The sequence below is a fragment of the Panicum virgatum genome, chromosome 8N, assembly GCF_016808335.1.
Source record: "Panicum virgatum strain AP13 chromosome 8N, P.virgatum_v5, whole genome shotgun sequence".
Classification (NCBI taxonomy): domain Eukaryota; kingdom Viridiplantae; phylum Streptophyta; class Magnoliopsida; order Poales; family Poaceae; genus Panicum; species Panicum virgatum.
This window is the reverse complement of record NC_053152.1, coordinates 46,433,217-46,555,972: the sequence shown is the minus strand read 5'-3', so window position 1 is coordinate 46,555,972 and position 122,756 is coordinate 46,433,217. Positions and strand designations below refer to the sequence as shown.

Below are 122,756 nucleotides of genomic sequence, written 5' to 3'. Positions count from 1 at the left end.
TTCACCGTCGAGACGTCCAATCCGCCGTCGAGACACTCAAGTCGCTGTGAGTGTCCAAATGACTGCTGCGACGAGTTGGACAAGTGCACGAAGTAAACAGGATTTTCAGTACCACCGGAAGTTCTGGTGGGCCATCGGATCATCAGATTACCCCCTGACCGGAAGGTCTGAAGCCTAAGGACCGGGTGAATATACTGTGCACCTTGGATTCAGTTGAAAAACTCAGTAGCACCGGAAGATCCGATGGCCCCCAATTACAGGCATCGGACTAAGCACCAGACTTTCACATAGAGAGAATGTCAAGGGCGCAGCAGCTGAGTCTTCAGCACCAGAAAGTTCGGTGGCAATCGGAGCAAGGCACTGGAGTAATGATGTCAGTGCCGCAAGATGTTTAACAGGAGTTGCTTCAGCACCGAAAGTTTCGATGCCCCATCAGAGTATAGCATCGGATCTTCCGATGACTACTATGTCAGCTGTCAGACTGCCAACGGCTACTATTCAGGCGCAGTATGACTAGATGGTCCGACACCCCCATCGGAAGTTTCGATGGCCTACGCAGAAAAAGGGACAACGGCTACAAAATGGCTAGTTCGAGTTGGTGGCCTATATAAGCACCTCAACCCAGCCATTTTCATGTTGCTGGATTCAGGGAGACCCAATACACATTGAAGAACACCTCCAATCTAATCCAAGTGCTAAGTGATCAAATCTTTAGGTTTAGCACAAGCTTTGTAAGTGAGAGTGCTAGGCTAGCTCAAGTTTGAGTGTGAGAGCAAGGTTGTGTACCTTGTGTGCTATACTTGAGAGCTGCTCAAACTTGTACTCGATGTGCTGGCCATCCTTGGAGTCTTGGTGGCTCACCAGCAATGTCAATGACCCTCCGGTTTGGAGTGTAGCGGCGTCGACATCTTTGTGCGGGGGATGTGGAGACCCCATCCTTCGTGGAGAAGCTCCTTGGTGGAACCCGGGGCCAAGGTGACCGTGGTGACTTGCAAGCCTTGGTGGAGTCCGGGAAGAGACTTGGTGGCCAAGAAACAATACTCTTGATACAGTGCTTCAACAACTTGGGTTAGGGGCGGCTTTCTGCCTTACCGAACCATCGGATAAATCTTGCGTAAAGAGTTTGCTTCCTCTCATCCCTATTTGAGCTTCCGCATTTTTTATTGCAACTTATGTGCCTTTACATTCTTAGAGTAGCATCAAGCAAGGATTGGCTAAGGGTTGCAAAACTTGTTTTGGGATGAAGGTTTCACAATAGTTGAGCCATAGTTGCACATCTAGATAGTATGATCTAGTTTATGTTTTGTACAAATTAGTTGGAGCCATAGTTTAAAATTTTTAGTTTGCCTAATTTACCTTGTCCCCTTTTAGGCTACGAGCACCCGATTCCTTTCCATCCTCTTAAATTCATTTACGATGCAAAAAAAAACTTATTTCGGCTGGGATACAATCAATGCAAAAATTATTTTACACTACTGGAATCCAAGAGTTTCCCTAGGGTTTTTGTTGTTCCCTAGGGTTTCCTAAAGCTTCCTAGGGAAATATTGATTCCCTAGGGTTTCCTTCGATCCATAGGGAAACATACATTTCCCTAGAACATGGGGAGTGTCCCTAGGGAATTTGACCTTTCCAGTGCCTTCTATTTCAAAATCAACTCCCACCCTCCCACCGGCCACCGCACCATCTCTCCCCCCGTCCCCTCTCTCGCAACTCTCTCCCTCTCTCTTCCACATCTCTCCCACTCTCTCTCATGGTAGCGGCCCTTCTCCTCGTGCTGGGGCCGAGCGTCATCGGCCCCCCACCTTGGGCGCGCCCGCGCCATGACGGCAGCCTGGAGCTGCGGAGCGCATGGTGGTTCCCCTCCTCCGCCTGATGTAGGCCCATGCACCGGTGGAGGCGCAGGCCACCAGCCAGCCATAGGCTGCGGGGGCGGCCCTATTCGCCAGGGGCCGGCGCGGGCGAGGAGTGGAGGCCCCATTCGCCGGGGCCTGGCGCGGATGAGGAGCGGCTTCGGCGAGCGGCGGGTGGGTGTCAAGGCTCCTGGGCGGTGGCTCTACGACGGTCGTCACGTCAAGGCGTGGCGAGGCGGTGGGCGGCGCTGGGTATGGGGACCAGCTCCCGCCAGCGGCCCAGCGCCCCCCTCCCCTCCCTCGTCAGCGGCGGGCTAGCGGGGCTCCCGTGGCCATGGCAACCCTTGCCGGGCCAGCGCGGAACCGGTGGCCGAGGAAGTGGCGCGGAAGGGCAGCAAGGCTCGCCGGGCTAGCAGGCGGGCCATACGCGGTACCAGTGGCCGCGGCCGGGGACGGCGCTCGCCTGGTAGCTCGTCGTCCCGCATCTCACACCGGAGCTGCTCTCGCATCTCTGCGCTCGTTGTGCCGCACAGCGCCACATCTCCGATGGCGATGGGCACAGTAGTGGCCGGCAGCCAGCTGGGGTGGGGGGTTGGTCGATGTTTTTTTTTTCTGGAAAGGTTCCCTAGGGTTTATAGTTTCCTAGGGAAAGCTTTCCCTATGGTATCCCACAAAAACCGTAGGGCAATAGAGGTTTCCCGTCGAATTTGGCCCTAGGACACGTTCCCTACCAAATATCCTAGGGAAACGAGGTCCCTACCGTTTTTCAAGCATTTCCCTAGGATTTTGGCCCTAGGGAAACAAGTTGATTCCAGTAGTGTTATTACTGAGGGCACCAAGAAAACGTAACTAGGTTATGGCAAGCACTTAACCACTGACGATACTGAATCAAGATGTTGAGCCGGGCCAAACATAGTGAATGTCATGGTTGACTTGGATTCTATTGGCTGGCCCAGCCCAATCGAATAATTTATTTTATTCTCTGCTTAAAACATAAATGGTCAAAAATAGCCCATCCGAGGCCGCTTGCCCGCTTTGCTTCCTAATTAATCATCCACTGTTTGTGCGGTTTGAATGTGAGACAGCATATCAGTAGCCAAACTAACAATACTACTACTAAATTGCTATAGAATTAAAATTAACAATTTATACTGCACCATTCCTTGGAATTTTCTTCTTCCTACAAAACTCACACGTCATCAGTAGTGATGCATGGCGTTTCACCTTCACCTAGTCTAAAGTTCTGAACCTGTTCACCCTATCTCACATGCATGTGAGTGCATGCAAGTTGCTACGTACAATATCTTTTCCCTCAGCATACCGTACTAGCTAGCAGCACGCGACAGTACTGCACACTAATCCATGGCCATGCACCACTGCACATATCTCTCCGGGTCAAAAACGACATCACCGCTGGGTCGAAGTCTGACCTTCAAATTTGCTGGAACACGGTGCGATGTTGGTTCACGTTCTAACACCTAATAAACGCAAACCAAGAATTATTGAATGGAGGAGGACGCATCATGGGTTTCTCCGGTGCTGAAACCACGGGCATGCTCCATCACTTCATTGTCTGCAACTTTGTGTGCCTTGCTCTGCAATGTACTTCTTCTTATTAACTGCCACCGTCGAAGGAGATGGCACATCGTTATATTGTATGCCACTCTACTAACCGCCACTAAACTTTTTTTTTCTTGAAATACTTCTCTTCCTGCATGATCCGATCCGATCCGATCACTAATACCACTCGATTATTTTTATTTGGACACTCTTTAATCTACTTGGTGGCAGGAGGACCATGCCCATTGGCTTATGTAGAAAAGATGTCATCTATCGCTTCTTGATGCTTGTGTATTATATTAGCACTAGTGGTGATGCATTTAATAAGATAATAATATCATTGGTTGACCTTGCAATAGCATCTACATAAATCTAGTTTGCCAAAAAGATATGCCATATCTCACGGTCCATGACTGCTGCCATCCTCCTTGGTGCACGGTAGCCCTGCTGCTCAGCAAATCTTATGGTTCGATGTCGAAGGTTTGTTTTATTTTCATACTACACGGGGAGGCTTATTTGTTCAACTTTCACTACGGCTACGGGAGCTGGCACACGGCAAACACCCAAATATCCACGGCAAAGGATTTGCCGTGTGTTGCACACAACAAACGGTACACGGCAATGAACCGGTCTGACCGGTCCACCAGGGCATCGCTGGTTCAGATCGTTTTGTCGATCTCCTACGCGTTCTAGCGCATTTGAGTGTGTTGGCGCAATTCTGTGTCAACACACTTTTTGGCGACTCCGCTAGGGACAGATTAATCTGGTTTTAAAACCGATCTAATCTACTCCTTGAAGAAGATGGGCTTTTCAGAGATCGACAAGGAAAACGTCATCACGGCTACAATGGAGGAGCTCACCGAAGAGGAGCGCAAGGCCTACCTTCTTGTGGAGGAGCATGTCAAGGCACAATTCTTGAAGGGCTTCAAGAAGGATCATGGTGGCCTCGTAAAGATGGTGGAGGAGTTCGTACTGCCATCTCTCAAGCTTAGCAAGGATAAGATTGAGGAGATCCCCAATGTAAGCCTCTCTCCCTCTCTCTCAAGCTTAGCAAGGATAAGATTATTGCTGCACAAGCTGATGCGGGTGACATTTTAATTAAATTGAATAGTAATGTTGACGCGCTTAAAGGTAAACAACCCATGTCAGATCCTAACTCATCAGATCCGAGTTCGGCTACCCTTGAGTTCACACCTGAACCACTCTAGGGTTTGCTGCCGAACTCGTTCCTAGGGCAAACCCCACCACCGTCGACCGTGCACACTGCACCTGCCGGACCGGTCCCACAGACTGGTCAGACCGGTACGACCGGTCAGACCGGTTAGACCAGTTACTCAGTACAGTCGCTGACGCCTCTCGAGACAATTCCAGGTTCGGCTGCCCCTAGCCGAACTAACGAGTTGTCACTGTATACACCATCTCGCACTACTACTATAGCGGGAGGGCCACAAGGATCTGGACCTAACCAAGGACCGATCCCGACTTCTTCACAGACGATGGCGCATGAAAATTCTAATGCACACCGTTTTTCTGAGTTTTATACCAGCCAGCACAATCAGGCCGATCTCCTTGAGTTCAAAGAAGATCAAGCAAATGCGATTAAAAATAAGCTTGGGTTGGATATGGGTACTACGCATTTGTATCAAAAACCTTATCCCGCCGAGTTTGATTTTACCCATTTTCCTGCTGGTTGGCGTATTCCTGAGTGTACTAAATTTAATGGTGATGATTCTCGTACAACTTGGGAACACGTTAGTCAATATGTCTTGCAGTTGGGAGAAGCCGATTTCAATGACGCTTTGCGTGTGCGTTTATTTTCTTTATCTTTGACTGGAACGACTTTCTCTTGGTTTTCCTCGCTTGCTCCTAATTCTATTCGCAATTGGGCTCAGTTGGAGCATAAGTTTCATGATCACTTCTTTAGCAGGGAGACCGAAGCGAAATTGTTGAACTTAACATCATCGATTAAGCAAGGACGTGATGAATCTTCTTCAGATTATTTCAAAAGATTTAAAGAAATTAAAAATCGGTGTTTTAGTTTGACGATTTCTGAAAAAGATTTGGCGGATTTGGCATTTAATGGTTTATGTTCTTATTTGAAAGAGAAACTCGAGGGCTTTGAATATCATACCGTGAATTTCTTGCAAGTCAAAGTCATGGGTTTAGAGTTTAAACTTTAAAATGCCAAAGATACCTTCAAGCCTCATCGGTCCAACACGTATATACTTGATCATGATTCAGATAGTTCGGACGATGATAGCAAGGAGGTATACGCTGCTGAATTTGTTTGGCCGTCAAAGGCCAAACCCGGTTCAGTTCCGTCTCTCAAGCTGATTCAAAAGAATCGGCAAGAGGAGCTGAAATTTACTTTTGATGTTTCTAAATGTGATCGGATTTTTGATGAATTACTTAAAACGGTAACATCCGATTGTCACATGCTATTCCATCTCCCGATGAGCTCAAACGACATGCATATTGTAAGTGGCATAACTCTACATCTCATGCTACTAATGATTGTAATGTTTTCCGTCAACAGGTACAATTGGCCATTAATGAAGGACGACTGGTACGTTCTGAGATGCAAATTGACAAAGCTCCTTTACCTGTTCATACGCTGGAATTGAAAAATCCAAAGGTGCTCATTCGGCCGGAACATGCCGAAAGAGGTAAGGGGAAGAATTTTGTCATCGGTGATCCAAGACCGATGGATACAAGTGACAAAATCCTTGCCCGGGAAGTCATCAAGGAGAAGACTGATGATGGCAAGGATACTCTGAAGATCATAGTCAGAAATCCCAGACTCGGGGGCAAGGAAGCTCTCCACCAGAAAATCGGTCTGCTGATCAAGCACGACCGGTCAGACCGGTGTCTCCGACCAATCAGACCGGTTCCTCCAGCCGGTCAGACCGCTCTGGTGACCGTCCCTGGACTTTCAAGCCAAAGCATCCAGAAGTGGGTACTTGGAAGACCAACGAAGTGAAGGTGCAGGGAAGAACTGCTCATCAGAAGCCCACCTTCAACCAGTTGTTGAACAAGTACACAAAGGCCGTTCAAAACGATCGGCCGCTAAAAAAGAGACCGCGATCACCGCCACGTCAAGACCGTCCAGTGTCCCCAAGGAGGGAATCCAGCAGGTGCAGGGGTGGTGTTGTCACATTGTATCCTCCCCAGATGTGTGCTACCATGCCATGGGTGCCTCCGGCTTCAAATGCGACAAATCCGGCATGGGAGCAAGGGGGATATGGATGCAGTGCTTTCCGATGCCTTATCCTCCACATTATCAAGGAGAAAGCTCCAGAGTACCCGTGCATGACCGATTGGGGCCACGCCAATCTGGTCCAGTGCTGCAGGATGCACCGGTCAGACCGATCGCCATGGACCGGTCAGACCGGTCTCACCAGAGGCCGGGCCAAGCTCCTGTTCCAAGGTTTGAGTATCGCATCAAGGGGCAGAAGCTTGTTGCTGATCCAGAGAAGTCTAAAGCCGATGTTATTCAAATCGGTGAAATCAAAGTGCCCATAAAAGACACGGGCAAAAAGCCGATGGATATTGAAGAATCGGCTGATGTTCCTTCACAAAAGCCGGTCATAGATAATGATCATGAGACCGGTAGCAGCAAGAGTGCAGCGGACAAGTACCATCAGCCTAGGTGGTGCCTTTCAGGTTTAACTCATACACAGAAGAGGAAATTGCAGCGCCTTCGCAACAAAGAAAAGAAGGAGCAGGAGAAAGAGAAGATAAGGAATGAGGACTTCAACAGATACAGGCCCATGTTCCCTCAAAGCAAGATTTGGAAGGTCAAGACAGCTGATCAGCCAGCCAGACCGGTCGGACCGCCGTAGCCGACCAGTCAGACCGCTTTGACTAACCAGTCAGACCGGTAGAGCCTACTACAGAGCTAGCAACCGAATCGGCACCGCCCGTTTCGGTTCCTTCTGTAGACAAAGCCCCAGCAGTTCCTCTGACAGCAGAAGACGAGGAATTGGTGGATTATGAAGCGTCTCCGGAGCGCACCAACTTGGAGATTAATGTGGTGCACTTGTCTTCGGATTACTTCATGGTTCTGGAAGAGGATTTGGCAAATCTTCAGTTTGGACCCCGTGAAGCTGTGTTCCAGAAGCCAAGCGAGAAGGACAACCATCTGAAGGCTCTTTTCCTGAGGGGACACATCAACGGGAAGCCGGTGACTCGCATGCTAGTGGATGGTGGGGCCATTGTAAATTTTATGCCCTACTCGCTGAACAAGAAGCTCGGTGGCCAAGACGAGGACTTGATCAAGACAAACATGACGGTCAGTGGTGTTGGAGGGAGCGAGCCCCTTAGTGCCAAGGGAGTTGCTTCCATGGAGCTCACCATTGGGAGCAAGACGCTTGCTACGGCTTTCTTTGTCTCGGAGGTGTAAGGTAACTACAATTTGATTCTTGGGAGGGATTGGATTCATGCAAATTAGTGTGTTCCTTCTACCTTGCATTAGTTTCTTGTTCAGTGGGTCGGCGATGAGGTTGAGATTGTCCATGGGGACACTTCATCCTTTGTTGCTTTAGCCGATTTGGATTCTATTAGTGTACACGACAACATCAAGTGTTTATCAGGCGTGGATCTGTCCGATTATGATTTGATTAGTTGCACTAAGGATGGTTTTGTTTCTGCTATACAAAAGCCGATGGATAATCGGCTAAATTATTTAATGTAAATCAGATGAGTACAACAGAAGCTCCAGAAGCGACCGGTCAGACCGCTTGTGCCGACCGGTCAGACCGGTCCAGTCCCGTTCGGTGTACAGAGCCAACCGGTCCAACACAGAGTGGTTACAGCAGAGGCTAGATCAGTATCAGGCGCGTATGAACGATATGTGTGAAGCCATTGAAGATTCTGATGATCTAGACAAGCTGGGCCAAGGGTTTGCATCGGCCGATCCTTTAGAAAAGGTAGACATTGGTGATGGAACTATCCCTAGGCCGACCTTTGTAAACAAAAATTTATCGGCTGAATATAAAGCCAATTTGATTAATTTATTGAAGGAATATGTTGATTGCTTTGCTTGGGAGTATCATGAAATGCCCGGTTTAAGTCGTGATCTTGTTGAGCATCGTTTACCGATTAAAGCCGGTTTTAGACCTTATAAACAACCGGTTAGGCATTTCAATCCCATTATTTATGACCAAATTAAGACTGAAATTAATCGTTTACTTGATGCTGGATTTATTCGGTCTTGTCGTTATGCTGATTGGATATCTAATATTGTGCCCATTGAGAAAAAGGATTCAGGGAAAATTAGAGTGTGCATTGATTTTAGAGATCTTAATAAAGCTACTCCCAAGGATGAATATCCTATGCCTATAGCCGATATGTTGATCAATGAGGCTTCCGAACATCGTGTCATTAGTTTTCTTGATGGTAACGCCGGTTACAATCAAATATTCATGGCCGAAGAAGATATATCTAAAACGGCCTTTAGATGTCCAGGATTTGTCGGCTTGTTTGAGTGAGTTGTTATGACTTTTGGTTTGAAAAATGCGGGTGCTACTTATCAAAGAGCTACGAATTTAATCTTCCATGATTTGCTTGGTGTCATCTTGGAGGTGTACATTGATGATATTATCATTAAATCAGCCGGTTTGGATCATCATTTAGCCGATTTGAGACTTGCTCTTGAGAGGATGCGCCGGTATGGTTTGAAGATGAATCCACTCAAATGTGCTTTTGGTGTATCGGCTGGAAGGTTTCTTGGCTTCATTATTCATGAGAAGGGAATAGAGGTTGATCCTAAAAGAATTGAAGCCATGAGGAAGGTTGAATCCCCTACATGCAAGAAGGATTTACAGAAGTTCTTGGTCAAGGTAAATTTCTTGAGAAGGTTTATATCTAACTTGTCCGGGAAGATCGATGTTTTTACTCCTATTCTTCGGTTAAAAGATGAAACCGAATTTACTTGGGGGGCAAAACAGCACGTTTGAGAAGATCAAGATTTATTTGTCTTCGCCACCCGTACTCAAAGCACCTAGGAGAGGAGTACCTTTCAGACTTTATGTGGCTGCTGAAGACAAGGTTATTGGGGCTGTTTTGACTCAAGAAACCGAAGGAAAGGAGTATATCATTACATATTTAAGCCGACGACTTATTGATGCGGAGACGATGTATACATTTATTGAGAAGTTGTGTTTGTCTCTTTATTATGCTTGTACCAAATTAAGGCATTATCTACTATCTAGTACTTGCATAGTAGTATGTTAAACCGATGTGATTAAACATATGTTACAAAAACCGATTTTGAGTGGTAGAATCGGCAAGTGGGCTTATGCTTTGGTTGAATATGATTTGGCTTGTGAACCTTTAAAATCTATGAGGGGCCAAATTATAGCGGATTTTATTGTTGAGCATCGGATTAATGACAAGAAAGATCCAGAAGTCGGCTATATTATTTGCACACCATGGAAGTTGTACTTTGATGGTTCGGTTTGTGATGATGGTCAAGGGATTGGTGCTATTCTTATTTTTCCGAATGATGCTGTTTTTGAATTTTTAAACCAATTGGAAGAAGAGTGCACAAATAACCAAGTTGAATATAAGGCTCTTCTATTTGGCTTGGAATTCTTGCAATCCATGGGCGTGAAGCATGTTGAAGCCTTTGGAGATTCTCTTCTGGTGGTGCAGCAAGTATCTAAGGTATGCCAGTGCTATAATAGTTCTCTAAATGCATATCATGATAAATGCCTCAATATTATTTCTTCTTTCGATGAATTTATTATCAAACATATTCCGAGGGAAGAGAATGGAAAGGCAAATACTTTGGCTCAGCAAGCATCTGGCTATAATGTTACAAAAAAATATTTCAACATTCGCAAGCCGATGCAAACGAAAGCCGAGTGTCTAGTTCTGGATGCACCGGTCCGACCGGTAATGCAGCTATTGGTTCTGATTCGGCCAAGAAAGACGATTAAATTGTCTCGGCCGAAACTCAGGATTGGAGGGTCCCTCTTATGTCATATTTGAGAGATCCTGGTCGTGGAGCGAAGAGAAATATTCAGCGTTTGGCTTTTAAGTATGTTTTAATTGATGATGAGCTTTATCTTCGAACTGCCGAAGATTTGCTTCTCAAGTGTTTAGACTCGGATCATGCCCGGGTTGCTATGGGTGAGGTTCATGAAGGTATTTGTGATACTCATCAATCGGCTCCCAAAATAAAATGGTTACTTAAAAGGGCCGGTTTCTATTGGCCCACTATGCTATTCGATTGTTTCAAATACTATAAAGGGTGTGAAGAATGTCAGCAGTTTGGTGATTTGCAATTGGTGCCTGTTGTGTTAATGCATCCTATTATTAAACCATGGCCGTTCCGAGGTTGGGGGTTGGATTTCATTGGACAAATTAATCATCCATCTTCAAAGGGGCATCGCTTCGTGTTGGTTGCTACGAATTATTTCACTAAATGGACCGAATCGGTTCCTTTGAAGAATATGACACATAAGGAGGTAATTGAGTTTATTACTGAGCATATTATTCATAGATTCGGCATTCCACTAACTTTGACAACAGATCAAGGTTCTTCATTTATATCAAAAGAGGTGCGTGCCTTTGCCGAATCTTATAAGATTAAGTTACTCAATTCATCTCCATACTATGCTCAGGCCAATGGGCAGGCCGACTCTAGTAATAATATTTTGATCAAACTTGTCAAGAAGAAGATAGAAGAAAATCCTAAGAGGTGGCATGAAGTGTTATCCGAAGCATTGTGGGCTCATCGTATATCTAGACATGGTGCTACTAAGGTTACTCCTTTTGAGCTTGTGTATGGTCAAGAGGCTGTTTTACCCGTTGAGGTAAATCTGGACGCATATAGATTGGCAAAGCAAAATGACCACTCCGCTGTTGATTATCATGATTTGATGATGGATAATATTGATGAGGTGACCGACAAGCGTTTGAAGGCTTTGAAGGAGATTGAGAAAGACAAGCTTCGGGTGGCTAGAGCTTACAATAAAAAGGTAAAACTTAAATCTTTTCTGGTTGGGGATCTGGTTTGGAAGATAATTTTGCCTCTTGGGATGAAAAGCAACAAGTTTGGCAAATGGTCGCCAAGTTGGGAGGGTCCATACAAGATTATCAAAGTTGTCTCCGGTAATTCATATATGGTGAAGACGGTGCAAGGTGAGCGTCTATCAAGGGCTATCAATGGGAGGTATTTGAAGAAGTTCTATCCTAGCGTATGGCAAAGTGCATGAGGACGAAGATGGCCGGTATTGGATATCGCCCTTAGTTTTATTTTTTAGACTTTTATGCTCTGTGTAAAACATGTACATCAGGATAGTTCTAGCTTTTTGGCTTGTGAACCTCACCAAAAAGTAGGGGGGCATATGTTGAAGCCAATTCTGACAGTTCAGAGGCCGACCGGTCTGACCGGTCGGGCTGACCGGTTAGACTGGTCTGTCCTGTTGTAATCCAAGTAGGCTTCGTTTTATTTTCGAAATTCTTGTATAAACCGACTTGGAGAGGAGTACGACTTCCCCGTCCTATAAATATAAAGGCTAAGGCCGATTGAGGTATTCTCAATCGAATCAATCAAAATATCGCATTACTTTTTATCTCTCAAACCCTAGTCTTTTCCAACCCTAGATTGCTTTCTTCTTTTGTCTCGACAACGTTTGAAGACGTTCTGAGTGGCCTGCCGACCTCAGAGCAACCCTAGCTGCGCAAGCTCCGACGGGTCCCTCCCGAGCTCGCGTTTCTAGGTCTTCGCGGTTCTCTGCTCCACACCGGTCAGACCGGTCTGCGGAACCGGTCAGACCGGTCCGCCAGGGCATCGCTGGTTCAGATCATTTTGACGATCTCCTGCGCGTTCTAGCGCATTCGAGTGCGTTGACGTGATTCTGTGTCAACACAAGCGTCGGCAAAGATATGTTTGTCGTGGGTTTTTTGCAGGCTATACGGCCGCCAGCGGGATTTGAGCCCATGATCACTCTCTCGCGTGTGACCTCCGCTACCACCGCACCACACTGTCACACCCTGAAATTTTTGAATTTCAGGATGTGATTAAAATTAAAAATAAAACAACAATTTTCTCAATATTTATTTTTCTTCACAGAGAATTTAGTGTAAAAGAAAATAAATATTGGTTGTTTGACAAATTAAATGATGTTGTTCTTCTGGTGATGCATTCATGTCACATGCATAGTGTTGTTGAGTGTGAAAACCTTTCAAAACGTGTTCTATCATCAAAAATTCTTCCCGGGAATTTTCCGGATTTTTCTGGATTCTTTTCCCATTTTCCCTAGAGCAAACTCTAATTTTTAGAGGCTCTTCCAAATCTTCTCATGAGCTCCAAATATTTTATTTGAGTTCGTTAGGTCCCAATATATTTCTAGGATTTTTCCTAGAATTTTCGGGCCATTTGGAATATTTTTCGGACTTTAAATATGAATTCTAGATTTTCTAGAATTATTTTAATTTCGAAAATAATTAATTCCGAGATTTTAAATGGGCTAAGTCTATCAAAAGTGCATAAATCCCTAATGGACCTCAAGGGTCCATTCATGTGTTCCCTAATGGGCTAAAGGCACGTAAAGCCCATTAGCATGGGAGGGAGGTTTAGTACCACATTACTAGTTGATGTGGGATGGCGAGACTTTTCTCTCTATATATTAAACCAACCTCTCATGGCAACTTCACACAAAAATATAGACTACCCGTAGGGAGGCTCCTTGTTTGGGAATCCCTAAAATAATCTTTTCCCCAGAATCCCACCATCCTCCGCATCCGTGCATCTCCGGTGAAATCCGACGCCACCCCAGTGCTCAGCTCGTTGTCCTCTTCGTCGTGGTGTCTTCCTTCTCGTGAGTCGTCGCCATTTCGCCGTCGACCCCATGCCTTCTTCCTCGACTCCGACGATTTCCTTCTTCTCCGGTGAGCAACTTCCTCCGTCTTTTCTTCCCTCTCTCTCGCTCTGCTCCGCTCGGTCTTGTTCGCCGTCGCCGCCATCCGCCATGCGCCGCCGCGAGCTCCGCTCCGCCCGCTCTAGCTCTGCGCCGCCGCCAGCCCACCCCAATCCACTCCCGCCGTCCGATTTAGATCCAGCGGCCCAGATCTAATATGACCCGAGTCAACTAAACCAAATACCGTTCAACCGTGGTCATTTTTGCAAATAAACCCCTCCGTTTTTCCAAAATCAACCCTCCGTCCATCGCAGTTCAAAACTATTTCTGTTTTAGTCCAAATCTTTACGGAAAACACCCTGAGCTTTTCCAAAATAGAACCCACCATCCTTAGTGCGTTGTTTTGCAAGCTAGCCCCTATATCTTAGGTTAAATCTCGTTTTAGTCCCTAGTTTCTTTAGAGCTAGCCCCTGAAAGTTTAAATCTATTGCAAACAAGTCCCTAGAATCTTGTTTTAGCCATATCTTTCACGTTTCAACTCCGTTTTCAGTGATTCTTGCGCTCATGTGATCCTTGTGACGTGTGCAATAGCTTTGTAACCTTTTTATCCTCTGTGAGCACACTTTGTTGTGTCTTACAAATCTTTTCTGTTAGCTCTTAACTCTATAGTTAATCGCGACTAGATTCCTGAAGCATCGTTTATCCCATAGAATCGCCGTTTTAGTTCCGTTTTCCGCGTTTCTTGTGCTCCCATAACCATAGCAGTGAGCCCTATCCTTTAGTACGTTATTTTAAAGCCTTTTTTTGTTTTGGTGTATTGTTCTTAGAGGTATCTTGTTGTTTGCTTTGTATGTTTGCCCGATGATTGTTCCGAGTAGAAGGATCGTTGTTCGAAGATTGAAGATCAAGAATTACAAGTGAGCAAAAGTTGAAGAGCAGTAAGAGTAGCTTTTCGTTGGAGAAAGGCAAGTGACTCTAACCATCTTTCTGTCTATGCTTATTTACAAGAGTATTATGATGATTTAATTGGAACATGGAGAACCACCCAAGAAAACCGTACAACCACAATACTATATGGCTCTGGTCTTGGCTGATTAATTAGAGACTCTAGCTTGTGACAATCTTACCGAAAGGGCAAGAGGGGATGCATCGACGGGGTATAGCTCGGTTCTCTTGGGGCAATTGGTATTGTTTAATGGTCCTTTGGCAAGGTACCACCTCATTAGGACAGTGTTATGACCGCTTTGGCTTGAAACCTTAGCGGATTGTCATGGGTTAGGGAATCTTTGTAAAGGCCTCGTAGCGTCCCTATGCAATCACACCTCGGAAGTGTGGTATTGTGCCTGATCAGCACATATGCGTGGTTGGGTTTAAAGTTTTTCGGAACTTTTTACGCGAATTGTGGTGAAAGTGTACAACCTCTGCAGAGTTAAAACTAACCGGTTAGCCGTGCTCACGGTCAAGAGCGGCTTGGACCCTCACATGATTAATAAACTTAAAGATGGATTTAAATCACATTCTGGTTATTTCTTGTGGCCTTGCTGAGTACCAACCATAAGTGTACTCACCCTTGCTTACTGCTGTTCAGAAGGAAAGATGTGTGAAGTCTTTTGAAGATGATGCTGAGTTCTAGGCGTGCGCAACCCCCCAGTCGATTGCCTGTGAGGTTTGAAGCCTTCGTTTCCAGGATAAGCTGTATAACTCTGATAGTCTTTTATTTGTTGTATTTCTCTTTTTCGTGATACTGTACTGATTATTCACTTATGATGTCTCTATATGTATGAAACTTGATCCTGGCATACATATAGCTATGCATTCGGTTTTGTCCTTAAAACCGGGTGTGACACACACTCTCACTTGTGTATATACTCTGTTTTTTCCCCCACATATTATACTAAACCGAGTGTAAATTGCTTTTTGAGTTCCTAAATAAATTTAAATTAAAAAGTTATCATCTACAACTTTCATTTTGGCTGTTTTCCCATTCAAGGTCATTTACAAAATTTGAAATTCACTTTGCCGTGTGCTAGATCAAGGGCACACGGCAAAGCCTGGTCCTTTGCCTTGTGCATTGATTTGGCACATGGCAAATATCTAATTTTTAAATTTCTACACTTCCAGAGTATCAAAAAAGTTTCGAGATCAGAAGAGAAAAAAAATTATTACTTTACCTTGTGTAAAAATAAAGCACACGGTAAATTATGGCTTTGCCGTGTGCAAAAGAAAAAGCATACGGCAAAATGTTTTATTTTTTTCTTTCTTTGCGGAGTGTAAATAAAAAAACACTCTGTAAATAAACTATTTACTAAGTGTAAAAAATAAAGACATTGCAAATAAGCTATTTTGCCGATTGTATTTGTTTTGCTGGGTGTATTTTTTACTGCACTCGGTAAAAATGTTCTTTGCCGTGTGTCCGATAGAAAGCACACACGCGGCAAACTACCAAGCACACGGCAAAGAGCCGGTTTCCGGTAGTGTTTGTAGGTATTTCCCTTCAATAATTGACTTTACATAAACCTGCAGAAATGTGGTAAAGACATATGTACTGTTGCAATATTGGAGATCATGCTCCAAATAGTTCAGACATTGTATCCATGGAGGACGATCACGCAGGGCAGTCCAATATTGGTGTTTTGCTGCAAGATGCGTAAGATCGAGTGGAAATCGCAGTCGAGGTGCGCATCCTGCTGCACTGCGGGTGATAGCGTGACAAACTCAAGGATCTTAAGTATTGGACTGATGCATGTTTTCTATTTGTGTATGTTTTGAGAACCATATATAGAGATATATGCCCAGATCATAGATGGTTCGTTTTAGCCATGAACTGTTATCCAACTCATGTCGATATCTTCGACCATTTGATAGGGAACTAATTATTTCTCAACGTCTAATATGGGTGTGCTTTGATTTTTTTGGTAGTTTGGATACAGTTTTCCTAGTTAACAACAAAATTCCCCAACACTTGTTCCAGGTCCGATCACAGCGTAGAACTCCATTCCCCTTTTCGGGTCAAGATAGCACTTGTGCTAAGCGACGTAGTTGGCTTTCTCCTCCTGCATGACCTCCACGAGCTTAGGCCACTTGGTGCGGACAGTGATCACCAGCAACGAGCAGGCTTGGCATGTCACCCCACAAATCAGCCCCGCCCACAAACCCTGCATGCAGAGAACCAAAAAAAAAAACAGGGAACCAGCAACATTTACAAAGGTTATGCATGCTGGGACATTGTTGGCAAGCAGAGATCCGAACACGTACGAGTACGTACCCTGGTATAGAACTTGAGCTTGAAGGCGAAGAGGACGGCCAGCGGCATGCCGACCAGGTAGAAGGCCACCAGGTTGGTCATGGCCGCCAGGTGCTGCCACCCGCAGCCCCTGGACACGCCGGCCAGGACGCCCTGCGCCGAGTCAAGCACAATGGAGATCATCATGAGCGGCGTGATGGCCGCGAACTCCGACACGATCGTGGGGCTCCCGCTGAAGAGCCCCGCCCACAGGTTGTGGCCGAACCCCAGAAGCAGCACGAAGGAGACGGCCAGGAACACCGAGAGCTTCATCGTCACGGACACCGCGTTCCTCGCCCTGTCCACGTTCGCCGCGCCGATCTCGTTCGCCACCCTTGTGCTGCAACAAAATAAAGATTATATGCATATATACATATATATGTATATATATATAAAACTCTAGACGTTACGCACCTCACCGCGGCACTGAACCCAACTGAGATCATGCAGATAATCGCCTCCGTGCTAGAGCTGCAGCACACATAAATTTTACATGATGTAGATGTAGCTGATCAGTTTATTTGTTTCAAGATGAATATAATCAAGCTGATGGTACAACGACGATGTTATTTAATTTACCACATGGCGATCAGCGGCGTGTCAACGGTGGGATTGGGTAGCAAACCGGCGATGAGCACCAGGAGCTCGAACGCCCATAGCTCCAAGCTGCAGCCGGATCAACGTACGTCTCCCCGGTCATGCCCACAGCCACACTGAACGCCCATAACTGACAACAAGTAAGTACACTACTGAGTACTGACCAGACCATGATGGCTGACGGCGTGGCGAGCTTCACGGTGGGCAGCACGTACTTGAAGGCGTCGGCGGAGAACCCTCTCCAAGTCTCGCTGAACTTCTCGGAGAGGAGCACGTAGGCGAGCAGCATCAGGCAGGACAGCCACAGCGTCGCGGAGACGGCGGCGGAGGCGCCGGCGAGCCCCAGGCCGAGCATGTTCACCAGCAGGTGCGCGAGCAGGACGTGGAGGGCGAAGGGCGCCACGGAGCAGGCGACGAGCGGGAGCACCACGGACTGCGCCTGCAGGTACCGGAGCAGGCACTGCAGGAAGGCGAACGCGAAGAGGCCCGGGATCTGGGCCCGGACGAACACCGCGGCGGCGCGGGACACGCCGGGGTCCTGCCGGAGGAGCAGCAGCAGCGGCTCCGTGAAGCACCAGAGCGCGGCGATGAGCGCCGACGCGGCGCCCGACATGATGAGCGACGCCTGCAGGTACAGGCCCAGCTTGCGGTACAGCCGGGCGCCGTACGCCTTCCCGCACAGCGTCTCCAGAGCACCGCTCAGGCCCATCTGGAAAAATAGTAGTGATCACATCATCATTTCATGCAGTAGATTCTGAAACGAAACATCTATGACACTTGGACCAGAGAATGAACTAACAGGGACAGAATGGTGATCTAGCAAGAATAGTTTCAGTTTGTTGCGGCTCATCCGCTCATGTGTATGTACTACGTACCACGAAGGCGTAGCCGGTGACAGTGGCCCAGGAGTTGTCAAGCGTGGCGCCGGCGAGGTGGACGTCGCCGAGGTGGCCCGAGAACATCACGGACACCAGCGGGATGCCGTAGTAGGCCATGCTGGTCAGCACCATCGGCACTGCGAACCGCAGCTGCGCCGCCGCCTCCTCCGTGTCCACCACGCGGCCTAGCCACCTTGACCACCACGGTAGCTGCTCCAGGCCGCCACCTTTGCCGCCGGCGCCCATGCCATCGCCCTTGCCGTGGTCGCCGAGCAGCGGAGCAGACGACATGTCGGTCTCGCTGGATGGCTGACGGCGAGGATCGGAGGAGCTACCGGCCGGTACACGGATTCGCCTCCTACTTACTAGCTCCTGCTTTTGGCAGGCCACTGATCATCAGTTGCGATGATGGTGTGGATGAGCTCGTTTCTCATGGACACATCATGGAGCACATTTCTTTTACCTTTGCTAACTTTTTTATTTAAACTGTTTGTTTATGAAACTGGTCAACATTCATTTACAGCGATTTGCTTGGATGCCCGCAAGATCAGGCAAGTCAGCTCACGTTTCTGTCTGACCAGCATCTCCATTGGATCGATCGCCTCACCTGTTCGCATCGACCTTCTCACGTGCCTCGGATCGAGGCTCGGACTGACAGGATCGTCGTGGTGTCCTAATTATCACATGCTGGGTGGTGATCGAGGCCGGCTGATCGTCAGGAACAAGGGTGATGATATACCACCCTTGCACATTCTAGCGAAAATCACATTTATAGGATAGTAAACATTCCAAGAAGTACCATCCGAGCTTATATTGTCAATAAACTTTTAACATAAGATGTGAAATAGTGTGTGACCATAGTTGGAATAATTGTTCATTGAACGAAGAATGAGTATGCATGAATACTCATGTGGCAAACGTTAATAAATATGAAAAAAAAGGTTGTATATCTACAAAGCACACAATTAGTATAAGTATATAAATATGGCCATGGAAAGAATATACACATAGGATAAATGCTAGACAACCATAAAAGTAAATTTTGTACAGTTAGAACAACAAGTTATACACCAGAAACAATCAGTACACAAACTTGACAGAAAATATGCATTGCGATGAAATTTATACAATTAGAACAAAAAATTCTACATCAGGGACAAAAAGGTTTACAAACCCGAGGGGAATAAAAATTGGGCACTAGAAACAATTAGTATACAGATTTGTATACTAGGAGCAATTAATATATGCACTCGTGAAAGAAAAAACCCAAACAAAAAATAAGGAAGTATGAAAAAGTAAAAAATAAAAAAAAGGAAACCAAAGTAGTGCAGCAGTCAAATGAAAAAATATTAGAAAGAGCCAAGACAACTAATACTGCCCTGTATATGATATGGATGAAAAAAAACAACCAAAAACTCGGACTTTTGATTTCTTTCTGAGGGGGGAACACAGTATTAATGGAAGAGTACTGATTACAAACGCCCACAGGCGGATCAATGAGCCAAACACGCTGGCCAAACAAATCGTAAATAACGCTCCTCGCTAGAAAGTGCGCGTCGCTTCCGACGTTCATGGATGAAATCAACCTTCAGGACCGGTTTTGAAGTCGTCCTGATTTCTCTGTTAATCTAGCCATACCAACCCATCTGACTCCTCCTGAATGCTGCGAATTGCTTGCGATAAAAATAAATTGCTAGGCGGGTTCAAGAAGAAAATCAATAGCCCGCTAAGAAACAGAGGCACGGCAGGAGGAGGGTGGTCGACACGTTGATGACTACTTGGATGCGTGGTTCTACCTCGCGCCCTCGCCGGATGATTTGACACCCCGAGGCCCAAGCGGTGGCACCCTCTCAGCTGGCTGGTCGCGAATGTAGCAGCGGGCAGCAGCCGCCAATTCTATACATCTTCCGGAAGGTAGGAAGTTCATCCATCTTCCAATATTGAAGGTTCATGCGTGCTTCTAGGACCCTCCGGTCCGGCTCCTTCCTCCACAGAGTGCCGATTGCTCCTGAGAAGTGCCGGCGTCCGCCGTCTGCCGTTCTTGTGGTGTTAGGGTTAGGGTTAGGGTTCAGGGTTGGGGTTGGGGTTCTCTGGTGCCCGCCGGCTCAGAAGAATGTCCGGAATGATCAATTGGGCTGGTGGTGGTGGTAGGCAAGACGGCACGGCGGGGTCGGCAGGAGACAACCGGATAGGCGGGGTTGACGGCTGGGACGACGAGATACACTAGCTATGCGGCAGCGAGGGGAGGGTGGATGGACCCAGGAAGTGGCGGTGGGGACTAGGCGGGGCGGTAAGGTGGTGGAAACCGGTGATCGCGGGTGGAGGAAGGGGAAAGGAAGGGTTCAGCGCCGGATGATGGGGTGGGGTGGGGCGACGGGAAGAAGATGAACATTGAGTCTTTGGTGGGCTAGAAGATGACTAGCTTATCCATCTTCCCGAAGGTATATAATAAGGGCCCCGCCGCGGCTCACTGTGGTTAAGGATTGAACTTACACTACTAGAAAACAAGCATTAGATCCACCCCAAAAGTACCAGTATACAGATGAACCAGTACCTATGTTAGCATAGGTACCTGTTCATCTTCATACCGGTACTTTTGGGGTGGATGGAATCTATGAATGAGTCTTAGGTACTGGTTGGTATTATCAACCGGTACCTAAAGCTCTCCATAGGTACCGGGTGGTAACTTTTACATTAGTACCGGGTGGTACCACCAACCGGCGGTACCAATTGACAAGCTTTAGGTACCGGTTGATGTTACCAACCGGTGCTTTAGAAGTCTTAGGTACCGGTTTGTATTATCAACCGGTACCTTAGGATCATACATGAGTTACTTTAAAAGGAAAATATCTCCTTCTAAATTAGAACTGCTGTGTAGTTGAGATGGTAAAGGGGCAGCACATGAGGCTACATGTCGTGGGTTCAAATCCCAGCCAAAGAATATTTTGCGTGATTTTGGAGGCCTTAGGTACCGGTTATTTTACCTGGTACCAAAGGCTCAGGCTCGAGCCTTTAGTACCGCTTTCGGGGTACCGGTTCAAGAAATCGGTACCAAAGGGCATCCCCAACCGGTGCCTATGGCACTTTTTCTAGTAGTGTTAGCTGCCCAGCTTTTAATATAATCTAGCGGCAGCAAGGCTTGACATGCATGGGCCGAAAATGTGGAGTGTACTGCTGTAGACCCGTAGCCAGTTTGGACAGAATAACCAAATGTTTTTTAGGCCCACCTGAATTATATTGATACGGCTATGATCAAGGTTTTAGTGGGCGTATAAGAGGATTACAAGCATCCAGGCTGTTCTAGCTACATGGAGGCCGGGACAGAGTTTGACACCAGGCTTGAGCAACACAGTGATCTGTTCTTGGCCATCGGCATGGCCAAAGGTGGGTGGGCGGCTTCTCTGCAGGCATCAATTCCAGTTCGATAAACGATTGAGAGAGGGTGGCATGCATTCTTTGGAAGATATGACTGCATCATTACGGTGCTTCCAGATCAAGCTGCCAGTAAATTAAACGAGCTAGGAGAAGGAAGCTACTGTAGCGTTCTTTGCTGCTGCCTGCTGGTAGTGTTCGTTGTCGGACGAGGAACAGTCCAGAGTTTTGCTACGCGCCTACGCTACAGTGAGATGTGCCAATACCAAGGGCAGAAGGGCTTGCTGTCCAGACAATACACACAGGACAGGCACCTGAAGATCAGATGATCACAGTCCTCAGGTGGTTCGATCGGCATTGGATCCATTCTTGTACAAGCAGCCAGCAGGCGAAGTATTTGACCCTTGGAGGCGCATGAGGGGACATCCAGTGGAGGCCATCAACATTTCGCACACACGACGGGGTCGCATGAAGGACCCCATCTTTCCCACAAAATGTAGAACTTCGATAGGCCTACTACATTTTTTTGGGATGACCTGTGGTTAAATAAGGTCCCTCGATTACACTATCCACAATTGTTCTCCTTTGCAAAGAATGCTAGCCCATCACTCCATCTAGTTATGAATGCAGGAGAGTTAGAGGATTTTTTACACCTGCCCCTATCTCCCTTGGCAGTAACACAATTGTTACAAGTGGCAGAAGATTTATTGACTTTGCCGGCCAGTGATGAGAAAGATACCTGGACCTACATTTGGGGCTCCTCTTTCTTCTCTACCTCTAGAGCTTATAAACATTTAACTGGACATATGCCAATCCATCCCTTCTTCAGAAAGATTTGGAAGTCCTGTCAAAACAAGCACAAATTTTTCTTCTGGCTCCTCAGGAATAGGCTGAGTACTCGAGAGATTCTTCGACGAAGGAACATGCATATGCCTTCCTATGCTTGTGTCTGCTGTAATCTGGATACTGAGGAATCACTCACCCATCTGTTCTTTCGATGTCCTTTTGCTCAGTCTTGCTGGATTAGTTAACTACTACAGAACAGGCCTTTGTTCCAGGCCATTTGTCCCGGCATTTTTTGGGCCCGGGACAATAGATGGCTTTTGTCCCGGGTCCAATGGCTAGCCGGGCCAGCGGGGAGGACAGGGGCCTTTTGTCCCGGTTGGTGGCTCCAACCGGAACAAAGCCTTTTGTTCCGGTTGGAGGCACCAACCGGGACAAAAGGGATGCCTTTTGTCCCGGTTGGTGCCTCCAACCGGGACAAATTACATCCACCGCGCACGAGTTCACATCCATCTATTTTATTTAACTCGCATCCCCCTCTCTCCTACCTTATCTCTTCGTCTCCCTCGCCTCGAGGCTTCCCATCCCTCTCCATCCTCAAGCTTCCTGCCTCCCATCCCTCCCCTCCAAGCCCAGGGCGGGTACGCCCGGGGGCGGCCCGACGAGCCGCCCGGCGCGCAAGCCGCCGTGGCTGGCTAGGCGCCGCTGCCCTCCGCCTGGGCACGCAGGTCGTCGTGGCCTGGGGAGGCGCCGCCACCCTCCGTCCGGCGTGCAGGCCGGCATAACGCAGCAGCGACGTTCGCGGGGCCGTTCCAGGTGCCAACGAACTCGATGCGCAGCCGCATCGAGATCAATTTATTCCTGCTGCAACCTCGCTTGCTCTTACACAAATTAAACTTTATCTCTGCAGAGCAAGTTCTTCGAGACGTTCGCGGGACCGTTCACCAAGAGGGGCCTGCTGCTCAAGTTCCTGCTGCTGGGCGGCGGGTCGCTACTGGCCTACGTACTGGCGGCTGCGTGTCTTGGCCGGCCGGCAGTAGCAGCTCGGCTCAGCCTCGGTGGACGCGAGGACAGGCCCGGCCACTGCGAATCCAGGCGGTGAGAAGCTATAGATTAGATGAGTTCGTGTTCGTGAATGATTTGTGTTTGTGAATGATTCGTTTGAGTGTGTTGTGAATTAGATGTTGTACTGTGAATCAAATCGAATTCATGTGTTGTGAATCAATTGTTGTATAATGAATCAAATTGAACTCATGTTTGCGATGTTAATTCTTTGGTTGTATATTGCTCATGATTATATTGCGATGTTGTGAATCATGTGGAGTTGAAGCCTCAAGAACTACTCTGACAGAAATCTGCGGGTATCAGCGGGGAGGGGGAGGGGGGTGTGGGCGGAAGCTGAGATTTTTTTTATTCCAAAAATTACATTTATCCCAGTTCCATACTCATCGGGACAAAAGGGTTGATACATTTGTCCCGACTAGACAGTCCCGATTGAAAAACCGGGACTAAAGGCTGTTAGGAACCGGGATAAATAAAGGATTGTGTAGTAAATTTAAACATTGTTCTTGTGGAATCAAATACACTTATGGTTTTGGAGGAAATCAGAGATCAGCTTAACCTCCCATTCTTTATGGATATCATGATAACTTTTTGTTGGAGTCTGTGGATGTAAAGGAATGATTACATCTTCAGAGGTGTGCAGCCTTCCTCAGGGAACTGTCTAGGTTTTTTCAAAAAAGAATTTGCTCTAGTTATCTTGAGAGCAAAAGCACGTTATAAAGAGCCTATGTCACGATGTTTAGAAGGCCTTGTGTAATTGCTCAGATTTTCTTTTTGACTTTTTTTGTATCATAAACCTTTGGTTACTCTCTGTACGCTTTATTTCTTTTTAATATATAATCAGTAGGGGGATTTCACCCTCCCGTTTCATAAAAAAAACTACATTTTCTTGGACTCTTTTGAATCCAAAAGTTACATAGCATCTTTGGATTCTAGGCCCATATTGTCAGAAAATTTTGGAAACGAATCTAGCATCTTCAGAATCCAAAAAATACATAAAAAAACATGAGCACAGAATGCCCCTGCGTCTTCCTGGATGGCCTGGGTGGCTCCCCGGTTGTGCTGCTGCTCTCTACCTCTGCAGAAAGTCTGGCGAGCAGCGAGGAGGGGGCATGGTCTTCTCTCTCTCTCTCTCTCTCTCTCTCTCTCTCTCTCTCTCTCTCTCTCTCTCTCTCTCCCCCCCCCCATTCTTTCATCCCCTCCATTTTTCCATCCCCTTGCACCCTGACATGGCCAGCGGCCAGATCCGCGCTCCTGTGGAGGCCGGATCCTCGCGCTGGTGAGTCGTACCCGTGCTCCATCGGCCGTTCTAGGCTACTTCCAGTGATGGCCGCCTTCGGCCTCAGCGATGGAGGGCGGGCCCTTGGCGTGGCTGCGGCGGCCCCCCCAGCGGAGGCAGCCACGACACGGCATGTGGCACAGCAGCACCCGTCTCGGCCGCATCGTTGGCTGCACTACGGCGGCGCCCATGTCCACGGTAGATGCGGCGTTGCTCAGCTTGGCCGCTACGAAGGTGGCCACTATGCGGCGACGATGGCGGCGCCCACAGCCACGGCAATGGTGGAGGCATGTGGCACGGTGGCGCTTGGCTTGGCCACTGTGAAGGTGGCCGCAACGGTAGCACACGCGGCATGGCAACAACGGCACACACAGCGGCGGTGCGCGATGCCCGTGTTGTGCACTGCAGCGCCAAGTGATGATGAGATGCCCGTTTTGGTCACAAGGACCACTTTTGCCTACCGTTTCTCTGAGGTTTGGCCGTGGTCCTGGCAAAAGCTTGGACATCAACGTCTGTGCACGCCGGTCCCTCCCTAGAGGTGTCCTTTTGCAGCACTCCGCCTCCTCGTGCCGGATGTTGGCAGCGACACACATCGACAGAGGGTATGCTACCTCTTCTCTTCCTTTCTTCCTCCTAATAAAAAATTGTTGCTTCTGTTGGTGTGGCTCAGGTCGAGGACTCAATCCTATCGGGCAAGGTGTGCAGAGGCTCTAGTCGACAATTCAATCCGACGGGCACAATGAGTTGAGGCCTAGGTTGATGTCCCAATCCGACTTGGGCAGCGGGGGTGAGCTATGTCTCTTAAAGCCTTTCCATTCGTGTAGGTGGTGCAATGGAAATTCCAGCGGCGGCACAATGAAGGTGAGAGTTTAGAGTGGCTCGGTGGAACTATGTCAACCTTGACAGTGAAACAAGCCCGGATCCTTCGAGATTCCAGTGGCGGGAGTGATGAGGCCCCCATGATCTTTGAGGTGGTGTCCAAGGAGTGGTGTGTGGTGCACTACGTGAAAACCTCAAATAGGTAACACGGCATTGGTAACGGTCGCTTGAAGCCTATTACAGAGAAGGACATTTGTAACGGTCTCGAAACAACGCGTGTTACCAATAATCCTGGCAGGCCCGAGCCCGACCACGGCACCACAACGTCCGTTACTGATAAGTAACAATGGTAACGGGGATTTGGCAAGCCCATTACTTGGCTTCAGCCCGTAACGGTCCTTGAATTGAACCGTTACGAATAAAGTCATTATTCGTGACGGTTGCTTAACGTCCGTTACTAAAAGCACCAATAACTGTAACAGTTGGTTAATGACTGTTACGAATAAAGTCATTATCCGTGACGGTTGCTTAACGTCCGTTACTAAAAGCACCAATAACCGTAACGGTTGGTTAATGACCGTTACTAAAATCTGATGCTCTCTCTGGAAAACCTGTGAATGCCATCTTGGTCATCTTGCCCAGCAAACAAGCTTCGCATGTCTCGTATGATTCAAAATCAAACGAACTTAGAAGTCCATCCTCATGGAGCTTCTTCATGCATTTCTCGCTTATATGACCGAGACAACAATGCCACATATAGGTAGGATTCAAATCTTTTAGCCGAGGCCTTTTAGCACTTATATTACAGACAGGAGAATCATCAAGATTTAAAATAAATAGCCCATTCTCAATGGACACCAAAGCCACAAACATATTATTCTTAGAGATCACACAACCATTGTTTTCACTCGCAAAAGAATAACCATCCTTCATCAAACATGAAGGAGACACAATATTTCGACTCAAACTAGGAACAAAATAACAATTATTAAGCTCCAAGACAAATCCTGATGGTAGGTGTAGTTGCATCGTCCCGATGGCCAAAGCAGCAACTCTTGCATTATTGCCGACGCGGAAGTCAACTTCTCCTCTTTCAACGCTTCTACTCTTTGTCATTCCCTCATCGAATTGCATATATGAGCAACCGATCTGGTATCAAATACCCAAGAATTAACATAAGAGTCAGCGATAAATATTTCTGTAATATGAACAACAAGCGTACCTGAAGTGGAAGAACGATTCTTCAAAGAGGCTAGGTACAGCTTGCAGCTCCTCTTCCAGTGTCCTGGCTGGTAACCATGAAAGCACTCTTTGTCTGCAGCTGGTCCAGGTTTAGCCTTGGGTGTAGGGTTTTGCTTGGGGTTTACAACGTTAGCCTTTCCTTTCTTCTTCTTCCAAGAAGAATCTTTCTTCTTGAAAATAGGCTTATTCTGGACAGCCATCACATGGCAACCACCTGTGTTTTTCTTGATGTCACTCTATGCCATTTTGAGCAAGCCACATAGCTCATTCAAGCCCTTCTTAGCCCCGTGCATGTGGTAGTTCGAGACGAAGTTTCCATAGCTCGGAGGCAAAGAGGCAAGAATGAAATCAGTGGCCAACTCTTGGCCAAGTGGGAAGCCCAGCTTCTCCAACCTCTGTGTGTAACCAACCATCTTGATTATATGCGGCCCTACCGGTGCACCTTCTGCTAGCTTAGTTTCAGCAAAGGCCTTGGACCCGTTGAACCTTTTAGTCCTGGCCTGAGTCTGGAACATGTCCCATAGCGCCACGATCATATCGTGCACCGCATGGTTATTCTCAAACTGCATCTGCAGCTCAGGTTCCATGCAAGCTAGCATGAGACAGCTCACTTCACGGTCTTTATCAACCGCTCTCCTGTAAGCATTCCTCTCAGCAGCAGGGGCATCTGCAGTAGGCTCCTCTGGCAGTGGGTTATCTAGAACATCTTCCTTGTTAGCTGCCTTGAGAACAATTCTCAGGTTGCGGATCCAATCCGCGTAGTTTGTCTCATTCAATTTGTTGCTCTCAAGTACGGAACGTAAAGCAAATGGTTGGTTTTGAGCCATTGATCTACAACAAAATAAATGCAAAATACTAAGACAAAAGTATTCATGATGGAGTAAACGACATTGAATAATTTAATAGAATTTACTCCCACTAAAATCAATATCCCTCTTTTGATTCTTAGTGATTCAAGACCCACAACCAACACGTCCACTGGTGAGCTTTTGCATCACCGCTAGAAGACGAGGTAGATTGGTAAGCAACTCTTGCTAATCATATCTCATATGACTCTTGTTGTTGGGTGACATCTCCATGTCTTGCTCCCAACCTTTATGCCCCAAGGTCCTTAACCGTTAAGATGACCTTGTCAAGCTCACCGACCCTTTATGCGTGCATGTATCCGATACAGTCTGTCTAGTTAAGGAAAACCAGTGGTGCCCTAATTTCATAGACCCACCACCAATCGTACAAGACATGGGACAGTGCAAGGTTTAGTTGGTAGGGCATGATTGCTCGAAATTAATGAGGGATCGTTCTAGTTCTACTATGACGCATGTAGTTGTAAAACGTTAAGAACGGCAAGCACATAATTGTGAATCAATATGACCCTTGTTCTTATGGTGATCTCCATCTCCATAGAACTTGTTCGCCATGTAGATCTCCATCTTCATGGAACTTGTTCACCATGTTGATCTCCATCTCCATGTACATGTGCACCATCCTTCATGTGATGAAAACTCCATGAACTAGAACTTGCTATTACACCTAATAGCTAGTAAATAAAATTACATTCAGACTTGGATCATCACAGGTTGGCACGCAGGCCATTACATCAAATGCAACAATTCATATGGCTCCGGCCGAATTATCATAATCACGACACGCAGGTCATGAAACAATTACACACATGCATCACATACATATAGAGGCCATACCGATCACAAAACCTGCAAAACAGAGTTATGCGATTCCGACGTCCAAACTTAAATCGCCAAAAACATTATCTTCTGGGCTGAATTTCACAAATATAAATTTCGCGAAAATAGCAAACCTATTCTAAACCAAGTCTAACTTTTTATGTAGATACAAATCGATATAAAATTCACCTCAATCCGAGTTCGTATGCAAAAGTTATGACTATTTTACTGTAAAACACACTTTTGCAACAAGACGGAATTTGCAATAGATCCAATCTACTGCCCTATGCATCTCATGCATCTAGCTTATGCCCTAAGTTTCGATTCGACCAATCACATTGATCTCCAACCGCAGCGACCGGGTTTATATGCATCACTTAACTCTGATGGCGGAAAACCGACCGGTAGGAGTATGTCGTTGCACAACCTTCGCAGCAAGTTTACGAAACTAGGTCATAAATCGATCTGAAACTACGCATATCTCTATATGCACATATCCAAATCTATAACGAGATAGCACTGGCTCTTGATACAGCTGTAGGAATATGGGGTAGCAAAAATAAAAATTTTCTACCGCATAAACTAGGATTACTGCAGTTATAGATCACAGGATTACCACTAGACGCGTAGTTGCGGAACTTCTGTAGCGCGTCGGTGCAGTGCAGATGGAAGCCGGCAGTGCAGTTGCGTGAACCTCCTCACGAACGGCTCGTCCTTGTGCAGCAAGCGCAGCACCTCCACGAAGTCCACACGTACGAGAAGAAGCATCGCACTCCGGATTGCTAGATCCGCGAGAACGAACTAGAGCTTGATGCGCGGGAGGAAGAACAGCAGAGAGAGGGAGGAGGGTGCCAACTGAGGGGCGGCTATGGGTGCACTGGATGGAGCCCCCCCCCCCCTCCTCCCATCCTTTTATAGCCCTAGTGGGCGCCCCTAGATGGGCCCTAGTGAGTCCCACCTTGGGCGCCCCCTTCAGGTGGGCTGCTCTAAGCCCCCACCGCAAGTCCAACCCTATGGGCCTCTCTAGGCCCATTAGTGCTTCAAAGCCCAATCTAATTTGAATCTCATCCTCATTAGGCTTCTGGCCCTTAAATGTGTGACCCTATGGGCTCACGCGTGAGTAGACATGGCCCAGTACTCCTACTGTCAATAGTTGATAACGGTCTCTAGCAAGACGTGTCAACTCCTAAACATGCGCGATTCATATCTGTCGAGCCGTCACAATCTTATTCATGCTGTTCCCTTTGCCTCACGATATTTGGTCTAGCTTGAAACCGACCACTCTTTCTCGATCCTGTGATTCGGAATCCTTGGTTAACTGTTAACCCCAGCATGGCCATGCATTTTCTGATCCGAATCACTCGAGGGCCCAGAGATATCTCTCTCTTGTAGAGAGGGGCAAATACCGTCTTGACCGACTATGTCTCACAGCATGCTTCTTGACAGACCCGAAAGCCACATTTATAACAACCTAGTTACGGTGCAGCATTTGATGGCTCCTAAGTATGTCGGTTCACATCTTGAGTACATACGACGATCTCAGGTCTTAGGACACAGCGTACATATTGTGTAATGAGAAGTCATCATCTCTTGTTGGGTCAGTTCAATCTCATGTCTCACATGAGCCCACATTATTAGTTCGACATCCCAATGACTTGTGAAACGTAGTCAATCAACTAATACATGTGCTAGTCTAATATTCATGTGTGTCCTCACATGAACTCCGACTAGGAATACTTTAGAGTATTCATACAAGTAAAGAGTTTCACAAATACTTCACATAAGCATTAATCAATACAAGTTGTCATCCATGAATATTCAAGGAACACTTTATTAATCATGAATACAAGGAAATATAATTGTCTCTAGGGCATATTTCCAACACTAAATGCAAGTTCTTCATCTGGCTCATCACGCAAAACAGTGTATGGATGTCTGATCGACTACAAAAAGACGTTGGCCGCACTTCTCCGACTTGCCCCCTTTGTCGCTGTGCCCCCGAAACAGCACACCACCTCCTAGTGGATGGTAGATACACGAAGAGGATTTGGAACCTCACAGCAGAGTGGACAGCACAGCCGACCTTGCGGCTGCAAGAATGGCAGTCCAGCAACAGTGTTGCCCAGTGGTGGTCCAACACCACCATGACTCCACACATTGATCCACACAAGGCGATGGCAAGCATCATCGTCGTGCTAATAATCACTTGGAAGATTTGGAAGGAGAGGAACAGTAGAATCTTCAAACATCACGAGACGTCGGCGACCGCCCTCATGTCGACTATTAAACAGGAAGCTCGAGCCTGGGTGGCAGCCGGGGCTAAAGATCTTGCGGGATTAGTTTTGCAAGAATAATTATGCTCTTCCTTTCCACCGGCTAGCCGGGTGTACCAATCTGCTTTATTAATGAAATAAGCACAATCTCGTGCCCGTTCATTCAAAAAGAAATAGCTCTCTCCAAAGTGCACTTAATGGTTGCTTGCACGTTCTCCTCCCTTACTCCACCAACTTCTCTTCTGCACCTCAAAACTCCCACATTCAGTGTCCGTATATCCACAAGATCTGGCATGCAGCCACACGATCAAGAAGACGAGCTCTCCTGCATCTAGTGATCATGGCCAGCTGGACAGATCTAAAGGAGCATATCGTGAAGATTGACTAGCCTCTCCTGCGTCCTCTCCATCTGCATTACGTATTACATGTAAGAGATGGGTGTTGTCCAGTGTAGGCGCACACACATGTTCCAGACAAGAACTGGGAATGAGTTTTGTCTGCGTTGCACCTTTGGTGGTCCTTGCAGCTGGTGTTGAATTGAATGCGTCTCATGCAAATTCAACACACTACACTTAATGTTTGAACAAAAGAGATGGAGTACAAATACAAAAATTAAAACTTTTTTAAAAATACAGTAAAGTGGTATTACAACTGGTTAATTATCAAACAAACTTTAGGGGTTATAAGCTTCCCATGCATGAGATCGAACAGAACAATGACGATGTGCACTTTTAATCGGTAGGTCCAAACCAAATCTGTCAGATAATGTAGAATATCTTAAATCTGTATGAGAACAACTATAAAATTATTTGCACGTGGCAAACACAGTTTGTTATAGTGAAATGGAGAGATAGCTAACAGTTTTTTTAATACTAGCTTGGTAGGTGAAGGCTTTTGACTTTGGAATGCTTCTGCCAGGCAACATGCGAGGGTTTGTATTATTATGTCTAGGTGCAAGAATGAAATAAAATAAACAGTTCTGCTATTTTTAATTGCTCCATCATTCCAACTCTAGTTTGAAGCACCATCTTTTATGCATTTGTTAGAGAAGATTATTTTTTGACATATAGAAAACTATAATATGTGGTTTTATCACCTTTACCATTGCAGTGTTATACCTACTTTAAACATCGAGCGTCATTTGTAATCTCATTCCATCATGGCTAATGATCTTAAGTTTCATTAGGTACAACAGGTGTACAAGTCGACTTTATATAGTGGGAAATGAGGATCTTGATTTGCATGACAGTTAACCCTTTTTGACAGCCATGTATATGTATAAATACAATTAACCTTCATGGATCAAGATCTCGATCAATTCGCTTCTCACGTTGGAGTTTATTAAATTATGATTCGATCAGTTACTCTATATACATCTTGACATTCCAGATCAAATCTCTCTCTCTCTCTCTCTCTTTCCTCTCATCGGTCAGATAACACCGAACACTTCTTCAAGACCAACTAATGCACATCTCAATAAACAAAAAAGAAAGAAAAAAGAATAACTAGCTATTGATCTAAGTTCGTTGAAGGGAGAGGTCGTATGTACTGGTAGACGCGGTGTTTCACATGCACTTAGGTTGGCTGAGATCATGTGGATAGATGCTTCAGTTGACTAAAAAAACAAAACAGATGACAAAAATAAGTTCTCTGAGCGTGGCAAAACTCATCTCTGTGCTCAAGTCTCCCTAAGTGCGTCTGGTAGTGTGGTGTGTGCGTGCGCTGACACCCCTCGCTCTGATTCACACAGTACCAAAAACTGTATAAATCTATATAATTCCGTCCTGTGACGAAGGAAACAGAAAACGAACTCTCTGGTTTAATAACAAGCTGTAAGTACAAACCTTTTGTTTCTTTATAGCATATATGTAATAATAAAATTATTCTTTCTACATGTTGTCTGCTGTTAGCAAGTTGCATTGTTCTATATCTAACTCCAACTTATTTGTGCGGTCAATGCTTCCTACACGTTCTTACATGGAGGCAACACGTGCAACCCGTATTTCCAGTTTAATTTCTAACCAGTAAATGCTTAGCTAGTTGTAGCTAGTCTGCAAGCATCCTGCAAGTACTATGCTAACTAATAAGCCTCTTAAAAATCCTCAAGTGGATGCCTACAAGTTTTACGAGCGGCCAATAGTACGTCGATCTAATTAAGAGTACGAGCCATGCATTAGGGACATCGGCATCGATCAGGATGGTCAGTCTACGGTGTTACACGTTGAAGCACTTTCAATGAAGCTATATATATTTTTATATAAACATGATGAAATTACTCTTCGCATTAAATCCATCAACACTAACCATATCTTTCATCTATCGATTGTCAAATGCATAAGTTTGTCAACAGGGAATTCTTAAATGACCTATCTTCATCGTCGATGGCTTGATGCTATGTGACAGATCTACTTGATTACCACTAACTATAGACACATATGACATACGAGTTTTGGTTACCAACAAGCCACAGCCGTTGAGGACTTATTACTGCACATATTGGTGACAGATCTCTGATCTGATCTGATCAATATGCAATCTCTGATATTACCATACATATCAAGTTGTACTCATCCATGTCGGACCAAAGTGCAATCTATGCTTGCTTAGCAGCAGTGCAGGGGCATGAATACAATGACAGGCAGACAGGATGATACACTACCAGCACTCGACACTAGTATATGCTACATGCATGATATGGGTTATTGAAAACAAGGGCCACATTAATGACAGATCATGCTGCATCGTGTCTTGGTCAACCAATCGAGCGTTTCCACTTGTGTAAAAACTAGCGATGCCAACCAAACATGTACTATCACATGCATGAATTCTTTTCACACCCATCGTGAACAGGCTGGCAATCCTCAGTGGTCGATATGTGATGGCTGTCACTTTATTTGGCTTTGGACACAACCAAGCCAAGATATGCAGCAGATCAAACTATCGTCTGACCAACTTTGCTTAGTCTTCGGAGTCAACAACTCAAGAATGAAACGAAGCACGATGCAGTGTTTCAGACATCCCTTGATCGCTCATATACATTATCCTCTGCTAATTTTTTCACCATCTCAAAATTTGCTAACCCCTTGGCACTACCAACTAATACCTCAGCTTTGGTGTGGTGCAACAATTGGCTCAGAAAATCACCATCGTCAAGTTCATCATCAGTACTATCACCATCGACGGGCCCCTCATTGATACCATCATCATGGAATCCACCAACACCTTCATCATCGCAGCGATCACCATCAAAATCATCATAAGCATCAAACATTCTGTCGAATTGCTCATCTTGTATGATTTTATCCATCGGATTATTCGTCGGAGGGGGAGCAATCGTCTTGCCAAGATACTTCAAGATCATGTAGTCCTCAACAAAACCACCCACCAACATATGCAATATGATTGTAGTTGGGTCGCTGAATATTCTTAAATTCTTGCATATTTTGCATTGCAAGGGCAATGTATCCTCCGTGTATTCTTGTTTCTGGTGTGGTTCTCCGCAACTTGAATGAATTTATTAAGTTCTTCATAGAAATAGGCGTCCGTCGTTCATGCATTGTACATCCATGTCATATCCATCTCTGAGCAGAAACAAATAATTTAAATGTCTTAAACAATCTCTTCAGTAATTTGGTAAATAAATTATGAATAATTTAACATGTACTAAAAAAATCAAAACCCATCCTATTATTGTACCACTAACTAAATCTTGGGAATAAAAATCTATCATGCGTTTCTGTAAATATAGAAAAAATAAATTCTTCCTCCCTATCCTCCATGGATCTAGAAAATTAGTTACATGGGAATCAGGCTTAAACTTATAGATTGAGTGCAAACTATTACATAATCTTGTTCTCCTACTAAAATAACATAATTTCATCCAAAATTTTGTGAAAAATGGAGCGTCAAATAGCCATAATGATATACTTCTATATATGCATAGATATTGGAAAAAGTCAATTTGACATGTACTAACTAAAAAATCAAAATCTAACCTATTATTTTACCACTAAATAATGGGGAAAACTATCATGTATTTTTGTAAATATAGAAAAAAAATCTTCCTCTCTCCTCTATGGATCTAGAAAATTAATTCCTTGGGAATGAGGCTAAAACATGTAGATTGAGCCTAAATGATTTCATAATCTTGTTCTCACTACAACAAATCCTTGGCTTTTTGACGTAAAATACATTTGTGACGCTAGCTTTATGACATTAATTATGACATAGTTATGTGAATTATGACACAAGTTTATGTCAGAAAACGTGAATTATGACATAAGTTTGTGCATTTTTGTCATCATACATGTAATTGATGTCATAATTCACATAACTAATGTCATAATTCACATAACTAGTGTCATAATTCACATAACTATGTCATAATTAACGTCATAAAGCCAGCGTCATAAATGGATTTTACATCAAAAAGCTAAGGATTTCTTGTAGTGTCTCCTACGAAAATAGCACAAGTACATCCAAAAGTTTAAGAAAAATGGAGCCCCAAATGGCAAATCCACACATAGAGATCTAGATCTAGTTAGAGGCAAATTTGAGCCTTAGAACTAACAAAAAGGCTTAGAAAACACATGGGATTAGCATCAACTTACCTCCTAGAGCCCTCGACTCAAAGGAAATCAAGTTTAAAACCTTCCCTCCCTTTTTTTTATCTTTTTGGATTTTCGGAGAACACCTCGCCCGAGCAAACAATAGCTTGTCACAGGGAGGAAGAAGAGTGAGCTTCTACTTTTATCGGGCATTTTTAGGGATAGGTGGGGGAGGGGCGGGGTTACCCACCCTGAAAATGCCATTCGTAGGGGTGGTTCAAATCCCCCACCCCCAACCCCCGCCTCTGAAAATGGTACGAATGCTATATTTAGGGGTGGGTCATGGGCACCATTTTAGGATTACGTGCAGTGGTGACCCGCCCTGATAATGCTTTACCTGGGACGGGTCGTCTGCTACAGTAGCCTCGCTCTATTTGTAGCAATAGGTTACATTTTGATCCGCTCCTGAAAAAAATCTAGGTTTTGCTCCAAATCGTTTTTTGTAGTGTTACAGACATCGTCGTCAGGATGGTCTACGGTATTGCACATTGATTAGCAGTTTCAATGAAGCTCTATAGTTTTATATAAACATAATTACACATGATGAATTACTTATCACGTTAAATCTATCAACAGTAACCATATCTTTCATCTCTATCGATTGTCAAATCCATAAGTTTGACAAGAGGGAATTCTTAAACGACCTAGATGTTCACCATTGATGCTAACTATAGACAAATATGATATACTAGTTGGTTATCAGGTCATAGCCGTTGAGGCCTTATTATTACTGCGCATATTGTTGACAGATCTGATCTGATCAATATGCAACCTCTGACATTACCATACATATCAAGTTGTACCTGTATAATAGTAGATAGTAGGAGTTTAATAGCTTCTAGAGAACAACTCATCCATGTTTTCGGACCAAAGTGCATCTGTGCTTGCCTAGCAGTGCAGGGACGTGATTACATACAATGACAGGCATACACATGCAACAATTGCAACTCGATGATAATACTATATATAAATTAAGCACTTGACACTAGTATATGCTACATGCATGCATATGATATGGGTTATTGAAAACAAGGGCACATTAATGACAGATCATGCATGCTGCATCATGATCTCAGTCAACCTATGGATCGGTTCTTCCACTTGTGTAAAAACTAGGGATGCCAACCAAGCATCTCGATCACGCGGCTCACCGTGTATCGCAACCGGATCCATCGATGATGCTAGCATCTCGATCGCCACGCCGCTTCCCAATCATCCTCACGGCTTGGATCCATTCTACTCGCTACTCCTATATAAACCCCCCAACGAGTCCCATCACACCATCACCTTCGAGCTTCCGATTCTCCCTTCACTCGAGCTAGCTTGCTAGGCAACAGCCTCCTGTTGCATACAAAGCTCTCGATCGGTGAAGCTCCCCTTCTAGCTACCTAGGCCATCATCATCTACCAGCCATGGGAAGCCTTGACAGCAACCCTGCCTCCTTCGACGCGTTCGCCGCCGATGCCGAGGGCTTCCAGCCGCTCAACGCCGACGACGTCCGCTCCTACCTCCACAAGTCCGTCGACTTCATCTACGACTACTACAAGTCCGTCGAGTCCATGCCCGTGCTCCCCGGCGTCGAGCCGGGCTACCTGAGCCGGCTGCTGCAGTCCGCGCCGCCCAGCGCCGCCGCGCCGTTCGACATCGCGATGAAGGAGCTCCGCGAGGCCGTGGTGCCGGGGATGACCCACTGGGCCAGCCCCAACTTCTTCGCCTTCTTCCCGGCGACCAACAGCGCCGCGGCCATCGCCGGGGAGCTCATCGCCTCCGCGATGAACACCGTCGGCTTCACCTGGCAGGCGAACCCCGCGGCCACCGAGATGGAGGTCCTCGCGCTCGACTGGCTCGCGCAGCTCCTGCGCCTGCCCGACAGCTTTATCATGAACCGCACCAGCGGCGGCCGGGGCACCGGCGGCGGCGTCATCCTCGGCACCACCAGCGAGGCCATGCTCGTCACGCTCGTCGCCGCCCGCGACGCCGCCCTGCGCCGGATCGGCTCCGACGGCGTGGCCGGGATCACCAGGCTCACCGTGTATGCCGCCGACCAGACCCACTCCACCTTCTTCAAGGCGTGCCGCCTCGCCGGCTTCGACCCGGCCAACATCCGGTCGGTCCCCACCGGCCCGGAGACGGACTTCGCCGTCGACCCAGCCAAGCTGCTCGAGGTCATGCAGGCTGACGTGGACGCCGGCCTCGTGCCGACCTACATCTGCGCCACGGTCGGCACCACCTCCTCCAATGCCGTCGACCCGGTCGGCGCCGTCGCCGACGTCGCTGCCGCGTTCAACGCGTGGGTGCACGTCGACGCCGCCTACGCCGGCAGCGCGTGCATCTGCCCGGAGTTCCGGCACCACCTCGCCGGCGTCGAGCGCGTGGACTCCATCAGCATGAGCCCGCACAAGTGGCTCATGACGTGCCTGGACTGCACCTGCCTGTGGGTGCGGGACGCGCACCGGCTCACCGGGTCCCTGGAGACCAACCCGGAGTACCTCAAGAACGACGCCAGCGACTCCGGCACCGTCACCGACCTCAAGGACATGCAGGTCGGCGTCGGCCGCCGCTTCCGGGGGCTCAAGCTCTGGATGGTCATGCGCACCTACGGCGCCGCCAGGCTCCAGGAGCACATCCGCAGCGATGTCGCCATGGCCAAGATGTTCGAGGACGCTGTTCGCACCGATGACCGGTTCGAGGTGGTCGTGCCGAGGAACTTCGCGCTCGTGTGCTTCAGGATCAAGCCGCACGGCGGCATGACGGAGGAGGACGCGGAGAGGGCCAACCGTGAGCTCATGGAGGGGTTGAACAGGACCGGGAAGGCGTACATTGCGCACACGGTGATCGGCGGCAAGTTTGTGCTGCGGTTCGCGGTGGGGTCGTCGCTGCAGGAGGAGAGGCACGTGCGAAGCGCGTGGGAGCTCATCAGGAAGAAAACCGCTGAGATCATGAGTGGAGATAAGGTGTCTGTGTAGTGATTATTATTGCTTGTGAAGTTCTTACATATATGTTCGATTAATTCTTGCTGTCGTAGTCCCGGGATCGAGTTGGTACTAAATAAAGAATTTTGCGGGTGTTTGCATGTATGAATAAGGGAGGTGTATTACCATGTAATAAGGAATATATATGGTGTTCAATTTTTTTTTGTTTTTTGTATGGTCTTATATTGATTTCTTCTATTATTTCCATGCATGTTAGTGGTGGCGCCAGAAAACAAAATAGGAGGGGGATTGGACTCGAGTGATAAAGTATGAACATAGAGCAAGCATATGGATCACATTTTTATTGCAAACGCGCAAAATTAAAGTGCAACGCTAAATTGACGCCATGGAAGAATTGACATGAAACCTCTCATTTGGATGACAACTCTGCACCGTATAGCAAAGTACATTTGAAAGATAATGGATCACCCTGCTAGTAGTTTAACAAAGGGATCGATTAATTTGACTGGTAATTTGGGGTTCCAAATCGCAGGAAAGCCGAGCAGATGAACAGCCAGCCCAACCATGAATTCAGCATGGAAGATGAACCAGTGAGAGCAACAAATGAAATGGTGTTAAATTTTCGAGAAAATTCCTTCTATAGGCCTGAAGCAAATGGTAGTCCTGTCTATGGCTCTGGAAAGTTGAAACTCCCTTCTATGACCATCTTTTTGTTTTCAGTCCCCTCTAGATCTCAATTTAACTCCTAGTTAAGTGACCCCTGAAAAGATGAAAATGCCCCTGGCACAAACAACGGGTTGGGAAGGTTTTCAAATCTGCATCATAATATTGAACATATGCTACTTCAAGATAACCAGGAGGATACTATCCGTGATCTCATCGACCAAGTCCTTCAAATTTGTCGTATCACTGTCAACAACCTTCTCAAAGCAAAAACAACGGACATCCTTTCTAACTTTTTTTATATTGCCACCGCCGGTGTTAGGATCACCGGGGTGTCCGACCCTAGAGGGGGAGGGGGTGAATAGGGTCGCTAATTCGCTTTCTAACCTAGGGCTCAATCTACTTGCATAAGATAAACCTAACACGTCCTACACATACTAGTTATGACTAAGGTTTATCTATGCTACTCTCTACTTATCCCAAAAGACTTGCAAGCTATAGCCAATCCTAATCAAACTAACTAGGAAAGTAAAGGCACGCAAGATAGAGTAAATGCGGAAACGTAATACGATAAGTAAAGAGGTAAGGGAGAGAATATGCAAACTCCCGTGAAGACACCAAGACACATGATTTAACGTGGTTCGGTTAGGACAACAAGTCCCTCCCTACGTCCACGGCCACTTGTCCACCAAGAACAAGTGTGATGCCGAGTCTATTCGCTTGATCACCGTTTTGCGTTCGCCACTAAGGCTTCCGGCAAGCAAAGGCTAAGTGACGACAAGTCACCAAGACAAGGCCACCGCCACCGTCTCTCTCGAAGCGTCACCAACGGCACCGTCTTTACTATCGGAGCTTCTCACCAAGAGGGGTCTCCTTCCCCGCACAAAGTGGCATTGCCTCTCCACACCAAGTCGGAGGGTCACACGACGAGTACACTTGCTTAGCCTCGGCTAAGACTTCTCTTAGGCTTGCTCTCTCAAGAACTAAACCTATACAAGTGCACAAAGCACTCTCTCAAAGCTTCTCACAAGCTAGATATAGCACTAAGCACTTCTAGGATGGTTGGTGATGGATCTTTGCATGGGCAGCACTTTCTTCAGCTCTTGAGGCTTCCAACCATGTCCTGCAACCGGCCTTGGGGGGGTATATATAGCCACACACCCCAAAAGAGCCGTTGGAGGAAAGCTGACAGAAATAGTATGCAACGCTGGTTAATCCGACGCTCCTCCAATACCCATCGTTGGTTCAACCGGTGAACACAGTTTTCCAACTAGCCGCTATACTTCAACGGCTACATTAATCAACCGATGTAATCAACCGGTGAATGCATCTTCATCGCCGGTTTAACCGGTGAATGTAACTGTCCCAGAGTTCCCGAAAAACCAACTCTCTGGACAACTACACCGACGTAATTGACCGGTGCATCATCGGTTCAACCGATGTATGCATTTTCCTTGGTCTTCTTCTGCCGTTGCACCGACGTATTCAATATCTTCATCATCGGTTCAACTGGTGAGTGTATTTCCAGTTTCCAGCCTTCTGGACAACTGCACCGACATATATCTTTTGCCTTCATCGGTTTAACCGATGTATAGGAATGTTCTGCTTTTCTTTTGATGGCTTTAAGCGTTGAGTCTTCGTCGGTTTCTTCAACTTGTTTTCTTCATGTTTTCATCCCTTGGACCTAAAGTGTTGTATATAATCAACTAGAACACACACATTAGTCCAAGTGTTGGGTTGTCATCAAATCACCAAAACACATATTAGGAAATATGGCAACCATGGCATGAGAGGCCATTTCCCTAAAAGGGGCCATTTTCCTTACAATCTCCCCCTTTGTGGTGATTGGTGACAACACAACCAAAGCAAGCAATATATGTAGATATTGAAAGAATTTAGACACTTGAGTTGAGAAAAAAAAAATCTTAGCTTGCTTGGATGACTACTCAATGTCCAATGCTTATTTAGAGAATGTGTTGAGTTGATCTTAAGCATTGGCATTATGGTATAACACTATGGTTCAAAGGATCATTGATATTTCACTTCTCCCCCAAATGTGAACCATAGATACATACCTCCCCCTATCACCATGCCTTTCATTTGCCATTGCACTTCTTCTTGGTCTTCTCCCCCTTAATGATGGCCTTCTAGGATCTCTTCTTCTTAGATGCTTGAAGACATAAGGTCTTTCAATCATATGCTTGCTTTGAGACATCTCTCCCTTTTTGTCATCAAACACCCAAAAAGTGACCTAGAGGTCTACAACGGCTACTCACAAGGAAAGAGCATTAGTAGCAAAATGAATTAACTTGGTGAGAGGTGTTTTACCTAGCCATGCCTCCCGATAACTTTTTATCTCTTCAATCTTTTGGAGTTATGGCTTGGTCTCCTTCCCTTGTCCAATCTTGTGTGTACCATCATTTGGACTTGGGAGTGTGACTACAACAAATATCACTTTGAAAGCATGTTAGTCACAAAAACACAAGTTATAGAGTTAGCTCCCCCTAAATGTGTGCAATAGTGTTTGAATCACATAGCCAAATGTATGCACTTGTATTTCACATTATGGGGACCAAACTCTACAACTTGAAAACATGACACCAATTGAAACAACATACCTAATTGAAGTGCATGTGCCATGTAAGAGTGGTGCATTTCACACCAAAATTAAGCTCATGTAGAATGCCTCAAGAATAAACATTAGTACAAGCAAACTACCATATGCAAACTAGGAGGCACAAGTTTGAACAAAAAGATACTGACTTTAAAGAAATTACGCTTGTGCAAACCTAGAGAGGTATTGAGCTACAATGATGTATGATATCAAAAAAAATTGGAATGTTGACATTTTTACCTTGCTCATTACCTCATTTGTAGGGTGGGGAATTTGGGTCACTAATCTTTGATTGCATACTTGGTTCCAATCCAATTGCATGATGCATCCCTACTTATGCACCCCAAACTTGCCAAGTCTCCAAATTCCCCATTACCGCTCTTATCTTCTAAGTCTTTGGAACCCAAACCCTTTGGGAGCCATCCATGGTATTGATTATTTCCTTAGGCACCCAAATAGGCCGGTTCCATCCTTGATGTCTCCACCCCATGGCATGAGCAACCACCTTGCCATTTTCCTTCTTCTTGAGAATGTAGCGGTCGCTCTTTTGCTTGAATTTGTGGGTGGGCTTGGTGTATACCAATGAGGCCTTCAAGTATGGAGATGTATTTTTCTTGATCTCCTTAGCCTTCTTGTGGCCCTTCTTGCTCTTGTTCAAGTTCTTGGGCTTGCCATTTTCTTTGCCCTTTGCTTGGCCCTCTTTTTCCTTGCATTGGTAGGACTTGTGGCCTTCTTTGTGACACTTGAAGCAAGTCACGGTTTCTCCCTTCTCAAGCTTGTTCACTCCCTTGAGGGGTTATCTTGAGAAGGTTGGGCTTGCTCTTGAGTGTACTTTCCTTTGAGCCGCCTCAAATCCGCCATTAGCCTTTCTACCTCTTGTTTGAGCTCATCATTTTCCTTAGCAATGAGATCATCACATGTTTCTACAATCACATCCTTATTGCAAGGGGTTAGATCACAAGAGGTAGACGCATCTACCTTGACAATAGGAATTGCACAAGGAATATTACAAGGGAAAGATTCATCCGATGATTATCTACTTTTAGATTCAAGGCTCTCATATTTCTTTTTAAGCTCTTCATGCTCATTGTCTAACAAATTAAATTTGTTTAGCAATTTCTCATATCTTGAGACAAATGAGGCATGAAGCTTTTCTTTAGCTTTGAGAGCTTTGATTTCTCTATTTTGTTTAGTGAGATGTTCTTGTTGATTATGGAGTAGTGTCATCATCTCACTAGTTTCATTGGTTTCAACATCGGATTCATCATTTGAGGAGGAGTCATCACTTACATATTTATTACCTTGTGCCATAAGACACATTGGTGGTGGTGATAATCTCCAAGGGTGATGAGTGGTGGCGCTCTTGGAATCTTTGTTGTTGCTACTTGAGCTTTCACCACTTTTCTTGGGCTTGTGGATGGCGGAGAGAGCTTGAGATCTTGACTTGCTCTTTTTCTTCTTTGCCATCTTCTCCATCCCCACCGCATTCTCTCTAATGAGAGTTTTGTACCCAAGCTCATAGAGCTCATGTACATGCTTGTCTATCTTGCGGTGGTGATATAGCATGGCGCTTGGGTATTCTTCATCCTCACTTGAACTTGATTCATCATCACTTTCTTCCTCATCCTCTTCTTCTTGTTCACTTGAGCTTGATGAGTCTTGCCGCCTTGGTTGATACTTGCATGAGTGCTTGGCGGCGAGACTCTTGCGGCTTGAAGAAGAGGTGGACTCTTACCCCTTTTTCTTTGTCATCCACATACTATATTCATGGGCGATGATTTGATTGATGACTTGGTTTGGTGTAAGCTTGATCAAGTTTTCTTTTTGCAAGAGTGAGTTGATGATGTCGTAGTCGGGCTTGCGAAGGCTTCGGAGGATCTTCCGGTTAATCTCCCAATATAATATTTTTGATTGGCAACATCCTTTGTGCCCTCATGATTCTCGACGATTTGCGTCCATAGCTTATGAGCATCTTCACAAGCATAAACACGATTAAACACACTATCACATAAAGCGGACAATAGAGAGGATATTGCAATAGCATCATATTGTTGCTCGGCCTTAGTCTCATTTTTCTTGCCAACCTCGGTGACACACCAAACATCAAGCCCCCGGGCTTGAAGGTGTGCTTGCATAAGCACTTTCCATCGTGAAAAACCCGTGCCATCGAAAAATGGAGCCCTATCGGTACTCATCCATAGATGTTGTTTGCTACAAATGCAGGTGGGGGGGGACCTCAGCTTCTATATTGGGGGGAAGCCTGCCGCCCCCCTGCCGGGCGGTAGGGGCCTCCATGTGATAAAATAGAAATTTTAATTACATATAAGCCCCTACCGCCCGGCAGGGAGTGGCCAGGGGGCGGCCGCCGATGGGCGGCAGGCCCCCTGCCGCCCCCCTGCCGGGCAGTAGGGGTATAAACCTATAAATTGTGAAACCAAAAATATATTTCTATAAAAAACGATTTTGAAAAATATAAAAAATAAAAAAAACGCCCTGCCAGACGCCGTCAACGTCCTGCTGCTGGGCTGACGCGCGTACGCCTGGTGCAGGGCCTGGCTGGCCTGTTTGCCTGCTGGTGATGCTCGGCCTGAGCCGCATGCTGGGCTGGGCTGTGCTCGCCAAGACTGTGAGGGCCCGCCTCCACACGTGGATCCTATATATCTTCCGAAAGATTTTTTTTCTTTCTCATCTTCCACTGTTTGAGATTTGTGCAAACAACCACAGCCCTTGGATCCATTTCAAACCCTAGCTTCCTCTCTCTCTCTTAACCTTCTCTCTCCCTCACCCCGCCGCTGTCTACTGGCACACGCGCTGCACAGCCGCCGCTGCCCGTGCCGTGCGCCGCCGCGCGCCGCTGCCGCATGCCGCCCTGCTCCGTGCTGCCTTGCTGCCGCGCGCTGCCGCACGCCGCCCTGCTCCGTGCTGCCGCGCACTGCCGTGCGCCGCTGCTTGCGTGCTGCGCTGCTGCCGCAGGCTGCCCTGCTCCACGCTGCCTCGCTGCGTGCGCGCTGCCCCGCGCCGGTGCCGGAGAAGAAGGCGCCCAAGTCGTCGGATAAGAGGTGCCTGTTCAACTTTGAATTTTAGTATTTTTAATATTTCGTTACTCCAATTTCAACATTCCGTATCTACAATTTCAATAATTCGAAGTTCAATGTTGAACATGTTTATGAAAAATGTTGAAGTGATTCTATTGAAATGTTGAACTTGTTTGTATCAACTAATTGGGGCAAATGGGCTTTAAAGATGAAAAACTTATCTACCTTCCACAAGATGTACAAGAGCCCCCGCCTCCACATCCCATCGCGCACATGTGAAAATGCATCTTTAGATGAAAATGCATCTTCAGAGGTGGACAGAAAGATACTACCACTCTCTCCTATTTATATAGGTGGATCGTATTTTGGACCGTCCCTATAAAAGATGTTGCTCTTGCAAGCTCTTTTGATAGTTGACGGGTATCAATATTAGGAATATCCGAGAGTATGGGTTAAGGGTGCGAAACTCCTAATAGCCTGGCCCCTTAGAACGCGCCCATAGGAGCAGCTCCGGCGAAACAATGCGGGCCAAGGGTCGGAAGCGCTTGACCCTCAGTCCGGGATTTCGCTTGGCTGTCTGGAGAGGCAGTAACTACGGAGGGTGCTTACGAGAAATTTTATTACTCCTGCCTACGTACGCTTACTCATCAAGCACCGGCGAATAGCAGTCACGTCCTCAAACACATAACTTTACTGGCCAACCACCCGAGCTACTGCACCTAGCGTTGATTCCATTTCCTTGACATGGCTTTTTCACCTTTACCTGTCCACCATTCCTCGAAATACTCTATAAATATGTGATCGGTTCTTGATGACTGTGTAGTAGCTGTCAAGTTACTGCTTCACTTGATTAGTGCGCAGATCGTTAGACCAGCATTAATTATGTACATTTGACGTCGTCCCAGTACATGCTAGCAACAACTTGCAAGTACTGTCATGGGAGATCTAGTATTCCGTTGATGCCATGTGATCAGATCTGACTAGGTGAGACCAATTATTACATTAAAGATTTGATAACAATAGAGATGTATATGGATTACATTTTAATACATCAGCCTTATTTCAAGTAAGCTGTTCCCTGTCATAATCATTAATTATATTACGCCGGAGACACAACCTTATTGTCCATCAGGTACAATTCATTCGACTTGAGGCTGTTGACATGACCGCACTTTGGATGGTTAAGAGGCGGTGGAGGGAGAACAGAGTCTACTGTCGGGCCATCCTCTACAATGAACACTGCAGCCATACCCATCATCATATGAAATTCAAAGTGGCAATGCATGAACCACACCCCTGTACAAAAAACAAGATGAACAATCATATCCCAAGGTGTTACATCAATAAATTTAAAGAAAACCTGGCTGAAGTGTACCTAGCCTGCACGTACCTGGATTGTCCGCGACAAATCGGATGGCCACCCACCCGATCCTGGGGACGAGCACGGTGTTTTTCATCGGTGGATCCACCAAGTTGTACCTCGACACATCCCTCGACGCATTGTAGTTCCCTCGCCCTTGCGCGAGCACGAACATGTCATGCCCATGTAGATGCATTGGGTTGGAGTCGGTCTGCAATAGCGACGTGCTTTGGAACACAATGTCCACCACGGTGCCATACCGGAACCGCCGTATCGCCGCCGCCCTTATCGTCCGCTGCAGCAGCGCCGCCGCAGCGGCATCCGGGGTCAAGGCCGGGTTGGTGAAATCATATAGTTCCGGTGGATTGTCCGGCAGCGTGTAGAACTTGATGCCATCATCACTGCTGCTTGTCGTGCTGTTGCAATGGTAGTATTCGGCTTCAAGCAGTGGCACGGCCAAATGTGTGGGAAGCTGGAAAGAGACATTGTTCATGGTCGCCGCTCCCATGGAATTCCCTATCCAGCGCTCCTTGCAGGACCGGCCATGGGGGCAGAAGGAGCCCAAGCCAAGCGTGATGAACATGTGCTCATCGGCTTGCGCCGGCACCTTTGTCCGCCGATCAGGTCGATGCAGGCTGGTCAGGTTGCCGTGGAAGTAGAAGGAGGTTATAGTGTCGTGCTGGTCAGGCATCTCAGGCACCATGGGGGCATCGTTGGATGGATCACCTTCTTCGCCATGGTGGTTGTACCGCACGATCCCTCTGGTGACGAAGACCGGGATCTGTGGGTCAGGCAATGGCGCTTGGTTTGGCAGAGCGACCATGTAGTATCTACCATGGGGCTCATCAGCTACCATGAGCGCGTCCACCGTCTCGCCTGGCGCGACGGCGATGACATCCGTGGTGTAGGGATTGACGTAGTGGGCGTCGGCGGCAACTACAGTGAACTTGTGCCCGGCGACCTTGAGGTAGTACTCGGAGAAAAGAACAGCATTGATTATTCTTAGAAGGTATGTCTTTCCAGGCTCCACGTCGAGCACATAGCCATCTTCCACAGCCCCTACAAAGTTGAAGTAACACTAGTTAATAAGGATACCAGAAGGAATTATCACCCAAACTTCCCAAAGAAAAATCTGTAGAGAGATAATTATAATACAAGCTAGAGAGATATATAGGTGCGCACTCAGGTGTGTGAGTGTGGTGTACTGCATAACGATGCGTCTTGTAACCAGAAAGAAACATCTGGATTTTTATATGCTATATGAGTATTTCTGTGAACTAGTTATATAGGTTGAGGTTCATTATATAGGGTTATCTATGGAAAGTGAACTCTGTTTTTAAATTTAGTGATATAGCTTGCATGGACTATTACGTTAGATCAATGGGATGCAACATTAATTACCGGAACAATTGTAGAGATCTCCTAACTTGCCGTTTATTGTGGCTCCAACAGGTAGATCATCAACAATTTCTTTCTCAAAGTGCTTCTCCAACAGTGCAAGATCCATCTTCCACCAGTCCCCTGCCATTACCAGAATCACAACAACCACAGTTCAGGCCCAACCTTCTGCATGATTACTCGCTAGTTGTTCAACCATGAAAAATTGAAAATAGTTCAATTGATCCATAAAACATCTTATTTCTTTCCAGAGTCCGATATTGACTTGCAGATTTATGATGAATACAATGCAAAATAGTTCACAAACCTATGATGATGGGAATCTCCTTATGGGGCTTTGGAAATGGATACGAACTAGCCCCATGTCTTGGCCGAATTATGAAGGCACCATGCACGGTTGCTCGGAAGCCAGGAACATGAGCATGCCACCACAAGGTGCCTTCTTGCCCAGTGATATTGAGACGGTAGGTGAAGTTGTGGTTTGGTTGGATAGGGTATTGGGTAATCATCGGCACCCCATCTGCCCAACAGTTCATCCATTGCTTCAATCCATGCCTTCACGATATGTCACAAAATAAGTATTCCAAACACATGTATGAAATCAAATTTACTACTTCCAAGAGCTGGAAAATAATAAGTTATTTTTCAATCATGATCATTGGTTCTTGCATTGAATCGACAATAGGTTCCGAGCACATAACAAACCAATTGGATCCAAAACAATTCCCTTAAAATCATATTGTTTAAGTGTGATAAGATAGGTGCGCCTACTTTCACTGGAACAAATAAAGGAATTAGCTTAGTAATTGACTAGATACATATAACTGATTACCAATGGATTGTTATGTTGGAGGGTGACTTGTTGACGACATGAACGACCACCGAATCCCCTTCAGTAACATCTATCACCGGCCCCGGGAGCTGCCCGTTCACAACAGTAACTGGTGTCTCCTTGCACAAGTGTGTCATATTCATCCGGCTTACCTGCGTGCATATACATGTTCCAACAAAATCAAGCATGGATATGTGCACTATCATTGGCCCTTGATCTGATTCACTACGGATGATGATTATATACGAATAGTATTCAGAAAAAGGTCAAATCAAAGCAATAGAAGGGTGTCATTCTTACAACAAAGGTATGCTCCATGACCGACGCAGCCACCGCCGGTAGTGCCGTGGAGGAGAAGAAGAAGACGGCCATGGTAATGGCCGTGAGAACTCTCTGTGTCTTCATTGTTTACACCTTTGTCTGACCTACGACTTTGCTCTGCAGTATACCTACTTTAGAAGCATGTATTGCGTGGTTTGGGATGCCGGTCATATATGCAAGGGTTTGTTTCTTGCATTGTCTAGGTCTGTGATATGAAGGTTGCAAAGTTGCGTTGACAAGCACGTACGTGATCTGATCTCAGACTGACTATTCCATATATTATCTTTTTTTCTTGCATTGAGTATGAACGTGCATTGTCACATGTGTCTGAATGTGTCATGCATCATGTAACCATCCAAGGGAATCTGGTCAAGTGGAAGTAACCGTTGACTTTGAGGGCAGGGGAGAAAAATTCAGAATCGGTATCACCTTTTCAAGCTGTAGAGACAGTAAAATCTCCTCAATCGACTTGGCTGAAGTGGTGTACTAGCTAGTACCGCAGGACATAACACTTCCTAGACATTTTACATTGCAAGGAAATGCAAAAATATATTGCAAACATGAACAGACGACAAGATCAGATAGGCGGCTGGAAACACATTCTTCAGATAACGAAAACTTAATTCACTATTAGAACTGCACTGAGCAGTTAAAGATCACTATTGGAACTTAAACAAAACTTAAGCTTTGCCAAAAGCAATAATGAGAAACAATACGAGTTTAAGATTTTGATTCATAATGGACCATTGCAGAGCATGCTCTTAATCATCTAACCATAAGCAGCAAATATCTCCATGGTACTGACGTTCAAACTACGGCACAACCAAGAAATTTATTTGTTTTCTTTGAGGCATAAAGTAAACGCAGAACAAGAAAATAATAATGGCCTGAGTCATGTGCGTCTATTCTTGGTAGCATTGACCAATATCGCGCAATTAATTGTGTGTCACCCTACCAACCCACAATTCTTAATTTTATTTCTCATCTTGCCTTGTTCTTTATCTATTGGCCTATCTGATCGGATCTAGCCATTAGCACATGATGTTTATTTTTCCAAGACTTTACTTAGACCGTGTTTGGATCCTCTTGCTAAAGTTTAGTTGCTAAAACTTAGAACCTTTGGATCCAAACAGGTCTTTCTAAACTTTAGTTGGACCTCAAAAGGAGTTTTAGTCACTAGCCAACCAAGAATTGCTAAAACTTGCTAAAAGTGAGCAAAGTCCAAACTACCCAGCAATAACTCCACCCTCAGCCTTGGGGCAAACAAAGCACAGGTGGGGGGTTGGTGCAGAGAATTAAATGAAGGGTAGCATAGTCACTTATAAGAGTTTAGCAAGGGGATTCAAACAACACCTGCTAAAGTTTAGCAACCTAATCACCAAGAGTTTGCCAAAATTAACTTGGCAAATCTTGTGATTTAGCAACTTGCTAAAATATATGCCAAGTTAAAAAGAAGGCTATCTCCAAGATTTTGCCATTTGGGCTTGGTAAAATTAAAAATCAGGCCCACCAAAATTACCGGATCAACTACTGCCGCTTCACATCCCATCGCCGTTCCTCCCGTCTTGCGCCGCGCACCGCGCCGTCTTCCCGTCGCCTGATCAGGAGCCGCGGACTCCAACACCCCGGTGGCCATCATCTACTCTGGCCGGCCATCTCCTCCTCCCATCAGGTCAGCATCTGTTCCTCCCATCAGGCAATCATCTACTCCAACACCGATTGATCTCGTTCTTTACAGAAAATCGTCTTGATCTCCTGCCTCCAGCCGGCAATCATATTTGGTTGTGTGATCTAGTGTTTTGATATCTGTACTGCCGACCAGGGGTCATGCCTTTGAAGAGATCCCTTGTTCAAAGAGAATTGGATGATTCATCATCCGATGACGATGACTACGTGATATTCTCAGCTGCTCAAATTGTGCATACTTATTCCAATGCCAAAAGAAGTCATGGTGGCTCTATCCTTGGCCATAGAGTTCTTTACCGGGACAGAAAAGGCAGCCACGAAAGGATGTTTCAAGATTATTTGGCAGTTAATCCAACATACACCCCTGAAATTTTTCATCGAAGGTTGCTGTTCTTTCACTTCGGTTTGGTTCGTATTATCTGCTGAATTATTATTCGAGTGCTTCAAATTTAGTTTGTTTTCCTCAGGTACAGGATGTCTAGGCATCTTTTCCTACGCATAATGAATGCTGTTGAAGCACACGATGATTACTTCGTGCAAAAAAGGAATGCGGCCAATATACTTGGATTGAGTTGCCTCCAAAAAGTCACTGCCACTTTTCGTATGATCACTTATGGGGTTCCTGCTGATTTAACTGATGAGTACGTTCGCATTGGCGAAAGTACTGTACTTGAGTCACTTCGTAGGTTTGTTGATGCAATTGTTGATATTTTTTAAGGTGAATACCTGAGATATTCCAATGAGACAGACACAGCACGCTTATTGGCAATGGGTGAGCGAAGAGGTTTTCCTAGAATGTTAGGGTCCATCGATTGTATGCATTGGGCTTGGAAGAACTGTCCTTATGAAAAACAAGGTCAGTACAAAGGCCATGTGGACAAGCCCACTATCATTTTGGAGGCTGGCCATGTGGACAAGCCCACTATCATTTTGGAGGCTGTTGCTTTGCACAGCCTTTGGATATGGCATGCCTTCTTTGGAATGTCAGGGTCACATAATGACATCAATGTTCTTCACCAGTCTCCTTTATTTGCAAACCTGGCGGAAGGAAGAGCTCCAGAGGTGAACTATACCATTAATGGCCATGATTATACGATGGGTTATTATCTAGCAGATGGAATATACCCCTCATGGGCTACTTTAGTGAAGTCCATCACTCTTCCTATGGGGAACAAGAGACAGTACTTTGCGAGAGCACAAGAATCAGCGAGGAAGGATGTTGAGAGAGCTTTTGGGGTTTTACAATCTAGGTTCGCCATTGTTCGAGCAATGATCTTCAGCTACATCATCTCAATGTACTGCAGATGCAGCGGGTCGAGAGACCTCTTGTCCACTAACATTATCTCTTTTTCCTCCTTGAGCAATTCCGCTTCAGCTTTTTTTTCTTCATTTGACACTCGCTTCTTCTCTAGCTCTAGTGCAGCCTTGTCTACCTCAAGCGAAGCCATAAACCTCTCCTCTTTTGCCTTTTCTTTTTCCTTGTCGAAGGCCTCCTTCTTCGCCCACATCTTGTCCAATGCCTCCATGCAAGCTTCGCCACCTCCTCGCCTGAGACCTTCTTTTGCTTTCTTTATCCCCTGTGGCCTTTTCCTTTCTTCGATTTGCTGAGCAGCAGCATCTGTGATAGCTTCATTATTGGTGGCTTCATCCCTTGGCCTGGACACCTCGGTGGACTTGTTTTTTTTTCTTGTCTGCTTGCTTCTCCAGCTCAGAAAGTTCTATCATCTTGGCTTTCCACTTGTCTTCCTCTTTCAATATGTTCCAACAAGGTATAAGAGTAAATGACTTTTTGTCCTTGTCTAGTTCCATGTACATCTTGGACGCTTCTACAATCTGTACAGACAATGTGTCAATGTATATATCTTTTTCAAATAAACAAAATGTGAGTAATAGATTGAACACATATGACATACCTTGTCTTGGATAGTTGTTCCACTTTTATTCCTACGCTCAATCGCGGCATAGCATGAACAAAACTTGTTAACTTGAGCCTGAATTGTTAGCCACCTATGCATAATGGAACTCTCTGACCTCACTGCTGTAGTTTTCTTCTCCTTCTCAAAGAAAGCATGTACTCTACTCCAAAACATGGAACGAGTTTGATTGGCCCCGTTAATGGGATCTTTGCTAATGTACAACCAGCCCGAGCATATAACTTCGTCTTCCTCCCAATGAAAATTTTTGGTCCTCTTCGATCCCCCTTTGTACTGCGACTTGGTTCAACCACCTTTTTTAGATAAAGGATAGATAATATCCGGCTTCATCTACACAAGGTAGAATCAGTCCACTTATTACAAACGAGTAAAAGGTTCCACACTCTCGCACAAACAAGTCCAAGCAAGGTAAACAAACTGCAACAAGTTTCTCTCATGATTAATGTAAACCTAATCGACTCGACGATAACCAACCAAAGGACGCAAAGACTCGAAGTACCGCCTCCTCAAGCTGCTGACATTGGAGGACAAGAGCGTGTTGATGCTCATGACGCTGCAATAGAGCCCATTGGCGTAGCCAATACATTCCCCTGAAAAGTACCTGCAAGTATGATTTTGGTTTACATTTATCAAAAACAACCTCGTTCCTATAAATCCAAATGGTCCAACAAATAGCCGAGGCTGCAGTTTGTAACAACAAATTATGTTTGGTACCCCCGACTTTGCACCATCGATTAAACAGATCATCCACAGAAGACGGTTGTGATAAACCAAACACTAAATGAACTGCGCGCCACAAAAACTTCGCATGAGCACAACTAAAAAACAAATGTTGTATAGACTCGGGAACATGACAGTAAGCACATGACTTATCTCCATGTCAATTACGTCTAACCAGATTGTCTTTAGTTAAAATTACCCCCTTTTTAAGATACCACATAAATACCTTAATTTTAGTTGGTAATTTTGCACGCCAAATATCTTGTGACACCGAAACTCCATTGTTTACTAACGCAGCATACATAGACTGGACGGAAAATTGACCTGATGAGTGTAGAGACCAATGAAAAAAGTCTGGATCCTCACTGAGTTGTACATCCGCTATTGAAGAAATAATTCTATTCCAGTTGTTCAAATTCTGACCCCTTAGCACTCTCCTAAAGGAAACATTTGGGGTGTAGAATTAAGAACAACAGCAACAGTGTCTTGCTTCCTGCGAACTACATTAAAAAGTGATGGGAATTTCAATTTTAGTGGCTGATTACCTAGCCAAACATCTTCCCAGAACCTAGTCTGAGCTCCATTGTTCACTTTAAAGGATCCCAAACTTAAAAATTGATCTTTCACCTTCATAAGTCCTTTCCAGAAGTGTGAGTCTGATGACCTGCTATTGCATCCCCCTATGGTTTTATTACTAAGATACTTATTTTTCAAAATAGATTGCCAAAGTCCATCTTCGTTACAGAGTTTGAACAACCATTTACTTAGTAAACAAATGTTTTGTATTTCTAGGTTTTGAATTCCTAGGCCACCCTGTTGCTTTGGTTAACATGCTAGACTCCACTTCACTAATATGTATTTCTTTTTATGTTGATCATTTTGCCAAAAGAAGCGCGATCGGTAGTAGTCTAACTTCTTTAACACCCCTTTGGGTAATTCAAAGAACGACATCATAAACATCGGTAAGCTAGTTAGCACTGAGTTGATGAGTACCAGCCGCCCTCCTACTGACAAGAGTTTTCCTTTCCAACTACTCAATTTCCTCTCAAATCTCTCTTCTACGATTCTCCAATCTTTGTTGCTTAACTTTCTAAAGTGCATAGGTAGACCAAGGTAACGGAAGGGGAATTCACCTATCCTGCAACCAAACAGTTGAGAATACTCTATTTCGGATTCTTTTGCTTTTCCAAAGCAAAAAATTTCGCACTTATGGAAATTTATTTTAAACCAGATAGTTGTTCGAAAACATAAAGTAGATACTTCATGTTTCTCGCTTTTTCCATATCATGGCTCATAAAAATAATTGTGCCATCCGCATACTGTAAGATTGATAGACCATCGTCAACTAGATGTGGAATTACCCCCTCGACCTGGCCCTCTTGTTTCGCCCGTGCAATTAACAAGGGCAACATGTCTACCACTATATTAAATAGTAAAGGAGACAATGGGTCACCTTGCCGTAAACCCTTCCGTGTCTGGAAGTAAGCGCCCTATTAGTCATTAACTTTTATTCCCACATTACCACCTTGTGTAAAATGTTTTATCCAATTACACCATTGCTCAGAAAATCCTTTCATCCTTAGTGTTTGCTGCAAAAATTCCCATCTAACCTTATCATATGCTTTCTCGAAGTCAATTTTAAAGATTATACCATCTTGTTTTTTTGTTGTGGAGCTCATGTATCGTTTCATGCAAAATAACTGCACCTTCCATTATATTTCTTCCGGGGATGAATGTTGTTTGTATTGGTCTAATAATTCTCTGGGCTATATTGGCGATGCGGTTAGTAGCTACCTTTGCGAAAATTTTGAAGCTAGCATTCAACAAACATATGGGCATGTATTGTTGAATTTGCTTTGCCTCACTTTTCTTAGGGAGTAAGATAATTGTTCCAAAGTTAAGGCTATGTAAAGGCAGTGTACCTTGATGAAAATCCTGAAATAAAGCCATCAAATCTTCTTTAATTACATCCCAGAAGACTTGATAAAACTCAGCAGGAAACCCATCAAGACCTGGAGCCTTATTATGTTCCGTTTGAAATATTGCTTCCCTAACCTCACTTTCTTGGAAATCTTGTGTTAAATGCTCATTTTCTAACTCAGAGACTTGGGGAATATCTTCAGTTCGCGACTCATCCAAAGATACATTTGTCTCTAAAGATGGACCAAACAGTTGTTTATAGTATGTAGTGATAAAACTCTTGAGTTGAGCATCACCACATATTATTCTATTCCCATCCTCCAGTTGGAAAATACGAGTCTTACGATGTTTCCCATTAGCTATCAAATGGAAAAAAATTTGTATTTGCATCACCCTCTAGTAGATTTTTGACTTTGGCTCTTTGATACCATTTCAATTCTTCTTCTCTTAATAGTTCGGCCAAGCGTTCATTAAGCACATGTTTCAAATCAATATCTACAGGCTGTAAAGGTGTTATTTCCGCCTTTTTATCTAATTCATCCAACTTGTTTAGGATCTCCTTCTTTTCTTTTTTATAATGACCACTAATGTGCTTCGCCCATCCCCTTAAATCCTGTCTTAGTTTTCTGATTTTGGTTTGCCATCGTTGTAACGTTGTACCCTCCACCAGAGTATTATGCCAAATATTAGTGACCATATCCATAAAACTTTCTCTCAACAACCAGCCCAATTCAAATTTAAATTGAGGTTGGTAAGTTGAAGACAACTCACCTGTGTTTACAAGTAATGGCGTATGGTCAGAAATTTCCCTGTTTAAAGCATAAACTGTGGTATGGGGGAACTTGCCTTCCAAATCCGTACACACCAGGACCCTATCTAATTTCTCAAATGTCTGATTATCTAAGTTGTTGGCCCAAGTGTAATTTCTACCAGACAATTCTATTTCACGTAGATTGAAGACATCAATTATAGCATTAAACAAAAAAGGCCATCTACTGTTATAATTATCATTATTCTTTTCCCATGGTCCTCGTAGAATGTTAAAGTCACCACCTATCATAATAGGTATGGTTTCCTTTGAACACAACTGGACTAGCTCTGTTAAAAAATTATGCTTATGTTCTTGTTGTGTCGGTCTGTATACGGACACCAAATTCCAAATGAAATCATCTTCCCTATTTCTCAATTTGAACCGCACGAAAAACTCTCCTTCCTCAATTGAACCAATATCATAAGCCAGCGACTTGGTTCAACCACAGGAGCACTCTAAGTGTCTTGTGTGTTCGGAGTGTTGAGTTCTTCCAAACCAGCAACATCAGCATCATCTGCATCGAGTAGAATGTCTGACAAGAATCCATCTCCTTCCATCTTAATGAGTCTACCAAAAAAAAGAGAGAATACACATGAGAATAACAAATACAGGGCGTGAGCAGGCAAATACAGGGCGTGAGCAGGCCGTGAGCAGCAAATACAGGGCACCACCATATGACTTCTAAATTGACTATCAGATCAAGGCAAATATTCAGCAAATACAGGGCAGCAGCAAATATCGGTAATAAAGTGTTGTAAGCTGTGATTACATATGGCATCATGCTCTTTGCACCTTCAGAAAAAAAACAGAGAATGTTATGTTCTGATCCACAGAGTTAACAGAAAGTGCCTTTCAGAACTCTGAAGGTGCGCACTGACAGTGAGAAGTTGGACACTAATCGTGTGCACTTTGGCATTGTTCTTCAATAAAGCTTTTCTTTTTTCGCGGTTTCGAGACCAAGTGCTGTCTCTCTCAGTAGTGCACCAGTGCTTCTGCCTTTTGTACTTTGAGATGGGAATCTGTCGATGCTGAATCCTAGTCATTCGGCTATGAGATTTCAGGTAGGCCGCTTTTGAACCATCAGTCCATCAAGGGCAGCACCACGCCAACATTCAGCAAATATTCAGATGGTATTGTATTCAGATCTAGGTGCGCAAACATTCAGCAAACATTCAGATCAAGGGCAGCAAATATTCAGATCAAGGGCAGCAAATATTCAGCAAATATTCAGATCAAATATTCAGCAAATATTCAGCAATCAAGGCAAACACAGGGCGTGAGCAGCAAATATTCAGCAAATACAGGGCAGCAGCACGCCAACATATGAAACCTAGATTGACTATCAGATCAAGGCCACCACCACTGGAACATATGAACCCTAGATTGACTACCAGATCGTGGAGGAGGCCATGACGAGGAAAAAGGAACTGATCGGGAAAAAGGATCAGAGAAGAGGAAGAACGATCGAACCTGAGAGCCGCAGGCGTCGGGATCTGCTTGGGAGGAGGCGGCCTTGACGAGGGAACTGAAAGAGGAGGCGGCCACGGGAAAAATTGCGACCAAGAAGGAGGCGGCGGGACAAGGGACGCAGGCTTGGCGCAGGAAAGAGGCGAGGAAATTTCCTCGACCGCGCGGGAAGTCCAGCGCCGATGCGCGATACCGCGATGCGTAGCCGGATACGCGCGTAAAGATGCGCGTGCGGACGGGAGAAATGCCAAGTTGCTAAAAATGCCAACCTTATTTCCCAAACTGTTGGAGATCTAATTTTCTTGTTTTGCCAAATTTTCTAGGATGCCAACCTTATTTAGCAAACTCTTGGAGATGCTCTTTAGTTTGCCAAAAAAAAAAGCTCCAAACTTTAGTAAGCCAAACTTTAGTTGGAGGGGATCCCCAAACAAGACCTTAAACAAAGTGCTCCATTTGCGTGCATGGTCAGGGGACACATGACTATGGAATGGTGGTTATTAGCATTACTAATCGGATCAGATCGGATCTTACTGTTGCTTGATGAGTTAATCTTGTCATAGACTATTGTTTAAATTAAACCAAGACCTGCATTAGAATGTGCACTATGCTCGCACTTACACATGTATCTTTTTTAATACAAGCAAGTCAGACACACACATGTGCTCACAAGTCGATCACACCCACACATCGCACCCACGCGCACGCGGATCTTCCCTATTACACATCTAAACAAAAAAAAAGAAATGTAATTTTGCAAACTATAAAGGCGTGCTAAATTATGTTACTTTGGTAGGTACGGTACGGTATCTGAACGTTTATTCTTGCATGTGACTGTTGAAGAGAGAACAAGATCGGCCTTGACTGATGAGTAACTCGATCTGAGTGCTGAGTAACAAGATCGGATCTGAACATCACAAGACCATTCCTTTTTGCACGATGCCTAGTGGTCCACTTATTTCCCTGTGCAACTCCCAAAGGGAATAGTATGTTGAAGTAAGTAACAAACTTTGAGGGCAACCAAAGATTTCAGAATGAATGATTTATTCTACCAAACATTAATCCATTATCTTGTTCTTGAAAACTCATAGCATGATTTATTCTACCAATCTTGTTGTTCTTTTATTTCACCATCTAACACTGTCACACCCCCAAAAATTTCAATTTAGGATGTGATCGAGTATCTTTTAGAAGTCCTTTATCCACCATTTAGGGTTCTTTGAGAATTATCTAGTTGTTTCCTTTGGGCATGGCTAATTTACGGCCGCCCGTATTATAATTTATAAACCATCCCTATGGCCGGCTCTTTTTGAGAAGGAAAAAAAATTGGCAGGCCAGCTTTCCCTTTTCTTTTTTTCAGAGCAGATCAGTTCGGGGCTTTGTGTACAAGGGTCAACCTCAAGTTACTATCACTGGAGGACAAAGGCTTATAACTTGACTCCACCTTACTCAACTAGCAAGTTGGTACTAAACATATGCATGCAACACTTATGGGCCACTACTGGGCGACATCCAAATTGGACCGAGTGTCACATACACGCCCCCTCAAAGGACCCAACATCCTCATCGGTCCAACTCCTACATCCAGTGCCGACACTACGTGCCATGTCATGTGTACCATGTCACACCCTAAAATATTTAATTTTAGGATGTGAATGTCTTTTAGAAAACATTTATCCATCTTTAGGGTTTTTCAAGAATTTTTCAGATTTTTCTGACAATTATTCTTATTTTTTTATAGAGCTAATCCATTTATTGGAAGACTCTAAAACCTTTTTCATGAGATCCAAGTATTTTAATTGGACTCGTCGTGCCCCAAACTATCTTCTGGAATTTCCCCGAGAATTTTCGGATCTTGAGAATATATTATTCATGGTTTAAAAGATTTATCTAGAATTTCTAGATTTATTTTAAGTTTGAAAATACGTTCTGGAAAATAAATTCATTTTCTTCTCCAGCTGGATTCAACCTGTTTTCGGCTCAATCCACTCTAAATCCTAGAACCATGCCATGCACAATCTTAAGCTCGATCACCATCACGATCTCATCATCCGTCGCATTTTCGTCGACAAAAATGGATCTGAAGCTTCCCTTTCATTTTCTCATTCTTTTGTTGCAAGTTCCTCGTTGTAGTCGAACCGAGCAATTCTTTCGCTATCCATCCTTTTTCCACTATCCTCTCCAACATGCCAACATGCCCCCATCGAGTTTCCCACTCTCTAAACCTTTCTCCCTGACCAAATCGTGCTCGAAACGGTGCCCTATGGCTCATCTTCGGTGTTTTCCAACAATGCTTTGCTGCAACCACTGCTACCTCCAGCAACTAGCACCGTACCTGCAGTCCCCTCTCCCTCTTACATGCTCCCGAACGGACCATCTTTGCTAACGATCTGAACCTACCTCGACCCAAACCTGATCCGACCTAGTTCGGCCACCACCATCCCCATCCTCTCTTTTTTTCTTCCTCGACACAGCAGCCATGCCATTCCAATCCCGGCTTTTCTATATGTGCGCGCTAGGAAGACTTTGATCGAGTCCGGTTTGGTCGTGCATGTCTGACCTTGTCTTACTACCATATGCCACTTGCAGGCTGAGCTAGTTGTTCGTCTTGTCCTATTTTGGACTTCATCCAAGACTGGACAGGTCACACCGATGCCCTCGGCATGTGCATCGCACAAGCCCTGCTGTTGCGCCCTATAAAAAGCTTCAGCCAACCCGAACCCCCCTCTCCCTTCGGTTCGAGCCATCAAATGGTCAGTTCTGCTTCGGCCAACCTGTTTCCCTTTTCGACCTTCACCTAAAACCATTTTGGCCTCGCTCGCTCGAACTCTCCATTCTACTCCTTTCCTCAGTCTAGCACGACGCTAGTCGGCCTCGCCTCTTTCGCTCCTTTCTTCTTCTTTTCTGTCAGCTTGTTTTGCTATTCAGCCCAAGGTATATGGAACCTACTTCAGTCCACACGAACCGTCTCGGCCTAACCCATTCCGCTCAGTATGCTGAATCGACCTTCCCCTTTTCTTCTATCTCCGCAGGCCGAATTTGTTTCCTTGGTATCCCATAGGGCCTTCTTTTTGGCCCAACCCGAACATCACGGCCTCTCCCTGCCAAGTTCTGGTGTTACACGGGCCGCCGGTCAGCCATCCTGGGTGTGTGCACCAGGCAGCTCCGTTCGCTCCTATAAGGCTGTCTCCAACAACGAGTAGGCAAACGCGAGACCCATTCTTGGGTTTGGGTCATGCACAGTGAAATCGAGGGAATGCATATTCTAGTCGTCTCCAGCAGCAGCACCCATCCTCCGCTAGCTATCCCCATCTCCATGTCGGCGCTGCCGTCTCCCACCCGTGCCGCGACGGCCCGGCTCCTCGCCGGCGACACCGACGACGGGATCTCGCAGTCGCCTCCTCGTGGCCCCTGCTGCCTCTGTGGATGGCGGTGCGCGGTGAGGCGAGGCGTGGCCTCCATCTCCGGCGACCGGCGGCATGCGGTGGCACTAAGGCGAGCAGCAGCGGCACGGCAGCGGGAGCGGTGGCAGCGCGAGTGGCGAAGCACGGTGGCGGGTCCGACGCAGAGCCTGCGGTGGGGCGGCTCGATTAGGCGCGGCTTGGTGGAGTGAGGCTCCCTCTCCAGCAGCTCGAGGCGGCTCCGACGGCGGCGCGCGAGGCCTGGTGGTGCGGTGCTCGAGGCTGCTCAGGCGGTAGAGCAAGGGCACGAACGGGCCTCACGGCGGCGGCTTCAGATGTCCTCCCCTGCAGAGCCGCTCGCTCGCACTCCCCTCGCCCCCGCATGCGCAGTGGCTGTGGCCAGGTTGGCTGCTGTCGTCGGCCGTAGACTCGGTCATCGTCGTGCACGCCTCCGCGGCGCTCATCCCTCGGCTGGGAAGGAGGCGTCAGGACCCTCGTCCGCCCCGCCGCTGCGCGAATCCATGGCGCAAAGGGAGGAGCTCGGGCGTGGATGCGGCGGCCGGCTCGAGCGGAGTGGAGCTCGGGCGGGTGGATGCGAGAGATGGAGTGGAGTGGAGCACAAGCTGGGAGCAGGTGAAGGAGGCCATGGCGCGCGCGCGGAGGGAGGGGAGCGCGCCAGAGGAATGGGTTGCGGTGGGGAGGCGACGCAACTTTGCGTCGCACCTCGCAGGCGACGCAAAATGGGTCCCGTGTTTGGGTCGTCTGTTGGAGCGAGGTTTTGATACCCAAATGTACTGTGCGGAACCTATTTTGGGTATAGGTCGCCCTTTGGGTCATCTGTTGGAGTCAGTCTAAATCGCGAGGTCAAGCCCTCTCCTCGACCCTACTGCAGCCACACACTTCCTGCCGCGCGTTGCCCTACTCTATGGCCATCACTTCCCCCCTGCTCGCACCCTCGCGTCCCTGTACAGCCAGCGCAGCTGCCCCTCGTGCTCGGCCTCTTTGCCATCCACTCCCCACCCCACCTCCCTCCCGAGCATGCCCCCTTGCCTCGCATCCCTCGGCCTAGCGCCATCGCCGCTTGTTCCTGGCAAGATTATGACAGCCACGGTGATCCTTCGCTGCCAGTGGTCACCAAAACGGAACCCCTCCCCCCCCTCTTTCTCCTCTCCATTTTCCCTATCTTCCCACGCTCTCCCAAGCCCTATAATGCCGAGATTTCGCCCAAAGAGTAGTGTGACATCCCGGCCTAGGGCTTAATAAGATTAATAAGACGCTCGTACCAACAAGTTAGAATTTCATTTTCGGAAGCTGATCTCCAAAGAACTCTGAGGTTAAGCATACTTGGTCGGGAGCAATTTCGAGATGGTTGACCGACCGGAAAGTTGTTCCCGGATGCGCACGAGTGAGGACAAAGTGTTCACAAAAGACTTGCGTTGGTCTGTGAGGACAGTCTATATCCTAGAAAAGCTGCCAGATGTAAGCGGGCCCAGTCTCGGAATGGCGGCACATTACAGTAGCCACCGTCCACCATGGGGGCTGTTCCGAGCTTTTTGCACATTAACCCCTGGGAGACTCCATAATTTTCACAGATTTGTTTGTGTCTTGTGAAATCTGCAGAAAACTTCCTAGATCTATTAGGTCTTTTCAGCCCAGCCCCACTGTAACCTTTTTCAGATTTAACCCTAATCTTTGCCCCTTTTGCAAGCACAATTTTCGGTGTCTTGCATATATTTTCTGCTAAACTCTAAAGTCTATGGTTAATCGCGACTAGGTCCTTGAATCACCGTTTAGTCCATAGTTTCACCGTTTCAACCCGTTCTTTTTGCGTTGGTCTTCTAAAACCCTAAGCTATAGTTTGGAAGTGTTGTTGTACCATAGTTCCTCTTTTAAAATTAAATATATATTTAATTTGATTAGTGTTCTCTCATTTAGTTTTTCTAATTAAAAGCTAATTAGATGTTCACGTCAGTTTTCATAATTAATGTTAGTATGATTAATGCCAACAAAAATTTATTTTAATTTAATTTAATAGTTTAACACGAATCATATAAATGTATACATTTAGATGCTCTCACATGTTTCTTCTAGAATAATTGTTTAATTACTGTAATTTCTACATAGACAATTATCAATAAATTGGACTAAATTCTACTTCACCTTTGTAAATATGTATAATATGAGTTTATCACAATTCGGGATATTTCTTTTAAATATCCTTTACATGTGGTTCCTAAATAAAATAAATGAAGCTTATAGTTCTTTTGTTTTCTTTTATAATACAAATCTTTCGATAGCTATTTCTTTTCAAACGTACCTCTGCCTTCCGCATTTCTTGCGCTCACGTGGTCATAGCAGCGAGCCCTATCCTTTAGTATGCTATTTTCAGCTTTTGTTTTGTTTGGTGTTTCTATTCTTAGTTGTTCTTGTTTGTTTATTTGTTGTTGTTCTTGGGCCTGATGTTTGTGTGACGTTAGAAGGAGCGCGATAAAGAGCATTGGAGATTGAGAGTTGCAAGAAGAATTGAAGATTCTAAGCAGCTATTCTTTGGAAGAAAGGCAAGTGTTCCTTGATCATACGCTTGGTCCTAATAACCTTTAAATATACACATTTACTTTATATGCATGCATGTGTCTTAAACTTGATGGATCCCAAATTAAGGATATGCCTAGCCTTTATGATAATTCCTTGTTAGCCTAGGTTTAATTTTACCTTTCTGTTGGGTAGCTACTGCTTAGTTGCTTATAACTGGTTCTGGTTTCGGAATAATTTATAATTATGATGAAAACAATGGTGATGCTAGATTTGCTTTATCCATGTTCATGCTCTATGTGTTGTTAATTTCAAGATCATCTGTTTAATTGGAACATGGAGAACCACCCAGGGAACATTGCAACCACAATAGTATATGGCTCTGGTTTTGGCTAATTAATTAAAAACTCTAGCTTCTGATGATCTTACCAAAAGGGCAAGAGGGGTTGCATCATCGGGGTATAACTCGGTCCTCTTGAGGTTTTGATATGGTCCTGGTTAAGGCGTCTACCTCATTAGGGAGAGTTATGACTACTTTGACTTGAAACCTTAGCAGATTGTTACAAGTTAGGGAATCTTTGTAAAGGTCTTATAGTGAATCCCTTGCCACTCACCTCGGAAGTGTTGAAGAGACTAGCTACCTCAGGCAAATCGGGAGACACGAGTTGTAGGTAAAGTGTACAACCTCTGCAGGGTGAAAACTAATATATCAGTCATGCTCACGGTTACGAGCGGCTTGGACCCTCACATGATAATTGAACTTCAAGATGAACTAAATCGTGGACCATGGTTATGGTTATGGTTATGTTCCTGTTGTATTTGTTCTATTTCTGTTAATGTGCGTTTTGGTATATACTTATATCTTAGTAATAAGGTGCTAATAAAATATAATAAAATATGACCAACTAAAATTGCCTACCTCAGTTAAACCATGTCAGCTTATTCCTTGATTAAGCCTTCCATGTCATATAATTCCCAACACTTGCTGAGTACCAACCATACATGTACTCACGCTTGTTATAACTGCTGCTCAGAAGAGAAAGTTGATGTGAAATCTCTTGAAGATGATGCTGAGTTCTAGACATACGCAACCCCCGGTTGATTGCCTGTGAAGTTCGAAGCCTTCATTTCCAGGTTAAGCTGTATAACTCTAATAATGTTCTTAATCGTTGTAATTCCCTTTTCGTGATACTATTACTGATTATTCACGTATGAGGTCACTATATGTATGGAATTTGATCCTGGCATATATGTAGTTATGCATTCGATTTTATCCTTAAAATCGGGTGTGACATCCCATCTGGACCCACGCGCGCCATGTGCCATATGTCCGCATACTAACCCATATCCAGGAACATCCCTCTTAGCGCATGACCGCAGGTCCAGTGCTGGTGCCACATATAAAATGGTGCTTGATAGGTTTGGCCATGACCAACATGAAATTCTGATTAGGCAACTTTCATATTAAGCAAACTAGTACATTTTCTCAATACATTGAGAGATTTTAAGAGTTAGTGGACCAGTTGGATGCTTACCAAAGTCAAATTGATCCCCTATACTTTACCATGAGATTTATTGATGGTTTACGTGATGATATTAAGTCAGCTATACTTGTTCAAAGGCCCCCGACCTCGATATTACATGTGTGTTGGCTCAATTGCAGGAAGAAGTGGCCCCTGACTCGTCCAAGAGGCATGAGTACAGGCATTCTGAGTATTCAGTGCAACAGAAGCCTTTTTCAATGGTGCATTACCACTTCTTCCCCATCCTGGTTTGGCAAGGTGGAGAGATTATCAAATAACTCTTAAACTGAAGATAAAAGAGGCTTTGAAGCAACTAGACACAGGTCATTTGATGACAATTGGCAGCATTGAGAGCTTATCGCAAAGCTCGAGGGTTATGTTAGAAGTGTGCTGAAAAATGGGTCCATGGTCACAAATGTGATGAATCTCTGTAGCTGAATGCAATTCAGGAATTGTGGGAATTGTTACAGTTAGAAGAGGATAATCTGTCTTCTATAAGTGCACCTGCTGATCTACCTGACCAAGTGTTTATTGCAATCTCTAAAGAGGCTATGTCAGGTACTGAAACATCTAGAACTATGAGATTCCAGGGTTTTATTCAGCACATTCATATGATGATTTTGGTTGATTCGGGAACTTCTCACACTTTCATTAGTGAACAGTTGGCTCAGTCTCTTTTTGGTGTGGCACCAACGGAGAAGCCTATGGGAGTTCAGGTTGCTGCTGGAGGTATTTTGATTTGTAATACTCAGATACAGCATGTTGTATGGTATATTCAGGGATTTTCTTTTACATCAGATTTAAAGATTCTGCCCATCTCTTCTTATGGAATTATTCTGGGTATGGATTGGTTAGAGCAATACAGCTCTATGCAAATGGATTGGAAACTTAAGTGGATAGAAGTTCCTTACGAGGGTTAGTGTGCTTATCTGCAAGGTCTCTTGCAATCTATCCCTGAAGGCACAATTGTACAAGTGCTGTCTTTTCAGCCTGTGAAGGAGTCAGTAGTGGTACCAGCTAATATTCCTCCTGAAATTCAACAACTCATTCAAGATTTTGCTGTGGTCTTTGAAAAACCTCAAGGCCTGCCACCCCCTAGGTCTTTTGCACACCAGATTCCTTTACTTCCAGGAGCCAAACCTGTTTTCATCAGGCCCTTTAGATATGATGTAGCTATCAAAGATGAAATTGAGAAACAAGTGAGTGAAATGCTGGAGTCTGGTATAATTCAGCACAGTACTAGTCCATTTTCTTCTCCAGTTTTGCTTGTCAAAAAAAAGAAATACAACACTTGGAGGTTTTGTGTGGATTACAAACATTCAAATGCACTCACAGTTAAGAATGTTTACCTTGTTCCAGTTATTGATAAATTCCAGGATGAGTTGGCTAAGGCTAGTTGGTTCACTACATTGAACTTGACAGCCGGTTATCATCAAGTATACCTATGAAACAAAGGAGAGGAATTCAAGACAGCTTTCCAAACTCATCAAGACCATTTTGAGTCTAGGGTCATGGATTTTGGACTGATAGGAGCCCCAGCAACCTTTTAGAAAGCTATGAATACCACATCATAACCTTTGATCAGTCCCAAACATCCTCTGAGTGATCGCAATCCCTAACAGTCACAAAGAACATCAGAACAGTCCTGAAACCCCATCATCTTCGCCCAACCCTTCAGATGCAAAGATAGTAAAATGCAATAAACCACTCTCAGAAAGAGATTAAGATACAACCATGCAAGGAAACCAGTGTCATGGCAACAACCTCAAATCGTCCACGGATTCAGAACCACACAATTATCAGTCAGAATAATACAATCATAATCCACTCAACCACATAGCTTCAAGGTTCTGTAAAGAAAGCACACGTCACACGCTGTTACATTAAATCACATTTGAAGACAAACACAACTGGCGTCTGCACATGCAAATCTGAATATGACAATATGAGACGTACATGTAGTTCGAAGCTAGGAATGTAAAACAAGAATGGCATCAAGATTATTCTAGTAGAGTCGGACCAGTCTCCATAATTTCCCCACCCTCAAGATCACAGTAAACACCACTAGCCTGGAAAGGTTGAGCCGTAGCTGGACCAGAGGCAATAGGTTGCTGAACCTGGGTAGCAGCTACGCCTTTGTTTTGCTGAGATGATCCAAGAGAACCATTCCTTTATCCTACACAGTACTCCTGCCATAGCTCGCTCTTCTCAATGCCACAGTGGCAAAACAGTGCCCAGATGTAGCTTATGAACTCACATCCGGGCTTGAGATATTTGTTGTGTGCTTCTGCATTGGGGCTGGGGGCAATGTGTATGAGTAAACTAACCCATATTTTAGCTAGGATCTCCCAGCGATGTTCTTCCGTCTCTTGGTCAATCAACTTCTTGCCTAGTTTTGCTCCTTTCTCCACTATGTTTACACTCAGCTTCCTTTGATGGCTGCCGTGAACTGAGGGCTCCTCCAGTGGCACTTCCATGAGCTTCCTGTAGATCCTCTGCCATGAGTCGTCAAAGCCTTTCAGCTTGTCACGAGCATGTCCAACAGCCTTTTGCAATAGCACCTTGGGCACCAAAATGGTATCAGGCAGCAGATCAGGCCTGGACACAAGCAGGTATGCACAGTACCGAGACAAGCTATTTGCCACCTCATAGTTAGCCCTGAGTTTACCATCAAGAGCCTTTTCATCCAACAGGTAATGATTGGAAGAGCGGCGGCACTTAGCTAGGAAGGAGTGCAAGCATCTGGTTATTCTGCTCAACTTCATGGGATGGTCTTGGGCGAGCTTCATTTGACAGAGGCTGGTTGCAACGTGCAAGACTAGAATGACATGGGAGCATGTTGGTAGCTGAAGGCAAGACAACCAGTAGCGCTCTGTGGAGTCACCAGCTGCATGTAGTGGAGTGAAGTCTCTTGGTAGATGATGGACCTCTTGGTTCATGGAGCGAAGCCTGCTGAGTGCCTCGAAGACTTTGATATTCGCATTCTGGGGAAGCTTGATGGTAACACAGAGTTTTGTCCCATCGCTCTTGCTTTCAACAACTCCCATAGTAAGTGTGTGCACCAGTTTCCACTTCCACGCACTGTAGTTGAATGATTGTAGGAAGCTGTACTGGCCTATAGGTATGACTGATTTCCTCGTAGGTATGACTGATTTCCTTCTAAGGAACACTTCAACCGATCCCGAGAGAAGAATGAAGTGTCTAAATATTTTGTTGCCGTTCACGTACTTGCATATACACAGCAACGTATGCCAGAGTGAGAGGAAGTATGTCATAGGTTCCACTATGTCCACGGCAAGCACCACTGCAATTGCTATTCCAGTAATTTCAATCTCTGGTAATAAAGAAATTGGGCTTAAACCGGTGTATAAAACAATCTTCCGCCAACCACCAAGCCATGCTCAGCCTCACAACACATTGTAGATTTGTAGGAGAGAAAAGGCGAGCGAGTGAAACCCTTCCCAGTAGACCATAGGCCAACTAGTGTGGAGGTAGCCACAGAGGAATACTAGCTCCATTTGCAAGACTCCAAATGCCTTCTTGGCACTATCAACGAGGGCTTCCTCAGAAGTATCAGTGAGAATCTGCGAGCATATAAGCTTTCGGGTTCAGGGGCGGATACAGGAGGGGGGCTAGGGGGGCTCAAGCCCCCCCTAAGCTCCCCTAATTACACGTAAAACATTGTAGTAAGATCTCCAAATCACCATTAAATCTTCACACAAATCAACATCTCTATTGTTTCAGCCCCCCTTGCCTCCAATCCTGCATCCGCCACTGTTCGGGTTGTGGAAACAGCCCCCTCATGCAGTGTTGCTCCTTCCATCCTACATCGGAGTAGCCGAGACAAAGCAAAGGCCAAGCACATATCCTTTGCGTTGTTCCCCCGTCCATTGATGGGTCGGCATAGCAGTGGGTCGCCGGTCGCCACACCGCCAAATCTTATCTAAGGTAACTAGTGATCTTGAGTGGTTAATAATTGCACTGTCCCCGATCTTTATGTTTTTCTTTGACTCCCCGTATACCAAGTATGTGTATCCTTCCATTGTTTCAGGGTTACACCTATCAGGTGTAAAGTCATCCATGTACTCCTGAAGAAGTTTTGAACTCTGGCCATGCCATAAGGATTTGGATACCATATAACCACTCAAAATTCTATAGAGGCTCTTCAGGACAATGAGACCCCACAAAATCCAGAATGGGATGCTCCCGACCTTGGACCCATGCCTTAAATACATGTATGCCACGGCCGAAAGCTTGAGGACATTTCTCCACTCAACATATGGATCATATCTGGAGAGCCAGCTGACACCAGAGCGGAAACTGACTAGAAAAAGCCCCCAGATTGGGAACAGCTGGTTCTTGAAAGGTGCGGCTTGCATGGTCCCCAGGATGTATCGCACTATGGAGTCACAAACAGCATCGAGGAAGATAAACAGTTGTGGAACCCGAAGGCTGTGAAAAGACAACCAGAACATCAATAAGTACAGCAGGGTGAGGAATGCCATTATGAATTCGACGCGAGGCATGACATAGGCCTCCTGATTCCATTTGGTGAGCAGGTTTGTGATCAGAGCACGAAGGTTCATTTCCTTTTGCTGTCTGCAGCAACCTCGTCTGCTCTGGACCAAACCCTGGTCAATTTTTACAAAATAACTTAGGCAAGTAGTGACCAAAATTGAAGTGATATGACCCGGTACTTCTGTTTTCAAAAATGCTTCTGGGATCTTAAAGCAAAGCAGAAAATTATAGTTGGAGATAAATCTCAGCAATGTAAAAACTCTATACATGCATCCATACATCGATGTAACTTCTTAATGGCAACACTAACTGGCATGTGTATGTAACTATATATATATGTATCAATGTAATACTACTATTTCTTTTCTGTCTTGCGCCAATGGGCTATGCCAGGGTGACGTATATGTAACACAAATTTTGAGCCCTTAAAGTGACTATTTTTTGGACGGAGGGGAGTCCAGGGTGACATGTATTCATTTATTATTCCAAATTGAAAAATTTACATGTAGACACCTCAGAAAAAAACACTTTATACGTACAACTCGAGTGTATCTAATGGCCAGGAGAAAATGACAGGCCTCACGCCCGTCATGTGCCCGAACCGGGTTACGCGAAACATTATTGAAAAAAAAAATATGTAGGTAACACTACTATAAAAAATGATTTACTGCGATCTTTTTTAAGCACCTCCGAGGCAAACAGAAAAAATAACCGCCTCGGTTAATAAAAGATGACCGCCTCGGTTAATGCTAGACATTAACCGAGGCGGTTACGACAACCGCCTTGAAAAATATATTAACCGAGACGGGCACCCTTAAAATAACTGCCTTGGTTAATATAGATTAACCGAGGCGGTTGTTCTAAACTAAACACCTCGGTTAATTGATTAACTAGAGGCGGTTGTTCTAAACTAAACACCTCGGTTAATTGATTAACCAGAGGCGGTTGTTCTAAACTAAACACCTCGGTTAATTGATTAACCAAGGCGGGCACACTACAAAGCCCGCCTTAGAAAATACCGAGGCCCAAACAGACCCAAAAAGCCCGATAACAGACTTCCATATATATTGTGAGTTAGGGTTAACGGTTCCCCCACCAGTTCCACTCGGCCGCCACCACCCCTCGCTTCCCCCTCCACCTCTCCCCTCCCCTCGAATCCCCGCCACCCCACCCCACCCCTCCCCTCCCACTCTCTCGACGATGGCGCAGGGTGACGCGCACCGCAGCACGTGGCCCAGGGCAGCACGCAGGCACGAGAGCCGGCCGCAGCGCCCTCTCCCCTCCTCCCCGCCGGTCCTCTCTCCTTCCCTCCCCCTCTCCAGCAGCGCGGGCCAGCGGCCACGCCAGCAGCCGGGAGCAGTGGCCGCGGGGCGCGCGGCGGCCGACGTGGAGCGACGCAAGCAGCGGACGCCGCCGAGGAGGCAGCAGGAAGGCGTGGCGGAGGCCCCGCCCGTGACCAGGAAGAAGGCTGCCCCGGCGGCCATCGCGCGGCGGACGACGGCGGCGGGCTCAGGCACAGCAAGGCCGGATCCTGCTGCGGCGGGGCCGAATCTAGGGGCGGCGGGGCTAGATCCGGCGGCGATGTGGGACGGCGGACCGGCGGGATCCGGCAGTGGAGGCGGATGGGCTCGTGATGGGCTCGGCAGACTCGTGATGGACCAAGGCGGGCAGCGAAACCGTCTCGGAAAATAGGTCATTTACCGTGACCTTCGCTTTTGAGACGGTTGGGGTTGACTGCCTCGGTTAATACTTTTTGACCGCCTCGGTTAAGATTTCTGTAGTAGTGTAAAAGATATACATGTGGATATAGGAAGGAGAAATAAAATCAGCATGTAGATTAATATCTTAACATGTCCACGTAGGAGTATAACATAGGTGTATTCATTGCAAGTGTCAATTCAAAATGAACGGCGGGTGAGGCATACCGCATACAGATGCATGCATGGATATAGCTAGATTTGGGAGGCATACAGATGCATGCATGGACATAGCTAGATTTGGCATACTCGAATATTTATCTTTACATTATATATATTATTTTTCTTTTTTCTTTTGGCTTTTGTAAATAGACTTGTGTCAAAAACGCATGAAGGGACCTCAATAGCTTGGCAATTAGTAATTCAAGAGAGCAGCGCGAATAATGGTTAGACGACTCATACCTGCTGCTTGTCAACGTGTGACCTGGAAGATCAATGCAGGCTGCAGCGGTGATGGGGCGTTTGGAAAGCCTGTTCTGTAGTAGTGATTAGGAATGAATTTAGGATCTTGATTCCTGTTTCAGTTGAAAAACCAAGGGATTCGGAGTTCGGCCTTCTGGGAAAGTAAAGTGAGTTCGCTTCCAAATACTATATATGCCAGCTTGAACCCTGCTTGCGACCTGAAACAACTGCAAATACTAAATTAAACAGTGCTCTTAACGAACTACAAAGCTGCATGCTATTCCTCATAGAAACTTTGAGGGCACACAAACCAAATGTCAAGTGTCTATTAGGGAAACAGCGGCCAATAATGTGAACCAGGAGAAGGGCGATGTGGAAGAAAACAGCAGTGAAAACTCGAACTATTCTTACTCGAAATTCAGTATTCAGCAGCAACTCAGGGCGATGCCAGCGGCCTGCAATTGTTGTTGGGGAGAACTCTTGGCCACCGTAAGCCGCCTTCTTTTGCCAGGAAGAGAGCAATAGGCTCCTAAACTAAGTGGTTCATTCTTCTTATTTTGTGACCGAAGAGATGCAGTTAGAAGCAGTGTGGGTGTACCGGTGGGTCCCATTCCACACCCATTCTATCATCAGAGATTGTCTTCTGTTTTATCTGCCAGAAGCCCCGAAGGAATAAAGGAAGGTCTCGGTAGCAAGAAAAGCAAAAGAAGAAAAAGGAAAGCTCGAAATCATGTGAGCCGGCTATATATGAGGGCAAGCACGGCCCACCACCCTACCTCACCCTGCAGCTCCACCCCCCCCCCCCCCCCCCCCTCCTCTTTTAAGCGAAGGCAGTTGCAATGCCCAAGCTTTACTTTACTTCTGGGGCCGGGTTACAGATTACTTCTGCTTTCTTTTGATAATGGAAGAAATTAGGTGCCATCCACATATTGAATATACTGAGAAGTCATACGAATATGTGCCATGACTTAGCATTGGTGCTGAGTAATTGACGTTAGTTGAGATTTCGGTATGTAAGTTGAATGGGAAGTTTTGGGGATTGCTTGAGCTCGTTCATGCTTTAAGACTAAACAAGATCGGATTTGAACGTTACAAGACCACCATTCCTTTTTGCACGATGCCAAGTGGTCCATTTATTTCCCTGTGCAACTCCCAACTGGGGCGGATCTATAGGGGGCTAGGGGGTCTCTGACGGAGGTAGACCCAGATACCTCCCAGCCGAGTGGGGACCCTGTGTCCGGGTACCTGCCCTGCTCGACTACCCTGCTCAACTACCCGGCGGACAGGCGCTCGGCTGGACGATGGAAGGGTCCTCTACTGGTAAGGATCAAGGCTCGACCTATACGCTCGGATTGTTAGGGATCTTAACCGACATGATTCATTGTAAACAACCCGAGTAGATATTATCCCTTACTAGTAACCCACGGCTCCTGTGCAATATAAAAGGGTTCGGGTACCCATTAGCGATAATTTCAATCACATCATTCAATCATCTAGCAAAAATACACAAACAACACGGGATATAGGGTATTACGATCCCGAGCAGTCCGAATCTGTTCAACCCTTGCGTCACCATGTAACCATCCAACTCTTGGCTCCAGAATCCTCCCTCACCTAAAATCTACTGTCGGGCATATAACGGAGGTAGACCCAGGTACCTCCCTACCGAGTAGGGTCCCCGTGTCAAGGTGGCTACCCTGCTCGACTACCCAGCGGACAAGCACTCGGCTGGACAACGAAAGGTTGCGGATCAGCATAAAGGCAGAAACAAGACGCCTAGATAATTAGGGATCATAGCCGACATGCTTCCTTGTAAACAACCCGAGTAGATCTAAACCCTTACATGTAACCTAAGGCTCCTAAACTATATAAAGGGGTTGTGGGAGTACCTATAGGATCAATCTACAATATATCATACTACGAATGGCACTCATCAGCTGAGAGAAGTTTAACTTATATTTTTATCACATTTATGCATGTGGCAAGCCACGGAGCCATGACACGCTGACACCTAGTCAGCTCGGGGTGCGAAATGTCCTCTCTACCCCTAACTTGCTCCTCTTTTTCCCTATACGAAAGCCGGGTCCCGCAGATCCTTTCGCTGCTAGGTGGGCTCCATGTTGGATTTGGATCGATGGCGATAACATTAATTATCACCGCCGTTCAAAACTAATGTAACAACGATAGTAACAGACAATTTTATATGCGGGTATCATTTTTTTACAACTAATGTATGCGAAGGATGCGATCACCTAGATCATTTGTTGATCCATCCAAGTCTGACAATGGCATTACGTCTATCCATTCACAGTTTTGATTGCAATCGAAGCCCATCCATTGGACACATCGTCCAGACACACACAAACACACGGATCCTTGACACGCACACACTCGATGCCAAGTGGTCCATTTTGTAAGGAACATGGCACCATTTATGCCATTTCGAGTGATTTTGGTGATCGAATGACAACACAACACTTGGACTAATATGATTGTTAAGATGACCATTCTCAGAATTTTAGGTTCAAGTGATGACAAAGAGAAAGAAAAGATAGGCGTAGCAAGGCCCGAAGGGCCGCCCCTACGGGGGTTCCGGATGAACCGACGATTCAAAAAGGGGCATCGGTGCATTGGGCGTCCTATGTTCCAGAGACGATGTCAAGAGCCCAGAAGAAGATTCTTCAGTACCGGTTCAACCGACGATGCATCGGAGTATTGCATCGGTGCAATGACGTCAGCGCCCAAGAGAAGATTCTTAAGCACCGGATGAACCGGTGATGCATCGGTACAAAGCATCGGTTCAACCGGTGATCACTGCGTCAGCTGTCAGGAGTTCAATGGCTACTTCGAGTTATGAGTGACCGGAAGAATCGACGCTACCTCAGCCAGAGGCATCGGTTCTTCCGGTGATACGTAGATTTTCTACTAACCGTTGGAGCAACAGCTACAAGATTTGGTGGCCTATATATATGCCTCACCCCGGCCATTTGAAGTTTGCTGGAGTTGCTGGACATCCCACACACACCCAAAAACATCTCCAAGCCATACAAAGCATCAAGATCATATCCTTAGCCCTTAGCACACTTTGAGAGTGGTGTGTAAAGGTTAGCTCTTAGTGAGTGTGATTGCAAGGCCTTGAGCCTTTGTGCTGTGGTTCTCTAGTGAACCAAAACAAGAGCTTGGTGCGCCAGCACCTTGGAGCGTGAAGCTCGCCGGCAACGTCATCGACCATCCGACTTGGTGTGGAGCGGCGGCGACATCTTTGTGCGGGGGATGTGGAGACCACATCCTTTGTGGAGAAGCTCCTTAGTGGAACCCGGGGCCAAGGTGACCGTGATTGTGTTCACGGAAGAGACTTGGTGGCCGAGTAGCAATACTCTTAGTGAGTGCTACAACAATGTGGATGTAGGTGTGCCTTTGTGGCTAACCGAACCACGGGATAAACACCCGCGTCAAGAGTTTGCTATCTCCTATCCCGCTCTTTAAGCTTCCGCATTTTTTACTTGCAACATTTGTGCCTTTACTTTCATAGAGTAGTTTCTTGTTAGGAAAGACTATAGGGTGCATAACTCTTTTGGGATAGGGGTTTCACACTAGAACAGCCTAGTTGCACATCTAGATAGCTTGTTTTAGTTTAAGTTTTGTGCAAACTAGTTGGAGCCATAGATCTAAGTTTTTATTAGTGCCTAATTCACCCCCTCCCCCTCTTAGGCTAGAGCACCCAATTACTTTCACATTTATTTCCTTGTGCAACTCCCAACTGGGGCGGATCTATAGGGGGCTAGGGGGTCTCTGACGGAGGTAGACCCAGATACCTCCCAGCCGAGTGGGGACCCTGTGTCCGGGTACCTGCCCTGCTCGACTACCCTGCTCAACTACCCGGCAGACAGGCACTCGGCTGGACGATGGAAGGGTCCTCTACTAATAAGGATCAAGGCTCAACCTATACACTCGGATTGTTAGGGATCTTAACCGACCTGATTCATTGTAAACAACTTGAGTAGATATTATCCCTTACTAGTAACCCACGGCTCCTGTGCTATATAAAAGGGTTCGGGTACACATCATTCAATCGTCTAGCAAAAATACACAAACAACACAGGATATAGAGTATTACGCTCCCGAGCAGCCCGAATCTGTTCAACCCTTACGTCACCATGTAACCATCCAACTCTTGGCTCCAGAATCCTCCCTCACCTAAAATCTATTGTCGGGCATATAACGGAGGTAGACCCAGGTACCTCCCTGCCGAGTAGGATCCCCGTGTCCAGATGGCTACCCTGCTCAACTACCCAGCGAACAGGCACTCGGCTGGACAACGAAAGGTTGCATTGCGGATCAGGATAAAGGCAGAAACAAGACGCCTAGATTATTAGGGATCATAGCCGACCTGTTTCCTTGTAAACAACCCGAGTAGATCTAAACTCTTACATGTAACCTAAGGCTCCTAAACTATATAAAGGGGTTGTGGGGGTACCTATTGGATCAATCTACAATACATCATACTACAAATGGCACTCATCAGCTGTGAGAAGTTTAACTTATATTTTTATCACATTTGTGCACGTGGCAAGCCATGGAGCCATGACACGCAGACACCCAGTCAGCTCAGGGTGCGAAATACCCTCTCTACCCCTAACTTGCTCCTCTTTTTCCCTATACGAAAGCCGGGTCCCGCAGATCCTCTCACTGCCAAGTGGGCTCCACGTTGGATTTGGATCGATGGCGATAACATTAATTATCACCTCCGTTCAAAACTGCGGAAAACAACAATAGTAACAGAAAATTTTATATGCGGGTATCATTTTTTTACAACTAATGTATGCGAAGGATGCGGTCACCTAGATCATTTGTTGATCCATCCAAGTCTGACAATGGCATTACGTCTATCCATCAAAGTTCTAAATAGCCGGCTATAGCTTCCGCTATAGATGGCTATAGCTTTCAGAAAAAACAATCGCTATGGCATTTAGCCCGCTAAAATTGGCTATAGCCCGCTAAATGCCGGCTATAGCCCGCTAAATACCATAACGGTAGCCTTGCCGCTAAATGCCTTAGCCGGTGATTTAAAACCATGCTATCCATTCACAGTTTTGATTGCAATCGAAGCCCATCCATTGGACACACACAAACACACGGATCCTTGACACGCACACACTCGATGAGAGATCGAGCATTATGGGCATTGCAGCGGCGAGCGGTGCTCCGGCCGGCTCGTTCAATGCTTGTCCGGCGCCGGCTTGCCGCCGCGGCCGCCGAAGCTCCTCCTGCGCTCCTCGATGAAGGTGGAGGAGCGCTCGTTGATGTTGGACGGCACCCGCAGCACTGGCGGCATCCGCGGCCGGAGCCCGCTCCGCCTCGGCACCCGCTGCTCGTCTCCTCCTCCCGCGCCCGACGCCGACGCCTGCCGCTTCTTGAACAGCGACCTCTTCCGCTCCAGCGTCGCCGCCGGGGCGCCGGCGCCCTCCTGCTCGGGCCGGTCCTCCTTGATCGTCACCGTCTTCCTCACCTTCGTGGTCTCCTCCACCGCCACCGCCGGCGCTGCCACCGGACTGTCGTCGGCCGCGGCTCCCGTCCTCTGCTCAGCAGGAACGTCCCTTGCCGTCGTCGTTGCCACGGCGCTCTCTTCCAGGATGGTCGCGGCGCTGCCGTCGCCATGGCCGCCGAACTCGTAGTCGAACTCGGCCCTCTCGATCGGGATGGCGAACTCGTCTTCCTCGTCACCTTCCTCTCCCCGCTCCGTTGGAGGGTGGCCGCCGCCGGAGCCGTTCTTCGGGCCGTCGGCGATGCTCTTCACCCTGCTCATCGTTAGGTTCTTGGCCAGGAACGTCAGGAACCGGTCGCACATGCCACCGGCCGCGCTCGTCGCCGGGTCGCCGCCGCCGCCTTTCTCCATTGCTGCTGCTGATTCTTGAGGCCAAGATGGAGGACGGACTCGTACACTTTATAGATGTCTCGACATGGATGCATTCGGATAAGGAGCAACAAAGTAGCCGACAGTGTAGGGGCGAAGCAGGCATTGAGCGCCAAAGAATCCATGCGTTCCTTGCAACTGCAAGAGACGTCTGATCTTACCTGACGAACAAGTCTTTGGGAGACGAAAGACAGCAAGCGATTCCAGATTCTACTGACGGCAATCCGTTTGGAACAGTCACATGCCGAAGCGATGCAAAGAAGCAGGAAGAAGGTATCTCGTCAGCCACTGGAACAAGACAAGTTGGCAACTAGCCCCTCTGGTGAAAAGCACTTGACATTTGGTAAATAAAAATCCCATCAAAGCTTCAAAGCTTCCATTGAACTATTTAGTGTACAATGGAGGTCATACCAGTTTGTTTATTCATCTGATTTTATTATCTGGGTAATCACTTTTCCGTAAAGAGTCGGTACAGCATTTTTATTATGTGCAACATTTGGGAGTAAATAGTTCATACAACACTTTTTGAGGTAAAGATGCAATGGTATACAGCACAGCAAAACAACACAGCACAACAGAACAGATGCTTTTTTGGGGCAGGGAGTTGATACTGCACATAGATTTATTTGATTATTTCCATTCTGAACCTAAAGCCCGGTACAGAGGAAGGACAAGACGGGTCCTGCTCTCCGCCGGGTCCTCTCGCTCACCTTCCACTCCTCAACAAGGAGCTTCTTCAGCCTGGAGCAGCCCGAGATGATGGTCGCCACACCAGCGCTGGTGATATGCCGGCAGTAGACCATCTGGCATGACTCCAACTGCAGGCACCCTCTAACTAGATGGCCCAGACCGCCATCAGTCACCTCAGGGCAGTGGGAGAGCGCGATTTCTTTAAGCTTGGGGCAGCCTTCGCCTATCTCAGCAAGTGCTATGTCACCTATGACCTGCGTGTTGAAGCAAGATTGACAAGTCATCAGACAAGAGGATGGAATAAGGGGAATGTATCATGAGGTAAACATGTTCTTTCAAATTGAATGGTTCAGACTTCAGTTAGAAGCTACAAGTTTTAAACACTTAGACACTGATGACATTGCTGATCCTTTGCATCAAAGCAACTAGTCCAAGGCAAGATGTACTTGTTGGGTGATGTAGAAGAAATCATTTCCTGACAAACTTTTTATTTGCGTAGCTGTTATATTTTGTCTCATGACTCATGTATTTTACAGGGACAAAAATCCTTTTGTGTTTCCATAATCTTTATATTTGTTATGGATCCCTTATAGATATAAAGGTAACTATTCAAATTCTATATTTGTGGGTTACTGTATACCAGAGCCAAGATATAAAACTTGTGGGTTGTACCAGGTCTAGTACAGTGAAATGTGCTTCAAGTTGGGGCAAAATGTGCTTATTTGGTTGCTCAAAAGACACCTTACTCTCTCTCTTTTGTTTTTTGAAGGATAGACAGCTTACTCAGAGTAAGGTGAAGGAGCATTATTTCTTTTTACACAAATTTTGGACAATTTTCGAATAAGGAATGCAGTGAGCCAGTGACATAGATAAAACACATACCTGGAGAACACTTATATCCAGGAAGACTAGATCAGGGCATCCTCTGGCAATTGCAGTCAGCCCACTATCAGTAATTAGCATGCACCCACACAAGTTTAATTTGCGCAGAGAGCAGTTTTCTGCAATTGCATACAGCCCTGCATCAGATACCCTGAAAAGGAAGTTGAATATTCAAAACTAAAATAAAGTGGACGATACACATGGGAATGCCTAATAAATGTGACACGACACATCATACATTCATGATTATATTTACCTCTCACAAAATTGGAGTGTCAACTCTCTAAGAGATTTACAATTCTCGGCAACAGATATCAATGTTTTGTCTCCTATCTGCATACCAAATGCATAAATTTTAAGAATACAAATACAAAATCATTTAAAATTCCAAACTGAACAGAACCAAACATAGAATGTAATGAAAATATTGATATTTATCACCATGTTTTCTGAGCTTGCATCAAATCAAAGCAAGCTTGGAAAAGTACCTCATAACCACGCCGAATAGAAAGTTCTGTTAAGTTCTTACAGCCTTGAGCTATGTGGCACAAGGCAATGTCACTTATTCTTGAACAGTCAACCAAATAAAGAGTCCTGAGAAGGGAGCAGCCTCTACCAATCTCCAGAAATGCACTATCTTGGATTCTTGGGCAAAAAATTAGAGAGAGCTCCAAAAGGCCCCTGTTTGCGTTGGACTTTGAATCATATATCGTTATTGCAACAAAAGTTTTCAACATTGATAAAAAAAATGCTAAATAAATGAAAGAACTGTAGAAGAATTACATTTTCACTCACATTAAAAAATGTATGATAGCCTATGTGTAGTTTTAAACTTGATAGGAAGAAAAACTGTGGGGATTCATTCTTTTAACATATTTGTTTAGTCAGTCCCTTCTCCCTAAAATACAGTTCAACTTACTTTAACTACAGCACATCCTGTTAATATAGGAGGAACTGTTCCAGAATAGGAGAATGAATGCCTATTGAGTGTTATGTGAAGTACGGAAATTCCAATATATCAAGTTATCACCAAGGCAATTGCAGACCACTTAGTTCAACTAAACCAAATATACTAATATAGGATAACAGTTCCAGAAAACTGAAGTAAGGATATTTCAATATATCGAGTTATCACCAAGGAACTTACGGACACCATCGCCCAATGTGCTCCAGCGCAGCAGTTTCCATGTTCTGACAACCATTAATCTTCAACCGTGCTAACTTTTTGCAGCTACGAGCTACAAATTCAAGGCTGCTGTCAGTTAGTAACTGGCAGTCATTGAGAACAAGATCTGTTAGATTCTTGCACCCTTTCGCAATGGAAGAAAGGCTCCTGCAATTGAAAGAGTTGATCATCAAATCATTCAGAGAACTCAGAAATTAGTTGAAGCACAAGGTACAAGAAAGAAGTTTTAATGCATCATCAACACCTCCAGTTGCAGAATACTTGATTCCATGAGAAGCATTAAATAGGGATACCTAACATCCTAGTTGCTTTAGATCAGTTCTACTAACATGGTTCACAATGTTCTTATTCTCACTCGTCTTGTAATTCTCGTGTGTGTGTGTTTTGTAGCCTTGACTTAAAGATTGGGATATCTCTGAGGAGTTAGCTTTGGATAGGAGCGCTTGGAGACTAGCTATCAACGTGCCTGAACCTTGACCTTTGTGTCTTTTGGGTTTCATCTCTAGCCTACCCCAACTCGCTTGGGACAAAAGGCTATGTTGTTGTTGTTGTTGTTGTTGTTGTGTGTGTGTGTTTTGTAGCCTTGTTGGCTCTTGTGTAGTTATCCTTGAGGTTTGCTACTAGCCCTAGTAAAATTGGTTTTGCATACCTTCAAATATTAATTATACCTATTAATTCATTTAGTAGGATAAGCCAAGATTAAATGTAATATACATCAAGATGAGAAAAAATATATATGAATTTCTTTACCATAGCATATAGAGCTCAGTAAAAGTTGATACAGGAAAAACAAAAATGGACTTCAGGCATTTATAAATCATAACATTAGATTAGAGAGTGCAGCTAAATTGACTACCTGTCTGTAAATCGTTCAAAGTTGTTGAGTGACAAGCTTTCTAAAAGCGAACAAAATAAGCCAATAGCATCTAGGGCGTCATCCCCCGCACCAATACATTGTAGCTTTAACGTTTTTAACTGTCGGCAACCTTTAGCAATAGATATTACTCCATCATCTTGAACACGATCTGATTCCACTGACAGGATTTGTAGGTTAGGGCAATGGGATCCAACAGCACGCAACGAATCATCAGTCAACCAAATACAAGTTGCAATAGAAAGAGAGACCAGTGATTGCCCACAGCTCTTTACTAATCCAATCAAGCCTTCATCTGTGGTGCCTTCAACAAATCGCATGTTTAAATTCTTAAGTAGCTTGCATCCTTCCCCAATAGCAATGAGTCCTGGATCTCCAATATAGCAAGCCTGCAGTTAAAGTTTTCCTCAAGTTTCATCCAAAAATATATTATAGGTCTACTTAAGAAGAAATATACGGATTGATATTTGAGATGAATAGTAAATTGTGGATGGAACTAGACAAAAGCTATCATGCAAATAAGTCTTCTGATTTAACAAATTTAACTAATAAATAAGGAAAAGCAATAATCACCATGTCACCAGGAACAAAGTATTCAATCAAATATTTCAAGAAATTGTTACATGGATACACTACAATAGATATTGTAGATATTAATCCTTCATTCATAGTAACTTTTGATGTCCCTATACCTGAACTTCATAACAGAGCAAAAGCTGTAGAATAGATAATATTGAATTACCTGAAGATCTAAAGAAGTCAAATTCTTGCAGTTCTCCGCTATCCTCACTAATCCTGTTGAGGATATGGCAGAACACCATATTAGACTTAATTTCTCAAGCCCTCGGCAACCCCTTGCGAGGTGTGTCAAGCCAACATCAGTCAAACAACTGCGCTCTGATCCATCATCAACGGCTGGCTGGTCCAAAGGGAATGGGGCTATATGAATAGCATTTGACGCGAGGGGTAGTCTCCTCCGGCGCCGAAATGGACTAGTACTATGCACCTGCATTCGAGACAAGTACTGAGTGTATCATAACAAGGGAGTTGAATTGAATCGGAGACCTTTTGAAGAAAAAACAAATTAATTGTACTGAAAAAGTGCCAGTAAATTAAGGTAGTATGTCCCAATCTTAATGCAGCAAAGTAGTTTGCACCCTAGAATTATGGCAATTTTTCCAACACCCAAGGTAGTACATTCAAGCTAGTTAGTGAACAGAGACCAACAAAGTGCAGTCATTATACATTAGAAGATTCCCCTGCCGAATAATTGAAGATCCGAAGTCATGGAAATACTACGATATTTGGGGAAATGGTGCCAATCTCTGGCAAAATCAACTGCACTCGCCAAATTTCTCCCAAATACGATGCCGCAGCAGCTCAAAATTCATAAGTTCCTAAGGATCCTGATCCGCATCACTACATCATCCCCTGAAAGACGCAACATTTCTGACGCCCCGCACGCGGCAGCCCCAGCGGCGAGCCGGCAGCCAGGCAGGATCCGGTGGGGGGAGGAGCTGACCGGGCGTACCTGGCGCGGGCGGCGCGACCTGGGCGCGGCGCCGGCTGCGCCCGCGGCGGTGAGGCGCTCGTCCACCGACACGTCGGCGAGCGCCGGGAAGCGCTCGGCGACGAGGCGGAGCACCTCGTCGGCGCGCTCCCCGGACGCGGCGAGCCGCGCGGCGCGGCGGGAGGCGCGCTCGAGGCGGCGCCAGCGGCGGCAGACGAGCGCGCAGGCGTCGAGGTCGCGCTTGCCGCCTCCCGGCCCCGCGCCGACGCGGCGGATCACGTCGTCGAGGAGCTCGTCGGGGAGCGCCGGGTTGATGAGGTCGGCGCCCCGCATCGCCGGCAGCGGAGGTGACGGGCTGGGGGGATCGGGCCGCCGGCCAGGGGTGGGAGGAATTGGGAAGCGGTGGGCGCGGGTGTGGAGTGAGGTTTCGAGGAGTTGGAGGGGGCGGAGTGGAAGAGTCGCGCGGGAGGCGTGCTCGCGCGGTAACGTATAGGTGCTTTTGTGATTTGGTCCTCGAGGTATGCGGAACAATCCTTCTGAGCTGCTTGGAGGACTTGGTGAGGGCATGAATGGAATATGGGACACAACGGGTGGCTGGGATGCAACGTAGTACTAACTTGCATAGATTAGTTACTACTCTTTGGGGACATATTTCAACACAGCTGGTTTGCCCGAGTGGTTAAGGTGGAAGACTTAAGATCTTCTGCGCACAAGTGCGCGTGGGTTCGAACCCCAAAGCCAGCATCCGGCATCTTATTTATTTTATGCAGGGTATTTTAGAAAATTCGAATGAACTTTATAATCTTCTTTTGCTTGCTTAACAATTTTTTCGCCAAATCTTTGGTTTTCCAAAAATTTTTGTGAACTCCTTATGACTTTATAAATTTTGCAACTTTTTAAAAAAAGTTTAAAAATACTCACGGAGTGCGCGTGGGTTCGAACCCCATGGCCAGCATCCTTTTATATTATGCATGCTATTTTAAAAATCGGAATGAATTTTTAATCTTGCGGTAAACAGAAGGCAAGGCCGCCATGCTACCCTCAATGTCCTTTCATTCGATTGTTTTTCTCCCAACCTTTTTATGGGACAGCTTAATCATCATGCTGCGGTCACCCTACGACCCCTGCTGCTGGCTTTCCTATCAAAATGCAGCGTCCCGTCCCGAATCCCGAGGCCGCCTCCAACAAAAGCACCTCAGCTAGACTCACCATTTTACGTATATAAAAAATTATTAGCTCCTCCAAATAGGCCCGGTCCAAACAAGATTTCCTGTAATATGATCTATCGGTAGCGTTGATCAGCCGGCACCGTCCCTTTTCTCCATATCTACTTCGGTCGCTATGAATGAATATGAATATACTTTGGTCGTCTATCGGGTCAACCATTTCAGACGACTGCTCAGTTCAGGAGTTCTATCCCCAGCTGCATCCTCAACTTGATAACTTACCATAGCCTAGGTCTAATAATCGTATTTATAGGCACGTGATAGCAGGCCTAGCTACTAGGAAACAGACCAAGTGGCTGTTTTCATAGCTGTGACACGAGGAAGAAGAAGATCATCATCTCCATGGCGGCCTCCATCCTCTGCGCGGTGGCCCTTGTCGCCATTGAAACGAACCGGGTTCCCGAAAGAGCAACCCGACTCCCTGTATCGTCGTGATAGTCCCTGGATCAATCGCTATCACATACAGAACTCATTTCAGGTAGTAAACACAGTCATACCAGCGATTACAGAACATTCATGGGTTTAACTTATTATAGCATTCGGGATAACAGTAATAATCTCCGAGTACAAGCCCGATGGGCTAAATGAGGTGCAAACAGAAAGCGTAACGGTAACTAAGACTTCATGTTGGTCCTCCGCCGTGAATCTTCTTCTCCACAGGCATCCTTGAGTGTAGCCCGCCTTCAATCGTACCACCCGTCGTCGTTGTTATCATACTCCGAGTCATAACCTGCATCTACCCAATCTATCCCCAAGGATGGGATAGGTCCACGTCACCATCCGCATGAAGCAATATGTGGATGCATTAAGGTAAAAACAGTGCCAAAGAAAGGCTATGGTTTCCTATGCAAGCATTTATAACAAGTCATTCATTCTCCTTCAGACGCGGGCAGCTTCGGCACCCGGACTCCCGGTCAACTAACTTCCGCTACAACAACTACCCAAGTTCGGTGCGGGAACTCCCTCTCCCCGCACCTCAACTGCTATCCGAGCAGGAAAGTGGACTAGAGGGAGGTAGAAAAGTATATGTGGATCTAACTACATTCGTGGGGCCAGATCGAGAGTTGTACATAACCGAGTACGCGGCTATACGTATAGTTTTCACCCTGCAGGGGTTGTACACCTGTACCCACTCGCCCCGAATCCAGCCGGCAAGCAACTCCGACTATCTCCGAGGCACCAGTCAACGAAACTAACAGCTACGGCACCATCCTACTCCCGGTCTGGGGCGCGTCCTCCCGCAGTAGGTCGCCCGGGGCTGTGAAGCTATCTAGAATGGAATCTCCATGGATCATGCGATCGGGGGCGATAGGGTCCTGCCCTCTCCCCCTGACACTGAAACAATATCCTCCTGCAGTAACGGTGCCGCGCATAGCTATCTCGGGATGGGTCCCCCCTCATAAAGGATAAGTGGTGTGCACGTTTGACATAGTTCCGTCACTAGGGCCACAAAGTCAGGTCCTTAACCCAGCAAAGGCGAGCGTCTTTGTCCATAGTTTGCATTCCGTAAACACAGTTCGCGATCGGCACCCATTACAGGTATCGCCACCTCAACTCCTCAACTCATGTTCCCACGGGAACAGCCTTGCACCCGCCACAGGTGCTCGTCACCCATCACAGGTGCTCACAGGGTTGTGCCCAACACACAACCCCCAGCTCCCGACCCTAAGGTCGGAGAAAGGGTCCCCTCGCCCCGCTGTAACCTATCCCCAACTCCTATATATGTGGAGGCACCTTCCAGCAAGCAAGGACTATATCATATATATATTCCCATACCCCAATCTCATACACATAGTAGCAATAGCACGTATCAACAATGATAAACATGGGAAACAAGTAATATGGTAGTAAATGGCTATGCAAGCTCATCTCAACACTCAATTTGGGGGCGTAGCGTGTCTAGCAAGCAATGCCTAATAGGTATTCAAAACATGGATGGGCGTGAACCTAGGGTCTCCTCGTAGTGCTCCTAGAAGTCGGGGTAGTCGTAGCCTCCGGTCTGCTCCTCGGCGTCAGGTCCTATTCGTAATTACGGGAAAGTATAAGGGTCCAAGTGCAAAGATGCACAAAACTCTCCAAAAGAAGATCCAAATCATAGCAACTCCTAGTCTAACTCGTAGGTCATGATTTTAGAAGAATTATGAAACTGGTTTCATAATTTTCAGAGCTACGGTTGATTTATTATCAATTTTCTAAGCCTAAAAGCATTTCTGAAAATAATAAAAGATTATCGGAAAACATAAAGGAAAAAATCAGTGACACGTGGCAGCCTAGAGGCTGCCACGTGGCATGCTGACGTCAGCATGACGTCATCCGGGGGGCCGGCTGTGCTGACGTCAGCATGGCCGGCCCCCCGGATGACGTCATGCTGACGTCAGCATGACGTCAGCGTTGACCAGGTCAACACTGACCCGGTCAACGGTTGCTGGGGTCCACTTGGCAGCCGGCGGGTCTCATCGACAGGTGGGACCCACGTGTCAGTGCCGTGAAAAAGAAAAAGAAAAGGAAAACGCGCGTCGTCGGGCCGAAAGTCTTCATGGGCTCCTCTTCCTCTTGGGCCTTCTGGGCCGAACTCAGCCCATTCTCCGCTCCTCTTTTTCTTTTTCTTCTCATCCCGCTGCGGCTGACAGCCCGGTCCCACGTGTCGGTGACTCCTGGATCTCGTGCGGCTCCTTCTTGATCCGGTGCGAACTCCAGCGCGTGTGTGCGTGTGCGTGTGTAGGCTGCTAGTGCACAGGGTGCGCGCCCAGGTCACGCCGCAAACGCGACGTCGCGGCGCGGGCGCGGTCACCATGGCGCAACGGCGAGGCGGCGGCGACGTTCCACGGCGACGGCGGCTCGGCGGCGGCGTGCTAGCGCGCAAAGGCCCATCCTTGGGCGTTGGCTTGCACGCGCGGAGTCTAGGAAGGGCCAACGGCGGTCTGGGTCAGCTCCGAGCGCACGCACGCCGGTGAGGCGGCGGCGCGGCCAGGCGATGGCGGTGGTTTGCAGCACCGAGGCGGGCAAAAGCCTGGCCCCAGGCTCCCGTGTACGCGCGCACACGCGGCGGACACCAGGCAAGGCCATGGCGGGCCCGTGGCGGCGGAGCGGGGCAAGACCGGTGGCCGCCGCGGCGGCGCCATGGCACGCCAGTGGGGCGAATCGGAGAGGACCCATCCAGGGCGAGCTAGGGCGTCGCCTTGGTGGTCTGGCCGTGGCTGTGCGCACGCGCGCGGGCATTGGGTTTACCCGAGCCACGGCGTGGCCGCGCACTAGGCACGGCGGCGCTAGGACAGGGGAGCGGCGGTTTGCGAGGTGAACGGCGGCGCGGCTCGTCGGCTCTTGCAGGCGTGCACACACAAGGGGAAAGGGCTCCCTAGGGCTGTCTAGGGTCGGCTCAGCGACGACCAAGGCATCGCCAGCACAAGGGAAGGGTAGGCGAAGCGGAACGGCGGCGCTCACCTGGCGGGCTCGTTGACGAAGGGCTCGGAGCGGTGGCGATTCGGTGCAGGCGGGCCGGGTAGTGCCGTGCAGCGCGGCTACGGCGATGTCGAGGTACGGGTCGCCAGCGTGGGGAAGCTCCGGCGGCGACGGCGTCACCTCCTCCTTCCTTCTTCCCTCCTCTATTTTCCTCTCTCTTGGCGGCGGCGGCGGCGAAGGGGGAAACCCCTGGGTGGCTAGGGTTTAGACGTCGAGGCCGTGGGGGTTTTATAGGCGGGGTGCTATGGTTTTGGGCCCGGACACCGAAAAAGGACGGCGGCGATGTGATGGTCGCCGAGCAGGGGTACGTGGCGGCATCAAGGGCTCCGCGGCTAGGGTTTTCCCGGGCGCGGGCGGGTCGCGCGCGCGCAGCGGGAATCGCGGCCGACCGCGGGGGCAGACGCAGGCGTCAGCAGGGCAGGTGGCCGGCGGGAGACGTGCGCCGCGCGTTGTCGTAGAGTGCCGCGGCGAAAGCAGGGGCGAGGCGCGGCTGCGGGAGGAGAAAGGTAAAGCTGACAGGCGGGGCTCGCCTGTCAGCGACCCAAGGCGGAGGACGGGTGACACGGGTTGAGGCTAAAGGCTCGGCGCGGACTGGGCCGGGCGAAGCAGGCTGGCTGGGCCTCGCGGGCGCGTTAGCGCGAGGGCGTGCGCAACCGGTCCGCGACGGCCGGTTTTGGGCTGGACGGGGAGGAAAGGTTGGTCGGGCCGGCCGGGCTAGGTGGGTTTCGGCCTGGTTTAGTTAGAGGGTTATGTTAGCTTTTGTTTTTAATTTGAATGGCTGATTCAAATTAAAAACCACTCAATTCAAACAAAAACCATTCAAACCAAATTGAAACAAGTAGAGCCAAATAAACTCCAAAGTTCAAAAATAGCACACTAACATTTAGGTCCTTGTGTTAGAGTTATAATTTAAATTCTTAAGAATTTGGGAAAGAATAGCATTATCCTTTGAGTGTTCCTAGCTACTAACACTTCCACGCAAAAAGTTTTTTAAATTTCGTATTTTTCAAAGACTATAACATTCCGTAAAATTACGGGATGTTACAGCCATGGCCGCGGTGGCTGCTGTTGCCGCATCCGTCGTAGTCAAGCACACCTTTGTTGTAAGCATGTATATATGTTCATTCACCTTCTGTCCAGCTAGCACACCTTCGATTTGTTCCTACACGTTCGTTGGTGAGCGAGGTGAGGATAGCGCACCTGTGCAACGAGACGCTGGTCACCGTGGCAAACGGGCGGCTCCCGGGGCTGGCGGTCGAGGTCACCGAGAGAGACGCCATCGCCGTCCATGTCGTCAACAAGTCGCCCCACAACATCACCATCCATTGGTAACCAGCTAGTTTTCTCTCTGCTGATCGAGAGTGTCGCGCATGTTCGATCGACCATCCTGTGCTTGCTGACACTTTTGGAGAACGGCTTATTAGTGCCGGTCACAGAACGTGTTAGTGCCGGTCCCTGTGGTCGGCATTAAATGGCCGGCACTAACGTGACAGACGTTAGTGCCGGCTACTCTGACCGGCACTAACGTGCGTATGTTAGTGCCGATCCGTAATACCAGCCGGCACTAACGTGCCCGACCCCGCTCGAGTCCTGACAGCAAAGTTAGTGCCGGCTGATATAACTAGCCGGCACTAAATGTTTTTTCTTCTTTATGTTCCTTTTCTTTTCATTTTTATACGTATGGCTATGCGTATTTCTACCGTATGTGACTACATAGTCGTACTCTTTGCATTGCACAGTATTATTAGAAAAGCATATTACACTAATATTATATTTATATATATATTTGTCATGTATGGAACACTTAGGAGTTCAAAAGTACATGAGCTATTACAAATTATTAAGCACATCAACTATAGTAACGTATCAGCTTCCTCGTCGTCAGATCTTCTTGGGCGACGCTTATACGGAGATCGCCATGAAATTCGCCCTTAGGATTTATGACTTCATCGAGTAGAAATCCGCATATAGATTCTTGAATTGCCCTGATTCGAGCGATTTCAATGAGTTCTTCTTTCATCCACCAACGCTGTCACATTTTTCGATAAAAACATGAGAATAAAAAATAATAAATTAAAATAATGAGCAAATGTGATTGTGCTCACGTACATTGAATGCCTCCACTGTCATTTGCCCTTTTTCACTTGCAAAAGAGTTGATCCACTCGCATACGTAGTATCCACATAAGTTGTTTTCTTGGCCCTGTCTCCAACACTATGGACAAATGTGGGTTACGATATAGAATTTTTCTGATGTTTATTGCGAATGACATTAGTAGCGAGAGTATATTCATACCGGAAAATCAGTCACCCAATGAAGAGGCTCGATTTCACCTATGGGCAAGCCTATGTGTTTGTGGAGGTAGAGACTCCATGCAGTATTTACCACCTCGATGATATCTTGGTACTTTGATTTATCTTGCCTTAACGAGTCGTACATCAAGACCTTGTGCTCCTCAATCCGAATACAAAGCAATATCCAATGAAAACTGTGCATATACATATGCATAACCAATTAATGTTGATTATAATAGTTATTAAATAGTATTATTAATACGAAGGGATTGAAAAAAAAGGCTAACAAAGAACGACTCACTGATGGTTGTATGGCAAGAGAATGAAGGGACACATGCTATTTTTATGCAACCCCCTGTATATAACATTGACTATGTCTCCAGGATTTTGCGCTAGCGATTTCTCGTGTATAATATCGGGGTCGAAGAACCCGACGTTATGGAAGTTCTTCTTTCGGCAAATTTGAATTTTTGACATACGGGACACAAGAAAAACGGGGATCAGTCAACACACAAGGCAAAAATAATAAAACGAGAGACAATACTTACATGCACCATACACTGACGAGGGACTTGTGAAGGGCATCTTGATGGTATAAATCGTAAAGTGCTGCAAACTCGATATATACATCATCCCCCCACCAGAAATGCTAATCTTTAATCCGAGCTGGGAACATCTCTAATTGATTAGCTTTAGATTGCACGGCATACCATTTGTGTAACTCGGCCATTCTCGTTGGTAGGAATGGTAGCAACTCTGGCCATATCAAAGGTTCACCAAGTACAAACTTTTTCTTGCCGCGGGCATTCTGTAGGGCCTCCCCAAGCAATTGAGCCCTTATTAGATCAGTTTGCAATATCATCCCAGCCATGGTCAACGGATCTCTTGATTCATCGGGACATTCTTCACGCGGCACTATCAACGGAGGGATCGATTGTTTGGACTGCTCTCCGAGCTGGGGAACAGTCTTTGCATTAATCTGCCGATTCTTGGGGTTGTTGTAGCACTTTCTGATCTGCCGATCATAATCCGACTCCCTTTCTTTCTCCTTGGTGGGATCTTTAATGAAGTGTTTAATGAAGTGTGACTTTGCAACCGGATCTATTTCTGGCTTCTTGTTCGCAGCCTCCCTCAGTAGCTTGCGCTTCAGCAAGAAGGTTTGAAACGATTCTTCTGCCTTTTCCTCTTCTGGAGCCTTCGCTTTCTTCTTTCTTTGCTGCTTATGAGATGGCTGGACCGAAGGTACCGTGTATGCCTTCTGTCGCTGACTCTGATTCTGTTGTGCGGCTGGTGATGATGCCGGAATTGGCTCGCTTTGTGCGGCTGGTGATGGCAGATCCATGCTGGGGTCCCGTGCAGGCGGTGGAGAAGGTGGGCCAACACTAGGATTCCTGTCAGCTGGCGTTGGTGATCTTTGCCTTAAGCACAGAGCGGAATCTGTTTCTGCTTGCACCAATCTTATGTCGCGCTTTGGCCACGCGATCCATGTGTGTACGGCATGTTGTAGTTATGTTTCTTCAGGACTTATAGGGATCGGGAGGTCCATGTCTTCCCAGCGTTCTTCAGTAATTCAGTCAACAAAGACTCTGGCGAATCCTTCAGGAATCGGTTGGCAATGTATTGTCCCGCCCTCTTCTTGGACTTCCGCATAACCCTCAGCACAAACTTTGAGCTTTTTCCCATAAAGAACCAGAAGCTCACATTGGGTCCTAACGGTGATGTCGTCAATGGGGTCCCTCGGCCTGTCGGCACCCAAATTAGGGTGCTTCGTGGAAGCAACACTGCTACGACGCTGAGAAGGGGGGCTGATCTCCACATTGGCAGCTGGTTGGTCCGAGCGTTGCCCAACTGCTGCCTCAAGTGACATTATCCGGTTTTCTAGGCTATGGATCTTCTCTGCCACTACTGCCTTGCTTCTGCATCGGCTTCGGTAGGTTTCGAGGTCTCCGGAAAAGCCATATTTCCATGGAACTACGCCCACGCCTCGGGTCCGTCCAGTGTGTTCCGCATTCCCAAGAGCGTAAGTTAGCTCGTCATTCTCTCTGTTGGGCTGGAAGGTTCCTTCTTCGGTATGAATCATTGCGTCCTCGAGTCTTTGGGCAGCCTCTCTTAGTACGTCGCTAGTCACAAACATTCCAATGTCGGGGTCTAGTGTGCCTCCATGAGCATAAAAGTAATACCTTGCTCGTTTGGACCAACTCAAGGTCTGCGGTACGATTCCTTTTACAATTAAATTATTTTCCATCTTTTCCCATTTCGGAATAGCAACCTTATAACCTCCAGGCCCAAGTCTATGGAAGTTTTTCTTTTTGCTAGCATTCATTTTGCCTTGAATCGAGGCTGCCATGCTGTCAGCACGGTGCTTGTAATTCACGAATTCATTCCACCACTCTCGTTGCTTCTTCCATACTTTGTCAAAATCTGGTGTGAGGCCCTTGTTGACAAAGTTTGCCACCAATTTTTTCTTGAATGAGCCGAACTGAGTTGCCATCTTCTTAAATGCCCATCCCTTTACTTTGTCAGCTTTGCCTGAGGGAAAGTTGAAGTGCAACAATACCTCTTTCCATAACAAATTTTTCTCTAAATCTGGCACGATATCTTCAGGTCGATCAGAGACTTTATTTCTCTTCCAAAGCTTGTACTTTATGGGGACGGATTCCCTAACAAGATATCCCAATTGATTTACAAATGTCGTCTTAATTTGACCAGGGGCTAGTGGCTCGCCAGTTGCTTCATTGATCTCTGTGATGGTCGTACATCCTACCATCTTCCTCTTGGAGCCACGTTTCCGTTTAGGCTTCGTCGATCCTGATGCCTGAAAGAATTTCAAATTTATCAAGGGGGTTGCTAGCAACTAGTGGACGTCGCGATAGGTATGCGTAACATATATATTGAGAAAATGTTTACCCTGATGCCTGAAAGAATCACTAAACTTTTATACCTCGGCTTCCTCGACATCTTGGTCCTCCCCACTAATATCTTGGTCCTCGTCGTCATGATAATGCAAGTTTAAAAATTGGCTGCCATCGTTCTCATCCGCATCAAACTCTGGAGCTACGTACGCAGTACTATCACGAATGAGGTCGTGCATTAACTCGTCTTGGTTGTCCGTAGGATCCATTTCCACTACCTGAAACAATAAAAAAACAGCAAGCCACATACTATCTGAGGGTCAAGTTCATTAATGGAGTGTTTGAGCATCCATTTTCAGACCCATCTCTACTGGATATAGTTGGTTGTAAGGTAAGGTGTCCTACTTCTGTTTTTATAATGATGATAGCACATATGAGAGCAAAGAGGATCTAGTTAACTGAACACAGATTAACACATAAGAGCAAAGAGGATTATTTATCACCATGCTTCTCATCCATGGAGCAAAAACAAAATACTTAGGTCAACCGTTAATGTGTGCCAGGTTAACAGAGTTTCGTTAATGTATCAATGGCAAGAATAGGACCAGAATAATCCAGGCACATGGATGTGAAGCAACAGATAGGCCCTAGCCCATAAAAACCAATGACCTCAGCCAAGCTTAGGCATCTTTCATAAGACAATAGTTAGTTTATTGCCATATAAACTCGATGAGACATATATTTCTGCGACATATATTTTCTCATATATAGTTCCACAAAATTAAATAGAAACTTATTCCTTGAACATGCCAGTGAAAAATATTAAGTTCCACAATCTTAGGACACATAATAAGCATGCATGTAATCATGTCAAGCAGGTAGCCAAGAGTGAACACATACATCAAAGTAGACCTGAAATAAGGATACTGATAAACCTGAAATCCTTCTCCCTACTACCTGTCCACAGCTACAGATCTATCCTAGAAAATTTAGAAAGACAGGACACACCTAAGATGATACATTATTGGATGGAAGGGACTGCTAGCTTATATTAGATATGATTATTAGAGTTCAAGTGGATTTCCATTGTTATTAGTTGATGAAATTAGCAGGAATGATGATACTTAACAAGACAGGACCATCTGAGTGGAATGTCCTGATAAAGTAAAGTATTCTATTTCAAGATATATGTTCGTAATATAAGCTGACATAACATATTCATCTTGGTCCCAAAACATATTCATCTTGTTATAAACCCTAAACCTGCCCTCAAAAAAAATCTTGGTCCCAAACCTGCCCATATTGTTATAAACCAACATGTGAAATAGTAAAGAATCAAATAGAGAAAATTGTAGGCTAGTGATATTGTATCCTGTAATACCCTTTGTTTGCATGTCCAAAAATATAGTGAATAAACTAGTCCTGTATTATGATCTTTTTTATTTCATGAATGTTGTGGGATAGACCATGTGACAGATGGTCTTTTCACAGTAAAAAAGGTTTTGTTTACATGGTCAGAGATTTCTTGTTGTTGGAGACGTTAGAGATTTCTTGTTCTGGAAAAAGAGGAAGTATAATTGCAATTATCACAGTAACAATATTTATCATTTTTGTGCAGGCAAGAATCACTCGCTGCTTTCCATCATCCGTATTGCATGGTCTGTTTATGGATTACCAAGGGAATACTCTTAGTGATTTTCTTAAAACAAATGGTCAAGTGGTGCTTCAGAGAGTAACCAACTACAATTTGAGATCTTTCACAAAAAAGGAGATAGAACACATTACCAACGGATATTCCGCTTTGCTGGGGAAAGGGGCATTCAGTGAGGTTTACTGAATATTCGGCGGAGGCAGGGGAGGCGTGGTCGGGGCCGGGGCGGCGTGGGGGCAGCCGGGCGGCCGCAATGGCGCTGATGACTCGACGGGCGGCTCCACGGACCGGGTGAGGACGCCGAGGTGCGCGGCGGCGCGGGCCGGACCGGCGAGGACGACGACGAGGCGTGGGGGCGGCCGGCCTGGGGACGACGAGGAGGGACGGCGGGTTAGGGACGACCTCGAGGGCGGCCACGGTCGAGCGCCTGCCGGGGACCCACGCACGACCGGGGAAGAACGCGGCGGCGCACACGGGCGAGCGAGCAGGGGCGGCAAGAAGAAGTCGGGGCGGTGGGGCGACGTCGATCTAAATTGGGCGGCGAAGGGGGTAATTTGTTGGAGGGTGGCTCGGTTAGTGCCGGCTGGTATTACTAGCAGGCACTAACGTGCCCCCGTGACGTCAGATGGGACACGTTAGTGCCGGCTGGTAGTTCTAGCCGGCACTAACGTTCTCACGTTAGTGCCGGCTAGAACTACCAGCCGGCACTAACGTGTCCCATCTGGCAGGAATTGTAAATTCTCCATGCCAGTTTCCATTTACAATAAATTTTTAATATTCATAAATTTATTCATAATAGGCTTAATAATTAAAATAATAAAACAAAAAATTATATCTTAATTTTTTTAGCTACACAATAATTATAGTAATTATATCTACACAATAATAATAGCAATTGAAGTAAATTAACAAATATGCTACTATTATCAATTATGTGTAGCTTATAGGGTTTATATGTTAGTATGCTTCTATTATTCGTAATAAATCGAAAAAATTTCAGATTAATCCATGCAAAAATATTCGAAAGTCTTTTCAGTAATAGCCTATACAATGATGTAATCAATTCGCAAATTACTTGATTATTGGTTTGTAATTTAATGTTTCAACACTCCTAGTAATGCAAAATTAGTGAAAGTAAATAATATTTATACCATGCAAAAATATAATATTATCTGAAGATGATATTGTGTCCTAATTGGACGAATAGTATCGAGAATTGAGACAAATACGACGCGGTGCGTTACATTACATCACTTAATGAGAAAATATAATATATAATTTATATAAAAATACTACTCATCATCATTATCTACTGGAACATTGATAATCTTCCTTTTGATGAAAGTGCCTTGGACGTGATCACGGCGTAAGTAAGGCGTGTCCTCTTTGGATAAGAGGATGCTGTGGTCAACGTCAACTGAGAATGGAGGAAGGTCATCAATCTGGTTATAATCTTCCGAATTGTCCGAAATATTCTCGACTCCAACAACTTTTCTTTTACCTGGAAGAACTATGTGTCGTTTCGGCTCATTTCCAGTCTTGTCTGCTTGAGACGTCTTATCCGACTTTTTCTTTGGTTTGCTCGACATGTCCTTCACATAGAACACTTGTGTCACATCCTTGGCTAGAACGAATGGTTCGTCTTTATATCCAATCTTTTTAAAATCAACTATGGTCATCCCATACCGGTCCTTCGTTATGCCTCCTCCAGCCACCCATTCGCAACGAAACAGAGGGACAACTATGGGTCCATATTCAAGTTCCCATATCTCCTCTATGACACCATAGTAGTTGTTCTTTTCTCCATTACTGTTTACTATACACATACGGACACCACTATTTTGGTTGGTGCTTTTTTTATCTTGCGCTCTCGTGTAAAATATATACCCATTGATTTCATACCCTTGGTATTACTGGACGGTTATTGATGGTCCCCTGGCCAGCCATTGAAGTTCTTGATCAACTGTGTTGTTGCCCAATAATTTTCATCTAAACCAGCCGTCAAAAGTTTTTATATGTTGGCGTGTAATCCAAGCAAAATTCTTCTGTGGATTTTCGGACCGTATAATATTCATGTGCTCATCAATATAGGAAGCCACCTTGGATGAATTCTGAAGAACCGTGAAGTTGGTTTGGCTGAATTCACTACAAGAGATGTTCATATTACATTTCTTTCCTAGTGTGCCTTTTCCCTATAGTCGCCCCTCATGGTGTGACACGGGGAGCCCAATCAGATTGAGATCAGGAAGATAGTCAACGCAAAACTCAATGACCTCCTCTGTTCCATAGCCCTTAGCAATGCATTCTTCTGGGCGAGAATGTTTGCGCACGTACTTCTTCAATACGGCCATGAACCTCTCGAAAGGGAACATATTGTGTAGAAAAACAGGACCCAGGATAGTTATTTCTGTCACAATATGAACTAGAAGGTGTGTCATAATATTGAAGAAGGAAGGTGGGAAGACCATCTCGAAGCTCACAAGACATTCGACAATGTCTTTCTGCAGCTTTATTAGATTATTTGGATTAATTGCTTTTTGTGAAATTTCATTCATGAACGCACAAAGCTTTACAACTGCCAATCTCACATTTTTCGGTAGAACACCCCTCAGTATAACCGGAAGTAGTTGTGTCATCAGGACGTGGCAGTCATGTGACTTCAAGTTTTGGATTTTCTTCTCTTTCACATTTATTATGCCCTGTATATTTGAGGAGTACCCAGATGGGACTTTGATACTGTTCAAGCAATCGAACATACTTTCCTTCTCCTCTTTGCTCAGATTATAGCTGGCAGGTTTTAAATAGTGGCATCCTTTGTCTCTCTTCTCGGGTTGCAAGCCTTGTCGTCCAGCTAGCTGTTGCATGTCGCGCCTTGCTTCCAATGTGTCTTTTGACTTACCATACACTCGCAGGAAGCCTAGTAGGTTCACGCAAAGATTCTTCGACAGATGCATCACATCAATTGCGTTGCGAACCTGTAAGACTTGCCAATAAGGTAGGTTTCACAATATAGACTTCTTCTTCCACAATGGAACATGTCCCTGGTCATCCTTGGGAACAGGTTAGCTACCGGGACCCTTTCCAAATACTACCTTCACATCCTTGATTATCGAGAACACACGCTTTCCATTACGAAATAGAGGCTTAGGACGAGTTTCGGGCTCTCCTTTGAAATGCTTCCCTTCGGTTCCATTACGAAATGATCGGTAGGAAGAAATCGACGATGGCCCATGTATACGCACTTCTTACAGTGTTTCAAATAAATGCTATCGGTCTCATCATAACAGTGGGTGCAGGCCATGTATCCGATGTTCGACTGTCCCGAAAGTTTTGCAAGTGCAGGCCAATCATTGATGCATACAAAAAGCAAAGCTCGGAGGTTGAAGGACTCCTGTTTATACTCATCCCACACATGTACACCTTCTTCTTTCCAGAGTAGTAATAGATCATCCATCAAGGGTTGCAGGAACACATCAATGTCGTTGCCAGGTTCTTTTGGCCCTTCTATAAGCACCGGCATCATGATGAACTTACGCTTCAGGCACAACCAAGGAGGAAGGTTGAACATACATAGGATCACAGGCCATGTACTATGAGCGCTGCCAAACTCACCGTACGGATTCATTCCATCCGCACTTAGAGCAAATCTTATATTCCTTGGGTCGTTATCAAATTGAGGATACTCTCGGTTAAGATTTCTCCACTGGGACCCATCTGCTGGGTGTCTGATCATGTGATCCTCCTTACGGTCTTCTTTGTGCCACCGCATCAACTTAGTGTTATCCTTGTTTTTGAAAAAATGCTTCAGACGTGGTATTATAGGGAATTACCACACCAACTTTGCGGGGACTCTCTTCTTTACCGGCTGCCCATCAACATCACCTGGATCATCTCGCCTAATCTTATACCGCAATGCGCTGCAAACAGGACAAAGTTCCAAGTTCTCGTATTTGCTGCGATACAGGATGCAGTCATTAGGACATGCATGAATCTTCTGCACGTCCAATCCAAGAAGGCAAACCATCTTTTTAGCTTCGTATGTTGTTGACGGCAGTTCATTACCCTCAGGAAGCATGGTCTTTACAATCTTTAATAGCTCACCAAATCCCTTATCGGTGACACCATTAGTTACCTTCCATTTCAGCATCTCCAGCGTGGTACCCAACTTCTTTTGCTCCGGTTTGCAACTAGGGAACAACGGCCTTTTGTGATCCTCCAACATCTTCTCGAACTTTAATGCCTCCTTCACAGTCTCACTGTCTTTCTGTGCATCAAGTAATGCCTGACCTAGCTCGTCAGGTGGCTCCTCTTGTGCAACATTTGCTTCACCCTTGTCCATTGGTTCATCTTGAAAGCTACCTGCTTCATGAACCCATGCCCAATCTGGAAGGTTGTTATCATCATCGGCATTTTCTTCATTATCTTCCATCATAACTCCAACTTCGCCGTGATTGGTCCAAAGGGTATAGTTACTCATGAATCCATTCAAGGCCAGGTGATTCCATAGAGTATCTCTTTTCCGGAATTCCTTTTTATTTTCGCAAATACTGCATGGACAACACATTAAACCCTTTGGCGACCTATTTGCCATTGCCGCCTTGAGAAAAGAATCTAAACCCTGAATCCACGCCGAGGTGCTCCGGCTGCCGTGCATCCATTACTGGTCCATCTGTAATTAATTACCGTATAAAAACAAAAATCAATTCTACATATATCAAAACAAGTTACTATAAAGTAATTCGAAAACAAATTGTAAATGTGTCATAGGCCACCTATCTAGTAAACCTAAAGTAAATAGCAAAATAAATTGACACAATAACATATACACATGTCACCATGAAATAATTCGAAAAAATCATTCTAAATATGTGATAGTCAAACTATATAGTTAACTTTCTCTAAAAAACAACAAATAATTCTACCTTGCTCAAATTAATGAACAAATTGATAAATCATGTTCATTTTCCCTCATCCTTAAAATCCTTAAAATTTTGCATAATAACATATAGACATGTCTCCATGAAATAATTCAAAAAAATAATCTAAATGTGTCATACTCAAACTATCTAGTAATCCTTCTCTAAAACACAACAAATCAATTCTATTTTGTTCAAATTAATGAACAAATTGAAAAATTATGCTCATTGTTCCTCAACCTTAAAATCACTATTTTCTTTACCTAGAAAGCATGAAACGAAAGAATAAACACTGTGAAAGAAGAGTGGAAGAAACTACTAACCTTTAATGCACTTGGATGGGCGAAATCCTCACAAATTTTGGAGAAAATGGGCAGCACCTCCCCTCTAACACGCCATGGGAGTGAGGAGAAGCTCGGCCAAATGGATGGGTCGGGCTGGGGAAGAAGGGAGAGGGCAGTATATACGGGGCAACTTAGTGCCGGCTAGTGAATTCAGCCGGCACAAAACTGTATAAAGTTAGTGCCGGCTGGAACCTTAAGCCGGCACTAACCTGCACCGTGCCAAGTTAGTGCCGGCTGGAGGGTCCAGCCGGCACTAAATTGGCTGCTGACCGTTAGGGGGCAGGCTGTTGACCGTTGGGGGTGACACTTTAGTGCCGGCTGGAGAGTCTAGCCGGTACTAACGTGACTGTGGTGTACTGTAGATACACGTTAGTGCCGGCTCCCATGTGACCGGCACGTAGTGCCGGTACCGATAAGCGTTTCTCCAACAGTGTGATCGACTGTTCATCAGGCACGGGCTGAAGCAGCGGCTCAACTGCTGGGCGGACGGGGTGCCGTCGGTGACGCAGTGCCCCATCCGGCCGGGCCACAACCTCACCTACCGTCTCAACGTCACCGGGCAGGAAGGCACCCTGTGGTGGCACGCCCACGTCTCCTGCCTCCGGGCGAGCCTCCATGGCGCCTTCGTCGTCCGGCCACGCCGCGCCTACCCGTTCCCCAAGCCTGACAAGGAGATCCCCATCGTCATAGGTTCTTGTCTTCTTCTTCTTCTTTAAAAGAAAAAAATGGGTTCTTGTCTTCTTGATAGACTAAATATTTGCCATTGAATAATGGATCATCTTGTCTTCGATCGAATTTGGAATCAAAGAGCAGAAGTGTGAGTGTTCTTGATGATGGCAGGTGAGTGGTGGAATCTGAACCTCGCGCAGTTGGCCAAGAACATGGGGGATGGATGCTACGACGACAGCTCCAGCGCGACCACGATCAATGGCAAGCTCGGAGATCTCTACAACTGCTCCGGTGATACTCTCTTACTACTTAGCAATAAAACTCTCTAGTGAAAGTTTACTGGATCCTGCTGTCCATGTCTAAAAATGTTACTTTTTTTCTCTTTATCCACATCGCCATGAAAAGGGGTTGTGGAAGATGCCTTCGTGCTGGACGTGGAGCCCCGGCAAGACCTACCTGCTCCGGCTAGTCAACGCCGCGCTCTACTCCGAGTACTACGTCAAGATCGCCGGGCACAGGTTCACGGTCGTCGGCGCCGACGCCAACTACGTCCACCCCTTCGCCACGGACGTCGTGGCCATCGGGCCCGGCGAGACGGTGGACGCGCTGGTGGTCGCCGACGCGGCGCCCGGCAGGTACTACATGGTTGCCCTGGGTGGCCAGGCACCCAAGCCTGACATCCAGATCCCCGAGACCCGGTCCAGAGCGACGGTGCGGTACACGAGCGGCGGCGGCGGAGAAGCACCGCCGCCGGTGGCGCCGGAGATGCCCGACCAGCACGACTACATGGTCTCCTTCAACTTCCACTGCAACATGAGCAGCCTGCGCCGCCGCCACCCGCGTCCGCCGCCGCGCGCCGACGAGAGCCTGTTCGTGGCGCTCCGCATGGGTTCCGTCTGCCGGGGAGGCCGGGCGTCGTGCAAGAGGAGCGGGAGCAAGGAGTCCATCATCGTGGAGACCATGAACAACGTCTCCTTCCAGCTCCCCGCCGCGTCGGCCGCCACGCCGCTGCTGGAGGAGCACTACCGCCACCGCAATGGGACGGCGGCGGCCTGGAGCAGCTGCGGACGCTGCCGGATCGGCCGGCGAGGCCGTTCAACTTCACCGACCGCGCCCTGATCCCGTGGGGGCCCAACGAGGCGTGGCTGGAGCCGACGGAGAAGGCGGCGGCGGCGCGCCGGTTGCGGCACGGCGCGGTGGTGGACGTCGTGTTCCAGAACACGGCGGTGGTGGACACCGACAACCACCCGATGCACCTGCACGGGCACGACGTGTTTGTGCTCCCGCAGGGGCACGACAACTACGACGCGGCGAGGGACGCCGCGAGGTACAACCTGGTGGATCCGCCGCTCAAGAACACGGTGCTCGTCCCCAGGCTTGGGTGGGCAGCCGTCCGGTTCGTCGCCGACAATCCAGGTGCGTGCGTACGACAGGGCTCAAATCATCGTCTCAAGAAGATTTCATATGATTTGGGCCGTGTTTGTTTTTTTTCGTGGATTTACTGTAGCACGTTTTGACTAAAAATTTAGAGTAGTAAACGAAGTCTAATTACAAAACCACCTCCACAACCCCCGTGTAAATCGCGAGACGAATCTAATGAGGCCTTTGACCGCGTGATTAGAGGATGGTTACTGTAGCATCACTGTAGCAAATCATCAATTAATTACCGTCATTAGATTCATCTCGAAAAAGTTACATCCGTTCCTGAAAAGATTTTGCAAATAGACTTCATTTAGTACTCCATGCGGACATTCGTCTTTTTGTGTAAACGTGATGGGAAGTTAACCAAACGCGGCATTGGGCTCAAATCAGCTTTTTCAGTTTTCAGGCCGCTTGTACCGTTAGCATTTAAGGTCCCCGCTGGAGGGTCTGCGGTATGCAGACAAATCGGGAGAGAGAGGGCCTCTTTGGTTCTACGCTAGTGAATGCTAGTCATTTTGATTGTTAATTATGATTTTAAACAAAGTTAATTTATAAAACCAACTTCAGAATCTCGCGCTAGTGACCCTAAAGAATCTAATAAGATCTTTGACCACGCGATTAAAGGATGGTCACTGTAGCATCACTGTAGCAAATCATCGATTAATTACCGTTGTTAGACTCGTCGCGAAAAATTACACACATCTCTAAAAAAGTTTTGCAAATAGACTTCATTTAATATTCCGAGATTCTTTTATAGAATGCGAGATTTTTTTATAGAATGGAATCGAATGGAAGGAACCAAACAAGCGCTAGTAGTAAGGGGCTGTTCGGCTGATTTAAAAGCCGGCTGATTTCGGCTGATTCAATAGTACTATATGAGAAGAAATAAGCCAAAACAAGCCGAAATAAGCCGGGAAAGGAGAAACGAACAGGCTACTAGGATTCCCAATAAGCATGCATGTGCTGCGTGTGATGTCCTGAGAGGGATTGGCTACTAGGAGGAGAATAATGGGCAGCAGATAGAAAAATAAATTATTGTACAGGCAAGCTATTATATTTTCGGACGCGACAAGGTGTTATATAACTTGTCTTTAGAAACTTTAATTTTTATTTGCGTATGAGCAAAGTTTATTGAACTTGCTAAGTGTTGTGCTACATAGTGTCTAGCGTTTTGTGGTGAATCTTCTATTTTGTTTAATTTTTTTCTGGTTTGTTATCCTTCAGTTCTTGGTTAGTTTTCTTCCAAGTTTTTCCTATTCTCTTTGTCCATTCTTTTTTTTTCTCAGCTCTTATTGATTATTTTCTTTTTCTTTTCCTATTTTTTATTCTAAGCCTGCATATACAAATTTATTTCTATGTATAAACAAGACGGTATAATCTTTTGTTCACATTTAAGAGGTAGTCACAATCAATATATACTAATTTATTTGTATTGTAGATTTATAAATTGGTGTGTGAAATGATTTATTTTCTTTATATGCTAACTTGTTTAGCATGTGTATATATGGTTATAATTTTTTTCGATGTAGATGTATTTTTCTTCATGTAAAATTATGTATGTGTATAACTAATTTGTTTGCAATGTCAAATTATTTGTTCTCTTTGTAGATTAAATTATTCCATAATGTTAACTCATTTGTTTGTGATATTCATTTTTTATTATTATCCTATACAATCAAATGTTCGCATAGTGTAATATTTTGTTATTGTACATTATTATTTGTTCGTTATGTTTAACTTTTTGTTTGTAGAAATAATTATTTGTTCGTGCTGTTAAAATATTTGTTCCTAGTTACCGAAATTAATTATCAAGTCTTAAGAAAATACTTTTCAAAATATTGTGCAAATATAGGCAAGTGTGATCTTGTTTTGAAGAGTTTGTCATAAGAAAGATAATGGTGCAATCCAAATTTAATTTGGATGCTCGTTTTAATACTTATAGCTTTTTAAATTTGAAATTTGCATGCATGTGGATCACATCATCATCCATGTTCTCTTTTACATGCAGAGAATCTCTCCACCTATGATTTGCAGAAACAGTACGTCCTAAGAATTAGACCTAATTACATCCCAAAACACTATCTGCATCCACACGGTGCTCCAGTTCAGGTGACGGTTCCGAAGCGGGTGCGATTATATGTCGCTTTAGATGATGGTTCCGCGAACCATCACGTGATGCGGACAACCATAGATGCGCACAGTGTTTTGGGCTGTAATTAGGTCCCATTATTGAGACGGACTGTTTCCGCAAACCATGAAGAGATTATGTGCATGCAGATAAGGACAAGGAGGGTGACGTGACTCACATGCATATTCCAAAATTAAAAAAGTCATAAGTATTAAACCGAGCATCAAAATTAAATTTGGATTGTACCATTATTTTTTATGACAAGATCTTCGAAATAAGACCACACTTCCCTATATTTGTATAATTTTTTAAAAAGTTTTTTTTATAATTTTTTAGTAATTAATTTCGACTACTGGGAACAAATATTTTAACAACACGAACAAATGATTGTTTTCCGTGAACAAAAAATTAAACATATCGAACAAATAATAATGTGCAACGAACAAAGTATTACATATCACGAACATTTGATTGTATAGGATAAATATTAAAAAATAAATATCACGAACAAATAAGTTAACATCATGAAACAATTTATTCTACAAAGCGAACAAATAATTTATCATTGTGAACAAATTAGTTATACACAGATAAATAAATATAAATACAAAATAAGAAGTAAAATAAATAAAAGAGAAGGAGCTAAAGGAAGAAAAATGAAAGAAAACAGGAGAGGAGTGACTACAGGTGCCAACTGTAGTGCTACAGTAAGCATGCAGCAGGAGCAAAAGCGCATGCAGAACAGCTACAGAGAGGAAATAAGAAAAGAAGCACAGAGCGCGTGCACGCTAGCGCGTGGGCCTGCGTCCGGCGCGAGAAACAGAAGCCGCCCAATTAGAAAATTGGGCTGGCCGTGTACCGCTTCAGGCGATGGATCCGTACTTTGCAACGTGCGCGATGCATAGTGGTGGGGTTCCCAAGCGACCCATAGTGGCGTGGTGCCCCTACAACTGCTCCGGTAACCATTACAGGATCAATACGTGTTGACATTGCTCTGATATATACGGCTAAGCACTCCATCGATCTTTAACTCTGATGAACGAAAGGGGCCAAGAAAGACGGCTTCGTGCTAGACGTCGAGCCCGGCAAGACCTACCTGCTGCGAGTGATCAACGCTGCTCTCTTCTCCGAGTACTACCTCAAGATCGTCGGGCACAAGTTCACGGTGTGGTCGCCGCCGACGCAAACTACGTCAGCCCCTACTCCACGGACGTCATCGCCATCGCGCCCGGCGAGACCGTCGACGCCCTCGTGGTCGCCGACGCGCCGCCGGCCGGCAGGTACTACATCACTGCCCTCGCCAAGCAGTCGCCGAAGCCCGACCCCCAGGTCCCAAAGTTCGTCACCAGAGGTACCGTGCAGTACAGCAACCAGCCAAAGCTCCGGGAAAGGCACAACAACCCTTTGCTCGAGCCATGAAGAAGTAGGAGGAGAAGCTCATCCATGTGTTGGTGAGCCGCCAGTGGCACCTGAAATGCCCGACCAACATGACACAACGCTCTCCTACTACTTCCATGGCAACCTCACCAGCCTGAACCATACGGTGGTGCCGAGCCGTGCCGACGAGTCCATGCTCATCACTCTTGGCCTGGGCTCTGTCTGCCGGCGGCGAGGCCAGTCGTCCTGCAAGAGAAGTGGGAGCAAAGAGGCCATCATCGTGGCGGCCATGAACAACATCTCCTTCCAGCTCCCCGCCACGACCATGCCACTGCTCGAAGCGCACTACCACCACACCGGCGACCTGGACACGCTGCTGCAAGAGCTTCCCAGCAGGCCACCAATGGCATTCAACTTCACCGACCGTGCCTTGATTCCACGGGGACCCAAGGAAGGGCGGCTGGAGCCGACGTCTAGGGGTAGCTTGGCGCGGCGCTTCCGCCATGGCACCGTGGTGGACATCGTGTTCCAGGGCCCGGCGGTGATGCAGAGCGACTCCAACGCGATGCATCTGCACGGGCACGACATGTTCGTGCTCGCGCACAGTGGCGTAGCTAGCTAGGTGGACAGGTGGGCCATGGACCACCTTAAAATTAGTAGCTCAAGGTATAAGTATAGTAATTATCCATCAAACAATCCAACATGTATGCAAAATTCAGACTTATTTATTGATTTTAAGATGTTTGAAGTGGTAAAATATTTTATTAATACAATATTAGTTGTTTAAGCAATTCTAAACTTGTATTATGTATATACTCTGGACCACCCTAACCCAAAATCCTAGCTACGCCCCTGCTCGCGCAGGGCGTCGGCAACTATGACGCGGAGAGGGATGTGGCCAAGTACAACCTGGTTAACCCGCCGGTGAGGAATCCTGTGCTTGTTCCGAGGATCGGCTGGGCCGTCGTCCGGTTTGTGGCGGACAATCCTGGTGGGTTGTCTAGTATATCTGTGATCAGGCATATCAATTTCAGGTTTACATTGAATTTTGAGTTGTAACAAATATAAGACAAAATTATATATAGAAATAAATTCAAAAGGAAAAAAGGAGCAATTTTATTGTCCATAACAAATTATCCATCTTGAAGTATAAATATGAAGGTTGAATGACACTCAAATAGAATATGAATCCACGCTTCAGGCATGTAAAGATTAGAACCTCACTAATGCTTTTGTCTTGTATGTATACAGGTGTATGGTACATGCGTTGTCACTATGAGTTCCATTTGTCGATGGGCATGGCGGCAATATTCATTGTTGAGGATGGGCCGACAGAGAGCACATCTCTCCCAGCACCACCATCAGAGTTCTTGACATGTAACCATGCCCATCGTCTCGTGCCCAACGAACTCTACCTCAAAAACACCAACACTACAGGTGCACGCGTCAATGAAGCCTGAGAGATGAACACTACCACGACCTTTTTAAATAAACACATTATTATGACAACGTTTATTTAAAAAGAGCCTGCAGTGTGCCTAACGGTGGTTGACAACGTTTGAGCTCTTCTGCCTGACCGCACCTTTGTGGTGCCTGTTATTCATGAAGCTCAACTGGAAGGATGGCAGCTGCGGAGCCTTTATCGAGGTCCTGATGAACATTAGGAAACAGCAGAATAAAACCAAGCCGAGTTAGTGCATTTATTAGTCACTACGTCATGTGAGAGTTGTGTCATATGCTTGTGGTTCTAAGTAATCTTTTATGATATTTGGTCCGTATTACGGTTCCCATCATGCCTCATACTCTGATATGATCCACTTTGGTGCCATCCAGGCATTCGGTATTAATGTTTAGAACTACAGTATGAGTAAGTGCGATCTTGTCTGATTATTACCAAGAGAACAATGTAGCGTTTATATATATATGTCCGCTTGCACATATACACGAAAAGATTTAGCAATCTAGTTCTTAGCGGCTTTGCGCTCAAAACATCATCCAACTTCCAAAACAAATCATGCTATTTTCTTTCTTCCACACTGAACATCAGTTGCCAACCGGTTCCATACTGCCTGCAGTTCCAGTTCTGGAACTGGCTCAAGTGATGATTGGACAAGCACTACACCATATAAAACTAGTTAATTATCAAAGTGTTTTCGTTTAATTGAAACTAGGCAGGTTTTATCGCTTGAAACAGCCAAGTGACAAAAAGTCTTACAACAGAGAACTGGCTACAGAAAGCATAGACCTCTGCAGCCAAAACACTGATGTAGACAAAGAAAACAACGCTGATCAGTGTGACACTAACGCAGAGCCAGAAGTTGTCATACTTCTCTTTTCTTTGAATAACAGGCATCTGTTACTTCACAGAAAGTGATACCTGAAAGTGGTGCGATAATGAAACAACACTTGCACACATAATTACAGGCAGCACACCTACATTGACTCGTAGTCAAAGCATATCAAGGGTCGGGTTTGCAAAGACTCGATACTCCATTACTAATGGGTTTGTTGAAAGATCCATGCTTTTTTTTTCCCTCCAAAGAGCATGGAAGAGCCTTTTTTGTAGTCACTGTAGATGATCAGATCACGGGAACATGCCTTCGAGGAACTCCTCGAAACCTTCATCGTTGTTTCCTGAACTCCTTGAAGAACTTCCCTTCCGATCTGCAGAATTTTGGCAAGGGTAAGTTTCATGCCACTGGAATTTATGGCATCCCTAAATTCCTAGAAACAAACAATATGCATGCAGCAGCACAGAATAATTGACAAAGCCCAAGGCTATCCCAGGTTCTGGTGAGCCCACCTCCAGGCACATCTTCTACTGAACCCAATGCCGTAACGTTTGGCTAATGAAATAAACACAAAGATCTGGTGTTTCCATTAGGCGCTGTTTGCAAGGCTTGGGATCAACCATGATCTGGGCCCATTCCAAGGTGGAAACCACACACGAAGTTACTCTGAATCAAGTGAACTCAACATTTAGGCCAAAAATAAAAAAAGGTGCTGTTTAGATTTCGGGCAGAAGGTGGTGGGAATGGGATATGGCCGCTAGGATAGACTAATGTTATCAGATGAAGGTTTGGGAATGGAATATGAAGTGCTCATATCCCACTAACTGAAACCCAGTGGGAGGGGTATGTTTCGATTGGGATACAGAAAGAATATATTAGATCAGGTTAGTCCCTAATTCTAGAGATTAGTTTCTTAATTGTCAAGTCTCCTCATCTATATAAGGACGACATTTTATCTCCTTTAAAGCAATCAATGAAGAAGAATTAAGGAAAAAGTCTAAATTACTCCCCTCAACTATAGCCAAAGTCCGAATAACCTCCTAAACTATCGTTTGGTTCATTTTACCTCCCAAACTATGCTCTTTGGTTCAAATTACCCCCTAATGCAATTTGTCTTTTTCATTTCTCCATGCATAGATGGAGTTTTAAGTTAAAATTTTACAAGATGATAGTAGACATCAAAACACATGTTAGAAAAAATGCATCATAATTTTTCATCATTATTTTGATAGATTAGGGTATTTAATAATAAATTATTCATTGGAATTCAAAATTATGTGCAAAATAACAATGAAAAAATTATATCAAAATTTTTTAATATGCATTGTGATGCCCAGAAGGGCGGGCCTAGTGCAGCGGTAGAGCCTACCGTCTGTAACCGGAAGGTCCCGGGTTCGAGCCCCAGCCTCTGCACATTTGTGTGGGTTAGGCTTGGGGCTTAAAGACAACCCTTCCCCAGACTCCGCACAGTGCGGTAAGCCTACGGCACTGGGTACGTCCTTTTATGCATTGTGATGCCCACTACCACACTGCAAAATTTGAAACTAAAATTCAACTTGTGCATGGAGAAACAAAAAAGACAAACTGTATTATGGGGTGAAATGAACTAAATAGCATAGTTTAGGGGGTAAATTGAACCAAGTTATAATTTACGGGGTTATTTAGACTTTGGCTATACTTGAAAAGGAGTAAATTGGACTTTTTCCAAGAATTAATAGCATGTCCCTCCAAGCCGAATTCACCCCGCTATCTTCCTGGTGGTGTCTACCCCTTTAGCATCTGACCCTATCTCTTAACCAAGCCTAACAAATCCTAACTTGACAAGGTGTCTAGCATTTCTGACCAATATTGTATACTGTTCATTTTCAGTGTAGGGATTTTCACACCCACAACTCCAAAATGATCAAAGGGAACATTCTCCCATGTGGTTGATTAGGCCACAAGGACGTTAATAAAACCCCGTTTTGAGGTTTATCTGCCTGAGGAATTTTTACTCCAGTAGCCAAACAAGCACTTAACTGCATTAGGCCCCTGCCCCCCAAACCCAGCAAAGTGATTGACCACACAAAAAGGTGACTGCAATCATATGTACCTTTTTTCTTTCTTCTATCTTTCTCGGCCTCATCATCTGAGGTATCGTCACTTTCCTCACGTTCTCTGCAGTTTGAACAACCAACTCAAACAATCTAGGTAGGGTAAAAAATAGTGGGGTAGTGGGGGGTGGACAAGAACTAGAGGTACCTCTTTCTCTTGTCCCTGTCTTTCAATTCGATTTCCTTTTCACCAGAAAGTTCTTTTTCCTTCTCTTTCTCTTTCTCCCTTTGCCTCTTGTAAGCAAGCTTTTCTGCACATCTTTCACAGTGTACTATAATCAGGCTAAATAACCAATTCGGCACTTGCTTGAACAAAAAGAAAGCACAATAGACACAGCAAGATTCAGTGATCCAAGGAAAAGTTTAAGAAATACAAATATCATGATAAGCACAGCAGTGCCAGTGAAAAACTGGTTCAAACAAATCCTATCATGGAACAGTAGATTGACTAACCTTTTGCAAGCTACCAACTTCACTAGTGCTTGTTTCTGTTCCCCTGCTTCAACATAAGAAAAATTCACCTGATGACGAGAAGGGGGAAAAAAGGGTAAGGGCTATCGCTACAGCTGAAAACAGCTTATAAAATGTGTTTTACACATTATAGGATCAGCAGATAGATACTAGCAAAGAACATGCCTCATAACTACCTAGCCCTTGTTTTTCATCACAATGCCTATTGCCACAGACAAATTGCCCTGCAAAAGAGCATATTCTGGTCAGTCCTGAAGATTTTTGTATTGATTCAGATCAAGGAATAACTGATCTTGTTTAATAGATTACATAATTTCAAGAGAAACCGCATTCTCTGATACCTTACTATGATATGAGGAGAAAACTACAATAATGACTTTCAGAAACTAGAAATTCAGTTCTGATCTGTTTTGGAGTTTGGTGGTTGTTTGGTGCAAGCACCCCACCTTGCACTGAAAGACATAGAGCTAAACAAAAAAAAAAAGATAAGTATGCCTAATAGTGTAAACAAATGAAGCTTTAAGCTCTGTAATCTTTAATTGCATTCTCTCTAAATAACTTTTTATGTTCTAGATTTCCAATTGAAAGACCTGTTACTAGCAAAACAATACACTTTTCAGGGAAATCATTTTAGATTGAATTTAACAGACAGGGTTACTGGAGAATACCTTTGCCAGATATCACTTCCTTTTCTGTTCTCCACCTCAATCCAATCTGTAGCAGAAGATACCCTTATAAGATGCAATTGAAATCCAATACTACTATTGAGCTGCATGCACCAACCAGTTCAACCCAAAAGCTTAAACTGATGGGGAGATGTGGGCAATTCACGTATATTCCAACACTCCCCCTCACGTGGAGGCTCCCTCAGGCCTCAGACGTGGAATAGGAGTGACCAACAATTATTTTATTTAATTGCGCTAACCAGGATTCGAACTCGAGACCTCTGGCTTTGATACCATATTGAGTTACATGCACCAACCAGTTCAATCCAAAAGCTTAAGCTGATGGGGAGATGTGGGCAATTCACTTATATTCCAACAACTACAACTGATTTAGGGGGGGAGTAGTTGGACATCCACTCATCATCCCATCACGAGTATGCATGACTGCCATATCATTAATACTTGTTCACTTCTGAACTACAAGGATAATCAGTATTTGTGCATGCCTGCCAGAACTTAATAAGTTGATATAAAAAATGGGTGTGCTGGCAAGCATGGTTCTTGCATATGCACGTTGATGCAAATCCCCAACCAAGAAGAACAATCATCTTGTTATTCCTTCCCAAGCATTAATTTATGAAATGTAAAATCAAGGTCACAAAAGTATCACAATTGGCATGATACCATTATTGCCTTTAAATGAAGGTCCCTCTAAAAGTCATGCTACAAGTATTCCTCCTTTTCTATAGCATTCAAGAGCAATGGAGAAACTACATTGATGCAGGGTTAAAGCACCATACCTTGCCTTTTTTGTACTGGGTCATGTCAGCTATGCAATACCTGCCTCAAGTTAAGGACCCTAAGCACAGTTGTATTAAGTCTTAAAAGAATTACGAAGTATAATAGTACAGAGCAAGGTTTTTAAAGCGGTAAGGCGAGGCGAGGCGATGCGCCACCGCTCGGACGCCTAGGCAATAAGGCGTGAGGCGAGGCGACGCCTTATTTACCTATAAAACATATTTATTTACCTCTAAAACACATACATTTACCTGTAAAAGAAAAGGAAAAATAGAGGACCATTGGGCCTAGAGGTGGAAAATCAGCCCAACATCAGCCCAACCCATCCCCCTCCACCTTATCCCACCCAACCGGCCAACCCTAGCGAGTAGCTTCCAGTCCGCATTGCCTCTCCTCCCATCCCGCCGCCGGACCCCGCCGCCTCTGCCTCTCTTCCGACCGCGCCGCAGCCTCGATCTGCCTCTCCTCCTCCGACCGCGTCGCCGCCGCCGCTGCCTGCCCGCCTCCTCCTCCTCCTCAGCCGCTGCCACTGCCCTCCTCCGCCTCCGCCGTCGCCGCCCACCCCTGCCCTCCTCCGCCGCCCGCCTCTGCCTCTTCCGACGCCAGCCCCTGCCTCCGCCCGATGCAAGACCGGAGAAGGAGGAGGAAGGACAGGAGGCGGCGGCGCAGTTCCGTCCCCCGGTGGCGCGGCACTGGAACTCCGGCCAAGGCGAGGAATGGTAAGGCGACGCCGACGCCCAGCTTTTTTCCCGCTCGGACGCCTAGGCGACTAGGCGACGCCTTAAAAACCTTGGTACAGAGCAGTAGAGCACATGACATACAGCTCCCTTTTATACAAGCACTGATCAATCCTGGTTGACAGAAAGCATGGAGTGCTCAAGTCTTAACACAGGCGGGCGTACTAATACAGAGGATACCAATAGATATATGCCCTTTATAGGCGTAAGATCACATTCACATGCCCAATGCCTATTAATATTACCAAACTATTAAAAAACTTCTTGTAATATTAGCTTCAGCATAAATGAACCTGTTACTTCACAAAATTATCTGAAACAAATGCCTTGTACTGCATATCATCATAGAAAGAACAGTGCAATATAAAATTTACCAAAACAGGATACTCTTTAAAAAGCTTGTCATAGTAACGTTTGACCAGCCTCTTCTCCCAAGTTGAATCCATGTCATCGTCCTCAGAAAGAATGAATCTTTCGCATAATAGAAGAAGATAGGTGAACCTTTTGTGAGTTTCCCAAAAAAAAAAACACAGGCACATGTTAACAGCACATGGTTCTGACCTGTATCCTTCTCTCAGTGTATCTTTATCAGTTTTGATGGGTAAACTATTATCCATATTTTTCTCATGGCCATAAAACTGAACTGTTGAAAGGCAGGACATGTATCAGTGGCAACATACAGATACATGGATATCATCTATGTAAAGGTTAGAAAAAACGTAAGGTAGAGTGTCTAATCTCCAATACTCTGGGAGACAGGAAGTATTTAAGTAGTAGTATACCAGCCAAACCGGTGCTAAATAAAACCGACAAAATCCAAGCAACCCGAATTAAGACTCTACCTTTTAGGCTTCTCCCCAAAGATTTATACTTCAACTAAAAAAATGTACTTTTAGTCAGGTATCAGTACATCACTAGACTTGAAAATATCAGTTCCTATGTGAAGGAAACAAATGCATACTTCAATGTGTTTTTTTATCAGCTAAGCGGGGTGGCAAGTTATACATAGAAGTATCTGATCAATGTATGGATGAAGGTAGCCCCCAATTCCTTCTACAGTAGAGGGGACTGTTCATCATCCCCTTGCTTTTGGAAACAAAGAGTAAGCAAATAAATAGCTCATTATATGCCACTACCTCAGTTCCCTTTTCAGAATGAAAGGATTGTTTTGTGCTCTATTAATGTGTTGACATTGGGCAAAAGAAGTATCATTGCACCAGGATTGGGTATCAATATACTAAACTGGAGACCAGGGCATAAACCATATGTTAAAAAATCCACATTAGAATGTTATCTATATTAAGCTAGGTGACAAGTTGCACATGGAAATCTATAATCCATGTATGGATGAAGGTAGCCCCCAATTATTTCTTAAGTAGAGGGGACTGTTCATCATTCAGTTTCTTTTGGAAACCAAGGCCAAGCAAATAAATGACTCATCATATGCCAGTGCTCCAGTTTCCTTTTAAGGATGAAAGGGAAACTCAATCATCTATCCACATGTTTGCATTGGGACACGGTACCAATACATCAGACTTAAAGCTATTATTAAAGCAGGCTAACCAGCACACTGTATGATTGTGATCCACTACAAAGACAGAGGAGTACACAGGTAACCAGATCTTAGTGTGTTTGTTGCTCAACTCCATACAGAATTCAGCACTTGAACTAATTAGTAATAACAGAAGTGTGAGAAAGTTTGCATGATCAATTTTGGAGCATCATACTTAGTATGTTTGTGTGTGTGGTTATAGCAGAGCTGCAAGTCTTTTAGTGGACTTGCAAGTTACAAGTACTCCCTTTTCTTTGAACCCCATTAGTGCCACCAAGTATAATTTGGTTTGCCTAACTCAAGATTTCATTACCATGATATTTCATTCCACAACCATTATGGTCAACAATAAATAATACTTAAACCAACACAATCCTGAATCAATCAGGAATAAAATGGGGGCGAAGGTAATAATTGCATGCTTTTGCCAGAAACAAATGCAGCAACAGATCATACCATAGTCCTTCATGAACTTCTTATGCCGATCGTAAGCATTGAGCCCCCGGATATGCGACTGGTACTGCCTGCATCCATCAATCCACTATTCAGAGTTGTGCGGCGACAATTCAGCCTAAGAACCGCAATCAAACTAACAAAAGGTAGCCCGCAAGGCCCCAACTCATTGCCTTCAATTAGCATATTAGCATACTCTAGCTACTTCTACAAGGCAATCATTGGCCAAGACGTAAATCAGGGTTCACAGGCATGATAATTTTCATATCCCAAAGAACTAAAAAGTAGTAAAACCATGCGGAACATTGTAGAACCCAGCATACTTCGACCAGGCAGGGCAATTAATTTGCATATCCTCAGTCAAGAACTAAAAGGTGCTGTTATGCTAAACTATGTGAAACATTTTGTTACCCCCGCTTTCAATATAAGCAGGACCGAAGAGGTCTTTGGTCTAGAACCATGTGAAACATTGCTCGTTAACAGTTATTGCAGCAAGGGATTTGGAGGTAAAAAGCTAGGGTTTTTATAGCCGATTCGATCCGCAGAAATCAAATAATAGAAGACACCAAAACGACGGGTATTAAATAAATCGAAGAAGGTGAAGAGAGAGACGCGAGAGCGGCTTACATCTTCCTCTCCTCCCTATTGAAGATGGCGGACTTGAGCCGCCCCAGCGACGCCATCGCGCTCCCTCGCCCGATCCGCCCTCGCCTCGTCTGAACCCCTCGGCAGCCGCGGCGGGCGCTCGAGCACCAGCCCGCCGTCAGGATCCGCACCGGGCTTCGGGGCCGGCAGGGAAGCGAGCGCCTTGTTTCGGCGGCGGCGGCGGCGGCGGCGGTCACCGCAGAGCGCTGGAGCCTTTGGTTACTCCGATAGAGAGGTGGGAGAAGGCTTCGGGAACCATGAGGTGGGCCGCGCGTGGGCAATGCCGTTTACATACGAGGAAATTGGTTTGCTGGCTCTTAGGAAGTTGAGTTTAGATCCTTAGCCCTATCTCTATTGTACTTTGGTGTATGGTCTCAAAGTGAAATTGGTTTTGATACATGGTCCTTTCGTTAGATGGGCATGTTAACGGTGTTAGAACCAACTTGAAATGATCTTTTTACCCCTGTGGGTAAATGGAGCACCACAGCACAGGATTGTGTCTCCTGTGGGTAAATTGAGAACCAAACCTGATTAATATTTTTCATATATACATTTTCATATATATTTTTTCACATAACCGTATAGTGACCATTTCAATTGCATATAAATCCAAGATTGAAATATAAGTGCACACATACACAATGATTTGAAACCAAAAGGACGATGATAGTTTAGATTGGTTTGTCATACATTAAAAAGATCACATACCCAAGTCAAGCCATCATACAGTACAAATAAGATCACAACATCCATGACAAATAAGTTCACATCTAAGTCTTCGTTTGCTTCTTGTACTCATTGCAGGACTGGAAGGTTGTGTTTTTTTCTTCTAGTACCCATGGAGGGGCTGTCAAGTGGCACTAATGAAGTGCTAACTTCCTTAGCACCTTGCCCTTTCTTTGCAACCTTCTTTGTAACCTTCTTTGCAATCTTCTTTGGGACCTTCTTTGCAACCTCCTTGGTAGTAGTTTCCGGCTGATTTGAGCCACTTTTTGACCTACAAAAAATTTATTTTCAACAGCAAATTGTGTTAGTGTAATATGCAATAGAGAAATAGGAAACATTCAGTTTTTTTTTTGAAAAATACCTCTTGGAGAGGCCACTGCTATTTTTCTTTTGTTTTCCTTTGGTCTTACTTGAAATCTCCAAGCTTTGGCTGTGATTGTAGACAAGAAATCGAAATGCACTACCTCTTAGCAAGTGATCATCATAGTAACCCAAAATTTCAGCACTACTATGAATTACCTTCTAGATACTTCAGGAGTACAATCATCACAATTTGTCTTTTTGGTAGAGGTTGTTTCCAAGTTATGACTATAGGGGCAAAGTTAATATTCAACTTTTATTGCAAGTTGGAAGTAGCTATTACATAGAATAGTAAATTGCAAACCTTGGTGGAAAAGACATAGATGCAGCCGGTGCATCATCCTCCAAAGGAACAATAGAACTGTGAGCAGATTTGGCCTTCTTCTTTGGTGGTCCCCTGAAAGAGCAATACATGTCATGGTCAATATATTTTTTTAGAAAGGAAAAAAAAGAAATGAAAATAAGAATAGACACATTATTACCTGATTGCTTGCATAGCTGCAATGTCTTCTGGATTGCCCTTCTTGCATGTATGCCAATGATGTCCAAAGTCAAGGCAAATATGGCACTTTTTCCTTTTTTTTCTTCTCACCACTGCCTTTATACCTTTCTGTTTTAGGCCTACCCGCTACTATCTTCAATAAAGGGGGATGCATGAAAAACTCATGGGTGGATTTAGGCCATTGTGATTTGTCAGGCATAGCAGGAATAGGCTGACTATATGCAAGTCTGAATTTTTCAACTGAGTAATACAAGTCAACATAGTTCTGAATAGTGAATCACTAAGTGATGTGATGAATGCTAGTGCATGCTTGCAGGGTATCCCAGAAACCTGCCATTTCCTACAGGAGCAAGTCATGTCCTGTAGGTTGACAACAAATCGAAATGCACTACCTCCCATTACGGTCACTTCAGCAACATCTTCTGAATATTCTTCCACTTCAAAGTTTAATTCTCTACTCTTCTCATTCAAATCCTTTATTATGTGAGGTAGAATAATACCATCAAATTTCTTTGATATTTTCCTTCTTTGGTTCCATTTGCGCATAATCATCCGCCTAATCTTATCCATCAAATCATCCAAGTTCATGGACTTATGAGGCTTGATCCAACTATTCAAGCATTCTGCAAGGTTGTTGGTCACATAGTCCACCTTGCAAATAGTAGAGAATTGGCTTCTTGTCCATAGTTTGGTGTGGCACTTTCTTATATAGTTTGTGGCAGCAGGTTTTTCTGTCTCCATGGCAATCCAATTTTTCTCAAACAAATATTGGTTGCATGAGTAAGCAGCTGCCCATAAGTGGTCATCAAAAACCTTCCCACTATACCGCTTCTTAAAGTTGCTCACTAAATGGTGCATACATTCCCTATGTTCAGCCCCTGGAAATACTTCACCCACCCCTGCCATCACAGCCTGTCCTGCATCAGTGCATATGGCTAAGCCCCTAGGTGATCCAATAGCATCTCTAAGGTGAGTGAGAAACCAAATCCAATTGTCATTGGTTTCTTAATCAAAAACTCCAAAACATACAGGAAACAACCAATTATGACCATCAACAGCAGAAGCACTAGCCAATTGCCCCTTGAACTTCCCTGTCAAAAATGTGCTATCTATTGCAAGGTAGGGTCTGCAACCATTCAGGAACCCATCTATGCAAGACTTCAATGCAAAAAAGAATCTTCTAAATCTGATCTTGCCATTAATGGTGTGATGGTCAATAATGACTAAGCTACCAGGGCAACAACCTTCAATGTGTGCTTTGAACCTATAAAGGTTATCAAAACTGTTCTCCCAATCTCCATAAAGGTGTTTCAATGCTAACTCCTTACCATCGTAAACTCTGTTGTAGGGGACGTGAACCTTGTGGTGCTCTTTCAGCTTCTTCTGCAATTCCTTTGCACCCAACTTTGCATCAATTATGAGGAAGTCCTTCACCTTTTCACAAACCCAATGCTTGGTTGCATGCTTCACCTTCTTTTTCCTTCTTGAACTAGAACAGCTATGAGGATGAGGATTTTTCTCACCTACACAAGTGGAACAAAAAAAATAATTAGTAAAGAACAACACCAAAAGGGATATAAAAAAGTAATTAGTTAGATTCAGTAATTACCGTCACAGTGGTGGTGCCTTTACGGCAAGATGCATACAACCACCATGGACATGTGTCCAAGACTCTCCTTGAACAATGTACCATGTACCTCCGAGGTCCACTTTTAGCAATATTGAACTCAAACTGATTTTTGATTGCATGCTGAGAAATAGCCAATCTGAAAGCAGCCATATTAGGATAAGTGGAGCCTACTACCATTGGAGGATCTTGTACGTCATATTCTAAATTTGCATCATTATTTCCATCAGTACATGGCTCCTCATCTTCCTCATGTACTTCATCATCATCTTGCTCACTATCATCACCATGCTCACTATCATCATCATGCTCACTATCATCACTATGCTCACTATCAGCACCATTAGCCTGCTCATTTCCTTTATCAATTGGATAATTGACAACCTGTAGTGCCATCTGTTGATTATTCTCTAAGTACATTGCCTCTTCTTCTACACCTACATGTTCCTTATGTGCTTTAGGGTTCCTAAAATGAGCACCCTCATCAAGCTCTATGGTGTTCTTGGTTCGAAAATTATCATTAAAATCCCACTTTGTAACTGGCACAAATGGATCAGAAGAATCTCGATATGTGATGAACATGATTATAACCCTCCTCTTGCGGTGTTTACTAAACATATACATCAACTCATGATCCGAGTTTATTTCAGGGAAGGTTTTTAGAGCTGCATCATAGTATTGGATATGAGCACTTTCCATATACCCCGGAGGATATTTCTCTACCACTGATTCTACCAAATCCTTGAAATTTGTTCTATCTGAATCCACTACCATGTCAAAACTAAAACATTTAACATCCTTCCTGCAGTTTCGTCTGTTGCCCAACAATTTGATTTCCAAATTGAAACTAGAATCGAACCTGTTAGCACAAGGAATTGAATCTGTTTACTACTGCAAATTTGTAGGTGATGGAATAAAAAAATGATGCTACACTCACCCTTGAACCGTGTCGTTGAGGTCATCCTCGCTGTCGCCCCCCCTTTGAAGCCTGAGCACCATCATCCTCGTTCCACCAAGAGGCTTCGCCAATGGCGCCCTTGGAGCCACACGCTCCTAGACCGGTGCTGGCGCCGGCGCCGCTGCCTCCCTGCGCGGCCTCCCCCCGGTCCCCTTGCTTGTGCGGCTGTCGGCACCCTTGCAGGCCACGCTCCCCAGCAAGCCACCGCGCCCGCCTTGGCCCGCCCCCAGCAAGCCATCTCGCCCACCGTAGCCCGCGGCCCCTCGCTCAGTGGAGGATCCCTGGCCCTGGCTGGCTCAGGGGACCTCGCGTAGGTCACGAGCGCCGCCTGGATCCGCCGTAATCGCGGCGGCGTGGGGCCGGACCAGACCCTGACCGGTGGGAAGGGGGGCGCAGGGGAGCTCTGGATCCGGCGGCCGGTCCATCTCCCGGGGGGCGCCTGGATTCGCCAGGAAGGGGAAGGGCGCGACGAGGGAGTGGCGCCGCCACCGCGAGTAGGCAGCGTCAGGGTCGGGGCGGGGCTCGGGAGAAACTGGGAAATGTTAAGTTGAGGAAGGGTAGAATAGTCTTTTCCCCCAAAGAACTAACAGTTGGACTGGATGGAACCCTACAAATCTAACGGTAGGGCCATATACCAAAACCAATTTCACTTTGAGGCCATACACCAAAGTACAAACGGGATAGGGCCAAGGATCTAAACTCAACTTCCTGGAGGGCCAACAAACCAATTTCCTCTTTACATAATTGAGAGGAATAGATTTGTGTACATGAGAAAATCTGTCATTATAATTTAGCAGGCTGTAAGGGTTTTTTATAGAAAAAGAAAAAAAAAAGCTCCAGAACAATGAGCCCTTTGAAAGATATGAGTTCCCAGAAGGTAAAACTTGCGAGCATGGGGATACATTGGAAGCTTCTGCTGCTGTCTGCTGTTCATATTCTTAGTTTTGAACTAGGAGCATGTGGAACATTGTGGGCATTGAGAAATTATTAACATATTATATTACATTATAATATGTTGATAATTTTGCCCTGCACATTGTTTACTGGAAATTGTTATTGTTTGTTAAATTGGAGAGTAGTGTAAACAATAATGTAGCTGGATACATTACCTGCATTGCTACTTCAACAATGCAAGGGAAGCTGTAAGGAGTAAAAAAATAGAAATAGGTTAAATCAAAGCATAACAATAATAGTTAATGTAAAGAACTATTATAAAACAAAAAGGTAGAACCATATATTTCTATGTTTTAGTTCATGTTCAGTATTTCTTTATATACTATATTTGTAGTTTTGTTTCCACTTGTTCCATCTTCATTTTCTATCAATATTTTTAACATTTGTAATATCAATATAATCTCGAATGTACGATGGAAATAAAATGATGATGTAACATTTGTATAAATATTAATATCAGCTACTGCAATATGAATGTTTACCTTTTTTAACTCCTGCTCTTTACTTTCTTGGTGGTGGTTCCTGAAAATACATTATAATTTTCTGTTAGAATAAGTAGTGCTGAAATTGAAGCAATGCAAATCAACATAGGACCACGTATACTAATTTGACTGGGGCACTCATGAATAACCATAGCTATGAAATTAAAAATTACTAATTGAATATATGTAGGTGCCTCAAATTATCTTAATATTCTGGACATTTAAAAATATTGAGGATGTAGTCAGTCATTGATGTTTCATGACATTGTGGGGCAGGAAGCAAGACGAAGGAGGTGGTGGTAATGAGCAGTGACAGCAAGTGAGAGGTTTTGTGTTGTTCCATCGCCGGTATATTGGACCTGTGGCATGCTGCTTCACTGTGCTCACTGCATGACTATCTCTGTTCTTATTAGCATTGCATCGAACACATGGTGGGCGTCGATGTGGCGTCCATCTCGAGCTTAGTACATGGTGCCATGGTGGCGAGGACAGAACAGGAGAGGCATGGATCCCTCGAGGGTGAGGTAGCTCCGGCGTGTCCGCATGTTGGGCCGCCGCGAGTCGGGGGGGGGGGGCGTCGTGTGGCTGGCCTTCGACGATGCCGGGGCAGCTCTTGGCCGTCAATTTGGCGGCGGCCGCTGGCGGGGCGGCAGCGCAGCTGTGCCGCGAGGAGTAGGTGCTGGAGGGGCTCTGCTTGCCGCACGTCGTGGCATGCCTCAGCTCGCGCACCATTGCGAGTGGAGTGCACCACTTTCTCCTCAAGTTTGCGGCCGTCGGGTCGCTGGCTGACGACGCCGCTAGGAGCGGGGGCTGGCTCGAGGAGCCCGCCATCCGGGCGTATGCGCGGGACACGGCGCGGGGGCTGGCATACCTTCACGGGCGGTCACTGGTGCACGGCGATATCAAGGCAAGGAATGTGGTTGTCGGCGGGGACGACCATGCCAGACACATGGACTTGGGTGCGCGTGGCCCGTGCAGCTTCATCTGGTGCTTCCCTTATGGCCAGCAGCAGAAGCTGCACGGTGGGAGGAGACGCAGGTGGGGAGCGCGTAGTTGGGGAAGACCGGGTGGGTGGGGGGCGCACGATGGGGAGGCGGAGCGCTATGAGCGGACAGGGGTGGAACGAGGGAGCGTGGGGGAGCGTGTTGGAAGGCGGAGGCGCAGGTGGGGAGCGACGACATGGAGCTGTTGGCCAACAGGAAGGGGCTCGGCCCCTTTTGTCGACGAGATGACATCGATAGAGAAGAAGAGATCACACACCTTTCTTTTGGCCGGAGATTTTCTTGCATTGCGATTGTGACAACGGAAGGGTCGGGAAGAAGCAACTGGTATGGGAAGAGACAAGGATAGAAAACGCTTCCTCTTCAGACCGGGAATTGACTGAGAAACTTGAGCCACGTTGCAGGGCTTGATGCCGTTGCTTTTTCATCCAATGCTTGAGGAAAAAGGAAGCGACGTGGCCCAATGAAAAGCTCTGGTTTGGTGCATGAATCGTAGTGTAAGATGCGGGCCAGCAGTTTTCACAAATGAGAGCATGAAGGCAGCCCGCCCGAGCCAACCCCCACGACCCATATCGATGCAGGAGAAAGTGACTGCCAAAATCAAGACCCCTCAAAATAATTTTCCTGCCTCACTTAATGGAAGGGATAGCAAGATAAAAATATTTTATCTCTTTTTTCCTATGTACTCCACTATGATGGTAATGGCATATAGAGGATAGAGTTAAATTTAGAGCGGCACTAAAATGATGATATAAATTTTGATGGTATATAATAAGGGATAAGTTAAATTTCCCAGGGGATTTTCTCCACCAAAAGTCTCCCTAGCAGCTCCTCAGGGAAGCCTAGTGCCCAGTTGCTTGAGAATGAACCCAACCCCTCTAGGGATCGCCCCAATGTCCCCGCCGACTACGTGCTTCCCATCACATGATCACGGTAGCACCTAAATCGGTACATATAAAATTATTTTTTGAAGTAAATACATATAAAATTATACAAAAATATAGATAAATAGAGAAAGCTATTATCCATGTTCATGTATAATTTTGAGGTCAAAAAAATACTTCTGCTATGACAAAAAAAAAGAGAATTCGGCATCTGAATAGTTATTGTGGAACTGTTCATGTCTGGTGGAATTGTTTGTGTCTAATCCACCACCCACAACTATTCAGGTGCTGATTTCTCTTTTTTATTTCTCATTATACAAATTTTTATTTATGATCAAATTCTACGTGCAAATAGATGATTGTGTTCTCTATCAATCTTTATTTTTTTGCAATTTTATATGCACCGATTTAGAAGCTATCATATTTGATACTAACATGATACCGTCTAACTCGCTTAACATATGAGAGAGTTTTCTGATCGAAACCCATCCCCGGCGTACGGACGGATACGACCCATGATGCACTCCCGCGGTTGCACCGACCGACGACCTTGGAGGATAAGCACGATAAAGATAGGTAGTCTAATAATATTTAATTTGTACTAATTTGTATAAATTTAATCAAATTTAAAATTGTTTCACTCATCAAGAAACGACAAATTGTATTTTGTTTAGACGGAGGAAAGGAAGTATCATTGAGGGCTCGTTTAGTCCGCGAATTTTTTTTTGTAGAAATTCACTGTATTAATATTCGACTCAAGATTAAAAGGACTAAACATGATCTAATTATAAAACTAATTATAAGGATGGACGGGAAATCGCGAGCCGAATCTATTAAGCCTAATTAATCCATCATTAGAGGTTAGTACTGTTGCACGATGTTGTCTAATCATGGTCCAAGTAGGTTTAAAAGATTCATCTCGCAATTTCACCCAGGGGTTATGAAATATGTTTTGTTAGTTATTCACATTTAATACTTCTAATTAGTGGCCAAACATTCTAAGTTACTGTAACACTGAAAATTTTTTTGGAACTAAACAAGGCCGCAGTACCTGCCATCCTATCACATCCCACCAGGGTCCGTGCCGTGGCATGGCAGACGACGCCCTGTTTGGTTTGTGCTATGGAGTAGTAAAATTTTGACTGTTAATTACTAGTATTAAATGAAGGTAGTTTGCAAAATT

The 122,756-nt window shown here is 45.5% G+C and overlaps 7 protein-coding genes, 1 non-coding gene and 1 pseudogene across 9 annotated transcripts; 3 read left to right on the top strand and 6 right to left on the bottom strand.

Moving 5' to 3' along the window:
- Positions 1–16,174: 16,174 nt before the first annotated feature.
- Positions 16,175–18,463, bottom strand: LOC120686316 (protein DETOXIFICATION 19-like). Its single transcript, XM_039968516.1, has 6 exons — positions 18,035–18,463; positions 17,324–17,868; positions 17,142–17,228; positions 16,977–17,033; positions 16,545–16,902; positions 16,175–16,434 (listed from the first exon to the last, which is right to left on the bottom strand). Exons 1-6 carry the CDS (start codon positions 18,326–18,328, stop codon positions 16,306–16,308), a joined length of 1,470 nt encoding a protein of 489 aa, XP_039824450.1. The 5' UTR covers positions 18,329–18,463; the 3' UTR covers positions 16,175–16,305.
- Positions 18,464–36,457: 17,994 nt separating this feature from the next.
- On the top strand, positions 36,458–38,300 carry LOC120684476 (tryptophan decarboxylase 1-like). The gene has a single exon (XM_039966329.1). It carries the CDS (start codon positions 36,569–36,571, stop codon positions 38,120–38,122), a length of 1,554 nt encoding a protein of 517 aa, XP_039822263.1. The 5' UTR covers positions 36,458–36,568; the 3' UTR covers positions 38,123–38,300.
- Positions 38,301–45,359: 7,059 nt separating this feature from the next.
- LOC120685953 (laccase-15-like) lies at positions 45,360–48,498 on the bottom strand. Its single transcript, XM_039968101.1, has 6 exons — positions 48,292–48,498; positions 47,992–48,143; positions 47,467–47,714; positions 47,163–47,282; positions 45,792–46,820; positions 45,360–45,697 (listed from the first exon to the last, which is right to left on the bottom strand). The coding sequence occupies exons 1-6, from the start codon at positions 48,394–48,396 to the stop codon at positions 45,501–45,503; spliced, it is 1,851 nt and encodes a 616-aa protein (XP_039824035.1). The 5' UTR covers positions 48,397–48,498; the 3' UTR covers positions 45,360–45,500.
- A 17,601-nt stretch (positions 48,499–66,099) lies between these two features.
- LOC120686912 lies at positions 66,100–68,006 on the bottom strand. Its single transcript, XM_039969112.1, has one exon. It carries the CDS (start codon positions 67,576–67,578, stop codon positions 66,475–66,477), a length of 1,104 nt encoding a protein of 367 aa, XP_039825046.1. The 5' UTR covers positions 67,579–68,006; the 3' UTR covers positions 66,100–66,474.
- An 8,049-nt stretch (positions 68,007–76,055) lies between these two features.
- Positions 76,056–77,176, bottom strand: LOC120685532. Its single transcript, XM_039967512.1, has one exon. It carries the CDS (start codon positions 76,874–76,876, stop codon positions 76,199–76,201), a length of 678 nt encoding a protein of 225 aa, XP_039823446.1. The 5' UTR covers positions 76,877–77,176; the 3' UTR covers positions 76,056–76,198.
- Positions 77,177–77,344: 168 nt separating this feature from the next.
- LOC120685531 (F-box/LRR-repeat protein 4-like) lies at positions 77,345–82,455 on the bottom strand. The gene is made up of 8 exons (XM_039967511.1): positions 82,058–82,455; positions 81,269–81,532; positions 80,509–80,915; positions 79,614–79,799; positions 78,955–79,147; positions 78,723–78,799; positions 78,467–78,617; positions 77,345–77,838 (listed from the first exon to the last, which is right to left on the bottom strand). The coding sequence occupies exons 1-8, from the start codon at positions 82,367–82,369 to the stop codon at positions 77,542–77,544; spliced, it is 1,887 nt and encodes a 628-aa protein (XP_039823445.1). The 5' UTR covers positions 82,370–82,455; the 3' UTR covers positions 77,345–77,541.
- A 242-nt stretch (positions 82,456–82,697) lies between these two features.
- TRNAL-UAA lies at positions 82,698–82,780 on the top strand. Its single transcript has one exon. It is a non-coding gene; the product is annotated as a tRNA-Leu (tRNA).
- Positions 82,781–87,770: 4,990 nt separating this feature from the next.
- On the top strand, positions 87,771–105,834 carry LOC120685151 (annotated as a pseudogene).
- Positions 105,835–106,669: 835 nt separating this feature from the next.
- On the bottom strand, positions 106,670–114,406 carry LOC120685670 (protein FRA10AC1-like). 2 transcript variants are annotated; one of them, XM_039967721.1, is made up of 11 exons: positions 114,062–114,355; positions 113,438–113,505; positions 111,991–112,072; positions 111,817–111,900; positions 110,695–110,734; positions 109,898–109,943; positions 109,395–109,453; positions 109,212–109,279; positions 108,907–109,017; positions 108,758–108,822; positions 106,670–107,038 (listed from the first exon to the last, which is right to left on the bottom strand). In XM_039967721.1, exons 1-11 carry the CDS (start codon positions 114,115–114,117, stop codon positions 106,959–106,961), a joined length of 759 nt encoding a protein of 252 aa, XP_039823655.1. In that variant the 5' UTR covers positions 114,118–114,355; the 3' UTR covers positions 106,670–106,958. The 2 variants fall into 2 exon arrangements, 1 of the variants encoding a protein (XP_039823655.1); XR_005679691.1 differs by having other exon boundaries at positions 108,907–109,009; positions 111,817–112,072; positions 114,062–114,406.
- Between the last annotated feature and the right edge of the window lie 8,350 nt (positions 114,407–122,756).

Bases quoted from the DNA above. Each gene is read 5' to 3' on its own strand.
- LOC120686316 (XM_039968516.1), bottom strand. From the start codon at position 18,328: ATGTCGTCTGCTCCGCTGCTCGGCGACCACGGCAAGGGCGATGGCATG. The intron at 17,869-18,034 runs GTACGTAGTACA...CTATTTTTCCAG, and splicing joins TCACCGGCTACGCCTTCGTG to ATGGGCCTGAGCGGTGCTCT. The intron at 17,229-17,323 runs GTCAGTACTCAG...ATCCGGCTGCAG, and splicing joins CCGTCAGCCATCATGGTCTG to CTTGGAGCTATGGGCGTTCG.
- LOC120684476 (XM_039966329.1), top strand. From the start codon at position 36,569: ATGGGAAGCCTTGACAGCAACCCTGCCTCCTTCGACGCGTTCGCCGCC.
- LOC120685953 (XM_039968101.1), bottom strand. From the start codon at position 48,396: ATGAAGACACAGAGAGTTCTCACGGCCATTACCATGGCCGTCTTCTTC. The intron at 47,715-47,991 runs GTAATCAGTTAT...CATATCGTGAAG, and splicing joins TCCAACATAACAATCCATTG to GCATGGATTGAAGCAATGGA. The intron at 47,283-47,466 runs GTTTGTGAACTA...TGGTAATGGCAG, and splicing joins GGAGATTCCCATCATCATAG to GGGACTGGTGGAAGATGGAT.
- LOC120686912 (XM_039969112.1), bottom strand. From the start codon at position 67,578: ATGACATACTTCCTCTCACTCTGGCATACGTTGCTGTGTATATGCAAG.
- LOC120685532 (XM_039967512.1), bottom strand. From the start codon at position 76,876: ATGGAGAAAGGCGGCGGCGGCGACCCGGCGACGAGCGCGGCCGGTGGC.
- LOC120685531 (XM_039967511.1), bottom strand. From the start codon at position 82,369: ATGCGGGGCGCCGACCTCATCAACCCGGCGCTCCCCGACGAGCTCCTC. The intron at 78,618-78,722 runs GTAAATATAATC...CTTCCTTTTCAG, and splicing joins ACACTCCAATTTTGTGAGAG to GGTATCTGATGCAGGGCTGT. The intron at 77,839-78,466 runs GTATGTGTTTTA...TTCAACACGCAG, and splicing joins TGGATATAAGTGTTCTCCAG to GTCATAGGTGACATAGCACT.
- LOC120685670 (XM_039967721.1), bottom strand. From the start codon at position 114,117: ATGGCGTCGCTGGGGCGGCTCAAGTCCGCCATCTTCAATAGGGAGGAG. The intron at 113,506-114,061 runs GTAAGCCGCTCT...TGATGGATGCAG, and splicing joins AATAGGGAGGAGAGGAAGAT to GCAGTACCAGTCGCATATCC. The intron at 109,280-109,394 runs GCATGTTCTTTG...TCTCGTCATCAG, and splicing joins AAGGGCTAGGTAGTTATGAG to GTGAATTTTTCTTATGTTGA.